Source organism: Rosa rugosa, chromosome 2, assembly GCF_958449725.1.
Source record: "Rosa rugosa chromosome 2, drRosRugo1.1, whole genome shotgun sequence".
Taxonomy (NCBI): domain Eukaryota; kingdom Viridiplantae; phylum Streptophyta; class Magnoliopsida; order Rosales; family Rosaceae; genus Rosa; species Rosa rugosa.
In genome coordinates, this window is record NC_084821.1 from 51225183 (window position 1) to 51367167 (window position 141985).

Genomic DNA, 141985 nt, shown 5'->3' on the forward strand with positions numbered 1-141985 from the left:
GGATACGATTCTCGAGCCTAGCCAGGACGTGCTAACTGTTGAGCAAGCTCAAGCTTTGGAAGCAAATAGAGAAACCTTAGAGGCAAATAAGGCGAAAGCCATCATCCTAATGACTCGTCATATGGATGATTCGCTCCAGTACGAGTGTATGAATGAAGAAGACCTCAGAAGGCTGTGGGTCTCACTCGATGATAGATTTAGCAACGTCCGTGACTCCATGCTTCCTGACCTAGAAGTGAGATGGCATAGCCTCCGCTTCTGTAATTTCAAGTCAGTTCTTGACTACAACTCGGGAAGCACTTCGTATTAAATCCTTAATGGAATTCTGTGGTAAAGAGATCACAGATGCGATGTTGATTGAGAAGACTTTCTCTACCTTCCCCGTCTCTGCATTGATGGTTGCTAAGAACTATCGAATCGATGTTACTGCAGGACGGATCACAAGGTTTCATGAGCTCATTGGAGCTATGAATGTCGCTAAAAAGTATGACAACATCCTTGTGAAGAACTATAATTCGAGATCTGTGGAAACAGAGCATATTCCGAAATCCAATTATAGTCGCGCCCCTAAGAGAGGGCGCCAAGAGCGAAACCCTAATATTAGGGATACTTTTGGACGTTATGGTTCATATAATCGCTCTACTTGGGAAGGTAACCGCCAAAATAGGCGAACACGGAACCGAAGAGGTCAACGTGGAAAGAGAGAGGGAGGTAACACCTCTGGCCATGTTGGTGGCGCCACCAACACTAAGAGCCATCTAAATGACGCTTTCAAAGCGCCTCAATCAATGGAGTCTGAGCAATGAGATGCATGTTCTCGATGTGGAGTGTCTGATCATTGGGCACACATTTGTAGAGCTCGTGAAGAAATCGTCACCGCCTACAAAGCATATTGTGAAGCAAGAGAAGCTCACTATATGGAACAAGAAGATCAAGAAGATGATCTAGAGTGAAGGGTTGAAGACTACAAATCTGGCTGGGATCAATAGATCGCCAATTCTGTTTAAGTCTTTATTTTTCCAAGAGATGTAATAGGCAATTGCCATATATTTTTGTAGTAAATACCAATGGTTTAGTTTTTCTTCAAAGTAGGCTCACCCAAAATGAGTATGATGTCTAGGAATGTTTTGAGATAAGTGATACTTAAGCGAGCTTTGCTCCACCGACATCTCTCTACTCACCTGGTCATACTTACTTTGGAGTTACCGAAAGAAGTCAAACGACTACCTTTGTTTTGCATTAACTAGCATTTGGATTAGATTCTCCTAATGGTTAAGAGACAATGATGTACTCCGTTGGCTTATGAATAAAATTTCGAGTTCTTTTCATTATGACTCAATTTTGATTCTGAGCATATTACTTTGTGACTACGATGGATGGGCCATCAATATTAATTCAAGGACATGGAATAGCCCAAGTTCCCATTGCCAAATGGCACCTTGATTACTGTCACAGAAACTCTCTACGCTCTTAGGGCAAATTGCCTTATGACTAGCCAACGGATTCCATGTGAAAACGCATGTAGAGAACGGAGATGAGTTCCTTTGCAATACCTCTAACGATTGCGAACAAAGGCGCATCTTAGAGAAGTTTATGTGTCTTTCTAGTGGACTCTATGTCACTATTCGAGCTATTAAATCCAATAAAGTTATGAGAGAAGATCTCTTGGATTTAGACACATATTGGCTTTGTCATGACAAGATAGATCATCCTAGTCATGATATGATGATCCGTCTACTGAAGACTTCACACGGACATCCATCATTTTGAGCAAAATGAAGCAAGAATCTGATGACGCCATAAATGGCGCCAACCATGAGCATAATGCCATGGTTGTTCCTCCTAATGGCCATGACGCCACACATGCTAATTTCCATGGCTCCAACGCCATGATGGGAAATGTAATCACACATTTTGCTTCTAATAGCGCTACAGACGCTCAGGCCCAACAAAAATCCTCATTGGTTGCTTCTACGGCCTCTCGCTCATTTTGCAAAGCCTGTTCCTTCGGGAAATTAGGACTGAGACCGTCCTGCGCAAAGGATATGAAAATACTCATTCTGTTCTTACATCGAATCCGTGGGGATTCTGTGGACTGATTCAACCAACTTGCGGACGTTTAAATATCTCATGATGTTGGTTGACACGTAAACACGCTGGTCACGTGTCGTGCCATTGTCCACCTGTAAATGCTGCTTATACTACACTCCTAGCACATATCATATGACAACGGGCTCACTCCCCGGATCATGCTATACAGTCAATTAGATTTGACAATACTAGAGACTTTACATCGAAGACTTTCGGTGGTTATTGCAATGGGACTGATGTTGGACATCACATTCCCATGTACACGCCCAAATGGTCTCGCAGAAACGACTACGATGATAGTCCAGACATTGGTATTGTGCACCACTCTCCTTATATCCGCTTGGGGTGATGCAATATCGCATGCAGCTATGCTAATTCGTCTACGACCTACCGCCACTCAATGTATCTCTATGTACACGCCCAAATGGTCTCGCAGAAACGACTACGATGATAATCCAGACATTGGTATTGTGCACCACTCTCCTTATATCCGCTTGGGGTGATGCAATATCGCATGCAGCTATGCTAATTCGTCTACGACCTACCGCCACTCAATGTATCTCTACGTTACAGCTAGTGACTAGGTACAAGTATTTTGTACTTACGCACATTTGAGTGAGCCATTTATGTGCCAATTGCGCCGCCACAACTCACTATGATAGGTCCATACAGACGAATGGGCAACTCAGTTGGATTTGAGACTCCAACAATCGTCCGCCACTTAATGCCCTTGCAAGGCGATCTCCTCACCGCTAGATTTGCGGATGTCACTTTGATGAAACAGTCTTCCCATCGTTAGGGGGAGATAAGAACACATATGTTCAACAGGAACGACAGGAATTGTCGTGGTCTGTCCCAACTATGTCTCATCTTGATCCCTATTAAAGTGATGAGATCACACAAATATGCTGCAAACATGCCTGCAAGGAAGGACATCCCTATGAGAGGACTGAGGATGTAGCGTCATCCTACACGGAGGTAGGCGTGGCGCCAACGCCAAAAAGAGTGGCACTCTGGCGTTACAGGCCATGGCCCCAGCTAGGATGCGTGGGAGGCCCGTGGGTTCGAAGGATACCTTGGCACAAACCAATCATTGGATCATCGACACTCAAAATCCGTCTCATGAGTATCTTCCGGGTTATGGTTATCGTTGGGGGACGCCTCAACGTTAGAACCTATTCCTGATAATATAGAGCTCTATGAAACTTACACTAGTGTACATGAGACGTGGGATAGAAACTCCATCATAATTGATGATGTAGTTGTGCATTTCGTTGCCCATGAGTTTGTTGAGTCTGATGATATCAAACCACGCTCCGTTGATGAATGAATGTCAACGTGGAGAAATTTGGCCTAAATGAAAAAGATGCGATCCAGGTTAAGATGGATTCTCTAACGAAGAGGAAGGTTTTCGAGCTAGTGATGTCAACACCTCCTAACATAAAACCTATTGACTAATGGGTCTTCGTTAGAAAGCGTGATGAGAAAAAGAGATGGAAATCTCGCCTTATGGCGCAAGGCTTCTCACAAAACGCCCTGGAATCGACTACGATGAGACATATTCTCTCGTAATTGATGTCATTGCACTCCACTACCCTGTCAATTTGGTAGTTTCCGAATAACTGATCATGCAGCTAAGAAAAGTGGTCACTTCGTATCTCTATGGGGATCTAGATACAGAATATACATGAAGGTTCATGGTGGACTTCATTTACCCAAGTCAAGTGGCTTTAGACCACGGAGCGAGTTTACAATAAGGTTGAAACGCTCACTAAAGTGACTACTTGATTGGGGAGGGATGTGCCCACGCGTTTCCATAACAAGTTTCGGATTCTAACGCGGTTCATGTTGGACATGATCTTCATTAGAAGCCCTTAAAGAGTTAAGGGAAACCGCTAAACACTTGAAATCCGATTTTGAGATGAAGGATTTTGGGAGAACACGATTATATCTCGGTTTGGAACTTGAGCATCGTGTTGAGGGATGCTTAGGCGTTTTGACAAGGTCAAGCCTTCAAACACCCCCATGATCGTCCGTAGTCTTGATCCTGAAAAGGATCCTCTTCGTTCGAAGGATGATGACGAAGATGCGTTAGGGGCAGAAATGCCCTAGTTAAGTACAATAGGCGCATTATTGTACTTAGCTCCATGCACAAGACCGAACATCTCATATATTGTGAACTTGTTAGCTAAGGTATAGCTCTGCGCCAATGCAATGCCATTAGATTAGTGTAAAAGATATCTTTCGATACTGGAGATGTACGATTGATATGGGCATGCTTTATCCCTACAGAAAGATGATTGATTCGGAGCCATCACACACCAGGAACGCCGCCAACACTGGCCTGCATCCTCTATCCCCATCCCAAAACAATAAGTGTTTTGGAAGGTTTTGCTGATGTTGGGTATCTATCTGACCCACACAAATGTCATTCCCAAACTGGTTAAGTGTTCACCATGGGTAAAGACCGTGATATATTGGAGGTCTACAAAACAGACCCTAGTCGCTATATCTTCGAACAATGCAGAGATTATTGCTCTTAACAAAGTGCTTCGTGAATGTATATGGATTGGATCCATAATTACGCATGTTCGAACAATTGTGGTTTGAAGTCTACCACAGATGAGCCTACAAGCATTTAGGATAATGCTGCTTGTTTTGAACAAATGAGGCAAGGCTACATCAAAAGCGACAACACCAAGCATAATCAGCAACAACAGACTCTCCTCTAGATCAAAGTGAACTAGGTTCGATCTGAGGACAGTGTGGCAGACTTGCTCACTAAGTCATTGCCTAAATTCCACTTTCGAGAGACATGTTGGTAGCATCGTTTGCTGAAATTATCTGCACTCCCATGATCGTAGTCATCAGGGGGAGGAGCAGACATCAGGGGGAGATGTCTACATGTTCACCTCGAAACGTGAAGGGTGTGTTGTGCTCTTTTTCCCCTTCAACCGAGGTTATTTTTGTTCCACTGGGTTTCTGTTACTCGACAAGGTTTTTAATGAGGCAACGAGAGAAGCACCGTGTTTGGGCAACACAAGGGAGAGTGTTCAAGTAAAACCCTAATTTGTGTTTAGCCCAAACTCTAGGTTACTTGACCTAGTGGTAATAGGGTTTAATTAGAAGAATCTAGAGATTATCTTTCCTTGTATGATTCAGACTCTATGTATTGTAATCATCTATATAAAGAAGCCCCTATTATCAATGAGAATACACAGTGATTTCCTCTCAATTTCTGATTCCCTAAAATATTTAGATATTAATCAGTAGTTGCAACCAAAACTTCCTCCATTGCATCCCATTTTTTAGCTAGAGAGCAAAAACTTTAGGGTTATTTTCTCCAATTTGGACAAAACCTCTGCAATCAAACTAGTATTTTCAATCCACGTACGTCCTTCCTTGGTGTGTTAAGACCCTCAAGAACCTCAACCACACCAATTATTATCATATGGTTTTAACTCAGGTCCCATCTTCTTGAAGCCCCAATAATTAGATTATCATTGGAATTATTTAAAAGAAATGGAATTATATTAATATCTATGTATAAGTTTGCTTTCAAAACCCTAACGACCATGAAGCTTCTTGCCAAATCCCCCAACGTGCTAGCAACCGACCAACTCCGATAATTGTTTCTTAAGATTATACAAACAGGTATTTGATCAAGAATCTTCACTTGAAATGGAGTTGTCTCCTTTACAATTGTGCATGTTGCCATTCAAAATATTAAAAAGCTTAGATGATTCCTTGAATTAGATCAAGTCACTACTAGAAAATTGGTTAATAGCCACCCTCCTTTGGATACACTTTACTAACTGTGCTATAGGTACTGATAACTGTGACAAAACAAAAAATATAATCAACAAAATAATCTAATACACTTTTTAAAGACAAAAATCCGTATTCATTACTAAATTAATGTATTATATTAAACATCAGATAAGCATCTTATATTTACATACGGTTAAGGGTGTGAAGTAACATTATCTAATTACTTATTTCACATTTAACATATTTAAATTTACAAATTAATCATAGAAGAAAGGAGAAAAGGGGAGGAGAGGATGTGATTTTCTGGAATTGGCGATTGAAAGCTCTCTGTAGTATAATAGTATATACGGATTTTGTGTATTTTCTACCAGGGTATGCAAAATACACAAAAATACGGTGAATAATATTTGGTAAATATGAAATTAAGACCTAAAAACAAAATCTGGAGACAAGAAATAAAAAAGGAAAAAGGAAAAATAAAAAAGGAAAAAGAAAAAGAAAAGAAAATTTGTAACAAAAAAAAAGGAAAAGAAAATAAAACTAATGCAATTTAAAAAAAAAAAAGTGTACACACCAAAGTCATAAGGGTGGCTTTTGGTTAGTGGAGCCTGCAATAGAGAATACTTTTTTTTATTCCGTGGCTGCACCGTATCCAATGAGTTTTAAATACGGTTATTCATATCCTCAGGGGCGGAGCCATGTTGGGGCACGGTGGGTCCCGTGCCCCAGTGAGATTTTAAGTATATATATAATCTGGTTCAATATATGAACTGAGAGTTGCCTTGTCGTAGTGGTTGGGGCACATACTTATGTTAGGCTGGTCTGGTCTCTGGTTCGATTGCTGGTAGCAGCAATGTGCTAATCTTTTTATATTTTTTTTCTTCTGTTTTTTATAACATTAATACTATTATCTCTTCTCAGCAATGTGCTAATATTTTTTTATGAGTTAATTACTGTTTACTCCCTATACTTATAGGGTTTTATCGTTTCAGTCCCTGACCTTCGAATTTCACCTAAAAAGTCCCTGAACTCTCAATTTCCTCCCAATTCGTCCCTGCCGTCAAGCTCCGTCCAAATTATCTGTTATATTGCTGACGTGGCACCTATTTTATGCTGAAATGTCTATTTTACCCTCATTTAAAAAAAAATTCTCTTTTTTTTTTTTTAATTTTTTTTCTCTTTACCTCATCTTCTAAGGAGCCCCAGTCTAGTACCGGAGCCTCCTCTTCCATTCTCTTATTCTCTCTCACCTCCCAAACACCACCACCACCTCTCTTTTCCCAAAACCAGCATCCCCAAATTCGCCATAGTCACCATGTCGTCATCCCCCGTCGTCAAGCACATCGTCCTCTTCAAGGTCAAAGACGACATCGATCTCTCCAAGGTCAACGACCTTACCTCCCTCGGTCTCACCCCACCTCTCCGCCGGTCCCCTCCTCTGCACCCGATCCTCCCTCTTCGCCTTTAGTCAACGCCGCAGCGATCTCCGTGCATGATCTGGTTTTGTTCCTGTACATCGCTACGGCAGATGTTTGGCCCTCCACCTCAGCTTTTGACGGTCAAAGACGACACCGATCCCTCCACGGTCAACAGCCTTACCTTCCTCGGTCTCACCCCACCTCTCCGCCGGTCCCCTACTCTGCACCCGATCTTCCTTCTTCGCCTTCAGTCAGCAAGTCAACGCCGCAGCGATCTCCGAGTCGCTGCAGATCTCCGTGCATGATCTGGTTTTGTTCCTGTACATCGCTACGGCGGATGTTTGGCCCTCCACCTCAGCTTTCGACGGGATATTTGACGGCTTGTCGCCGTTGCAGGTGATGATTTGTGCCGAAATTGATTGTTTTTTTGCTTTGGGGTGCAATGTTGCTGTGCTTAATTGGACTATTGAATTTAGGAAGATAGGTTTGAGGCAAATTGAATTGAAATTGCTGAGATTAGTACTTTTTCTTTTGGCTGTTGGTTTGGAATGTAGGGTGAAATTTTGTTAATTTGACACAAAACATGTCGATTTATGTGCCTGCAGGAGTACGAATTGAGCCGGGTACTTTGCACCATCAATCGGTTTCTTGCGATTCTTTGGAAAATAGTTTGGATTGGTTTCTATTGACTTTTTGATGTTTTCTTACCTTTTTGTTTGATTATTTTATGAAGGTCATGGTAAATAGGGTGGTTGGCATATGTTTTTGGATGATTCTAGGTATGCATATTCTCGGTCTAGCGAGAAGATGCCAGAGGATGAGAGCTTAGAGATAAAACAGAGGAGAGGGGAGAGATTTGGGATATTGTATTTCAATTTATAGATTTGAGATGATTGTTGCTTCATTTACTGGTTTGGTTGTGATTAAATTATAAACGTGAGTTCAGCTTGTTTTTACTTCTCTTGCAGATGGTGGAGGTGGTGGGTGGCGTCGGCGTTGGTGAAGGAGGAGAGGAGGAGATAATGGAGAGGAGGAAGAGGAGGTGGTGGTGGTGGTGGTGTTTGGGAGGTGACTGAGGTGGTGGTGGTGGTGTTGGTGGTGTTTGGGAGGTGAGAGAGTGCGAGAGAATGGAAGAGGAAGTAAAGAGAAAAATAAAAATAAAACAGATTTTTTTTTAACTGAGGATAAAATAGACATTTCGGCATAAAATGGTTGCCACGTCAGCAACTTAACAAAGAAATTGACGGAAAATTGACGGCAGTGACGAATTGGGAGGAAATTGAGAGTTCAAGGACTTTTTAGGTGAAATTCGAAGGTCAGGGACTGAAACGATGAAGCCCTATAAATATAGGGAGTAAGCAGTATTTAATCCTTTTTTTATTTCTTTCTTTTTTCTAACATTTTCTTCTCAGAAAAAAAAAACATTAATAATATTCTTTCATATAGTTTCAAAGTTCAAATATAAATTATATTTCCATTATGAAAAATTGTCTAAAATCTAAAAACTATAAGTTTTATTAGTAAAATATGTAATTTAAAAAAACTATTGATCTTTTTTAGTACAAAAATAGATATTGATCTTTCCCTAACCTTATTATAATTATTATTTTTATTACAATTTTGATATATTTTAAGTTTAAGTTTTTTTAAAAAAAAACTTTTAAGTGCCCCAGTTGAGATCTTTTTCTTGCTCCGCCACTGCATATCCTCTAGAGCAAAAGATACAGAAAAATAACAGTGTCCTGAGGCTTATGCTAGTAGTGAGTGAAGTTTTTGGTGCTATCACTTTCTATTAAATGGAATCCAAATTGAGGAGCTGCATTAAAAAATTGATGACAATAACTTGTGATTTTAAGAATCGGTGTTATCAGTACTGGGATTGTTGGAATTTGATTGTTTGTGTGTAGAGTTTATTTCCTCTTCTGTTTTGCTAATATTAGGATTTTAATTCAAAAAGTATATTAGTTCTTCAAATAAATTAATTTTTATTTACACATTGGAAGTTACTAAGTTAAAAGAGATTATGTGGCAGCTGCCACATCATTTGGAATTCATTTTTGGTATAATTTTTTGGGGTCTCTAGCGCTACTCTATAATAAAACGAGACACATATTTGCCTAGCTAACAAATTTTTTGTCGGTAAAAGCTTTCTATAAAAAAATAAAATAAAAACGACATACTTACCGCCTCTCCTCGAAAAAAAAAAGTACGTAAATAAAACCGGACACAAAAATCGTCATTGAAAGCATCCCACAAAATAAATAAAATAAAAATTAATATGTATGATGATGGAATATTCGGCGGCAGAGGCCTCCCATAAAAAGGTAAAATAAATTCAGACATTCCTTGGCCAATGAATAAAAGCAACCCATAAAAAGATACAAATGTACGCAGCTCTGCTCAGAATTATTTGAGTGTCGGTAAAAGCCTCCTATATGGATGCACATTCACCTTTGCCGACAAATATACTGTCATTCAAATGTCTCAAAAAAAAAAATACAAAAGTAAAAAACAAAGAGACATACTTTAGAGATGGCGAGAGTCCATCCTTATTATAAGCATCGTGCTTGGTTTGTAGTTCTATATATACTTATATAGTTATATGTGTATCTTATAGGGGTTTCTCTTAATTCGATATTGGTTCTCAAGTGTTGAAATAAGGTTTTGATTGGAGTACATTCATCTATTGTGCATGCTATGCGATTTTTGGTTCAGAGTCATTCAAAACAAATTCTTATACATCAATTAGAAAGGTTCGAACATCGTAGATTTACTTCACCTTTAGCCCCCGGATTCTAAGGCCAACCGTGCAAATAACCTATTCTTTCGTTCATGATATGAAAAAAAAAAAAAAAAAAATCCTACTCTTTCGTGAGTGTGAAATTCACTAATTCAAACACGTAACAGCATCTCCAACAGTAGGAATTATTTTGTAGTTAAATATAGCTAAAATTGTGAAATATAGCTATTGATTTAAGAATGTTGCTCCAGCAGTAATAGCTATTTATAAATAATATACTATTCATAAACTGACATGTGGACAAAAGAGGAGAGAGGAATATAACTTTTGTTTTAGCTATGCATGATTCTCTAGCTAAATATAGCTAGCCAATTTAGCTAAAGCTAAATTTAAACTTAGCAATAGCGCTAGTCTGTTGGAGTTGAATTTTGCTTTAAAAATAGTTATATATAGCTAAAATTTGAATTTAACTAGTCTGTTGGAGATGCCCTAACTGTCCACCTGAAAAGGAATATATTTCTTGCCATAAGGACAAGAGCTATCATTCATCCACCATAGAAATTGATTGAGATCGAAAGTGGTGGCTGAGTTGTGATGGATCGATGGTGGGTCAAAATGTTTAGTGTCGTAGAGCGATGGCTGGCCAAAGTTGATGAACTTATTAGCTGGGAAGCTACCATCAGAACATTGAATCGGCAACGTAAGTCGTAGGGCTATAAAAATAGCCAGTATTCAATGTTCCATTAATCCTATATATGCCCTAATTCTGGCTTCTTCGTGTATCTATCACACAAGTCACAACCAACACCCTGGCTTAACATGACATATAGATTGAAGTCGTACGGTGCATGAATAAAAGTTCAACCCACCAAACTAACCTGATATAGTATACTAATATACAAATGATGATACAATATAAGAGCAGTGGGGAAGAGTGTAACCTATCCAAACGACAGAATCACATTGATCAAACGTAAGCAATAGTGAAGAAATATTGAGCATTACTTGATACTAGCTAGATTCAATTCCTTTACCTAATTAGTTGAGTAATTATTTCATTAATTCAGTTTGAATGGAATTTACATAAAATTGGTGCGGATCGTCAACTTGTTCATAGTTGAGCAAGCATATTCTAGGGTTTAACTCTAGAATGTGTTGAGTTTCCACTAAAATTTTCATAGTTTACATTCTATGCATTATATATGTATACACACATATATTCCGTAAATCATTTCTAATTTAAATACATTTTTAGTTAGATTACTCAAATAAAATGATAGTTTTTGACTTTAACTTAAATTTGATGATGAACATCTAATCCACGTAATTTGATGATGGTTAACAGGTTTTGTATCAGATATGCAAACATGTTACAGAAAATAATTAAAAGATTTTTTTATGTATATTTTTTTTTGTGATTTCAACATGAGCAGTCTCATCCGGAAAATAACCACGTTTATCTCTCGTTGTATTCAACTTTTTTGGCTGTGCAAGTGGATGATGATAGCATCTGTCATATGTCATGAAATCAATTTGAAAAAGAGAGATGAGAGATAGACTTGCAAAATCAGTAGGTTTTTTCAATCAACTTGTAGACGTCCCATGACTTATTATAGCTCAAGTGTCAATGGCAACTGAGAAGTGACACTACTCAGAAAAAAAAAATGCAAACAAAATAAGAACAAGATTTGATCAGACACGCATAACTGAACGGCGTCTAGCTACAATCCAATGGGAGGTCATAGCATTCTCAGAGCTTCTAGACGCACCATCAAACTCACTTCTTTGCTTTTGATATATAAATTCTTGCATTAATTTTCTCAGTCCAACCACCGGGACACGTCATTCCCAAAGCCGTGGAGAACCTGTTAAGCACAGTAGCTCTCGGGAGACAGCATATAACAGAAGATGGCCGGATATGTCATAGTTTATATGTCCAGTTCTTTGATACGTAACCCCTTCAGAGAAATTAAAGTATTCGGTTACAAGCGTTCCCCCAAGTTCGTCGGCAAAGTTGTTTCAACGAATACTTGATAATTAGGGGTGACACCAAGTGGATATTATACATACTACTAAAGTTGGTGGGATGGTTACTGTTACTAAGCCGAGTAACAGTAGAGGCTCCAGCCGAGCCGATGTGAAACTACGGTTCTGTCCTTATTTTGTAATAATTTGCATCTTTGCCATTCTTGCTGGGTGGATAATCATAAGTGTCAGGTCCTTGCTTCCTATCTACACCGACATCAACTCTTACAAGGTCAATAGTGAATCAGTGATAAAACGTTGGTGGGTATTTGTGGACAGGGAAAGAAGGAAAGGAAGGAGAAGAGAGAGAGAGAGAGAGAGAGAGAGTGGCGGAAGGAGGAAAAGAAAAGCGAGTGGAAGGTATTTGTGAAAATCTAATTTGTTGGTTTCTTCTTCTTCTTTTTCTTTTTTTGATCTCAAATTTTCTGATTGAAATTCTATCTGGGTCGTGTATTTGATGGGTCAAGGATTGGATGCTTCAAAATTAAATACTTAATCATAAAGAGTGAGGCTTTGAATCATTTTGTCCACTGTTGTGTTGAGGAAATTGAGCGTTTTGATAGTTCTTGACTATCAATGGTTATACTGTGTTTGAATTTACAGGTTTAGATTTGTGGGTTTATACGCATATGACTGTTTAGGGACGTTATTAAAAAGTATGTGTTGCAAAGGAGAGCAAATTCGTGCTCTGTAACCTCTGTTTCATCTGTTTATTTTTTATGGCTTTGAATTAACCTTGGTCCTTTTCTGCAACAATATGTGCACTAAGAGCATTGGCAAAAAAAACATGCTTTGATAGAGCTATTTTTGGATGTGTACCTAAAGATCGATAAGATGGAGTTGTCAATAGTTACCTTTATTTGTTTGTACTCATTGAGGCTAAACCTCCTTTTGGGTGGTGATTATCATAGCTGATATTGTTTAGGGCATCATTTGTCTTGAAAGTTATATAAATTCCAATTGATTTATAGCAACTTAAGGAATCTGTTTCAATCTTTGGAGTTGTTGTTTTTGTTTTTTTTTTTTTTTTTTTTTTTTTTTTATGACAAGAACACGTATTAAAGCCAAATATTGCTCTTAAAGTCAAAAGAATATTATGAAGATGATTGAAACTACAGTTCTGTCCATGAAAATAGATCGAGAGAGTCTTTTGCGTAAGCTTTCGGATAGTCTTAGACAACTACATGTAGAATCAGTTAAAGAGTTTCTAGAACTCAATGAATTGTCAAATTATTAAAGCTTGGTTGTATTATTTACACTTTTGTTGAGTGAATTAAAATGTTATTTATCTACATGAGCACGTTACTAACCGCAGCTCACAACGTAGATAAATATTTTCGTTACAATAATTTTTCATCATTAACAACATAGCTAGAATGTATTACTACAATTAGATCAATTGACAATAAAACCCCGCGGCATCGCGCGGGTTCCTTTTCTAGTATCCTTCTAAAGCAATAAATCCAGAGCACAGTTGCAGCGTCTGTTAAAAATAGACTACGGAAAATACAAGCAGCAGCCAGAGGGCTGCTAATAACAAACAAAATAAGAAGCTTGACCACGAGGGGGAACCCTAAAAAATTCCAGAAGCTTAGACCCAGATACATGGAGGAGCTATATCAGTCACCCCAAAGATATTTACGTACAAGAAACAGCCAAGATCAAATGTCTACAGATACAACTCAGTTGCCAGCGTCTATTCTTTTCCTCTTTTAGATTCAAGGTTTAGGCAACTGCATTAATTTCTCTGTTTTCATCATGACTACTGAAAACTTCAAACACATATCTTTAAGGCGCCCCGAATCTTATCAGTTTTTTTTTATCATGACATCACCAGTTAATGACTAAATTTAAGGCAAATTCTAGCTTTTTGCCAATTGAGATCGATTCATTAAACGGTCAAATACAACTGCTGCTTAATTTTGCGGCCGAATGAAAAAGGAAAACGAGAAACGTTCAGCTAGCCACTGCCTATTTCCAAATACGGCCATTGGCGTCCCTTTACTGTAGGATTTGAAAACAATAAGAGATGGATGTGTTGGGAAGATACGTATTGTATATCCACAGTAATGATTGACCAATAATGACAGAAGAATTATATGACATCTTGGACCACAACCGAATAGAACAGTTTCACGAACACCACATTCATGAACTCTCTAACTCAGATATGGAAATTTCTTTCTATGACATATTATATTGGATGACGTGCAAGTTATGTAGTAGCCATTACATGCACAACAATTTTCCATCTAAGACTCGATAGGAAAAATAAAAACTCAAGACATATGGCCATGCAAAATTTAGTTTCTCAATATGAGTACATTCGATTCAAGTGTTCTAACAATACGCTCAAAATTATTAATTTAACTCATTGAAGAGTGCAAGAGCACATGTGATGCAAACAATAATGCAAGGACACAAACAATTTTACATGTTAAAATAAAAAAAAGTATAATAAATGAATCTTAACAATAAACTATATTAATTTCTTAAGGGCAATGATATAGGGCCTCAATGAGGCCTAAGATTTGTGGCCTCAATCTTAGGTGTCAAACCATGTCACCTATACACCTCACTAATTTGTCAAATCATGTCATGTCATTCTTGAATAAAAAGACTATTTTATCATTTCAAAATCTAATGGCTCTAAATTATTTTAGTTTTCTTCTAGAAAAAATATATTATTTTATTTTTTTTCTTTTTCTTTTTTTATTATATATATAATTAATCTAAAAAAATTTATATTTATATATTTTTGTGAATATATATATATATATATATATATACAGTCCGGCTGGGTGAAAACAGTAAATCCGTTCCATAAGAAAAACTAAGGACATCCTTACCTGAGAAAAATCCTATATCAGTCCGGCTACACTAAGGACGTCCTTAGTTTTTCTTAGGTACGGATTTCCGGTTTTCACCCACTTTCCGATCAACTTTTCACATCTTAACCGTTCAGTTTTTAGGTCTTAATGTATAGATCACCTCTGCAAAATTTAAGCCAAATTGGTGATCATTAAGGCATCCAAAACTGCAAATTACAACAATGTAAATGAACGGTTCCGGTTCGACAGATTCGGTTCGTTCGTGTAAATTGCAGTTTTGGACGCCTTAACGATCACCAAATTGGCTGAAATTTTGCAGAGGTGATCCATACATTAGGACCTAAAAACTGAACGGTTAAGATGTGAAAATGTGATCGAAAAGTGGGTGAAAACAGTAAATCCGTTCCATAAGAAAAACTAAGGACATCCTTACCTGAGAAAAATCCTATATATATATATATATATATATATATATATATATGTTGTTGAATATATAACGGCTCTAAATTATTTTGACTTTTTTCTAAAAAAAATATTGTTTGGTTTTTTTTCCTTTCTTTCTTTTTCATTATTTTGGATTTTTTTTCATTATACATATTCAAAAAAAAGTATGGGTATACACACACACACACACACACACACCACATTAATTCTCCATCGAATATATATATATATATATCTACTACTATAAATGGAAGCCCTCTTTTGGTGTCAAAGGGCTTCACCAAATTTTGAAGTGTCTATAATACCCTTTTATAACATAATTATTAAATTAAGTCAATAAAATATAAATAGATAAAAGTGTAAACTGAAATTAAAAATAGCCAAACCACCACTATTCTATATATATATTCGTTTTAGTCGACCATTTTCTCCAAAAAATTTATATATTTTCGATGGAGAATTAATGTGGTGTGTGTGTGTGTGTGTGTATATATATATATATATTAATATCGTAATTATAATCTATGAAATCTGGTAAATTGAAGTAATATTGAAATCTTTTAATAAATAAATTTAATAAAATTAATGGAAGATTAGTTAATTTGAAAAGTCAAAAATTAAATTGGATTCACAAAAATGGAAAGAAAATGTATTTAAATCGTAATTTTAACTCATAAAATCTGGTGATTGAAAACCTAGATATCTAAATTGATTGGGAAGTTGATATCTGAAAAGAAATTGCTTAATATGGAATACAATATATTGCACATGAGGAAATTAATTTTTGAAAGTATACTTGTTTTGTTGATCCCAAATTTTTCAATAGACAATAATGATTTTTAAATGTGAATGATAGCTTCTATTTTATAGAAAAAGTTCCCAGTGAACTCTACTTGTTCATTATTAGCTACTTAGTACTTTTTTGTTCGTATAAGACATGTTAGTACTTAGCTGACTTTCAATTTCAATGTGAATGATATATGTCTTCAATTTTAGTGTGAATATGTTATTAGGGAAAGATTCCCCGTTGAACTTTACTATTGGCTACTTAGTACTTACTTGTTCGTGCAAGACACACTAGCTTATTTTAAGTTTCAATGGATGATGGCTTCTATTTTAGTGTGAATATGCCATTCGGGAAAGGTCTCCAGTAAACTTTACTGGCTCATTATTAGCTACTTAGTACTTATTGTTCGTGTAAGACATGCTAGCTAACTTTAAATTTCAGTGTGGATGATGACTTCTATTTTAGTGTAATTATGTCATTAGGAAAAGGTCCCCAATGAACTTTACTAGCTCATTGTTGGCTAGTTAGTACTTATTTGTTACTGTAAGACAATGTGGATAATGACTTCTATTTTAGTGTAATTATGCCATTAGGAAAAGATCCTCAGTAAACTTTACTAGCTCATCATTGGCTACTTAATACTTACTTGTTCGTGCAAGACATGTTAGCTCTTTCAGTTTCAGTAGATGATGGCTTCTATTTAAGTGTGAATATGCCATTGGGTAAAGGTCTCCAGTGAACTCTACTAGCTCATCATTGGCTACTTAATACTTACTTGTTCGTGCAAGACATGTTAGTTCTTTCAGTTTCAGTAGATGATGGCTTCTAGGTAAAGGTCTCCAGTGAACTCTACTAGCTCATCATTGGCTACTCAGTACTTATTTGTTACTGTAAGACATGTTAGCTGACTATTCAGTGTGGATGATGATTCTATTTCAGTGTAAATATGCCATTAGGGAAAAGTCCCCAGTAAACTTTACTGGCTCATTATTAGCTACTTATTACTTATTTGTTCGTGTAAGACATGTTAGCTGACTTTAATGTTAATGTGGACGATGACTTCTATTTTACACCTTCCTTAATTGCACTTTTTCTTTGATTATTGCTGTGTTATACACCTATTGTTCATTGAATTTCTACATAGTATTAATAACATTATGATTGTTTTTTCATGTAAAAATAAACGAACAGTTGTATTAATGAAGTCTCACTTGACCTTTAAGGAACACTTCCTAATGTTGCGTTTGGATGAGACAATATTAAATTATATATCGAGAAATTTTGAAATGATGGAATCTAGAATTTTATCATTCGATCAATTTATTAATGATATTTTCCTACCTCTTCAATTACCAAATTTCATAGGTTTTAATTACGATTTCAATACATTTTCTTTCAATTTTTGTGGATCCAATTTAATTTTTTACTTTTCTAATTAACTTGTTTTTTTTTTAAATAAGGGCCAGTACGGCTGCCCTCAAGCCTTTACCATTAATGAAATCATAGAATACACACTAATAGTCTAATTAACTTGTTAGTGTAAGGTAAACTAATAATCTTCCATTAATTTTATTAAATTCATTTATTAAAAGAGTTGAATATTACTTCAATTTACCAAATTTGATGGGTTATAATTAAGATATTAATATATTTTCTTTCCATCTTTGTGGAATCAATTTTAAATTTGACTTTTTTTTAATCAATTTTTTTTTTTAATTTTGTGGGTTAGAATTATGACATTATATATATATATATATATATATATATATATATATATATATATATATATATATATTTATACTATATTAATTCTACATCGAATATATATATAAATTTTTCTGTACGAATTATATATATACATATATAATTATATATATATATATATATTTATACACACAAACACATATTTTTATATAATTTTTTTTGACGAATTATATATATATATAATTATATATATAACGAAAAAAAGAAAAAGAAAACCAAAATAATATATTTTAGAGCCATTAGATTTTGGAATGATAAGATTGTCTTTTTACTCAAGAATTACATGGCATGATTTGACAAATAGGTGATGTGTGTAGGTGACATGGCATGACACCTAGGATTGAGACCACAAATCTTATGCCTCATTGAGGCCACAAATCATTTTCCATTTCTTAATATTTACGTGTTGTGGGAATCCCTCGCAAACTTTATTTTTAACTCTCCACAAAAGTCTAGCATACACACTTCTCTCAAACCACGCAAACAATTGCACTTCCCATTCCTCCATCCTTTTCATTGACCAGAAAAAAGGTGATGATCACTATCCATAGTTCCATACCGCCGCGGGGAACTGTAGGCTTAGTGTCCTCGCAGAAGAAGGCCGCCGGCGAGAAGTCCTTAAACTTCTTAGTCTATGGATATTATACAATATTATCACACCTAAAAGTCATAAAAATATTTTAAAATGCAGATAGATCAAGTTGAAGTAGGGCCATTCCCACGTGAAAACCACAGGGCGGGGCAAGAACTCTGTCTCTCTCTCAAGTTCAACTTCAAACCCTTATAATAAAGCATATATCCCACCTGCTTGTCGAAACATGCCTCACCCTCATCACTAATCTTCATCTCTCAAAATCTCCAAGCTCCGGAAACTAACATGGATTTTTTCCAAACCCCAAGCAACAAGAACCAATTCCATCACAAGAAAAAGAGGCTAACCCAAGACCAAGTGAAGCTTCTGGAGAGAAGCTTCAGCTCCGACAACAAGCTCGAGCCAGACCGCAAGCTCCTGCTGGCCAAACAGCTCGGAATCCCGGCCAGACAGGTTGCCATTTGGTACCAAAACAAGCGAGCGCGGTGGAAGACGCAGAGCCTCGAGCTCGGCTACAAAGCGATTCAAGTGCAGCTGGAGACTGCATTAGCGGAAAAGAGGAAACTGGAGAAAGATGTTGAGAGGCTTAAAGGAGAGTTAAACAGTGCTCATGAACTGTTGTTGGCTTTGAATAACCAAAGACAAGTAGGTGGTGATAATCATCCTGTGGTTTGCTCAGTGTTTTCAGCTTCTTGTGATCAAGAGGGTGCTGCTAGCTCTAGTTTGCAGCTTGGGGATCATGTGGTTAATCATGAGGTTAAGGAGTTTGAGGAGCTCTATGCTTGTTTGATTGGCATGTAGTAGATATGGGTTTACTTTTGATCTTAGAATCTGCTTTTTCAATTTATTTCCCGGTGAGTACTCGTCAGCACTAGCTAGCTACTAGTTAATTTTCAGGAACAAAGGGGTTGGATGTATGATATATCAGGAAATGTGACTTGTAATTGGATACGCCATGGACAATTCTTAGGTTCGAACGAACATATTCACCTCTATTGTCGATTAACATACTTTTACTTAATAAATTTATCATCCAACGGTCCATATTTTAGATTAGCCTTTAAAGATCATCTCTGTAAAAAATCAATCGAATCAGAAATCGTTTAATTATCTAATTGAATCAAACAAATGGATGGTTCTAACAACTCGATCTTACTACTATTATGATGAACCATCCATGTATTTCATAGAAATGAATAATTGAAAGCCTAAAAGGTCTTCAATTTGATTGATTTTTTATAGAGCTAATATTTGTATAATGTTATGCAACATGAATGGTTAGATTAGAAATTTATAAAGTTAAAATGCATTAATAACAATAAAGGGTGAATATGCTCATTCACACCAGGAGTGAACCTAAAAATTGTCTTTCTGGTATCGTTGGATGCGGTAAGATCATTTTTCAAAGGGGAGTGCTATATAAACACTCACTTGAGTGTGTGTGAGCCACACTCAGACAAGTGTCAATTTCTCATGGCTTTCTACTATTTAATTACACAATAACAATTAAAGCTACTTTGAATACCCTCCTCCTTCTACTTTCCATTCCGGCCACAGGCCAATTAAAGCTTCAATTTTCCCGCGCCAAAGGCTTAATTACCTCAAAGTAAACTTTTGAGATCCCTGATTTAGAAAAAAAAAAAAAAAAAAAAAGAACAAGCTTCTGAGATGCAATTTCCAGCTATCTTAGTTACTTTCGTGGGTTACCTTTACATTGAGGTCAGATTCTTAATCAATTTATGTGATTTTTGTGTTGGTAGTTGGTATTGATATATATTGATGATGGTCCCTAATTATATCGGTACTCTATTGTGAGGTAATTCTTTTACTCTTATATGCCTGATTTCCTTTTTTATTTGAAGTAATTGTAGGAAATCAGTAGCTTGATTGTAAGGAATCATCTATATATATGATCTGTTTTGTAGGGAATCAATAGCTTGATTGTTCCTTTTTCATATATAAATCCGTGTTGTTGTTTCCGTATTCATACATAAATCTGTGTTGTTTGTTTCCTTATTCATATATATCAAAGGGTCTGCATTATATTCTTTGCCGAAAAAAAAAAGGGTCTGCATATTATATATAGGATATGTGCACTCTAGTCTATTAAACATGTTGTTTGTTTCCTTATTCATATATAAATCAAGTAATCAACAATAGCTTGATCAAATGGTCTGCATTATAGGATCTGTGCACTCTATTCTATTAAACATGTTGTTTGTTTCCTTATTCATATATAAATCAAGTAATCAACAATAGCTTGATCAAAGGGTCTGCATTATATATAGATCTGTGCACTCTACTCTATTAAACACAGTATTCTTTTGACGCACTCATATCAGGTAAATTGTATTACATTGAGCTATGTCTTCGATAATTCTAATTGTATGTGTGCTTTTGGTGATTGATTTAGGGAACCATGAGCCTAAACATTGATTTAAACTTAAATGCTGAAGACTCTGATGTAATTTTGGATAAAGGTTCAATAGATGGCGAAGAGAATGAAATGGCAGAACCTTGCATGCATTGGTATGGTATTTGTTTCACTTGAAGATGCAAGTCATATTATTTGAAGTATGCCAAATCTGTAGGATTTGATGTTTCTGTTAAACACAGTCGTCGATCAAGGGCATCTAGAGAATTCATTGATGCGATCTTTGCTTGTACAAGGTACGGGAAAAGACAAGATAGTAAGGCTACTAACCCCCGACCTAGTTATAAAATTGGTTGTGAAGCGATTTTGCACGTGAGAAAGAAAGATGGAAAATTGATTGTCCAAAATTTTGTCAAGGAACGCAACCATGAACTCTTGCCTGAATATGCACATTATTTTCCATGTCATAGAAACATTTCATCTTTTGACATGAGCAATGCTAATGATTTTCATGCAGTTGGAGTACAAACAAGTAAAATATATGCTGCAGTGGCTAAACAACATGGGGGATATCAAAATATTGGATTTACAGAAAAGGTTCTTAGAAATCATTTTGATAAAGTGCGGCATTTGGAGCTAGCTGCAGGGGATGCTAATGCTATGCTTGACCTTTTTATGCACATGCAAGAAGAGAATCCCAATTTCTTTTATGCAATGGACTTGGATGAGGACCAACGTTTGAGAAATGTTTTTTGGGTTGATGCAAAAGGTCGTGAAGAATATAAGATTTTTGGAGACGTTGTTTCTTTTGATACTACATATATCACTAACAAGTACAAGATGCCATTTGCTCCGTTTATTGGTGTGAACAACCATTTTCTGTCTACACTACTTGGAGACGAGACTGCTTCAACTTTTGTTTGGTTAATGCAAACATGGCTGAGAGCAATGGGAGGAAAACCACCGGGTGCTATATTAACTGATCAAGACAAAGCCATGAAATCAGCCATTGCAGAGGTATTTCCAAATTCTCGACATCGCTTTTGTTTATGGCATATATTAATGAAAATCCCTCAAAAACTTGGTCAAGTAATCAAAGAAAATGAAGATTTTATGGAGATATTTGATAAATGCATTTACAATTCATGGACTAGTGAAGAGTTTGAGAAAGGATTGTGGGATATGATTGACAGATCTGAAAGCATCAATTCTTTCTTCAATAAATATGTGGGTAAGAAGACTACTTTGAAAGAGTTTGTTGGACAATACAATGTGGCTCTACAGGATAGACAAGAACAAGAAGCTCAAGCTGATTTCTGAACTTGGCACACACTACCTGCTTTCATGTCTCCTTCACCTTTTGAGAGAAAAATGTCCAAAGTTTACACACATGAATTAGTTTTTAAGAAGTTTCAAGTAGAGGTTTTAGGAGCTGGAGGATGCTATCCTAAAGAAATGAAGGAAGACAATGTGACTAAAACATTTGAAGTTGAAGATTTTCAGAAGAAATATGATTTCAAGGTGGAATGGGATGCAAGAAAGAAGGAGATTTATTGTAGCTGTCACCTATTTGAATATAAGGGGTTCTTTGTAGACATGCTCTTGCTGTGTTCCACTCTTTGGAAGTTTTCAAAATTCCATCTCATTATATATCAGAGCGGTGGACAAAGAATGTGAAGACCATATACAGCAGTACCATAAAGCAAACTCGAAAAGAAGTTAAGTACAAAAAAGATCGTTTTGACATATTGTTTCAAGAAGCTACGAAACTGAGTAAGGAAGGATCAATGTCTGAAGAGAGTTTTGATATTGCATATCTTGGACTAAAAGAAACCTTGAAAAAGTGTGCAGTGGTCAACCAATCAATCAAAAGCTCAGAATCCCAGTGTAGATGCGATGAGGATAATATGCAACAAACAACAGTTCTTGACCCACAAGTGTCGAAGACAAAAGGAGCTGCAAAGAGAAGTATAAAGCCTGGAACGAACAAATTAATGTAATAAAAGACATTGCAACAAGTCAAAGGAGGTAAACACAAAGGCATTGTCCAATTTGTTTCTTCTCTGGTTCTTTGTTTATAGGTCCCTCAGCTAAGACCTTTATTTCTCTATATTTTGTGCTTGCAGTATTTAGTGTTCTTGCCTTTTGCAATTATCTTGCTATCTTCCTTTGAAATTTTGTAGGTTCAAAAGAATGACGAAGTGACAAATAATCAAGTAGAAAGCTCATCACAAAGAATGGTCAATATGTTATAAGTTATTTTTTCTTAGCATACATGTCAACTACTTCAAAATAACTCTAAACTGAAACTGAATTTTCTGATGTTATAGGGACACACAAAATCATCAACTAGAGCACATCTATCTGATATGCAGAGCATCCCGTTGCATCAACTATTGGTCTCCCTCTTCAAAGCCTACAAGGATCAGAAACAAATTATAGTTGTTTGGGTCAATTAACACAACTACCCACAGACAATGGTAATATATAAATTAGAAAGTTCATTGTTTTCTCATATATATTAAAGTCTTTAGACTTTAGAGTAACTAAGGTTATGAATTTTATTTTGAGTTTAGGTACAAGGGGGTATCAGCTTTGCGACTCACACACATCTGGTTATAATACCATGTTTTTGGATTCCGATTTGAATGCTTTTCGAAACTATGGCCTTATGAATATTGGAACTGAGAATCACTCAAGCTACAATGGTCACATGTCTTTGGATTCAAGTTTTGATGCTAATCAATCCTACGACCTTATGAATATGGAAAGTAGTGGGAATCAAGCAAATCATATTAATTCCATGTTTTGGAATCCCTTTTAAGGTGTGCAAGTAATATATAATTGACCTGTCACTACGCCAATATTTGAATCAGACAACATGCATCAGACAACTGCGCACATTTTATCTGTCGTCTGAAAAATTCAGACGACAGCAAGAATTATTCTATCGTGTATGATTCAATCATACAACAGTTATTGTAAAATAGGTGTGATGTTGTCCGCATTTTTTAAACGGACAACAGATTTTCAGATTGCTGTTGTCCAAATAGCTAGTTTCAGACAACATAATAATTGTTGATGTTGTTTCATTATTATTCAGACAATGGTTGAAATTTGATGTCGCCTGAATAAATCTATTCAGACAACTCTTTTTACATTTCTATTGTGCAATGTATTATCAAACAATCACTATATTTTGATGTTGTCTGACTCATTCGGTTTAGACAACAGTCATTTATTGCTGCTTTATTCTGTTGTGCAAAATACCTTTAAACAAATGGATTCAGACAACAATTATTTGTTGTTTCTATAGTCTGTTGTGCAACTCTTTTTCAGACAATGGATATGAATTTATGTTGTGTGAGTTTTCATACTTAACCAAAACTCAAATTTTTCACTCAATCCCTCCATGACTAACAAAACTTTCATTTTGCCCGCCCATTTTTTGACCAAAAATTAAATTTCCCCCTTTTCATAGAAAACCTTTTCACACTCTCTTCCTAATGTTCTAAAACATTTGTCATCAAAAAAATGTTCTAAAACTGTGAACTCGACTCAAACCCAGTCCTCTGACCTCTCTCTTAGTCCCCAAGGACCTCTCTCTTTCCACGAACACCAAAGCCACTACTGCCTCTCTCTCCTCCTCTCACTCTCGCTCTGCTCTTCTTCGATTTCATGAAGGAGGAGCTCAGGTTCCACTCCGCTCTAGCCTACGCCCCTCTTCCTTCTTCGATGCAGGTATTTCTCAATCTCTGGAGCCTTTTTTTGATTGTCTAGGGTTAGGATTTTGAAGATTGGATTAGATTTGGGGGAATCGTTTTGAAACCCCCAATTGATCTTTCAGATATGGGATGAACACGCATCAACATATGTTTTGGCCTTTTGGAATATACATATTTGATTCGGGTTTGGGTTCAATTAAGGAGTTGGCCGGCTTAAGTTCCTCCTCAGTGCAGCGCGTGGTTGTTCTTCGCCGGAGGAAACCCGAATGTCGTCGTTGTCGGATAACAGACTTGCAAAAAGTTCAGAAAACACTCAGGTAACCATCATTGGGTTTGTTTGATGGGTTTTCGGATTTTCTGGATTGGGAAACTCCCTCTGTTGTTAGTCTTGATGATTTAATTGTTTCGAATCCGCATAAGTTTCAGGCTATAGGGTTCCTCTCCTGCCTCATGTATGAAATTTAAACCTTGCTTTGAAATCAGATTTTGATTCCAGTGAGATTGTTTTGTTAGCAAGGATTCTTGGATTGGTTTTGTGATTTTTGACTTGGTTTTGGTATGTTGTTGTTGAATCAAAATCAGAATCAAAATGCTAAGTGTGGGAGACACAAGGAAGAGTTACTGAGTCAGCTTCGGGTAGTAGTAAAGTCCGAACTATCCGGATGCAGAACCTTGTAACTTTTTGGGGGTTGTTCTTTGGGTGTTCGTTATGTTTAATTGAACTAGGGGATGAGGTAAAGCTTGTCTTTTTGCTAATTGCATTGGGTGCTTTGTTGAAGGGTCAGTAGGACCTTCCTAATACTTAGTCCCTACCATTTTTTTGTTAGTGTTTCTGCTTCAGTGCTTCTCTTTCTGCTAATTTGAATGTGAATGTAAATAAAACAGAAAAGGGTTGCTATAAATCTATGTTTGTATGGTTCTTACTTATTTTATTATTCAGAGTGCTAGAAGAGTAACAGAGCCATGGCATCCCAAATAATAAGAGTTTGAGGCTAATGATTGTCGCAAGTCTGCCAATCAAGATTTTTTTCCCAAAAACATTACAGAGGAGCTACCTTAGGACTGTTCTATGGGTTCCTGATTCAAAGTCGAATAATGATGGCACTGCAAGTCTGTGTTTGTTTCTTTGTAATTGATCGATTTTAACTTATTGCTTTCTTATGTTTATTTGTTAGTGGTATCAAAATTTACAATGCTCACATGAATAGATCTAGCCGCAGATCAATATTGTGGCAAAACATGGCGGTATGTCTAGCACTAGTATTCATTTGTAGGTTTACACTTTCTACTTTGGTTGGTACATATGATGGTTAGTGCACTGCTGAGCTCTTGTAATGTATTGTTTTTAGGGTATTCCGGTGCAGCAAACTGACAAGGATTGTGGCATATTCATCATGCGGTTCATGAAAGAAATAGTTGAGGATAGGAATCTGGAATTTGGATCAAAGGTAAAGCCTGAAATTTAGTCCTAAACTGCTTTGTAACTTCATTTCTTGTTGCATGTGATTTGTGATGTTGAGATAGTACTATATTTGTTTCAGTGGCAGCGGCGATCATCCAAGGAACTGGTTTACACCCAAAAGGATCTTGATGCTGTGAGGACAGAGTGGGCTAAGTTTGTCATGAAATATCACACATAGCTGGTAAATGCATGGGATAATGTTTTTGGTATTTTGATCACCCTAGCTAGTTGCCATTTTTGGCCTTTATGTATAGGCATATTATGGTGATTGTGCATTGGACAGAGTTATACAAGCATATGTTTTTGGTTTTAATGTATATGTGTAGGCATCAGGGTGTTGATTACTATGTTGATCGATGTTGGAATGAATCGAACTAATGGAATATTGTAGATCTTGTTGGAATCAATGGAAAGTTTTTGGTATCAATATTGGATGTCACTATGCCAAAAAATGCTTCAGACGACAGACCATATCTGTCGTCTGATGAAGTAAAAATCTGTTGTCTAAGTGGCTGCCGTCTCTAAGCCATTCAGACGACAGATATTCTCCGTCGTTTATAAGCTACTCAGACGACATATTCAGTTTAAGTTCTGTCGTCTGAAGTACCTAATATTGAAGAATCGGAGTCTATCTGTCGTCTGAAACACCATACCACTACATATTAATGTTGTTGGAAATTCACTTCATCAACGGATTCAAAAAATAACTGTCGATGTAGTTAATGTAAGATGACGGAGTTTTTGATGTTTCTGTCGTTTGATTGAACCAATATTAAGCTTAGTTGATGCTTCTGTCGTCTGATTTGAAGAACAATGACAGTTATATGTTGACTGATTTCGTACGCAACAACATTTATACCATGAGTTATGTTGTTTGAGATTTGTTTGGACCACAGATAATTTTGATTCTTGTGGTTAGATTTGGTTTCCAACTACAGTTTTAGTTGTTTTATGTTGTTTGAATGTCACTTAGAGTATAGTCTTACTCAAATTTCTGTTGTCTGAAGTAGTATTCAATCTCATTTTTCTGTTGTTTGTTTGCACTTTCAACCATTGTTTTAGTTATGTTCTGTTGTTTGAAGTTGGTAGAAACAACATATCAACACCTACTTCTGTTGTCTGAGAGCTATTTGACCTCTACTTTTCTGTTGTTTGAACGTGATAGAAACAACATATCAACACCTACTTCTGTTGTCTGAGAGCTATTTGAACTTTACTTTTCTGTTGTTTGAACTTGATAGAAACAACAGATGATCATTTGTTTCTGTTGTTTCTATTTTCTTGATACAACATAAACCTGCATATATCTATTACCTTTCAACCATTTCAACATCAGTCATTTACAATCATCAAAACCATAAAATTGGACTAAAATCTGCATTGAAAATGATGGCTACGTTTCATTAATTGCATCAACATCATCCAAAATACAATCCATAGTTCCAACTCTAAACCTAGCCAACATCATCCAAAATACAATACAAGTAATCTACAATACACCAAAAGTCCATCTCATTAAAGGGGAATAAAGATCCAAAATGCCGTACTCTATTGTTTTGACCAATTCTTCAAAGTTGTTGTTACACTAAGTAGGCTTCAAATATATATAACTAATTTGATTCATACCAGAAGTAAAGAAATCTGCATATACATATGTTGTGCCTCATGGAGCTCCATTCCATGGAAGAAGACGTGTGCAGATTGTGATTCTTGTTCTTCCTTCTTCCTTTTCCTCCTCACATCACCGTGCCATTGCTTTAGAATGCCAACCATGTTATCTTCTAGTATCTTACCCTTGAACTGTGAACCCATCTGTGTGTACATATAAACAAGTCACATATCAACCAAACTAGAAAGATTACCCGCATGTTGCTATGGTGTTGACTATTATGAATGAAATGGAGAAAGAAGTGCTGATTGAAGTGAAGGAGATGTTTCTATGAATCACAAAGTTCTATTCATATTTACACAAAGTGATTTGATTACTTTATGCAACATATTGAAAGATCAAAAGCAGAGAGAAATCATGACAGCTAATTGTTTTAATCCAATTAGTTCTCAGGGCTTAAATATCTATATGAAAACCAATATTTAGTATAGAAATTTACTTCAAAATGTAGTCAGTCTGGAGGTTTTTCTTTTGTCCTTCAATTGAGATTGTCTGCCAGCATTATATATGTTAATGTCTATATGTTTGACAGAAATATAAATTTATCAAAGGCAAAACTATTCAATTTTATGGTTACCTTCATTTTAGTGTCAATATTTGGATCAGCAGCAATTCCTTCTTTCTTTTCTCTCCTGCTGACCTGTAGCATTATATCTGAAGGAATGGATGGATTTCAAAACTTTTTAATTAGTGCGGAATTAGTTTAACCATTAAACTACTAACTAAACATAAAATCCATTCCTTTAACCCATGATCTTGGCTTATTGTGATATGTATATAAACATAGCATGCATAGTAAGGAAGAACAAAGAGGGAGTTTATGTTCTACTCACCCTTGGAGCGTGATTTTAATCCGATCCAAGTGAACCACCAAAGTTCCTCTCCTTGATCTCTCCTTGTGTGTGTTTCCTCCACCTTGAAGCACCTTGGATTAAGAACTCCTTCTTGTACTCCTTCTTGTGCTTGTAATCTTCTCTTTGATGTAACAAGTAAAGCCACAAAAGGATATGGCCTCTAAGGATCTTCACCAAGTGAATCAAGAGATGAAGAAAGATGAAAGAAAAGAAGAAATTATGCAAGTGTTCTTCTTTCCTTTAATTTTGTAATGGACCAAGAAAGAACTCTTTCTCTCTCTCTCTCTCTCTCAAATCTGAAAATAATAGTGTGGAGACACTACTTATTCTCTTTGTCCATGCTTTCACTTTTATATAATAGGAAATAACTCCAATTACTAAAAGAAAATATTGACTTTCATAAAGCCAATATTTTGGCTGGTCCATACTTGTTATTGGGCACTAAAAATGTGTCTTGGGCTTTCATTTAAATCTCATTTAGTGAAGCCCAAGTCCACACGAAAAGCCCGACAATCGTTTAGGCCCAATAGGTTCGGTTTTACCCGAAAAACCTAATTATGTCCAAATAATAAATCTAATTAATTATTTGGTCATAACTAACTCTTGTTTAATCTTCTTCATATACAATCTCAAGGATCCACTTATATGGTGTGCGATCTCTTAGGTTCTAATTAACAAGGCAGTGAAGTTTATAGAAACCATTCTATTTTGTTTACGAATCAAAAACTCCATTTTTGATTCTCCCTTGTTATTAGGATAATAAATGTTTATTAATCCTCGGGGACTTCACAAGTCATGAGTGACGTCTTGCAACATATCATGACTACCCTAGTTAATGTAGAATGACAAAGAACCTATTCAATTGGAATTACAATACAATACGGTCCTTCTCTAACACGATGTTCTAAATCACATCATCGGGGTATGGAATTGATATGTCAATCCCCTAATGTGATTTTCATTCTTATGTGATTCTTAGAATGTGATTAAAAACTCCTTTTTAAATCTCATTCAATGCTTTGGCCAAAGACTCATTGAATCACATCTTTGAACATACACCTTATTTACTTAAGGATAGAGATTCCTTGTTGTACACTCACATGTCTCCATGACCGAATTGATTATACCAATGAATGCATCTATTATATCCATTAAGGGACACAATATTATTGCATCATCAAGAGATAATCCATTCACTCATAAGACAACTATGGTGTCTCAGGTCAAAGGACTAATTTGTATTATTGCAATTTAGAGTTCAAGTTTGACATGTAAGTAAGACTCCATACAAGAACTCTAATGATCGCGTTCAGTGTACTCTTTAAGTTAAGAGCACCCACATACTTGTATTAGTGTCTCTACACAAATGACAAGAGACATATCATCCTCCATATTGAGCATACATAGTATGTGCTAGTCTTTCCGGATTATCAATGTCCAAGTGATAATCCTATGACTAGGAACCTTTTAGGATAAGAGTGTTAAAGAGTAAAGGTCTCACACATCTAACTCTTTAGATTACTTTCTCTTTAACTCATATTCCTTGGACCTTGTTCAATCAAATATTAAATATAAGCAATGAACAATAAACTTGCCCTTTTGATTAATAATAATTACAATAATAATTACATCAAAATGATTGTTTTAGGACACAATTCCTTCAATATCTGCATGAGCAAATCAACCTCTGACTTCACATCTCGATGATGGAAATAAAGAACTAACCCAAAAAAAAATATCAAAAGAGATGAGGAATGTACCAGCTCTGCTTCCAAGACATTAACAGCAGGCTGAAAATTTGATTATTTCTGTTACAGTCATCTCAGGTATGTGAAGGTTGTGTTGGTTTACAATCATTTGAGAAAGATGGCTGCCACGAAGCTTACGAAAGGATATTTAGTAAACCTGCGCAGCAAGAACATGTCAAGTTATGCGCTTCCAATTCAAGAAATAGTTTAACGTAAGTAAATCTGAGAACAACTATCATTGCAAAAGTTTCCAAAAGACATTGATGGAACCCAGACCAAGAAAATATGTATACTTAATACTACAAACAGAAGAAATAGCTGAAATTTATCGTGACAATAAATGATCATATACATCAAAGTGTACTAATTTTTTGAAGAGGTCACAACAATGCCCCACTCAGTATCTTTTCTTGGTCACTCGGTATGTTTTTCAACAGTCCCACATGTGAAATCAACAAACAGGAAATGCAAACTTCAGGTACTTTCTCCTATGGACTAGTCATTCCACTTACACCAAACACCACAACGAGATAATATACATCCCAGATCCAACTCAGCCTGTCTTCCCCACAACCATTGTGTGCAGTGTACACACACTATAAACCCTAAACCATTCTGATAACAAAGGATTTCTTTACAGACCATCAGAGAATTGATAATATTTAGAAGAATTGAAAGTATCTTAATGATCTTCAAACACTGTACTTTCTCAGTCTGAAGATCAGCTAATGACAAGGCAAAGCTATAATCCATCATTAAAAAAAAAAAAAAATAGCAAAGGTTTTCTCTTCTAAGGACCATTTCAAAGTTAAAAGGATTCAATCTCATTATTCAACATTTAAGCTATAGGAACTGTCGAGTTAATAACTAAACAAAACAAAAAAAAGAATTCCTTAATATTTCGTTTTGGCTTGGGGAGAGGAGATTCTGGGGAAAAACCAATGTATTGCAGCGAAGTCCTCAAACATTGAAGTTCCTATATGCTATCATCTTAAACAGTACCAGAAATTCTCATATCTTTTATACACAAATTTGTTTCTATCATTTTCATTCAACTTTAAAAATGTAAGTAATTCAATATTGGCTGATCTTAGTAGTTTCTGTCAGATATGCAGAAAGTTTCATGTTTCAACCTTAAGCTATGTCACGTTTACATTGATCATATAGCATGACTCATAAAAGGAGCAAGTAACATGAACTTGTGAAATTTCACAATCAGAGCTACATAAGAAGAGAGTTCTCATAAAAGGATTCAGAACCTTATATTGAGATATTGAACTTTAAAGCATATATACTACAAAAAGAAAAGAATGCCTACAAACCTGGCCCTGTAAATCGACCAGGAAACTTGTTGGGCTGGCCAGGTGGCTGGCAGAAAAATTGCCCATCCTCTTCATTGTTTCTAAAAGTTGCTTTGCGCTTCTTTAAAGTTGGCTCCAAACTCCGATCTTCACCCTCTGAATTCCACATGCTTGAAGTGGACTCAGAGGGATCATAAGCAGTCTTAGTAGGAAAGAAACAGAACTCCTTACTTATAGATGGTGAATAATCGTTGAACTTTCCACCCTCTTGAGAATTACTCGAACCAATATCTTCCGTTTCACTGGCGAAGCTTCTATCAGTACATAAATGTGAGACAGGACCCAACCTCAAAGATAAATATCTATATGAAAACCAATATTTAGTACAGAAATTTACTTCAAAATGTAGTCAGTCTGGAGGTTTTTCTTTTGTCCTTCAACTGAGATTGTCTGCCAGCATTATATAAATTGAACAGTAAGCACACCAAAGCAAAATCTAAACTTGATCAAAATCACTAATTTCCCAAAATTGAACAAATTTCAAACTCATTTACATAAAACTTCAACTCAGCTCGCTATCAAACCTAAACTTCATATAAAATCCAACAAAAAAAAAATCAAACCACAACAGATTAATTGACGAGACGACGATTTAAACAAACCTAACCACAACAGATTAATTCCACTAATCAACAAATCTACCTCAACAAATATCTCAAAATTCGATAACCTGGATTGTTCAAAAAAAAAAAAAAAAGAGAACTTAGTGTTGATAAAGGAATGTATTGGGTGAAGCTAGCTCGATAGAAATTCTATACCTTTGGCTTGTACATGACAGGTTAGTTCGAGACCCATATCTATCCTCCAGCTACAAGAGGATTCAAAGAAGCAATTACTCTTCAAGCCGAGAGTATCCATGAAATGAAAATAAACAATGTAATCCCTAACCGGGCCAAGGCTCAAGGAATTGCTTTCCTCGGCGTCTCCGTCACACGATTTCGTGGGTTCCGCCGCCTTCATCACCTCCTCAAACACCTCCACCAGCTCCTTCTCCATCGCCCCCAATTCTTTCAATCTTTCCTCCCTGAAATCCCTAAGTCAAATTCACACCCACGCACAAAACAAAACTTTGAATCACTTAATTGAAGGGAGACACTGGAACCTAACAGAGAGAGATCGACGTTGTTAAAATCAACGAGAGAGGAAAGAGACACTGTCATTCTTTCTCCAATAAATTTTCCAGATTTTCTGTTTGGGAGGGAGCAATAATGAAAAAGCAATCGACAGATCAAGAAAGAGAGAGAATTACCCATCCGTGGGGAGCGGATTTATTTTGCTCAGAGCTAAAGAATCTGAGCTCCAATTTGGTTTCGACGAGGAAGAGATGGCAGACGAGAGAGAGAGAGAGAGGGACGGAGTCAGTGTGAGAACTGAGAAGAATACCATTACCTTCAGGGGGACGAAGTCAGGAGACGGGTTTTCTAGTTGCAGGTTGCTGGGCAAGGAGCTCGGCAGTGGGGGCTGGGTGGGGCTTGAAAGACCGGAGAGGCAGAGATGCCTCACGCCGAGACGGGTTGGAAGTTCCAAGGAGAGAGAGAAGCTGGATCGGGAGTGTGGAGTTCCGCGGAGCTCCGGCGTCAGAGCCGGAGAAGGAGGATGGGAGCGGAGGCGGAGGATGAGGGTGATGAAGAGGAGGTCGGCTGTCGTGTGGTTAGGGTTGAGAAAGAAACTTTATGTTTTTTTGACCAAGTGTTGAGAAAACTCAGGTATAGGCTAGGCATCTGCTGTTTTTTTTTTTTTTTTTTTTTTTTTTTTTTTTTTTGCAAATAGTTCACATTAAGTTTTAGTACGTTCAACCAAAAAAAAAAATTTGTCCCGATAAATTTTTCCCTTTACTCAGACAATAGAATCTGTTGTCTGAATTCTCTAAATTATAACAAACTTGAAAAAGTTGAATTGGTGTTGATTTTGATACCATTTAGACGACATAAATAGTTAAATCTGTTGTCTGAAGACGTTCAAAAAAATCAGACCACAGAAAAAACGTCTTCTGTCGTCTGAGGGGTATGGTATGAAGCATTTTTTGACATAGTGTGTGTTCGTAAATGCGTTGATTGATAGGTTTTTGTTAGATGCAATATCCAGAATGTATGTCTTCTTATCCAATCTCAGACAATGTAATTTCACCAGAAAACCATTGTCTGACAATTGAGCACAAAAAATTCAAGTGAAAAAATTGTTGTCTGTACAACATAACAAACAACATCTTTTACACTGGTTCTATTGCCCAACATTGTAAAACACAATGTTAAAGGTACATATTCTGTTGTCTCACTTCATTAACCACTACATCATAGTGCCCAAACTATAAATATGCTGTTGTTTGACCAAAAGCAAAACAACATAGAGTACAAATTAAACATTGTCTCACTTCAATAAGCAGTACATCATAGTAGTAAAACCATGGTTGAAAATAAATTTCAATAACTGCAAAATCTAGAAAGATGTTGTTTGAGTCGACTACAAATAACATTTTACTATGAGAAAAATGTTGTCCTAAATGACCTCAGAAGTTCATTTTGTTTACATTCTGATGACTTTATTCACTTTGGACAACAGCTATTTAGGAGGTCTGTTGTCTTTTCTGGTGTTCAGACAACAGCCTTGTTAGTTCTTGCTCTTGTCCAAATTTTCTTCAGACGACAGAATCTCGCTGTTGTCTGATACCTCCATCAGACGGCTCTCACTCAGTCAACAGCAAAGAGGGGTATCAGACGACAGTTTTTCACTGTCGTCTGATCATATTATTGGCGTAGTGTGTTATCATTTATATTGTCCAATTAGCCTTGTTTCCTTTCTCTGGCAGTGAAAATTGGTTGAATAGTATATTTTTTGCTAATGTAATTTTGCAAATCGTTAATGGAAAGAAGGATTTTATTTTGCTGTTCTTATTTTTTGTTGATTTTAATGGTTGAAGAAAGAAGGATCTTTTTTTTTTCTTTTTGCTGATTATTCTGCAAAACATTACCAACCAAGTTTGCTAAATGTTTTGATAAAAAAAAAAAAAGGTTTGCTAAATGTCATTCATTGAAAAGTAATAAGCTACCTAGTTGCTATTACTAATGAATGCAGCACCACTGTAGCCGAATAAGTCAAGAATGGAGAGGCTAGTTTGTTTGATTATATGAGTTTTATAATGCTCGTAATAGGCTATTAAGTGGTACCCATTTTTTGTTATAAGCATATTCACAATCACAATCAAAACTCATATATGGGAATTCAGTCATTCTATCTGGATATGGATATAGTGGAGGGGGAAAGTAGAAAATGGAGGGAGAAAGATGGTTAGGGGTAGAGAAAAAAAATAAATTCAAAGTAACTTTAATTGTTATTGTGTAATTAAATAGTAGAAAGTCATAAGAAGTTGACACTTGTCTGAGTGTGACTCACATACACTCAAGTGAGTGTGTATGTAGCACTCCCCTTTTTCAAAAGGAAAGTTGACTTATTTGGTGTTTCAATCAATTAATTGTGCCATTAAATGTTTATATTTACATTGAAAAGAGAAATTTTATTAACACATCCCTAAATACTTTTTTTTTTTTTTTTTTTTGATGGAAAGAGGTAAGCCCATTATATAGATTCAGCAAGCAGTACAAAAACGAAACACCCCTAAAGGGTCGACAGAAAGAATCGTTTATCAGAGTATCCTGAGACTCCTATTCTAAACAAGAACAAGAACCCACTATACCCCCAGTACACCCACCTTTTAGACAGTTCACGCACTTTTAATCCAAACAAAAATCAGTAATCTCCGAAGCAAGATAAAAAAAACCCTCAGAGATTATGATCTTTGCGATCTAACAAAATTAAATAACAATTGGCGGAAATGTCGCCCTGGATCCCAAATCTTTATAAGAAATCCACCGGGATCCCAAATTCGAATCCAGAACAGCAGAAGCCCACACTCTGCAGCCTTAGTTAACCCATGAGAGCCCAGGCCCAAATCAGGAAAGTAGAGCCAAGCCCAAACCCAATTAGGGTTTGCCCTTGTAGCCAACACAATAGTGGCTCTGGTCTTGCCTCCACTGCCGTCCCCACCTGCCACCATACCACCGGTCAATCTGCTCCAAGGAACCAGAAAACTCCTGACACCAATACAACCAGACGACCAAGGCAGAGAGAGAACGTTAACCACCGTGTCTTCAACCTGCCGATGACGAGGGACCAAAAGACGGAGCCCAACGTCGACAACCTGGAAAACATACGAGCAAAACGGAGATGGAGCCGCAGGATGACTTTGCCCCCATACTAGTAGCCGCCGGTCAGCCGGAAGACCACCATGAAGGGACTTGAACAGGATCCGACCCGACCCGTGCAAAACCCAACCCTTCAATCGCTTCTGCCATGCTCGAACCAGATCTGCCTGCAACTCAGATCCTTTGAGCCGCGCACGCCGTGGCCGAGACGAGCCACCATAACTTGACAGCACCCCCGAGACTGCACAATCCTGCACCGCAAAAACCATTCGCTTCAGAGAAGACCAGATCTCCAGTCCTATTAGCCATGATGACGCAGGAGAAACCTGCGAAAGAGAAGACACGGCAAAGCCTTGCCTTGATTTGGGCACTCCCAAAAGAGACGCCGTAGTTGTACTCCATACATGACGGAGAGAGGTGCAGAGAGGCCAAACCCGAAGGCGGCGCTCTCCCAACCCTAGCAGAGCGCTGCTAGGTCGAGACATCATCCCTAAATACTTAATACACATTGAAATTTTTCTACATTTAAAATCAGATTATATGAGTATATGAAATGACTAAAAAGACATCCATATTAGAAAAGGAACTATAGTTGGAATATGTTTAATAGCTTTTAATATTGTTATAAATTACGCATTACAAAATTCTTATGATTGTTCATATTGTTTCATTTTTTTTTTTTGAGGTAAAGATGAAATTGTATTAATGATTTATACGATTACAATCGTACTGTAGGGCATCCAGAACACACTCTGGAGCTTGAACAAACCAATCCATATGAATATCAGAATCAAAACCAAATCCTGCTAGCCTATGAGCAACATGATTAGCAGTCCTATAAGTATGATGAACACCTATGGAAAGCAAATCACCTAGCAAATCTTTAATTTCTTCAACAATGATTCCCAAAGTAGAGAAGTCAGGATCCTCAGCTGTCACTGCCTTCACAGCCTCTAAACAATCACTCATTAGAGCAACATTAGACACACCAAATGCCTGAATAAGCTCCAGCCCAGATTTAATAGCAATGAGCTCAACATGGTAAACAGAGGACACATTAGCCACTCTATAAGCAAACCTGCAATGAACTCACCCTTCTGATTACGCAGAACACCTCCAATGCCTCCATGTTGTAGTGAAGAAACATAAGCACCGTCAACATTCAAGCACAATAAACCACTCATAGGAGGGGACCAAAATACTCTAGCTTTCGTCCGCCTATCAGTTACCAAAGTCATACCCCTATTAGCCTGAAGGAACTCTTCATACCAAGCCATAGTACAAGCAACAATTGTAGAAGCATGTTTAGCCTTATCATTCCTATTCTTCCAAAGACCCCATAAAAGCATCAACAACTTAGAAAAATTTTCAGAGGAAAGAGTAGAAGTAACCATTCCTTAAAAATAAAAGAATGAGTAATAGGAACCTGAATAGAAAAAGGAGGAGCAGTAAGGATTTCCTGCGCAGTAGGGCACCCACATAACACATGTCCAACACTCTCAAACTGGTGATGGCAAAGTAGACAACCCATATCACCAGTATAGCCCTTCTTGCTCAAACTCTCCCTAGTTGGTAACACATTATGACAAGCTCGCCAAATACATATAGAGACCTTCCCAGGTACCTTAGATTTCCAAAGTGACTTCCAAAGAACACTGAAAGGATCGCCATGAGAGGAGGAAGCAAAGGCATCCCCCATCACCACATCTCGAGCTACATAGTAGGCAGTTTTAGTAGAACATTTTGGGTCCAAACACTTACCTTTCTTCCCAAGTTTCCAACTCAAACGATCTCGTCTATTTCTATAACTGAGAGGAACACACAAGATAGCATCAACAACTTCTTGAGAAAATAGACGTTGCAGAATATCAATCCTCCAACTTTTGGAATCCATATCAATCAAGGAAGAGACTAACTCAATGGTACAAGCAGTCGGTTTACAGAGTTGATGATGAGAAACATTTGGGATCCACTGATCACTCCAAACATTAATAGAGGAGCCATTGCCAACCTGCCAAAATAATCCAGCTAGTATGATAACTAATAGATAGAAAGAAAATAAAAACTAGTATGATATATATAAACCCTAATTGGAATCTTCTTCTACAAAGCTTGACTGTACTACTAGTAATTTTGCATTACAAAATCCTTATGATTGTATATGTTGTTTCATGATAACTAATGGAGAGAAAATAACAAAAATGTAGTTATAAACCTAGTTGGGATCCTCATCATGTGTTCTTGATTATTTTCAACAATCTTGACTACCAGCAATTTTGAATAACAAAATTGTTAAGATTGTACAGGTGTCATGATAATAATTGAAAGAAAATTAAAATTATTATGATGATTTTGATAATTGAACGCATTTAAATTCATTATGATATATATAGAATGTTGTGATTATGATAAAGATTGGCATGATGATTTTCATATTAATTTATATATAGTGATTTCATATCTCAAAATTTGAGGATAATTCAGGTAATTTGAGTGGTGTATTCAATAAAATGATAGAATAAGAAATCGGAAGCAGATTTGCTCACCACCAACAATTAAGTGGTGATACCACCACTAAATATGAAGCTGCCACCTGTATTAAAGTATAATCATAGTTAACTAATGGTTAACTTAATTAATGAGGATTTTGTTATTTAACAAGATTAAAAATCTTTATAATTTATTATTTCAGTATTTTACTATTCATCCTTATCATCATCTTTTTTGGGTTTTGCCACCATGCCTGTGAAGCTTCTTCTTCCTCGCTTGTTCACCCAAACCAATAGACCTCAGATTCCCACCATTTGCAGTACCTATTATCAATATCCGATGAAGATATGGCACCATTTTTTCATTATAAAAAGACCCGAACACTTGAATCAATCCCACTTTCTAAATTAACACCCCTGGCCTCCTCCTCCTCTAAATTAGCACCTCTCAGCTTCCATATTTGACGCTTCTTTGCTTCGCTAGCTGTGAGGTTCTTTCCCCGCATTGGATCTTTTCTGGGTTTATATCATAAGAGGAGATGTTTATGAGCTCTACTGAGCTTTTGCATGCATTGAGTTTTCTTTAATTTCATTTTCTCTCACACATTGAAGAAAGACCTTTTCTCACTTGCTCACATTTCCACCTTACCGTCTTCAGCTTACTACGAATATGAGATCCAGCTATACTCTCATCCAGCTAGACAATGGTTTTTGTGATTGCTTCGTTCGGGTTTCCCGGCTCCAAGCACCGGACCCGAGATTTAGAAATAGGAGTCGAAAAACTTGTTGATTCCAAAGATGATAAAAGACCCGTGTCAAAAATTAGGGACTTGGAGTCGTGTGGTGGTTATAGATGTGACTCGTGAGAGAGAGAGAGAGGAGGCTTTGTATTTTATTTATAAAAATGAAAAGAAAATTTCAATCTATGAGCTTATTTATTTTACTTAACATGGTTAGCTTCTATAGGATGTGACAAAGTTTAATAGGGTGGTGATATCACCACAAAATTAAATGTGGTGAGCAAATTTGAATCATAAGAAATCACATTAAGTAAGAGGTGTGTATTAAGTATTTAGGGATGTGCGAATAAAATTTTCCCATTGAAAATTAGAAGGAAAAGAAAAGAAAAAGTTGCTTGTATTGTGTTACAATAATAATCATCTGCAAATTAAAACTGCATGTTCCTTGTATAGGAAAATTATATTTTTAAATGTTGTGAAGTGTCACACTTTTGTTTATCTTTAGATCACGGGATTTAGCTATTTTCATGTGTTATTTTGTAATTTTATCATTCGTGTCCTTTTCTTTACCCATGAGTGAGGTGACATGAAGCGTTGAAGTTGACCATAACATGATAAGGGAATTTGAGTAAAATATGTTTAAATTGACGGAAGGAGGTAAATTGAAAATATATGCCCGCAAAAGGTTTAGCTATTGCAATGGTACTCTCTAATTTTTTATTTTCAACTAATTTTGTTGAAAGAATAGTTATAAGTTAAACTAAGAGCAAATTTTAGAGAGCTTTAAAAATAGTGCTCTAACCAGCAACTACTTATAGTGGTGATTGAGTCGATCAAATTTGGCCTCGAAATAGTGATGAGTTGGCGTTGATATGAATGCGGTCAATGGTCGTGGAGCCCATTATCCTTCAAGTTGGGCGATGCTTTGGGATGCGGTTTAATATTCCAAAGGCTTAGGCTTGGAATTTAATATCAAATTTTTTGGTTTTGTTTGTTGATGTTTTTTCAATTGTCCTCACTTTTTCGATATGTCTACATATCTCAAATAAGTCCATACTATTTCAGATTACAATTACTGTCTTGGAGTCTGACAGGTGTTTGAAGTTAGGTAGTTGATCTGTTGTCAAGTGGACTCAGTTCATTGTTGGTTTAAAGCTGTGCATTTCAGTAGTAGTTTGTGTTGATGTGATATGGAGATCTTGGGATGGCTCACCTAATAGTTCACTATTGTGGCCACCTGTTATTGTTGTTTTTGATCTGGACCGGCCAGTTGCCTGGTTTTGGCCATGTCACTGGATCCTTTGACATGCCAGTCTTCCCTCTTTTGAGTGACGATAATTATTTTGTCTTATTGATGGTTTTCCTTATTGTTGTAATCTCTTGTTCGGTGCTGTGATTGCATTGAGTATGAAATTGCAGTTTAGTGGAATGAAATTTATTTATATATATAAAAAAATGATGCTCCAACCATCCATGCTCAATACTATAGAAAATACTCAAGAAATGATTTTCCACATTGATGTAGGACGAGAATGGGCCTCGTTTAGACGGAAAACTAGAAAAATAAAGAAGCGGCGTGGAATCAAGAAGAGTGATTGGAAAATAGGTAATTCACGCATAATAAGGTTACTAGCCGCTGCAATATCCAAGAAAATTTGGTTTTTGACTTTTCAGGTTTCTCGTGCGAAAAGTCAGGTCTTAATTGTGAATCAGATTTGATCAACTTTTGGCCAAAATGTCCGTTTGAGACACATGATATCTTTCCATAATGGGAACGACGAGATCTTCAAGACTCACTTTAGCGAGCCCTATCAGATTTATGCCAAAATATATCGTCTTAATTATCCGATTGGGGATTTAATATTTTTAGGCTAGTTTTATATTGTTTTAGGATTCTTTTTATTTTAGGTTTTTAGTTTCCTTTTTAATTTGGATTCTTTAGGATTTCTTGTTAGAATATGATTTAGGTTTTGGATGCCTATATAAGCACAATTATGTTTTGTACTAGAATCAGTTTATCATATCAAATTTATTAAAATCTAGAGATTTTTCTCTATTTCTTTGGTGGACTCCAGAACTATGTCTTTTAGGGTTAATAGCTTGTAAACCCCGTTACTTCCGAATGCGTCACACATTCAATCATCGTGAAACATATACACATTCATTTTTCCAATTGATAATGATGAGAGGACCTGCAAAATAGAAAAACAATCTTAAGCCCAAATTAATGTCAATTCAAAAAAGTTGGATTTGATACTTGTTACCATTGTTATAGCTATGAATCATCCTCCACCTTTCATCTTGAGTTTGAGAATTTATATCACTTATATTCTTGGTCCTTGGTGGGAAATTTTACACTACCACATATTCCATGTAAATTTGGATACAAGCTAATTGGTTAAGTGGCCAAGCCTCAACATTGACTTTAACGCGGAAACCCCGTCCTCGAGAAAAACCCTAGCTCTCTCTCCTATAACCGTCCAGGTCTCCTCCTCTTCTTCTAGCGTCACTCATACCACGATGGCATGGCCCGTCGTCGGTGTCAACCTTGGTCGCATTGATGCTGTGGAGCTGTTGTTGGACGGGTGGTGGTTTTAGAGCTTGCTTTTAGGCCTGGGGGTGGATTTTTGCTTGGTGGCGAATCAATGGTGGTGTCGGTTTTGGATCTAGTCTCAGTGCAACGTTGAGGTGGTGTGGTCGTGATGGGTTTCATGGGACTGCTAGGCGATGTGGGATGGTTTACTAGATGACAATGACTGTGTGTTGGTGTAAAGTGGTTCACCAGAAGGCGGCGGTTATGCGTTGGTATGGCGGATGGATCAGGGCGCAGTTCTGGGAGGATTGTTGCGGCAAGCTAATTGGAGATGGTATCGAGGTATGTCCGACTTTGATGGTACTCAATTTTGTGTTACGACGGCGGCAGTGGTTGGGTCCGATGGTGCTGCACAACGAGGTAAGGGCTGGACCAGCTTTTGGTTGTGTCTGGGCTGAGCCTCTGTTAGGCTCTTGGGCTGCTGTTCTTAATTACTTTTTTTGCTAGTTTTTTATTTTCAATAAACCCCTTAGTATGTGGGGGGGGGGGGGGGGATTGTTTTAGTGGGCTTCGGCTCAGTCTAGATCTTTCTAATTTTGAGTCGTTAGTTAGGTCAAACCTCGGTCATTTTTAGCTTGATCGAGTTTGTCTTGTCTATGCCAGTTGAAGCTCCTCTAGGAGCCTTTGTAGAAGTATTTGGTTTCAACGTACCACAATAGGATGCTCGGCGTTTGGAGTCAGGTTATTATAAATTGCCTACGAGGCGAGCTGTTTTTGTTAGTATAGATTACTGTGCACTAGATTACTGTGCACTATTAATGTATTAATATAAAAAAAGAAAAAGAAAAAAAAAGCCAACTGGTTATAAGCGGGTGCGAGTCAAGAATTTTTATGGGTCCTTGACCAAAAGCCCCAAAATGAGCCAAAATTATCCCACTTACCCCAGCAACATATTTTTATTCCCACTAACCCAATTTAAAGAGAAATGACAACTTTGCCCTTCACCTAATTAAAAAACTACATGATGCCACTCTCTCATCTCTCTCCTCCCTCAGATCCGGTCTCTCTCTCTCTCTCACACACCAGACGTCTGCTCTCTCTCTCTCTCTCCTCGTCGCTCCCTCCTCGTCGGAATCGGACAGACGACGTCACTGGCCAGTTTGCCTCCGTCGTCGTCTCTGTCGCCGTCTCCGTGGCTTGCCTCCAACCCGATCCGTTTGGAAATTGGTTTTACGGTGTCAAAGATCCGTCTCCAAACGTCGGAGCTCCGTTTGCGTTCGCTCTCCACCAAGCTCAGATCACCATACTCGCTCCTTGAGGTTGCTCACACACGACGACTCAACCGGCACCGACCGAGCCAGTAGCTATAGCAGTAATAACTCCGTCTCTAGCGAAGCTGCACCACCCGGACGCCTCGTCGGAGGCCTATTCGGAAGGCCGGGATTTCGAGATTCCGGAGTCAATCTGAGTTCAAGGGAAGCTCTGATTTCAAGGTCGGAGATGATTTGGGTTCGAGATGCGTCTGCTCCATGCGCAACTTCGCCGGGCTTTGCTGTCAGGGATTGGTCGGCGTCGTTCTCTGGACAGCGTCGTTCTGATTTTTTTTTTAAAATTTTTTTTTTAGTAAATGGGGGCAGAAGGCATATAATGCAAGAAAAGGGGGAAAATGTTTTATTGGGGGCCACAAGTCAATTTATTTCTTTCCTTTGCCTTTTTTTTTTTGGGTAAAATGGGGGCAGAAGGCCCGGAAGGAAAAAAAATGAAGAAGAAAGGTTTATGTTGGGGCAATAGAGGTTTGTTAAAGGTCTATTGGGAGGGCAATAGACGTCTATTGGGGGGCAATAGACGTTTTGAATTGATGTAATCTCATCTTTTTTTTCTTTAATCAAAGTTTTATTTGTGTAATTTTAGGAAAATTAGTTCCCATTTCGGTAATCGAAACGTCTATTGGGGGGCAATACATTGTTGATAGTCGTCTATTGGGGGGCAATACATGGCTGATAGTCGTCTATTGGGGGGCAATAGACGGCTATTGGGGGGCAATAGACGTTTTGAATTGATGTAATCTCCTTGTTTTTTTTCTGTAATCAAAATTTTATTTGTCTAAATTTAGAGAGATTAGTTCCCATTCTGGAAATTGAAAGTCCTATTGGGAAGCAATAGGCTTCTATTGGGGGGCAATACATGACAGATAGTCGTCTATTGGGGGGCAATAGACTATTGGGGCAATAGACGTCTATTGGGGGGCAATAGATGTCTATTGCCCCTCTATTAGGGGGCAATAGATGTCTATTGGGGGCAAAAAAAACTTTCCGGTGAGATTTGCAGCAATTTCCGGTGGGCGGCAGCCGGTCGCCGGATTCCGGCGAAAGTTTGCCGGATTCCGGCGGCCGGTGACGGGCTCCGGCGAAGTCTCCTATAGTTTCTCTCTCTTCCATTTTCTCTCTCTCTCTCTCTCTAAGTAACAAAGGGGTGAGGGGTAAAATGGTATTAAAAAAAAATTAAAAACAAAAAAAAAATCTTAATGGGGTATTAGGGAAGACTCTCTTAGAGTGTATTGGGTAAGAGGGAATTAAAAAAACTTAATGGGGTAAGGGAGAAAAAAATCCCTAAAAATGGGGTAAATGGATAAAACCCCAATTTTTATTTTGCATTTTCCCCCACTCTCGGTCTTCTTTCGAGTTTCGAGTCTCAAACTCCCTCCAAAAGTGGCCATATATAGATATAGTAGTAGCTTCACTCACCCGCCAATTGCCCAACCGGTTCGCCCAAAGCCCCAAACCCGGCTCTCTAAAACCCTAAAACCCCAAATCCCTCCATGGCCTCGACCTCCTCTCGGACTCATGGCATCGCCGGTCGGATCCGAACCGCCGCAACCAATCTTTACTCCGACAACCAGTCCCTGCTCGGCGTAAGCTGCTATCTATCTTTTGCAAAGATTAAACTAAAAATGGGATTTTTATGGGGATTCTGAATTAATCTTTGGTTTCAGGATATTCGAAAATCTTTCAATGTGTTGAAGGAAGTTGCTGTTGATTTGGAGAGAGCTAATCAGTTTGACAAGGTTTTTTTTTTTTTTTTTTTTTTTTTTTGCTGCTGTTAAACTCTGTTTGGCTTATAAGAACGTGTTTGATTAACCCCCAAATGGAATTTTGGTCCTGCATTTGAGGTACCCTTTTTTGTAGTCTTGCCCAATTGCTTAGTGAAGCTTGCTTTTGTGTCAAATTTAATGTTCTTTGAGTACAAGTCTTCTGGGTTTAAGTTGTTTCTGCAGAGGTTGGGGGATAGTTACTAGTTTCGACTTTGTAGGTGTTGCTAAAAGTATGCTAATTTCTGAAGTCTTGAAGTTACTCTATCTATTGTAATCGTAATTGATTCCGAGTTACCCTATGTGTTTTGATTTGTGGTTTTAGCTTAATAAAAGGTGTTTTAAGATGCTGTATTTGTTGTGATGGCGACTTTGGTACCGAGGTTTTGGTAGAAACTGTAATTGACATGTCAGAGGGACAAGATAGGAGTCTTTCCTCACCATATGAAATTCTGAATTCTGAACAGGTGAAGGAGATTGAAAATGCTGCTGTTGAATTGCTGGCTACTTGTGAACACTGTATGCATCTCTCATCAGCAATTCAATATGTTGGAGATAACTATGAACCTCCTCCAGAGGTTAGGTTCTTGCATTTTTATTCATCATGCAAAGTTTTGGTTCAGTCACTTGAGTGACTCTGCTTATTCATGTGCTAATCTGTACTCCATCAAACTGATATGTTTATCTGGTATTCAATATCAGCCTAGTCAGCTTACTGATTTTGAGAAGTTGCTCAAAAATGAGGTTGCAAAGCAAAAGGCTAAATCATCTTCAACTACAGTAAACCATTCTATGATACGTCAATTCCGGGAAGCTGTCTGGGTATTGACCTTTTTTTTTCCTTTGAATGCGCAAACTAATATGTTATTCGTCAATATTTTACACTAGCGTTGGACATTGTTAAAGCAACGATGATGATTAGTAACTGTTGTTATGTTAATGCATGTTTCAAAGTAATAACTTTTGCTGACTTTGTATATGCCTCGCAATTTCATCTGAAATGATGCAAACTAGTCTAAAAGTCAAACTCTGTTAAAGAACTTTTTCCACCTAGAAACAGTTTGTATAATTATTTTATTTCTTGAATTGAGGGAAAGCTTAATATATTAGTAGATGGATCGCACATGTGATGCATATGTAATGGGATTACGGTTATAGTGAGAATTCCCAACAAAGCTGATATAAGGAGTTGTATTGTTTTCTAGATTCAATATGATCAAATACAGGCTTTCTCCGGATTGTGAATGATAGTCCTACGTCAATTCATACTGAAGATATCTCATTATCAAAATAGGGTCTGTTTGTGGATCGTATTGTGCCTCCGTGATTTGCTGGGAAGATACTAATAGAAGTGCATCATTAATATCTTCAAATTTTACCTGGTCTTGTTATATACCAAAAATTACAGTCATCCATAATTGTTAGCTGTTCATAAGGTTACTACTTATTTTCTGGTTTCAGTGATTTCTTCTTACATCCTTCTGCATGCTTCATTTCTTCATCCTTCTCTACCCCATAGCTTTACTTTTGTGCTTCCGTTATCTTTAGATTAAGGAAATGTTTCTCTATCCTTTTTAATTGTTTGTAAACCTTCATTTCATATGGCAATACCTTGGAAATTACACTGATTCCAGTTTTTCTAGAAATGTTGTACAAAAATATGCTATAAAAAGTAGAAGTAGAATTATCGGAAAACTATTTCTTTTTCTTCTTTGCTCACAAAATTGAAGGAAAGTTTGTAATGTGATTCAGGACATGAAGCCTTTTACAATATTACTCCACATTCTTGTCTCTGCGTGCGTCTCTGTGTGTGTGTATTATATTAGAATATATATTTATTTATTTTTAAAGAAGGGAATCTCATTTTTGGATTTTCTATTATATGTAATATTGGAAGTTTTCTTATTAGTAGAATAGTAGTACTCTCTCTCTCTCTCTCTCTCTCACTTCTTTATTTATTCTATTATACTCTACCAAGTACTAGCCAACTAGCATTTGGTCTGGTGATTAGCATTTCTCTCCAACAAAGATTTGGTAGGGATCCCAAGTATTCTACCAATTACCACAATGCTGTTTCTGTCTAAAGGTTGGTATTCTTGATATTTTCCTGCAGAATGTTCATCATGCAGGACAGCCTATGCCAGGTGACGACCAGGAGGACATCGTAATGACTAGTACTGATGGCAATCTTCGGAATACCACTTGCCCAGTAAGTGGAAAGGCTATCACGGATTTGGAAGATCCAGTCTGCAGGTGCTGTACAAGTCCCTTCAAACGCTTCTTTGTCTGTTTTCACCTTTCAGAGAACTTGAAGTTTTTTTCTCTTCTCAGACAAAACAAAAACATTATGGTTATATTGCAATGACATGGAGTATTTGCTGAATAATTTACCTTCTACTTTTTTGCTGAATAATCCACCTTCTACTTGATTCAAAGTCTTTTATATTGCAATGACATGGAGACCTTATTCTTCTAATTTTTCTTTTGTTGGTGTATTTCTGCGCCTAATGCAGTGTTGACTGCAAGCATATATATCAAACAAAGGAGATTATGCATTACTTGCAGTTAAAGGGGGGACGTGGACCATGCCCAATTGCAGGTACTCCTTCATTTGTTTCCCTGGATGCAATAGACTTTTAACACTTTGGTCTGGATGAATTAGCTTCATCATCGGATGTTTTTCCTCCTCCCGTCAGGTTGTCCTAAGATGTTGCAGGCGGACAAATTGGTTCGTGATCCATTGCTACTAGTTGAAATTCAAGAATTGCGTGATATGAGGAAGCACCAGACCGCTGATACTAACGTGATAGAGGATTTCACTGAGCTGGATGAAGACTGATTAATGGTTCACGGATTTGAAACGGAGTAGACTAGTTGTCTATGTTTAAGTGCCTTTCCTAAACTGATTTTTGTAAAGTGCCCTGGTTTAGGAGTTGACAGCAATTCGGTATATGCTTAAAATCACTTCAAGGAAGTTCCTTGTATTCCTATCTTATGTTTGGCATGGTACGTCTTTCAATTTTTGGACTTTGCTAGTGGGATGTACTTCTGGCAAAATGTTCGATTCTATAATGGAACAATTAGCTTCCTATCCAACTTTTAGGACTTCTTTGTGGTAAACTTGTATTCTAAACCTTTTTTTTTGACAGGGTACTTATCATTTTTAAATGGAAAAAATATAGTTTTAGTCACTCAACTTTCGCTTGATTAACACTTTGGTCACTCATGTTTATAAAATCTCACTTTAGTCACTCAAATTTAACTCCGACTATCACTTTAGTCCACGGGTGAATTTTTCCAATAAAAAAAGTCACATAAAAAAAGTGATTAAAGTTGAGTGACTAAAACGATATTCCTAAAAACTTCACAGAGATCATAAAGAAACGCAGTAGCAGCTTAGGGAGGAGGGGAGTCAAATACGACAACACCATGGTCATGATCAAGACCCGATTTAGTAAGCGAATCCGCAATGCCGTTAGGAAAATATGCGTGAAGGGTTCACATAATCAAACTGAGAATGCAAACACTTGCAGCTCTTCAATTTTTATTTTTTTAGTATTTGTACCCTTTTAGAGGACACATTTTTTGGGTACTAAAAGGGACTAAAGAGAGTACAAGTACTACAACAGAAGTGTGTATATAGATAAATCGGATCACCAACAGATGAGTGAAACCAGAGATTACCCGCCAAGAGGCCGTTAATCTCTAACCGACTCAAACCCTTGATTCCCTCACAAACACAAAAAGAAAGCAAAGTGGGAATTATGTCATTCCCAAGAGCCATAGTGACTCGGCCTCTGCTTCCACTACTCTTCTCTACCACTCTTACTAAACCCTTCATCAAAACCTCTCGCCCACTCCCTTCAATGCGTCCCTTCACCGCCTTTGCCTCTCTCCCGGCTTCCCGAGAAGTCGGTGAGCCGTCCACTCCGGCATTCCCGGCTCCGAAAAGGAGCGGCGAGAGGTGGAAGCCCATGTGCTTGTACTACACACAAGGGAAGTGCTCCATGGTCTGGCTCCAGAAACACCCAGAATTTTTAAGTCTTGAATCTGAACCCACTTTTAGTTTAGTGAGAAATGTGATAGTTATCGTACTGTTTTGATGTTTGGATGGTGATCTGGGTTGTGTGTTAGTAGTGCATTTTGTTGCACGCCACCTGTTTGATCAAATGCCTGAATGAAAGTGTGTCTCGATTTTTGTGTTTTGTTGCGTTTTGTTTTTGTGAATTGGAATCGAAGAGTTTCGGGATGCTGGAATGGTTGCTTGAAATTGGACTGTTTTTAGCAAATCTTATTTGGTTGGCTATTAGCATATATGTTTACTGTTTCGATTGGCATCACGTTGCAGACTAGCTGCTGAGTAGGGCATGGCTTGAATTTGAAAGTCAGAATAAGGAGCATTTAGTTACATCTCAACTACTTTTTAGAAACTCATTTGAATCATAATCTATTAGATCAAACAGAAGTCGTAATTGCATATTGGCATTTTAGAAAGGGCGCAACTTGCAGTTTCCTAGATAGGTCTGTAGGTAGTCTTAAAAGGAACTAAAGGGGAAAGGGACGCATGTCTGATGGTCGATTTTTATTTTTATTTTTGTTTCTTTATATCATTTAAGAAGCAGAAATGCCAAAAAATAGAATTTAATGTAACAATAGGTCTTTTACGCTTGCCAGTTTCGTCATGGCTTCTATATGTACATTAACTTGTAGTCTTATTAGAGTTACTTTGTTTTGAAGATGGAGGATCCTGCCCACATGGAGAAGTTCAATCATGATTGCTCCAGAGATCTTCAAGTGAAAAATTCCATGTCAAACCTCATTTGCTCTCAGCACTTGGATTATTTTCTTGTGCTTGATCTGGAGGGAAAAATTGAAATTCTTGAGTTTCCAGTTCTAATCATTGATGCAAAAACCATGAATGTCGTTGATTTTTTTCACAGGTTTGATACACTTCCTCAAGACATTTTACTGCAACTCAGTTACTAATCTGCCTTTCCTCTACTAATACTATTTTGGTCAGATCTCTACATATACTTTGTATAGCAAGGCCAGTGCAGTACTATTATTCATATTGTAGATAGTAGATAGTTACTGTTATTTCTAAATATTTCAAGGGAAAAAGAACATGAACCTTTGCACTTTCATGGTTTCTTTTTATGGTTAAGCTCAATTTAGAGTCCTCAAAGCAATAAATTACTATATGCCATCTCTTAATCAGAGTCAACAACTTTACTGATGACTGTGTCGGATCTAAACAGACGGCAATCACTGGTATTCTTTTTACAGAAGACCATATGATGTAAAGTTGTAAACGACCAATTACTTGCTTCACATTCTGTAACTTTATTAGAAATGTCTACTCTAGTATGCTCTTCATGCTTGTTTAACAATATATCTGACATGTTCCGAGAGGAAAAATGTAAAAAAACATTATTCAGACAATTAAAGGGAGGGGGTATCTATTACTGCGCGGTAGTTTACGTGGGAGTTCTTTGTTTTTGGTTCTTTTTTCTTCTTTGTTTGTCAGTTCATACCTCTATATAATGTATATGCACAAAAGTAATTATTATTATTTTTTTCATCTGAAAGGCAAGATTTCCGGAACTGGCTAATTTGTTCTGAAAGTTTTATTATTCTTTTGCAGGTTTGTAAGGCCAACGGAGATGAGCGAGAAAAGGATAAATGAATATATTGAAGGAAAGTATGGCAAATTTGGAGTCGACCGGTATATCAGGCCTTCAGATCTCATTCATTTGACAACACCTATTCTTGACATCTATCACATTAGTGTTGGAGGATCAAGAAAAGAAAATTCATAGTTAAACTCCCCCAATACACAGGATACATAAAACCATATAAACCAAAAGAAAAAAAATTTCAACCTCAAGTAGTCTTTCACAATGTATGGGAAGAACATCTGACTTGTAAGAGATTTCTTGAGATGATTGTTTGGGTAGAAAAGCCTAGAAGGTTGTACTCAAGGGGATAATTCGAAGCCCCATAGCTTTAGCTCAAGCAGTATTTGGAGTGGTAGGTGAAGGCTTAGGTCTTAGGTTCGAGTCTTAATGTACTAAAAAAGGGGGTTAAATATCATATAGAGTGATTTGACTTATAAAGGCAGGCTGAAACGGAGCCAATAATCAATGAGTGGTGGTGATTGACGAGAGTTGTTTTGTGATAGAGGGTCAACAAACAAGATTTTCGTTGTTAGATTGAGAACTGTTTCATATAATACCCTTATTACTACGACATCATCTTCAGATTGTAGTAATGTTGGTAAAATACAATTGTTGTTTCTTATATGCTGCTACTCAAACATCAATGTGACACTTATATGGACTTGCAGTGTTTGGCATGACACAGCTATACCATTTAAGGATGTTCTTCAACAATTTGAAGAATGGTTAACTCAGCGTCAACTGTGGAGAGAAGAGGTGGGCGGGTGTCTTAATCAAGCAGCATTCGTAACTTGGTAATTCTTTCTATTCCTGTATGAATAAATTATCTGCCCTAATACTTCATTAGTCTTATGATTTCTTGTTCTGCTTTCTTTTCAAGTTATAGATGTTACTAGTAATGCTCTGACATTGAGTATGCAGGATAGAAATAATGTTTTCCACTAAACCTCATAATGAGACCATGTTGTGTCTTTACCTTGAAGTTTTATATAAAAGTTGCTTAGTTACTCCATGATTTCTTGCCACAAACCTGCTAATAAAATGTCTTCTTATATGCTCGACTGAGATGAAGCATAAACAACATCTGGATTTTACTGATATATCTTTGTTGTATCAGTGGAAACTGGGATTTGAAAACAAAAGTTCCTGAACAATGCAAAGTGGCAAAGGTGAAGCTTCCGTCATATTTTATGGAATGGATCAATCTCAAAGATGTCTATCTAAATTTTTACAAGAGAAGGGTAATGTTCACTCAATTTATATTTTCTTTAGTGATTTAAGAAGTTGCCGTCTGCCTTTTGCTTGTATTTGTGGAACATAAGAATGACTAGTTTAACTTAAAAAGGGCAGTTTATCTACTTTCGACTGGTGCAAGTGACTCTATTTTGGTTGCTCACTTTTGGTTTGGTGTTTTGGTGACGCTAAATATGAATCTAAAGACAAGTTCATAGAATCAGTCTAGTGTGGCCCATATTCACTTTGTTAGTCTGTGGATTAGTGCCACTTTGCCCACATATGGCGTATTGAGTTAGTTAACAATTCCCTTCTGATTATTGTTTGTGGTGAATATCATGATCACAGCCATGTGTAGGACAAAGCCTTGACCAGTAGTTTTCTAAATCAAGTATTTCCATTAACAATCTCATTGTCAACCATGAATATAAGTACATGAATGATGCATCAAACATGTTTCCAGTTTTGTGAAATTAGATCCAGAATCTGATGCCAAGCATCCAAGTTAGGTTCTTTAGGCTAGACCAGAACTCACCTCTTTTTCAAGCTTTTTAGGACGTTTCTTTTAGTCTCTGTGTTGAACTCTTTTAGGTTGCATTTGGATAACTGGAACAAGATGAGGGATTTATGTTTGATTACTTAGTTTTATTTGTTTACATTGGAAATAAGAAAAAGGAGAGCGGATATAAACAATGTTTTTTTCGTTCCCTTTTTCCTTTTCTGTTGAGTACTTGACATTCATTTTTACATATGGATATTATAAATGAAACTTTGAAGTCTCATTAAACAGTTTACACTAAATACTTTTTTGGCCAATACGAAGTTTTCAAATCCAAAAAAATTCTTCTAAATTGTAAATACAAACAAAACATAAAGATGTTTGCTTTGTTATGGATGACAGGCCACAGGAATGATGACAATGATGAAGGAACTTCACATGCCATTGTTGGGAAGTCACCATCTTGGATTTGATGACTCAAAGAACATAGCAAGGGTGTTGCAACACATGCTTGCTGATGGTGCAATACTGCAGATTACAGCGAGGAGGAATCATAATTCTCCTGAGAAGGTTGAATTTCTATTCAAGAACAGAATAAGGTAGTTGATTCCGGATGGATTTCTTCTAGAACTGTTAGTTGTAACTTGTAAGATAAAGAAGAGAAATATACAATTCTTCAGTTCAAGGTTCTCTCCCTGGCTAGTTCTTATTCTACAATCTCTTGAAGATCTGAAGGATTTCTGAGGATGCCACATCCTTGCATTTTTCAGGTAACTGTTGGCACCAAGGCTGTTAGAGCTTCAGTGAAGCAAATCTGTTGGTGATAAAAGTCTTCTCTTTATTTAATTTTTTTAATTTTTTTTTTCTGGGTAATCATCTCTAGTTACTGGACCAAGGAATTTGCCCATATATATAGGGGTTTAAAACTGTGTTTAGGTTTCATTTCGATCTTGTCAAAATATTACCAAATATATGTGTTCTCCATGGGCATCTCAACCTCCCAATCAAGCGGGGGGACTTGGCTTAGCGTATCACTGAAGTTCATTGTGAATGGTATGTTTTTCTTTTGAATGTTGGAATGATTATAATGAAGAGCAATGCCTTTTCTTTTCTATATTCCCTTTCTACTTTTTTTTTTCCTGTTCTTTCTCTTCTGCAGTATAGCCTCGTCATTGGAACTGCTCTAATAATTGTTACCAAATTTTAATTTAGTTGATTTAATTTTCAGCACTAAAGAAACTGATGTCGTATTTAATCGAATAATAATTCCAACACAGATCATCATGCTAATAAGTGGATCTATGTTCCCATGTAAGATGTTTAAGTCTCTAATTTGGGATCACCCCACTTACAAAAGTAATAACTACCAATTCGGCTAATTGTACTTTACTTCAACCATAATCCTAAATGATCCACTTTTCTCTTCAATTTTTTAGGTGAGGGGATATGAAACTTCTTAAATGATGATGAATGAGGCATGATGTCAGAAAGAAGATCCCAAATTGGAGGAGAAATTTTACTCCACTAAAGTCACTAGAATCCTTTCCCAAGTGAAAAATCACAAATGGTGAATATATCTATATATCTATTTCCTTGCCCCACTTATGGGAAAAAAGAAGGGCATCAATCTCCAACAGATTTTGGCACTAAAAAAGAGCCGTTGTGCTCTTCAAACCCCTCACACTCTACATATTCCAAATCTCCCCCATATCCCTTTGTGCCCCCCTCTCTCACTCTACGAATTAGAAACCAACATAATTTGGCGGCAACACCAAAGCACCAAAAACCCGAGCAAATTCTCAGGCACCCGCTCCCCAACTCCCTCCCCACGCGCGTGCACTAAATCTCACAATATTAAACCCCCCACATCTCGTCAATAAAAATCAGGTCGGTGTAATGCACGCGCTACTAGTGCGCGTGGGGGGAGAGCAGGGGCAAAATAATAAAAATCAGCAGGGGAAGCTCTCGAGCCCTAGTCGTTTCTATAACTGAAGAGACCTCTCAAACAAAGATTTCAGAGGCAAAACACAAAAAGATTGAACCTTTGAGGAGAAGAGAGTCCAAACCCCAAAACCCTAAATCCAATATTCGGTCTCTAAAGCTCGTCGGAGCTTCACCGGAATGTTATTTTAGGGTTTCTGTTGCTGAAATTTCTCTCTGTTTTTTTTTTTTTTTTACCAATCAAGAACCGATCTTTACAGCTATGACCTGGTGAGTCACTTGTGCTTCAATACAGTTTCTATTATCTGAATCCGAGCTGAATCGGAGACCCAATTGGAGAAAGAGAGATTCTCATTTCTCCAAAAGATTAGATTTTTTTAGTTTTTTTTTGGTTTGTGGATATTGAAATTTTGGTGTGTAGAAATTGTTGTTGTGATGCGATCATCGCCGAGTGGTGGTAAACAGTGGGGGCAGAGGAATCGGAAGAAGCACAAGAGGCTTGATGCTATTAGTGAAACCGTGTATAAGAGGAATCATCTTCAGGCTAATGATGGGCCGGGGCCGGGTCCCGGGAGCGGTGAATCGGAGCTTCGGAGGAGCTCCAGGGCACGCCGGGCCCCCGTTGTGCTTGATTTGTCCCCGGGGCCGCCCAAGAAGAGGAGGAGGCTTGGTAAGAATGGGAGATTGAGTGGGGGGAAGAATGTGAAGGAGGAGGAGGAGGAGGAGGAGGAAGAGGTGGAGGGAGGGTGGAAGTCGAGGTTGAGATCGAGGAGGGGGCATTCGGGGTTTGTGAGAGGGAAGAGGAAGCTATTTGAAGATGTGAGTGGAGGGAAGGTAGTGGGGAGTGAGCTGGATGATGAGAATGAGGAAGGGTTGGAAGGTGGGAGGCCGAAGGTTGTGAAGTCGAAGAGACCAGGGAGGGTTAGAGCAACGCATGGTTCGGAGCATGAAGAGAATGAGTTGCTTGAAGTTAAGGAGGAAGTTGTGGGGGAAGAAGAGGAGGTGATGAGGGAGGACAGGGATAATTTAATGCAGTTGGATTGCGAAGAGGATGGTGGAATTGAGAGGGAAACTGTGGAAGGTGATTCCACAAAGATAATTGAGGCAGTGGGGGATTTACAGTTAGAGGAGGAGTGCACTGGCAATGAGAAAGTGGAAGCTGCTGAAACTGCAGATGGTGGGGAAATGATGGAACAAGTTGATGAACAGGTGGAGCAATCAGTTGATGTGATTGAAGACGAAAAAGATGATAAACAGATGGAACAAGAGCAAGTACCGTGTGTTGTTGAAGGAGAAGATCAAAGTGACGCCATAGAAGCTGTTGGAGTCCCCAGAGTTGAAGCGGAAGTTGAAGGTGACGATGGGAAGGATTCACATTTGACTGAGCATGATGGAAAACTTCCAATAGAAGTGAATACTGTGAAGGTGGATATGTCCAAAGATGGAAAGTCACGGATTAAGGAGGGCAGACGATGTGGTTTGTGTGGGGGAGGGACTGATGGTATGCCTCCAAAAATATTAGCTCAGGATACGGTTGACATTGAGAATGAAGCGTATAGTGGCTCTTCAGCCTCTGAGAAATTTGACTATAACATATGGGATGGTTTTGGTGATGAACCTGGCTGGCTTGGACGTCTCTTGGGTCCAATAAATGATCGTTATGGCATTGCTGGAACATGGGTTCATCAACACTGTGCTGTATGGAGTCCAGAGGTGTGATTTCTTGACTTACTGTTGAAACATTTTTTGCTTTACATCATGGGATCTGTATTTATGATTTTAGATATCTAAGTGTTATGAACATGTTGTTTTGCTTTTATCGGTATGTTTGTTTTCCACATTGGTGATGAGTTAGGAACAGAATAAAACTCTATTGGTCGGTAGGGAACTTGTTTCTGCTTCTTCACACCCTTCCACACTAGTAGAAAAAAGGATGAACTTTGAAATTGGCCCAGTAAAGATCATTGCCACTTTTACATATCGACTCCTTCTTGGAGCTTTTCTCACATCTTTACATTTTGTATTCATTGGTTTTTTTTCTTTTTCTTTATCTGTAATACCACCATCGCATCTATGCTCATAATAAATAGTTTATACTTTATAGTTTTTACTATATCATAGGTCCATAGCAATGGCCTGCTTGTTGTCAGTGTTGTGTTCAAAAAGTTACCTCCAGAACAACATCAACTAGGAAAACATCAACATTAACGTATATTAAGAAGAATAATGCAAAGTGAAACATCTTTTTAGGGACCACATAGAAACCACTTATGTGGCAGCTAATGTGGCATAGCCACATCATTTAATGAAAGTTTCTGATTGTGCGGTTTTTCTGCCACATAAGGTGGTTTTAATTGGTATCTAAAACGGATTCAGCCAAGTGATCCATCATAGTGTCTTGGACCATGTTTTCATGAAAAGTTTATCAGAAGGACGAGTTTAGATGAACAGCATTAGAAAGATATGTAGTCATGAAAAGTATGACTTTGAACTTAATTGCTTTATGTGTGTGGTAGGGTTTGTCTAAAGGGCCTCATGTCATGTCATTGGACTCCATGTACAGCATTAGAAAGATATATAGTCATTTTTCTAATATCAAAACTTCTAGCACTCTTTACAAACTGCATATGCCTTAGTCAATTGTAACATTGAAGTTGCAAATACCACCTTGGGGTAGTTTATCTTCTGAACCATGCTTCTCGAGTTCGCAGATTATTTTGATAATCCTTATTATCTTCCTGATATTACATTTAAAGTTCTCATTCCATTATAATAGGCTATTTTCTTTGTTTTATGCTTTTTATATAGTAGCCTGTTATTAACTTATACTTATGGAAATTATGGCTGGTTAGTTTGTTCTATGCTGTTGGTGATCCGGACAATAGATTCCTTTGCATGAATGTGCACTGATGATGTCTTTTTATCAGATTAATAGGGATCTACATATTACCTTCTCTGTCTTCCCTGTGCTGGAACACGTAGTTAGGAAGTAAGCAACAATCTTTTTTGCTTGATCCATCAACATATATTTCTATATATATATGGAATTAATTATTATTTTTTAATTTAATTTTGATTGTATCGGTAGATCTGCTCTTGTAAGTTAAGAATCTGTATTTACTAGTTTAGGTCATGTTTCAATAAATTCATCTGATTTGTTTGCAGGTTTACTTTGCTGGTTTAGGATGCTTAAAAAATATAAGGGCCGCTCTGTGCAGAGGGAGAGCGTTAAAATGCACCCGCTGTGGAAGGCCAGGAGCAACTATTGGATGCCGTGTTGATCGGTGTTCAAGAACTTACCACTTGGTTTGTATTTGCTCTTTGTCATAAAGGAAAACTATCAATATATTATGCATTTTTGTGCTCTACTTTTTTTTTTAAATTTTTTGATTTATTATTTTTGTAAGTAGACAGACAACACTCGCCCTCACTCTCAAACTTAGTATACGTATGTGATCTGCGTATCTTATATGGCTTCTTGCATCCTGTGTCTTGCAGCCTTGTGCACGAGCTATGAATTGCGTATTTGATCATCGCAAGTTTCTTATTGCCTGTACTGGTCATAGGAAACTCTTCCAGCCTCTTGGTTATCAGTACTTAGCCCGCAAAAAGAAATTGAAGGTTAAGAAAATGAAGTTTGAAATCAGAAAGCTATCAAATGATGCTTTGCGAAAGGATATTGAGGCAGAAGAAAAGTGGTTGGAGAATTGTGGAGATGATGAAGAGTTTTTGAAACGTGAAAGCAAGAGGCTACATCGAGATTTGGTGAGAATTGCACCTGTGTACATTGGAGGCTCTGACTCTGAGAGTGGCAAACTGTTTCAGGGTTGGGAATCTGTTGCAGGTCTTCAAAATGTCATTAGATGCATGAAGGAAGTTGTCATATTACCTCTTCTATATCCAGAATTCTTTGATAGTCTCAGCCTCACACCTCCTAGAGGTGTTCTATTGCATGGGTATCCTGGAACAGGTAAAACTCTTGTTGTGCGGGCATTAATAGGTGCATGTGCACGTGGTGATAGACGAATAGCATATTTTGCTCGTAAAGGTGCTGATTGTTTAGGAAAATATGTTGGTGATGCTGAGCGCCAGCTAAGACTCTTGTTTCAGGTTGCTGAGAGATGTCAACCTTCTATAATATTCTTTGATGAGATTGATGGGTTGGCACCTTCTAGAACTAGGCAACAAGATCAGACACATAGTTCAGTTGTGTCTACACTGCTTGCTTTAATGGATGGTTTGAAATCTCGAGGTTCTGTTGTAGTGATAGGTGCTACAAATCGTCCTGATGCCGTTGATCCAGCACTAAGGCGGCCTGGAAGATTTGATAGGGAAATCTATTTTCCACTACCGTCAGAAGAGGACAGAGCTTCCATTCTTTCTGTTCATACTCAAAAATGGCCCAAACCAGTCAGTGGATCCGTGCTTAAGTCGATTGCAAGAGGAACTGCTGGATTTGCTGGTGCAGATCTGCAGGCACTTTGCACTCAAGCAGCCATAATTTCTTTGAAAAGGAATTTCCCTTTGCAAGAAGTTTTGTCTGCTGCTGGAAAGAAAGATTCCGAGTCCAAACGCCTCCCTCTACCTGCCTTTGTAGTGGAGGACAGGGATTGGTTGGAGGCTCTGACATGTTCTCCACCTCCCTGCTCTCGTAGGGAAGTAGGAATAGCTGCTAATGAAGTAATATGCTCTCCTCTTCCAACCCACCTTATCCCATGTCTTCTACAACCATTATCTACCATGCTTGTATCCCTTTATCTTGATGAACGGCTCTGGTTGCCAACTCCTCTGAGAAGAGCTGCAACAATGATTGAAAGTGTGGTGGTTTCTGCCTTGAATAGGAAAAATATGCTCAGTGATCGCTGGTGGTCCCATATTGATGTTTTACTTCAGGAAGCAGATGTTGCAAAGGACATAGAGAGAAAGCTTTTGCATGCTGGAATCTTACATGGAGATACTGCTCTTGCTGATTCTGATGTTTGCAATGATGATGTTGATGACGGAATTTTGAATTTTGAGCCTTCTGTTAAACACCATGGTGGTACTCACCCAAGTTTGTTGCAAAACACATTAGTTGCCTCAACGTACAAACCAGGATTTCGGATATTGATTGCTGGAAATCCCAGATCTGGCCAAAGGCATCTTGCTTCCTGCCTTCTTCACTGTTTTGTTGGGAATGTAGAAATCCAGAAGGTTGATTTGGCTACAGTTTTGCTAGAAGGACACGGAGATATGGCGCAAGGGATAACACAAATATTAAGTATGTTACTCTCTATTTATCTTGTTTGTTGTTTGCATAGAGATTTTTAACTACATGAATGCCTCCCTACTTCATACTGCTGTTAAATGCTCGAGTTTATTGTGTGCAATTTGTTTTTGCCCCTCAATTTTTTGCCAAAAAAAAAGAAAAAAGAATGTTGTGTGACTGTGAATTCTCTTATCAAGGTGGAAGAGTGACTGTATTAGTTTCATTGGCAACTTTCAATTGATTACTACTTTTCACAAGGAAGCCTTGTAAGTTACCTGGTCATACAATATTACAATGAAATTCATCAGATGTTCTTCCTGAACCAAGAAAGAAATATGCTTTTAGTTGAAGTTTGCATTTTTTTTTACTGAAACTAGCATTACTCTATTCTTAATGTACACTCTTTAGCCATGTTTGGAGTCTGTTGGGTTGAGCTCTTGACAGTTACATGAATACTCACATTCACCTTTTGTATGAGATGCTCTCTCAAGCATCTCAATTTCAATATTGTGAGCAGTTTTCTTTTTCTGTTGCAGAGAAATGTGCCAGCATGGGGTCGTGTATAGTTTTCATGCCAAGAATTGATTTGTGGGCAGTGGAGACACCTAATCAAGTAACAGAAGACAGTGATGCAGATTTATCAATCCATCAATGTCCTGAAAATGAAAAGCATCAACATCCTGAGAATGAAAAGTCATATTTTGCGCGTGGTCTGGAGGAAAGTGTGTCCTTATCACAGCAATGCAAATCAGAAGAAATGTTAGAGTGCCAAGATGATGTTGCTCAGAGTGCTTCACATGCTTGGAACTTGTTTGTGGAGCAGGTGGAGTCTCTAAGTGTCTCTGCATCCTTAATGATTCTGGTAGGCTGTTATTGTTTCTTTCATTTCTTTTGCTGGTTTGTTTTCTTTGTTTCCTTTTATCACACAATTTTAGAGCTTCTTTAGCTGTGGTGTAGCATGTAGCTGATGACAAGGTTTGAATTCTGGCCACTTCTTTGTCGACAAGGGCAAATTCTAATGCTCATAACCTCTATGAATTTGCTTTCTTCCATTGTGAAACACTACATTTGCCACTCTTAATGCTATTTAATTTGGAAGTATCCCCCCCCATATTTTTATTTTAAACCTCACAATCAATTTCTCTCGGAGGTCAGTATATAGTTCAGTCTTTTGCTAAAAATAAAATGTTTAATGACAATTGAGTGGTATATGTCTATCACCATACCTACATGGAAGGTCACTACTGTGGATTTTATTCATTTAATTCTCCAGCAATTACTGGGCTCCAAATGCCTAATAAATCCCCTTCAGTCCTTCAAGAGCTAGTCATTCAAGATGTTATAGGTTTCTCCAGTTCTAGGAATTGCCTAGTTCAGTTTCCTGTGCTTTTTTTTTTCTTTTCCTTTTTCTTTTTCTTCCTTTTAGTTCGTTAGGCCTATAGCCTAAGCAACATACATGAATTGTTGTGACTATAAATTTACGTGTTCAGTTAAGCATTATCTGAGTCTTTATCTGACAAATCAATCGGGTGAAAAAAAAAAAGAAAAAAAAAAAGCTAGTTGCCTGGTATATCCGAGTATTAAACAATATAAGAATATGTTTTATGGTGAATAATTAGTACAGTTCTGTTACCAAGGAGGGATCATGTTTTCTGTTTGATTTGAATGCATCATAGGCTTCTTATTATTTTTTTTCACTAAAAGCAAAACCTAATACCTAATACTAAATTGAGCAAATTCCTTGAAACTACTTGTAATTTTTTTTTTCAGACTCCCAAGAGGACTCATTTTTATATAAAAAAGCTTGAAGCAGAATAATTATTTTCCAGGATTTAAATGATGAAATGGTCATGTCTGGGTTCTTTTTGGTAATAGGGAGAGGTGAAAGATGCTACATGCTCTGTGTTTCAAATATCTAATAATAACAGACTCAACACACCATTTTCACTGTAATATTATTGCAATTTGAGTTTATATTAATTGTCTAAAATACCCTCTTATGTTTTAAAAAATTTCATCCTTGTTCATTATAAGCATAAAGTTGTTAGTAGATTGACAATTCACAGAAATGTGTATGGTGAAGTCAAATTGAAATAATAAACAAATGAAATCCGGGTGTGCAGATTGACATTTTGTATGTGTCAATAACAAACACCCAATCCCTAAATTATTAGAAATTACTGAACAAGACAAAAGTGTGCAATTTTCATTTGCATAAAGTTGCTTTCTTGGCTATTTTTTTCAACTTTCATTCTTTCATTTATCTGGCGAACTAATACTTAATGAATTTGATGTTTCTGTTTTATGAAATAAATAGAATAACTAGCAATACTAGTAATGTAATATGTACATTTTTCTAATTTTCCAACAGGCTACATCAGAAGTTCCATGTCCAGTGCTTCCGGTTAGAATAAGGCAGTTCTTTAAGAGTGACATTTTAAATGGCCATCGGTCAGTTCCTGTGAAGCATACAGTTCCCAGGTTTTCTGTGCAGGTTGATGGAAATTTCAACCATGATCTGGTGATCAATCTATCTTCAGCAGAGTTATCAAGGGATCTCGTTCAACAGATTGTTCTGTTAGTTCATCAAACTTCTCACATTCATACAACTTCATGCAAGGAGAGAGACTTTCATGGTATAAATGGTCAGTCCAAGATGGTTGATCACAATGCAGATCATGGATCAGCTGATGCAAACAACAATTTAACTCTACCTCCTGTTGATTCTCTTCTTAAAGCTTCTGCACCACCTAACAATATAACTGGAAATGGGAAATCAAGCCTTCTGCTAGCAATATCTTCATTTGGCTATCAGATACTGCGATATCCTCATTTTGCTGAACTTTGTTGGTTCACTTCAAAACTTAAAGAAGGTCCTTCTGCAGACATAAGTGGACCTTGGAAGGGTTGGCCATTCAATTCCTGTATAGTTCGTCCTAACAACTCGCTAGAAATGGTAGCTGTGGCAAAGAATATTAAAAGCAAAGAAAACTTGGGCCTAGTTAGAGGCCTGATTGCTGTTGGTTTATTGGCATATAGAGGTCTCTACACATCTCTCAGAGAAGTCTCTTCTGAGGTACGGAAGGTTCTTGAGATTCTAGTTGCGCAGATCAATGCAAAAGTTCAAGCCGGGAAAGATAGATATCAATATGTTCGCCTTTTGTCGCAAGTGGCCTATCTGGAAGATGTGGTCAATAGCTGGGCATACACCTTGCAGAGGTAATTTGATATTCATATTAGTGTCTTTGTGGATTTGTTCTTTTTTCTTTTTTACCGGGTTGTTACCTAATAGCAATTGCTCCCATTTCAGTTTAGAGCAGGATGCTCCATTGGCAGATGCTAAGCTTACCGGTCCGAGACTTCCAGACGATAACCATATGGATGATCAAGTTCAAAGCGAGGATTCCAAGCCAAAGGTTACAAGCAAATGCTCCAGTGAGCACGAAGTGCTGGAAATTGTCCCTGAAGGGTTTGATGCTGAAAAATTTGTCAGTATTGACGTGAATGAACAAGTTACTGATTTGGGTTGTTCTGAGGTTAGACTTGCAAGTTTAGATTGTTCTGGACAGAAGATTGTCCCATCTGATTCTACCCTGGATAATTGTCTTAAAGATTCTGATGAAGTTTTGAATGACCAGAATGGGACAAACCCTAAACCCCACGAGTCAGAAAATGACAAACACCATACAGTTGTTGCAGGAGATTCTGAATCTTTGAAACGTCCAAATGGATTTGAATGCACTGAATCTGTTGCTATTCCTGAGGATAGTCCGACTTCTGATATATTTGGCAGCACTAAGCTCTCTAGTTCTTTGACCAGTTACAACAACCTTAATGGTTTGTCCTTGACAGAGGCTGGTAGTAGACATAATGATGGTAAGGCTGATGCTGATGAGGTTACTGTAGACGTCAACTTCCCAAGCACCACCAGTCAAACCAATCTGCCTGAGTGCATAGATAAGCCTGATGCAAACTTCTCAAGTAAAACCAATGCTGATGTGCATAACGCTGATGTCAACTTCCCTCCCAAAATCAGCCCCTCTACGAAGTCTGAGTTTGTATGCGTATATCATTGTTGCTCTGAATGCCTAGATACCCTCCACAGTTTGACACAGAAAATTCTTATTGAGGAGTGGCGATCAAATGGGAGCCAATGGACAGTGGAGGATGTTCATGATATTGTGGCATCACTATCTGTGGATCTTCTTTCAGCGGTTAGAAGAATTCATGTTTCCGGAGGTTTCAACAATTCATTTGATGATAAAAGGAGACACAGAAATACTGAAACATATGAGTGGCCGGAATCAGGAACATGTGATTGCAATATCTCAGAAAATAAGATTCTTTCACCTGCTGAATGTAGATGCCACCCCAGCAGGGAGAGCTTCACTCAAAAGGCAAATGCTTCCGCAAATACTCATCTCAGGTTTGATTCAAAATTTGTTTTTCGAGATGGTTTGCTGGTTCATATGCATCCAGACAAAGATGTTTCTTTCCACTGTAAATTCGAGACGCTCTGCCTCTGTTCACTTATAGAGTTGATAGTAATGACGAAGTCACCTTTTCATTGATCTGATGATTTCACAGCTTGGATTGCCTAACCATGGCAAAATTTTGTGCTGTTGCGGGAATTTGGACGTGAACATTTTTCTCAAGTGTCATTTAAAAAATGGAATTCATATTTATTGAGACCACGTTTTACCGAAGTACCTTTTGAAGTTGTGACTGTCCCTGAGAGGACCACCATGTATAGCATCTTGACACTATTCTTTCATTCATTTTCTCATAATCAATGTTACTAGCATGATGTATTCACAAATATATTTTCAAATTGCAACACAATACCCTTAGAATTTCATTTTCTCTCAGAGAAGCTCTCAAGTCTTGGATTATGGGTTCCTTGTGTTCCTTTTTATTTTTATTTTTATCTTTTACTGTTCTTTGTTTTTGATGTTCTCATTTATTTTTTTACCAACTTTTAGTGCTCACTTGATTGCTATAATGAATATTAGAGTGGGATTTGGAACGAAAAATTGGGTTCCTTTGGGTTTAGGAAGAACCTGTGCATTTGTAATCAACTACAATTTTTAAGGTAAAGCCTAAAAGCAAGAAAATACACAAGGATTCTCACCGTCTGTTATGGTGATACAACACCGAGACTATTTACTAATATCTTTCAGACTCTGGACAAATCTATCAACATAACCACTCATATACCCTGGACTTGATAGTGTCTTAGTCCACTTGGCATGGTTCTTCTTCACCATAACACCCACCTCGCTCTCTTCATCCATCACACTTCTAATAGCCTTGCTCAAGCTTTCCTTCGAAAACCACCGATTTGCTTCCCTCTCCACCTCAACAGCAACCTTGAGCTCATTCACCAGTAGCTTGGTGTTCAACATTTGATCGCCCAAGTGCGGCACCAGCACAATCTGATTGTTGGTCAGCAAGGACTCCCACATTGAACCAAACCCACAGTGATTCACAAAGCACCCGACCGACGCATGCCTCAAGATAAATGGTTGCTGAACCCAACCCCCAAACACCACCCCTCTCCCTTTAACCCTTTCCTCAAACCCTTGAGGCAGTGCCTCTTCCACACTATCACATCCCATAGGTGGCTTCAGTACTATCAAAAATGGCAACCCTGTTAGCTCAAACCCTAACACCAGCTCTTGAAATTGGTCCTTCTCAAGAATGTACTGGCTTCCAAATGCGCAATACACCACGGATCCGGGTTCGAACCCCCCTAGCCACTTAGCCCACCTCTCCTCTAACTTGTCTTTCTCATCTCCGAGGCCTAACACCGGGCCAGTTAAAAGCACAGTTTTGTTAAACTGAGCTTCCATGTAATCACACAAATCACCCTCTAACTCTCTGCATGTCCTAATAGATATGGCATCACATTCTCTCAACGCCCTTACCGTCCTGTCGTAAAATGTGATCCCATCTCCAAACGGCATCGTAATGAACATCAAAGACCGGGCCTCTGCCCCGCGAAGCACGACCTTCTTGGAAGGGTACCCGGCCGGCGGATTCTCGAGGTCTTCCGGCGTAATGGGCAGTTTCCTAGCCGGGACAAGTGTTAAGGCAAGAGCTGCCGCGCAAACGACATTGTAGCAAACGGTCTTAATCCCCAGCTTTCTAGCAATCTCTGGTATCCAATACGCAGTGTCGTAGAAGACCATGTCGGGCTTATGAGCCTCTAGGTACTCCTCGAGCTGCTTCCGGGTTTTGTCCACGGCTGCGGCGAGGAGTCCGTTGGCTGACAAGGGGATCTCAGAGGCTGTTTCGATGCCCTCAGGGAGGCCCTCGAAGTGGGGGACTAGGACAGGGCAAAAGATGATAAGGTTGGTGTGGAGGTTGAGGTGTTCGAGTTGGTCTCGAGCTTTCTTGGGAACCAAGATAGTGATGCGGTGGCCGCGAGAGGCGAGCTCGTTGGCGAGGTGGACATAGGGGGTCATGTGACCCATGGCGAACCATGGGAACATCGCTATGTGGAAGCTCGAGGGATCCATAACGATGGTGGTGCTGTCTGCAGTTGTTGGGTTGGTAATAGTAGTAGTATTAATTAGTAGTGCGGGTCAAGATCTGTGATGAAGGCAATTTTTATATGCGAAGTTTTAGGTAGTGGTTAGTGAAATTGATGACCAAGTAAATGTGGTAAAATGCAATGAGTTTGAGGGACGTATGCAGTATTTAAAATAGGTCAAGATCGATTATCAATATATATGATATTGACGTAAGCTGTTAATTAGTGATAGAGAAAAGCTTGGATCGTAGAGATAGAGTTTGAAATAAAAGAGAAAGCTTATCCTCTTTGATATTTAAGCTTTCAAACTAACACCAACTAGAATGGGTGATAAGTTTACAAAAAAAATTACACTACACTCTCACTCACAGTTAAAGAAAGGAAACAAGAATATAACAAAGCAAAAGATGAGAGAAATTGGAAGACTAACTTCTGCGCGCTTTCTTATTGATGAACTCTTCAATGAGTTAATTGAGATAAACTACAACGTACCACTTGATCACTTATATATGGGAATTCTTACAACACAATGCGCATATATATATGAATGCAGTATATGCAATGAAAAATCAAAGTTTGCAACAGGACTGGCCGGCTGCATGCATAGCCCACAATCTAGTAGTAAGAGATGAAAAACAAGGTGGTCGTCTAGAAAACCTATCAAACCAATAATTTCCTCATTTATTTGATTTGCTATTTTAGAACAACCCTAAGACAGTAGCCACTTTCCTAGATACATATGATATACAATATACAATTACTTTTCAAAAAGAGAAGCAGAGGACATGTGATACAAATTAAAGCTAGACTAGCTAGCAATACCAGAGTAATGCAATGAAGTGAATGCAGAGCATTAGCTAGACATATACATATGCATGTAGTGATGTCCGTGACTTAATATATACGCCAAAGCCTTGATTTTGCTAGAACTATCTCGCTTTAGTCAGACTTGAGGAAAATGAAGTTGTAAACCTAGATTTTTGTAGATGAAGTAGCTCCAGGTGATGTGTTAAGCTTTTGATCATTATCTTGTATGGTCAAATTGGAAAGAAAGAAATGCAGCTGTGCATGGGGATGAGTGATGAGTCGAAGCCAAGTGCAGTTATTTATGAAGACTTGGTGGTTCTTTGGAAGGCCTTGATTGACTCCTAACATAGGGTACGTGGAAGTGGAGTGCATCAGTGTGAAGAGTGCGCTTTCTACAACCATGCTAATATAAGCTTCCAATCTGCTTATGGAAAAGATCGTTTATCGTTATATAAAAGCAGTTCCCATCCTACTTAAAAACTGGGTTGGATCCATAAATAGGACATTGCAAAACTAGAAGAGTTTATAAAAACCCCACGCAAGTCACTTTTTTCATCTTCCGTATCAAAGATACACATGCCCGAGCCCGCTTCTTCGTCCAAACTGAACAGAATAGATCTGAAGTATATGCAATTGGACTTGACGCCGGAGTAGTTTGAAGCCTCAATTGAAAAGGAAGAACCTAAAACATTCAAGAACAAGGTTCTATTTCCCAAATTCTTAACTTTGGAGTATGACCAATCGCAATTGCTAAATGGCACCTCAAAAACCCTAAACCCAATGGTTTTATCTTGATAGCCCACTCGTACAACAAGTAAGGTTCCTGCTGATTCCACCAGGTATAATCTGGTCGGATAATCCTTAAAACTTGTATCCCTTGGTATCTGTGGAACAACTACCCGCGTTTTTGCTTTCTTAGGGTCTTCAATGTCACAAACCAAAACACGGCCATGAAGATCCAAGACATAAAATTGCTCCCTATAATAAGTGAGATCAAAGTAGGAATTGTTTCCCCTTTTCCTTGCATCCACTCTAGTCCATTCGTTGTCCTTTTCTTTGCAAAAAGCCAATCCCCTGCGGTAATGATAAAGAACCATGACAACGAAATCCGATGTCAATGAAGGACTTGCTGATAAGGCAAACGACTTTATAAATTCGTATCGGAAGTTCTCTGGTAACTTGATTTGGGTATGATTTAAAGGATGCAATAGCGTTAAAACTTTTGCATCTTTTGATTCAGTTAGCAGCCATCCAAGAGAAGAAAACAACCTTTGACCCTTAACTTCTAGCCCAGAAAGTTCAAAACACTTACCTTTTGTTAAGTTGTATAACTCACGATTGGCCGTGCCCTCCTTCTCGGGTAATATAAGGAACGGAACTTGATGTTTTAATCCACCAGTAAAGTTTTCTTTTGTGGCAGTGGATCTCCATGATTTACAGACCGCCCCAAAAGATAAAAAGTCCTCCATGCAAACCATTAGCTTAGCAATAGAGATAGCAAGATCTTGAGGAAGATCTGACCAGTTAGCCAATGAAGACATCTTTTCTTTTTCTGCCGGTATCTTTGAAGATCTATCACAGCACTCTTTGTTGAAACAATTTGAGGGAGAAGGAATGGCCGGGGCGGTACAAGTACGACCATTTTTTTTTTAAAATACCCTTACATATGTCGATTTTTAATTTTTTACAATATCTATCTATACTATTATTAAGAGAAGAGGATTTGTTAGTCAGAATTTAAAATTTTGACATAAATGACCCTAGAAAATTAATAAACTTTGAGAATTAATTAAATCATAAGGACAATTATGACATTTACAAATTATATTTTTATGAAAAAAATAAACAAAAAAAGAACCCAACACCCACTATTCTCTCCCATTATCTCTTCTCTGCAATAACCGTTTTCTTTTTTATTTTTTGGGAAAAAAAAAAAAAAAAAACTTACACATGCAGAGCATGTGTGGAGAAAAGCTAGTATTATTATTAAGAGAAGAGGCTTTGTTAGCCAAAATTGAAAATTTTGACAGATTTAACCTTGAAATATTAAAAAACTTTGAGAATAAATTAATTTACAAGGATAAATAAAACAATTATAAAATAGATTTTTATTAAGAAAAATTAAAAAGAAATGATTCCACAACCCCACTTTTCTCTCCCACTATTTTCTCTCTGCAATAATTATCCACTTTTTTTTTTTTTTTAACAACGAAATTTTTTTCATACACATGCAGAGCATGTGATTGCAGACTAGTTGGAATATATTAGGAGTTAAATATATGTACAATTAGGTTTTTTTTTCATGATTATTAGTAGGTTTTTCTTTTTTAGGTCGCAAGTTAAACTCATGGCACGTTTACTTACTTGGAATGGAAAATAATCATGAATCGGAGACAAGTGGAATGGGAGAAGAAAGGAATCGGTATTGATTCCGGAGGAATGATTCCTAAACCCATCTTCCCCCTTCGTAATCGAATTCCTGAGTATTCAGGAATCGATTCCTGATAAGGAGGTGGGACCTACATCCATTCCGATTCCTTCATGTGTTAGTAAACGCAGGATTTCTTTTACCCGGAATCATTCCGATTTCTTTATGTGTTAGTAAACGCAGGAATGTTTTTACCCTGTAATCATTCCCTTTCCTTCCAAGTAAGTAAACGTGCCCTCATTGTCCATGTTGGAAAAGGAGTAGGACTCTTCAAGGTACGTTTTCCACCGCAAGGCTAGGGTTTGATCAAAATACTCCAATATTAAATAATAGTGGTAAACCCAACCCCAGGGTTTTCTTTTCTTGTGACCTAAAGATGAGCAACAAGATGATGATCCGAGGAGGCCTGTGGAAGAACACTGAGGATGAGATCCTGAAAGTGGCAGTCATGAAATATGGAATCAACGAGTGGGATCGCATCTCAACGCTGTTGAATCGCAAATCCGCAAAGCAGTGTAAGGCTCGCTGGTTCCAGTGGCTCGAACCCTCAATCAAGAAGGTCGAGTGGACTCGAGAAGAGGACGAGAAGCTTCTCCATCTTGCAAAGCTCATGCCATCACAGTGGAGAACAATAGCCAAAAACGTTAATGGTCGTACTGCATCTCAATGCATTGAGAGGTATGAGAAGCTTCTCGATGCAGCATGTAATGATAACTATGAAGATCCGAGGAGATTGAGGGCAGGAGAGATTGATCCCAACCCCGAGACCAGGCCGGCTCGCCCGGACCCTCTGGACATGGATGAGGATGAGAAGGAGATGCTTTCAGAGGCTCGAGCTCGGTTGGCTAACACCAAAGGGAAGAAGGCTAAGAGGAAGGCTAGAGAGGCGCAGCTCGAAGAGGCTAGAAGGATTGCTTCTCTACAGAAGAGGAGAGAATTAAAGGCTGCAGGGATTGATGATAAGAGTACTTGGAATCAGCAGAAGAGGAAAAGGAATGGAATAGACTACAATGCAGAAATTCCCTTTGAGAAGAGGCCTCCTTTGGGGTTTTATGATGTCGGTGATGAGGACAGAGAAGTAGTATTGGAGCAGCATGATCAGTTTCTCTTGACTATTGAGGAGCTTGAAGGGAAGAGAAGGGTTGATGTGGAAGCTGAGTTGAGAAAACAAGATATTGCAAAGAGCAAAATTTCCAACAAGTTGAATATTGATGATTTTTCCAATGTGGAAACAGTTAGGAAGAGATCAAAACTTATGCTTCCTGCACCGCAGATATCTGACATTGAATTGGAGGAGATTGCTAAGATGAGCAATGCAGGTGATCTTGTTGGTAGCGAGAATGGATTCACAGATGCAAATTATTTCGGGGTTACTCATGCAACTCGTAGATTTGGCTTAACACCATCAAAGGGTACTGTCATTAGGGATGAACTCCATATCAATGAAGGCATTGATGAAGATGATGGAGCAAAATTGAAGCAATTAAAGCATTCTCAGCAGTTCAGAATAAATAACTTGCATAAGGGTTTAAGCAATTTGCCAAAACCCAAAAGTGAGTACCAAATAGTTGTGCAACCAGTCCCAGAAGATAATGAAGAAGCGGGACATCAGGCATTAGTTACAAAGAAGAGATCAAAAGTACTGAATATGAGAGCAGATGAGGATAAGCATGGCGCGGTAGCTGTTCTTCCTAGTACAATTGAGCAGGCTGACCAAATGATCAGAAAGGAGCTTCTTAGCTTAAAAGAGCATGATTGTGCAAAGTATCCAATTGATGAGAAAGTGGTAACTACTTTCGAAGAAGATGAACTGAGGGAGGCTGATTCAATGATAGCTGAAGAAGCTCAGTATCCTGGTGAAGCACACAAAAGCTGCAGTCCTGGTTGTTGTCTATCAAGCATTGCTGAAGATGAGAACCCTGTGGCTTGTTTGCAGAGTGAATTTGAGAAGGTGCAGAATGAATTAGAGAAGGTGAAGAAGAAGGCACAAATCATTGAGAACAAGGTTAAAGTTCGTACAGATGGTTATGAGAAGCGAGCTAAAGATGTTCTTTGGCCAAAAATAGAGGAAACTTTCAAGCAAATGGACACAGCCACAAAAGAACTTGAGTGCTTCCAAGCTTTACAGAAGCAAGAACAATTAGCAGCAACAAGCTGGATAAATAATATGTGGGAGGAAGTTCAGAAACAAAAGGAACTCGAGCAAACTCTGCAAAAGAGGTATGGAGATCTTGTAGTGAAGCTGGAAAAAATACAGCACCAATCCAAAGGCGCAGTACCAATAATGCTCTTCTAGCCATAAGGTGAAATTCTAGTTTATCTTTTAATTTTTTTTCTTCTAATTTTTTATCTGATGATTTCTGGTTTAGGGTGGTACTTAATTAGCTAGCTAATCGAAGTATATGTAGCTTGTAAGTTGGGAGTTTGTAATTGTTTTTGCTCATCTGTTCTGAATGTTATTCTTTTACCTCTTTAATGTTTTGTTGCTTCGTTTACCAAATTAATCAATACATACAACCTCAAGATATATGTCGCTTCTCTGTTGGGACTTAGGAGTTCGTAATTATTTGTTTTTGCATATCCTGCTGTTCTGCACAACCTCAAGAACAAGGGAATCCCAAGGATGATAAAGCTCGTCAATGACAAAGATCATTACATTGTAAAATGAATTTATGATTATTCTTTTGGGTGTGTCAGTATCTATGGTAGATAGATAGTACTTGGATATTTTTTTCTGACTAATTGAGGATTTGAGATTAAGCAGCACCATGACTTGCCCACACGTCTAAAGCACCACAAGGATTTGACAGGAACTCTTCCAAACTATTAGTATTTTAGTTATATTCAAACAAACCACATTGGGCCAATCAACTTGGTTTACATTTTGCATATTGATCGAATGCCCCATATTGAAGGCATAATTTCCATGTGCATGATTTGCTAAGAGATTTTTTATAATTATAACTGCATTTGTATGCCCATTGCTGGACTGAAATATCTGCAACTTCCAGTACTCTGTGCTTTTTCAGGATACTGTGTTGGATTCAGCTGTTGGAGTAGCTCACTTGAAACAAATGGCTGACGATCTTAATTACTTGGTTGATCATCTTTGAAAAGATTGATCAACTGGTGCCAAACGGGCAGCCTTCCTAGAGAGGTGATCACAAGCTTAATTTTCTTTTTCCTTTTTGTGTGAGGAAATCATACTTACAGACTTTTTACCATGCTACAAAATCGAAGATAAGCTTGTTGGTTATTTTCTCTTCTGCACAGGTTTGAATTTCCATATGAGCCTTGGACATAAAAGCTTAGATTGTAACATCATCATCAAAGAGCCACACTACAATGCCTTTTATATCTTACTGCCGGGTAACAGAAAAATTTTTATTTGTTTATTTCAAATACTTCTTTGCAATGATATGATATATAAAGGAAAAAGCAATACCCTATTTCAAAATATTAACAAGGAATTGACGGGTTAATACTATTAATTTTTGTCGATCAAAAGAAAAAGTCGGTACTCTTAATCATATATATATAAGTTTAGTAGTATTTCTTATTTATGGGGTCGGATGAGATTCTTAGTTTAATCTCACTGTCTAAGGCTGAAATAAAAAATAAATAAAAATTACACACACATATATGTACTGTAGCTATAACAAAAGAAAGAGCCTAAAAAACCTTTGGCTGTCGTATAATTGGGGAGAGAAAACCACTCAAACAGGACCCCTTCAGTGTATCTATCTATAAACAAATGCCCCAGCACATGGGAAGTGAGCTGGCTTGACCCTGTCATGAATATGCATCCCCCAACTTCTTAGTTGTTAGACTTTAAAATCTAAATTCTTATCCCTGGAGCAAATCATGGAACATCTGCTCCAAATTAAATGCTATTTCCACATTATAATATGCTTTGTTCTGTAACCATAACACATGGCTTCCCTAGTCACCCCAGCTGGGTTGCCCATAGTTTTAGTTTTAATATTCTTGCATCCCCAAATATAAATAGCTAAACAACAAACCATATGCATTTGGGTGTGCCTTTTACCAGTTGAAAACTTAGATGTGCAATAGTTAGTCGTGTGGAGCCATGGAGCCTATTGATGATGAACCTTTTGAGGCATCCTCAAGTAAGAACCAAAAAGTAGAAGCCAATGATCTTTTGGAAGAGTGTTGGTTCTTTGACAACTTGCTCATCAGAAAGCAAAGGATGTTGAGGTGTTATTCTGATCCTTGTTGCCCTTCATCATCAAGCTTTGGTCAAGAAATGTTGGTGAAGAACTCAGAGGCCAAGAACTCCTTGGTTCGAACACCGTCTTTGCCACTTCAAGTAGGGAGAGGAGAGAAAGTTGAGCAAGCAGTGAGACAGAGTACTCCGAAGAAGAGTATGAGCAAATTGACTCGGCAGACATCACATCAGAAAGTGCTGCAGACACCAACCAAATCACCACCTTGTGTAAGCACGAAAGAAGAAGTTCAAGATAGAGAGAGGAGTGATAGTAGAAGAAGCAAATCAAATGGGCAATCGGTGCAGCGCAGTTTGCTAAGGACACCATCATTGCCACCGTGTTTAGGGAGGGAGGAGAAAAACCAAGACTGTGTTCCACCGCGACCTAAGGTACTAATCATCCTTTATTTTAGAATCACTAGGCATATTATAATTTTAGGACAATGTTAGGCACTACCCAATATTGGGTAATGTTATCTTGTCAAATATTGGCTAGAAATGTCAGCAGAGAGTGAATCTTGACTGCAAGAGTTCCCCTAGCCAACTTTCCACATTCAACTTACCTTGCTATTCACTGGTTGTTCTTAATTATTACATTTGAATCTTGCAGGGCATGACACAATGTTCTAGCATTCCAAGATATCGACCTCCAGTTAGAAGCGCAGAAGGGGAAAATGCAGATGTTAGCAAGGAAATGAGACGCAATTTACTTTGTAGAAAGAGCCTAAGCGACCTTGAAATTGAAGAAGTTCAAGGGTTCAAGGACTTGGGATTCAACTTTGACAAGAAAGATATAGCCCCGAGTGTGATTAGCATACTTCCTGGTTTGCAAGAAAAGAAGCGCAATGAGGATTTAAACCCGGATATGGTACGTCGGCCCTATCTTTCGGAGGCATGGATGGTGCAAAGCTGTGGTCCTCCACCTCCAAATTTGGGTGTAAGTAGGTCTGCCGAAGACATGAAGGCACAAATCAAGTTCTGGGCTAGAGCTGTGGCATCTAATGTGCGCTAGGAATGTTAAAATGTGTCATTGAAATTTTTGTGAGTTATTGACTTGTGCTAATTCAGTCTGATTATATTGTAACAGTATGATTCAATCCCCCAAATCAAATAATCCAATCCAAATTCAATTTATATGGTTTCGTACCAAATTCAATTTATATGGTTTCGTATCCGAATCTCATCTTTTCTTGTCCGTTCAAAATCCAGTATAAACTAACTAATTTCAGGTGTATCGGTTCTTTTCTGTTTCTTTGTGTTTTTATCAAAAAAGAATGAATAATCAAACTTAACACCTCTACCAACATTATGTTAAAACGAAATGTCTTATCCACTGGACCAAATGTTAGTTGACTGCATTGAATAAAATTACAATTAATATTTTCTTACAAGTGTTCTTTTCTTTAGACTGAAATAAACTTTTTGTTGAATGGAAATAAAAACAAAATTAACAAAAAAAACCAAATTGAAAATTGCATAGCAAGATATTTTCAAATATGAAATATCCAAAGCCGACCAGAAATCCAAATGAGCAAAGATGTTATCCAAGAACAGAGCAAAAACCAACCACCAAACCAAGCAACTCCTCTCTCCCTCTCTAAAACCCTCAAATGTTGCAGACCCAACACCTCCTCCGTTCCAATCTCCCCATCTCTCTCTCTCCTCCCCAAACCCACTTTCTCTTTCCTCCCAATCTCTCCTCCTCACCTCTCCATTTTCTCTACAAACCCATCAACCACATCTCCCTCTCAGCGCACTCTACTCCCAGACCGGACCAATGGCTCGCCGAAGTTCCAGAACCTTCCGCCGGAACCGGCACCTATACGATTCCAGACGAAGAGGGTCCCATTGAGATTTTGGATTCTGATTCTCCAGTGTTTGCTACCAGTGATGACCCTTCTTTTATCCAAACTGCCACCAGTGTTCTCCTCACTGGAGCCATCACTGTTTTCCTCTTTCGCTCGCTACGACGTCGTGCGAGGCGTGCAAAAGAGCTGGTAAAGATCATAGCTTTCTCTTCGTTTTTGTGTTCTAATTACTCTGTTGTTTGTGTTAAAGTTTGGAACTTTATGAAATGGGATTAACCCTTTTGTTTTTATCTGTAAGTTTTTGTGTTTGAGATGAATGATGAGGAACTGGGTATTGCTGCTTTGATTGTAATGCCACCCCTTTATGTATTGTTGAGATTTAGTTCAAGTTTTTGTGAGCTGCGTGTTTATGCTCTACTATATTTCTAGTTATGCTCATTTTACATTTTGGAGTGATTGTAATGGATACTCTTTATTTGATTTTACTATGTAAATGTATTGTTTGGATTGTGAGGAATTGAGATTTGACATTGTGCCATTCAGTTTACATTGAAATCCATATGTGGACTTTGATGGAGTAATTTTGGTGCCTAGAAATTTAGGTCTAATGGAGCGAAGAAGTCATTGAAGGAGGAGGCTTTGGATAGCTTGAAAGTGATGGCTTCAGGGTCCATTGAATCAAAGACACCTTCACCTGTTCAGGCATTGTTGGGTGGAATATCTGCCGGAGTCATTGCACTTATTCTTTACAAGTTCACTACTACAATTGAGGCATCTCTCAACCGCCAAACGATTTCAGATAATTTTTCAGTATGTTCCTTGATATCTGATGCCACTTTTAGCAGTTTTTCTCATTTTGCGTAATAAGAAAAGAAGAAAATGACTGGCAAATGTACTGAATACTAGCCTGTTTCTTGGAGTGTCAAGTCTTTTTACTTGATTACTCAATCTAGACTCTGAACACCATACTTGTTTGTCTTCCTTTCAGGTTCGTCAGATTACAATAACAATAAGGTAGGTCCTAGTACTACTTCCTTCAAATGTGCTGTGATTTTTTCCTCCATCTCGAGAATGATCATTTCTAATCTTCTATATGCAGGACCATTATAAATGGGTTGTGCTACCTTGCAACATTTGTTTTTGGCATCAACGCTGTTGGTTTAGTTCTTTATGCTGGCCAGCTTTTCATCAACGATGAGTTTAAAAGTAAAGAAACTGAGAATCAAAGTAACGACCAGTCAGGCTCACCGACTTCAACGGTCGAGAGTCCCACAGACAGTGCTGTGGACAGTAGCAAGGGGGATCAAAGTTCAGATGAGCCACAATAGAAAGGGGTAGAACCAATATTGAGGCAGAGGAATAGGATTTCGTCATTTTAACTGTATGAAAATATCTTTTGAATGGAAGCCATGTAATTTCATGCTGCTTGTTCATCAAATCCTCTCTGCAAGCATTATTATATGATTATAATAGGGGCAATGGTTTATAGAAGCAGTTGTAATGTTTCTGTATCTTGCTCATTCGTCTGGCGAGAAAGTATCAAGAAATGATGATCCAGGAGTTTCAGGCTATTGGATGAAACTTGATACTTCCTTCATACCTACGTCGACTCAATCTTATTTACTAGAATCGGTAGGATGTACACAATTCAACAAAACATGTTGCAGTCCATCTATCATGTGGTATTGTGGTTAATAGGTAAACAATTTCATGTTTGCCTGTCTGTTACCTTGGACACTGTCAAAAGTTGGCAAATTATGAATTCAAAGGGCATCTGCCTTTGAAGAAGCTGCCCATAATTTTGTGCTTTCTGCAAACCTGCAGAATTAGTGAACTTGTATTTAGCTTTGAAAATCTTTGGAGCTGCAAAATCAACTTAGATTTTTGAAAAGGACACAGAATAGTTGAACATGACTTTGCTGATCTATTGAGTTTGCATTAGTTCATGACTTCAGATTGATCCTATCAGAGTAATGTTGCTGGATGAGAATTGACCTACTCGTGAAAAACAGGGGATTTTAACAAACACGGTTTCTGTCAAATCGATCATGTTCAGTTTTGTTACAAAAAAGTTTAGATAGAAATAAGCTTACAGAGCATTTGACTTCCCACATCTCCCTGTTATCTCTAATATGCTTTAGTCTATAGTTTAACCTGTTGCCTCTGAAAAATCTTTACTAGAGGCAGGTGATTGTTGACAGTTAGAACCTTGAGTTTTGCTATCATCTATGTGTGATCTTTCGTGTTGCTCGATAACCCTATGTATTTGGGTTTTTTCTTCAGCAAGTTTCCCCATCAACCTATTGTCATGACTCCTGGCTGGTTGGAACTGATGCAATGGAGTGGAATTCGAATCCAGCTTGTTCAGAATCAACACCATAGTCACTGAACACACAAACATCGGAATTGGACCAAAAACCCAGAGGAGTAAATTAGTGGCAAAATAGATTGCTCTCAACCCCAATGTCCAAAAAAGGCCGCCATGTATCACAGCCTTCTGAACATCACTCAGAGGAGTATCACTGTGTGGCATGCTAATGAGGAAAGTGGCATGGATAAAGCTTCTTATACAGTGTAAGAAAGAAGCTAGAGCTAATAGGAAGCAGGCCAGAATGCTAACGTATTTAATAGAATTCATTGCAGGACTTGTGTCACCATACGTAAAACTAGTGATGCTGTTTGAAGAGTTTAGAACCCACGTTCCAATCAAAGAACTCAAGGCTAAAGAGGTTGAAGCCAAGAAATTTGCTGCTGTTATAGTGCTGGAGATTACTGCTAGGGACTGACCTCGATCCTTTGCTTCAATCTGCACCACAATGAATCAAAGACCCATCAAAGGGTTGGTAGTAATAATTAGAGCTTAATTTGGTTGGTGAAAATAAACTTAGACTGACCTGCAACATTCTCTCAACCCAAGCATTTCTGCAGTGGTTTTCATTGCCAATGACTGTGGTTTCAGGATGCCGTAGGCATCTGTAGAGGAGAAAGAGATGGTAGCACAACATGATTAGCAACCCAGTTGGGACCAAGATTAAATCCAAGTATTCCTTCTTCCAAACCATTTTCTTTTTTTGATTCTCACACACACACACACACACACAGAAATACAACTAGGAATAAAAGAGAAACAAATACTAGTCTCTCTTTCTTTCTCGATCAGCTAAGAGTCTAAGATGAACAAATAAATTGTTAGGTATGGTTGGTTTTAAAATATGTATTATCCTGGCTAAACGTTAAGCTCCCATATAGTGGGTTTGGTTAAGTAGAGGAGATTATTGGATTTACTTGTGAGTTGTGACCGACTTGTCATATGATGATGATGATAAAAACCAAACATTCGGTCCTCATCATCATTTTATATCTTAAATTCTTAACCAAGACCTCTTACGCAGTGTAGTAATTAATTTTATGCGCCACCACATTATTTCAAAGCCTAAAAAAGACGTCGAACACATTTCTGTCAAATCAGAGCTCGATGGTATAAAGGAGAACAAGAATAGCTAGAAAATAGCATTACAATTTGGGAAATGGACAATACCTTAACCCTAGATGGAGCAAAACAAATTTTAACATCCTTATACCTTTTTTTTTTTTTTTTTTTAATATTCAAAGAGAAATTCATTAACTTGAAACAAGAAAAGATCGGGTAATAGCAGAGCAAAAAAGCTGCTGCCCCCATTACATCATTGCCCAGCAAATTCCTTATCCTAATAAACGTAAAAAAAAAAGAAGGAAAAGCTTAATGAATTTATTTCCTCTGTTAATTTCAACCGAAAAATGAATTGCAAAAATATGAATGAGGCTTCTTGCGTGCAATGCCAGATATTACTTGCTTCCAAGCTCATTGTAAGCATTGAGTGAAACAAGACTCTCTACATAGACATGACTCTTGTAATAACTACATACTGGAATTCCGAGATACGTTCTTGATTTTGTCTTTGTATTGTACAAAACCATTTCCCTATCCAAGTCTAATACGATTTCATCGTTTCCCAAAAACCATATCAGCCGTGATAAGGATATCAAATTTCCACATCCCAACGGTTGCGGGATTGTGAGATATTTAGTCCAAGACTCTTTCACCCCATATTCCTTCATCACCCATAGTTCTTTCTGAAAGCGAGAAGTTATGTTGAAAACAAGTAGGCACAAGCACCCTTCTAAAGCACCCACTCTGTACTGATCATAACGTGTATTTGTTCCATAATCAGGTTGTGGCACTTCCATGTATGCCTCACTTGTTAGATTAAGAGAAATAATTACCTTAGTGAACACATCATTTAATATTCTTCTCACCAACCAATATAGAGCTCCACTTACAAAAGTAGCACACTTCTCAGTCAGACTGGCACCGAGAGGATAGTCTTGAATCCTTCTCCAAGAATTTGTTCTTAATGTGTAGATCATTGATTTATAAGTCGCAGTTTTCGACTGGTAAAGCACACTCAGTACCTTGTAGTCGTCACTATTGTAGTCATAACCAAATCCATGTAACATCGGTAAACTATAACTATCCTCACCATTGCCTTCTTTTACTTCAACACACTCTCTGGTACATGGATTCCACAAGAAAACCCTAACCTTATAACTATCATGGACTTCTACACATACCAAACCATCACAAGAACCTCTGATATCGAAATCGAGTCTGGCTTGATGACGATTTTGGCCACCAGCAGGATTAAGCTTCTCGATGAGGACATCAATCGGAATTTCTCGCGGTGTGGATTCTGGAGAGTAACACATTAGATGTAATACCCGAAAAATTCAAGTTAATTTCCGATGACGTTTTGGAAATGATTTCGTGGTCGTGGACACGAGTACGAAGCTTAGAGGAGTGTGGAATTAGTTCGAGCGATTTTATTTTGAAAACTGAACGTTTTAGGGGGGTCAAAGGAGTTGACTTTTTATACATTGGGAAATTGGGAAAACTTCCTTCATGAAAGTTGTAGAGCGCGTCGATACGAGTTCGTGGACATATGGAACGTAATATTCGGAGTTCGTATGAATAAGTTACGAATATTTGAAAATTGGGATTTTCTATAAATATGAAAAAAAATCCGAATATTGCAAATGAGGACAGAATTTCTGGAACTCCAGAAATTTCTCCCCATTTCTCTCCCGAGCCCAGCCGCGACCCCCTCCCTTCGTCACCTTCGTTCTTCCTCATCCGGCCACCGATTGATGTGAAACAAAGTGGGTTTTTCTGGTCTCGACCCCCTTTACGAGTTTGTAGAAGAAATCGAAGTGAAATACGAGCTGTATGAGGCTCTACAAGGTCGAGAAGAGAGCCTCGTCGGAGACGAAATCGCTCTTCCCCACTTTTTCTGGGCTCTACTTTGTCTGGCCATATCTTCCTCTACAGGCCTCCGATCGACCTGATTCCAAAAGCAATTTTTCTCACCGTGAAGTTTTCTACAACTTTTCAGAAGACATCGACTTGAGATAACCATCGTGGTGGCCGCTAGAAGACCGAGAAGCCGCACAGCCGAGCTGGAAATCGTCTTCCTTCGCCACCTTGGTTCTCCCAGCTCCGGCCACTATAGCTCGAGTTCTTTGAGGGCTTTTCTAGCCCAGAGGAAGTAGAAGCTATCCCCAAGAAGGCTTGCAGCGATTTGATCCGGGGTGATCGAATTTTGAAGATTGGGAAACTAGGGTTCTTCGGGTTTCAAAACTTGCGAGGTAAAATTCTACTTTTTGGCTTATAATCTGACTTTGGTGTAGTTATGAAAAGTGAAATTGGAGTTGAGTTGAAGGACTTTGATGTTGGGAGTTTTGTCTAATTTTGACTTCGGATGGGTGGCTGTGCCGCCACTGTGATGGTGGTTTCCGGCGACCTCCGGACACCCCAAGGACAGTTTCTGTCCATTTTTGTGTTCTACGTGTCGATACGATCGTTTGCATATATAATTCATAATTTTTGGATATCGTATGATGAAGTTATGAATTTTTAAGTTTCGATCGATTTCGATCGTTAGATTTGTGATATGTGAAGTTAGGACCGTCAGATGGACTTGTAGTTTTGATACGATGATCTTATGACTGTCCCAGTGGCTTTGTGTGGTCATGGGCGAAGATCCGACCGTTGGATCTTCGTATAAATGCAAAACGGTGATTAGGGAGGCGATTCGTGAGAATCCGTCCGTCGGATTTTTGTATAAATTTGTGAAGATGTTAGTAAGGACGATTCAGGAAGATCTGACCGTTGGATCTTCGTGATGATTTTTGGGGGGTGATCCTAAAGGCGATCCGTGAGGATCCGACCGTTGGATCATCATTTAATTTCGATCCGACCGTTGGATTGTCGTTTGAGTATGTTTTTGAGCTATTGGCTAAGTTAAGGTCATGTGTGATTAGGTGATTGACGGTTTCCCTTGGGTGAACGATTTCGGTGTGTATTGTGTTGAATTGAAGACGCAGCGGGAATATCGAGGTGAGTAAATCGCACATGGTTCATTCACGAACCGAAATTCGGTGATTTTATTTAATTGAGAAATTGTGGAAATTGTTTTACGAAAATAAATATTTGTTTTAAATTATATGGACTTGATCGACTACGGTCCATAGGTAAGTAAAATGTATTTAAACTATAAAAATGAATTTCTAGATTTTATTGCATGTGAACTATAGTTGGTATTAGTGGTCACTCTTGTGTGGGTGACTACGTATATATATATTTACGTGGAATATATATTGGATGGTGTGATTTACTGAGTTATATTTTGAGCATTACCCTTGGAATATGTGATTTATCTTAGATGTTGTGTTGTCTATGATAATGGGTAATTGAGTAAAGTGCGATAGTTGAGTCGTTGAGATGAATTAAATGAGGAGTCGAGTGAATTGAGAAAAGCAGTCATTCGTAAGGTGAACCTTGGCCCAGGTGACACTTTACGATACAGTTAGAGCTCTAGTCTGTCTGCCATCATACTGCTTGGGGGATAAACGAGTTATCATATGCCCTTGGGTATGACATGACATACTGAATGGGGTGATTAATATAATTAATCATAAGCCTGTAAGTATGATATACTGAATGGGGTGATTAATCTAATTAATCATAAGCCTGTAAGTATAATATACTGCATGGGATGATTTATATAAATAAATCATAAGCCTGTGAGTATATATTGAGTAAACAGTTGTTTGTTTTTGAGTAGTCATGTTGAGATGTGAGTTGATTGATGCTTGAAGTGACATTGTACACTTCAATTATTATGCAAAGAAAATACTTGAGTTAAATTTATGCATGAGTTGATTTGGTTACTTTAAATCGTGCAATCCTTTCATTTACTCATACGAGCTTTGCAAAAAGCTTACCGGGTTTGTATTGTTGCAATCCCGGTACACTATTCAAACGGTGTAGCGGGTAATCCTGCAGGTCAGGAGAATCAGGGCGGTGATCGAGCGGGTTAGAGTATTTGTTATAGTTTTACAGCATTTGTAATAGTGAGGTGAGTTAAGCTCATTGAGCCTTACAATTTGATTTGGTGAGAGTGTGTTGTAATAATTAACTTGAGGATTTGATTTATTGTAATATTGAGAGGTGTGAAGTGTGGTTGTTTGTGAGAAAAAAATTCAGGACGTTTATTCTATTAAGTTGTATAATTCATGTTTCGGATTTTAATTGTATTTAAAATTCGGGGCGTGACATTAGAACTTTAGATTCCCGACTTATGATCAGTCTTTTGGAAGTCGTGCTGCTGCTGTAATAATTTTGAGCACATAGAATTGGATGATGTTTTTTCACGAACTCAGTACTTGAGATTAAGGACAGCCATGACTTGCACACAGCTTTAAATTGTAGCAAAGACTTGACAGGAAGTCTTGCAAGTATTTCAAAGATTATCTCGAAGGGAAGGTGAGGAATGGCTGATGATGACCCTTGTTGCTTTGGCTTTCTTGAACGTGCTTCTCTAACAGAATCCATGCTTTTTGATCAAATAAGAATTTTTAGGGTTTGAGTACCAAAGAGGTTGTATTTTACGTGTACGTGGCATACCTAGCACGAGGTTTATATAGAGGAGAGTACGGATTGTAACCCTAAAGCCACGGTGCAGCCTCCATAGGAAAATATCGACCCAAAAGAATTAGATTTTTCTATTTCTAGTAAACAAGAAGAGGTGATTTTTTTTACGGCAGGCTTCTGTTTTGCTGGGCTTATTTTGTTTTGTTATTCTCTGGGTATACAACACTTAACAAGTACCAAGAGGAAATGAGACCTGCAAAACTAAAAATCACTCCGACACCAGAGTCAATGTCAAGTCAAGAGGAGTCAAAAATGAAATTGAGTTGATATTTGTTACCTTGCTAGCCATCATTCCTGCCCCTCTTTTCAGCCTGAGTTTGAGAATTTATATTGCTTGTATTCTTGATCCTCACTTCATGGTCCTGAACCCATATTGTACTTCATATTGTAATCGGAGGAGTGGTATTTTCACATTCTTCCACTATCCGATCATGTTTTACCGTCTATTACCGTATTTAGTTGTTGTTGTTTTTTTTTTTTTTTTCGGCTTCAATTGTTGAACCTCCTTGAGTAGTGCTACATACACCAAAAAATTATACAAAAAACTAAAACCAAAGGATGTGGCATCCTACGTGGCGTATATCCAGTCATCACCTTCAATTAAATAATTTGCAGCATATTATCTATCTAATAATATTCATTTTCAATTAACCTAAAAATGTAAAAAAAAAAAAAAAAAATTTAAAATAACTTCCTTATATAAAAGGAAGACGTGATGATCAAACAAAGCAATCTATAACTCTGCAAATTTAACGGTTCACAAATGTATAGAAAGAGGTGGATGATTATAGATAACCAGCCTTGAAAAATTAAACTTTTTTTTTAGAAGAGAAAAAAAAAATAAACATAACTGAAGTCATGTAATCTAGCTAACTAAGATGTCGCTCATCTTTAGAAATTAGAAGCATCGACCTTCGATTCTTCAACTATTGATTAAGGCACTTGTAGAAATTAGGAAAATGCTTCAGATCCCAAAATGTTATACAAAAAACCTATACCAAATGAGGTGGCATGTGCCACATCATCATCTCAATCTTAATAATTTCCCGCATGTCTTCCTATTTTATTCTTCTTTATTTAAAATAAAAATCAACAATTAAATTTTTTATTTTGATAGAACACCTCCAGAGTCCTCCACAGTAAAGATGACCCGCCATAGCCATAGCCATGAAATCGAGAATACAAGCAAAGATGAGGACAAAATTATAGACAATAATCCGATAAAACTGTCAAAGAAGGACAAATCATGCAAATGCACTTTACTATTCCTCCGGCCTCCAATTCAAAGCCAAGAATACTTTCTGCATCAAAGTATTGATTAAGGCACCTTTCCTCAAGTGCCTTAATCAATAGTTGAAGAATCGAAGGTCGATGCTTCTAATTTCTAAAGATGAGCGACATCTTAGTTAGCTAGATTACATGACTTCAATTATGTTTTTTTTTTTTTTTCTCTTCTAAAAAAGAAAAAAGTTTAATTTTTCAGGGCTGGTTATCTATAATCATCCACCTCTTTCTATACATCTGTGAACCGTTAAATTTGTAGAGTTATAGATTGCTTTGTTTGATCATCACGTCTTCCTTTTATATAAGGAAGTTATTTTTATTATTTTTATTTTTTTTACATTTTTAGGTTAATTGAAAATGAATATTATTAGATAGATAATATGCTGCAAATTATTTAATTGAAGGTGATGACTGGATAAACGCCACGTAGGATGCCACATCCTTTGGTATTAGTTTTTTGTATAATTTTTTGGTGTATGTAGCACTACTCCTGGTTTTAATACTAAAACCAAAATTTTACGCTCCCATATTTAAGATATTTAAGCTCCGCTGGTGACAGCCATTTGAAAGGCTTGGGATCCGGTAACTAACTTTTGTTTTTCTATTCCTTGAATCTTTAGAGAAAGACTCTATCTGCCTAGCGACTCTAGAAACTCTTGGGTAAACTATCTCAGCCAGCCGGGCAAGCCATACAGTCCCCTTTTTTTCAGTTTAGTGGTTGTGGCAAAGCAAATGTGAGTCCGACCAAAAGGACTTCACGAGAAGTCTTCTCTTTACATCATAGTAAGGGTGGGTTCGGTTTGATTCGGTTCGGTTTTAGGCCAAAACCGAGAACCGAACCGAACTAGAACTCGGTTCGGTTAGGTTCGGTTCGGTTCGGTTTTCCATTTTTCAAACATCAACACCGAAAACCGAACCGGACCGGTCGGTTCAGTTCAATTTAGTCCAGTTCGGTTTTTTTGTTAAATAAAAATTATTTAATACAAATGTTTCTTTTTTTTTTTGAAGTCCTGCTTGATGGTTCTTTTTCTATTTTAACCAGCCTTTTAGGCTCCTTGCTCACCAATATACTTATAGAAATTACATTGGAAACTTGGAAATTAGAAATCGAGGCCATTGGAGCCTTCTCGATATGGCCATTGGAGCCTCCTCAATATGGAAAAAAATCAAGGCCATTGGAGCCATTTCAATACGGAAAGAAAAAAGAAAAAAAAAAGCTAAAAACATTATCTAGAAATATATCCTCTAAACAGCTACAAAGTTTTGATAATTAGTTCTTGATACCTGCAAAGTGAGACGGAAATGCTTTAGCCCAAATACATTGGACAAAAAAGAAGTTGATACTGACATGCTTTAAGGGCAATAAGAGCTTCGTACACAATTGCTTCTTGAAACACAAAACACAAATAATTAGAGGGAAACGTTACCTCATAAACTTTATGATTAGGATAGTCCAAATCTACATCATCATAGCCGGATAGTCCTGCTGCTGCAATAGCACTCCACTTCTGTACATTCAGGATAGTCCCCAATTCTCACCATAATCCAGTTAGATTCCAAATTAAAACAGTCTCCTTACATATGCATTCCTTTCTTTTTGCTTCAAAGGAAAGAGTAGAAAGCACAAATAATGACTCAAGCAGAGTTAATAAGGAGAATGAAAGATATTTTCAAGTTGTAGATACCTGCAGTGAAGACAAGCACATGCTTTGATTTCTGATCTGCTTGCAAATCATATCCTTGAGGTCACTAGATCCAAGTCTTGCAGATAAACATAACCAAAAGAATGCAATTTATCGATCAAATCTAGACAACAAGTCTACATAACTAGATAGCAAAAATGCTTACATACATGTGGTCAGACTCAAGAAAGGACTAAACTATGGATCTGCTGATCAACATAAATGAAGCCAAGAACATTGAAAAAAACAATACACATTCGTCTGCATAGATGCTATTGAATGTTAAATTGCTTGACATATGATTCCATCTTGCAAAGAAGGTTCAGAATAAACATGTTTACCCAAGATTTTCTTTTAGGGGTTTTGTCCATTTACACCATTTTTAGATATTTTTTTCCCACTAACCATTAAGTTTTTTTAATTCTCTCTTACCCAAAACACTCTAAGGAGGTCTTCCCTAATACCCCATTAAGATTTTTTTTTAAATTTTTTTTTTAATACCATTTTACCCTTACCCCTTTGTTACTTAGAGAGAGAGAGAGAGAGAGAAAATGGAAGAGAGAGAAACCATGGGAGACTTCGCCGTAGCCCGGTGACCGGCCGCCGGAATCCGGTGGCCGGATTCCGGTCACTCGCTACCGCCCACCTGAATTTGCTGAAAATCTCACCGGAAAGTTTTTTTGCCCCCAATAGACCTCTATTGCCCCCCAATAGACGACTATTAACCATGTATTGCCCCCCAATAGATGACTATCAGCCATGTATTGCCCCCCAATAGAGGGACAATAGACCTCTATTGCCCCCCAATAGTCGTCTATTGCCCCCAATAGACGACTATCAGCCATGTATTGCCCCCCAATAGACGTCTATTGCCCTCCAATAGGACTTTTAATCACCAGAATGAGAGTTAATCTCCCTAAATTTAGACAAATAAAACTTTGATTATAGAAAAAAAAAAAAAAAAAAAAAAAAAGGAGATTACATCAATTCAAAACGTCTATTACCCTCCAATAGACTCCTATTGCCCCCCAATAGACATTCAAAACTTTTTTTTCTTTCACTATCCCGTTACTTAAAAAAAAAAAAAAAAAAACTGATTTGGGCACCCATGTCATCTTCTCCCATCTTTCCGATTGCAGACCCGGGACCGGAAGTAGTCTTCTGGCGAGGCAAAGATCGTGGATAATGTCGCTGACGTCCTCCGGGAGCTCGAGCCTAGAGCCTCCATGTCACAATTCCCCTCCACAACCCCAAAATCGGAGTCGCCGGAGACCAAAACGGAACGGGCTGTTACCTGAGACTGCTCGACGCGCTGCTAGAACCGATCCATAAGGAAATTGACTTGGTTCTCGCAGTCCGACGACAAGTCGTCGGTGTTGGAAATGGAATTGGGCTCCGAAACGACGTCGTCGCGGTTCCGCTTGGTGTGGATTGTGGAATGGTACTGGGAAAAGATGTCGTCTTCGCAGACAAAGTCTTCGTCGTCTTCTTCGTGGACGGTGACGAACTGGGTCGGCGGGAAATCAGGATCGGAGGACATGTAGAGGTCGAAGTCATTGGAGGACCAGTTGGGGAGGGATTCGAAGGCTTGTTTATATGGTTGTCCTCGTCGGCGAGGGTGAGGAGAGAGAGAGAGGGAGTGTGTTGCTCGTGCCGGAGAGAGAGGACAGATAGAGGAGCATGGCATCAATGTCTTTTTCCAATTAGGCTGAGGGCAAAAATGTCATTTTACTTCAAATAGGGTAAGTGAGAATAAAAATCTCTTGTTGGGGTAAGTGGGATAACTTTGTCCAATTTTGGTGCTTTGGGTCAAGGACCCATTCTTTTAAGTTCAAGTATAACCTGCCTAGCGTAAGCAACCTCTATTGTGCTTTAGATCTGAAACAGGGGAACAAAAAGGAAGACTAAGCACAGTTTCTTTCTTTTCCTACTCAAACTTGATTATTTATGTATCAAATACTTGGCTAACCCAGCAATTCTTTCTTGTACAGTTTTATATATATTCAATTTTCATATGACTAAAGCCATTCAATCAAAACGTCTATTTCACATTTTCACATAAATCTTTATAACTGACATACATAACTCCCAAAGTTCATAAATTTAGACCCGAAATTACATAACTCCCATTCCAAACCAATCGCACAACCAAAATTACAGATCTTATCATGAAAAGTGGGGAAGAATAATATATATGAAGTGCTTACCAACTATAAAGCTCCATGCCTTCAATTCTCCATATCGCCAAGGAACAGACAACATGAGCTCCTCATTCGAGACTGGATTCAAGTTACTCCTTACTATAGTTGTCTGAATAGTATACATCGTCACCAATAAATAGAAATATCAGTCTGATGTGAAACACAGTTTAAATAATTTGATAAATAGAAAAAGAGAGTACCTTTCTACGAAGATATTCATCGGGGATGTCGAACTCTTCCGATCTCGTCGGCCCTGTACCCGAACTAAGCTTCGGCCGAGAATGGTTTGGATCTAGAAGACGGTGTTGACGAACCCATCACTTGTTGATAGCGCCGGTGATGACGACTTCCATATGGAACCGTTTGGTGTCTTGATCGGTGTTTGATCTGGTCATATTGGAGTTCGATCTATGTGCGATGTACCTGTGTGAGAGTGTGATGGAGGAAGAGAGGCGGTGTTTGGCTCCAATTTTGCTGCAGCTGGTCAACAGTCTCTTTTCTTGCGCGGGCGTGCCAGCACCGTTCGGGTGCGGTCGTCGGGGATGTCCCTTGACCTGACTTCTTTCAAGCAATTGTGGACGAGGAGAGCACCAACCTCGTCGTGGGATTCTTTGTGCCTCGTGGTGAGGACTTTTGCTGAGCTTCTTGAAAATCACCAAATCGATACTCGATGTTGTAGATCGAGCAGAGCGAGAACCACCGGGAAGTGAGGAGAACTTGCTAAAGCGTGACATTAGCTTGGCTGGGTTGCTAGGGCGTTACCCTTGCTTGGCTGGTTCTGTAACCGTTGTGGTCGCGGCACTACCGTCGGCTCCCGAGGAGACTAGGACCGAAGCACGTTGACAGAGGGTTTGGTGGCACTGAAAGTCGGCTTCTGAGAAGACTAGGACTAGGAGTGTGATCACCAGTAAGAGAAAGAGAAGGAGAGAAGTTGCTCTTAGAGAGGTTGCTCTAGAGAGAACTTAGATCATCTTAGAGATGTTTTGATGTTGTGTTGTGAATGTGTTTTTTAGAATGAGAGAAGAAGGTGTTTATATAGGGAAGAAAAAGAAGAGTGAAATGATGAGTGGAAGAAAAATAATGAAAGTAGATCTAAGTTCACTTGTAAAATATGGAAAAGATAGAGAAAAGATGAAATGAAAGCAAAGCATGAAGGTGCAGCAACATGGAAGTGGTGATGATCTATTAAAGAGATTGTAGAAGTAAAATATATCCAAGGAAAAAGAGAAAAGCATCTAGCTTTCTTCATGTGGGTAGGAAACATGAACATGTGAATATTGAGCTGGTTTTAGGTCAGTTTCTGCCCCTTTATTCCTTCAATTATTTCTCCAACAAGACTTCATTATATGCCTTCGACTTCTTCATATGAAATGTTCCACTATGAGTGTAGATCATCCTGACAAATTTTCAGATTTTTATTCCATGTGGTTGGGCCGAAAATGCTGCTGGACCTCTTACAGGTCCAGTTTTCCAGTTTTGCTTCTGTAGAAAATTGGGCTGATTGTTTGAAGGCCTTCCACTCAAAAAAAGCTCTGGCACTCTTCATAAGAAATGATCATTGGGCTGTCTAGAATGGATCTGCAGAGTTTCAGCTCATTTCAAGTTCATTTGGTCAGTCTGCCGCCCCTACTTCCTTGTTTAGCTCGGTTTCTCCTAGCCGAAGTAGGAAAATGTGCTAAAGTTGACTTTTCATGTTTCCATGCTTCCATGCTTTCATAGTAGGCTTTATTTAGCCTCTAAATATATATTTCGAACTTTTCGACAATATATAGCTTGAGCCACTGATATTGGCTCAATTTCTCCAAGACACGCCTTGTCAGGCCAAAATGTTCATTTTGGGTCCAAACAGGCGGAAAAGAGAGAAAGAGGAACTGACGAAGGGAAAAGTGAGGCTATCAGAAACTATTTATATTGCGTTACTCGTTAAAACGACGTCGTTTTGGTATCTTCGGTTTTTTTTTCGGTTTGGTTCGGTTTTTGACACCCGAAAACCGAACCGAACCTGTTTGGTTCAGTTTGGTTTTTTCATTTCGGTGCGGTTTTTACTCGATTCGGTGTTTTTCGGCTTCGGTTCGGCTTTCGGCTCGGTTTTTTTCGGTTTCCCGAACCCACCCCTACATCATAGTTGCTTCTCGAATATAGGTCTTCACTTTCACAATAGTGAAGATCGATTCGGTTCAAATATGTTTGCCCTTTTTCTCTTCTACAATGACTAGGAAACACAGAGCAATCCATAAGCTACAAGGAATCTGAATAATGTAAATAAGAGGGTAAACAAATTAGGGTAGAAGAGTAACTTTTCAAATATTAATAAGTATGTGAATCCTGTAGCCACTGACTCTGAAAAGAGAAAGGAGAAGTTCCGGCATGGAGCTCGAGTCCCTATCTAAAGGTTTGTGATTTACTGTGGCTCAAACGCAAAGCTGCATTTCTCTGCTACGCCATTATGTAAATCTACCAGTGCACTCTGCTCTAAGAAGAAGCCCATGTGTTTCACCACCTTACATACATACAAACAAACGTGCACCTTGTACTACCTATTCATTGCCCAATGAAAGCTACCATTCATTCCATTGGAACCCATACAACAGAAAGAAAATCAATTGGTATCAATACCAAGTACCATTTTTCAACTTTTCTTTTCTTCTGAAAAGATCTATAAAGCAGATTATGAGCCAGTCCATGAAATACCTTCTTCCCCCCCCTTTTCCTTGAAAAAAATCCATCAATTACTTGACGCAACACATTCCATTTGCCCAAATATTATTTTCTATGGACTAAAATTGATAATTTCAAATACTGGTTTCTCCAAAGAGATAAACTTTGATATCTCCTAATAATTTGTGTACCTAAAATTGATGAACTTTTAAGGTTTTGATGCTAACCGATGAGCTAATGTTTAAGTAACCACCAGAGATCCATTCGGAAAAAAGAAAAAGAAAAAAGAATTGGAACGAAGAGTAATTAGTAGGAAAACAGAGAAATTGAAATAGATTATAGATTTATAAGAGAAGGGTAAAAAAGAAACGAATTTCTAGAAAAACACTACATGAAAATGTACAGACGAGAGAGAGAGAGCAATGATAACCCCTCTGCGAAAAGTAAAAACCTACAATCATGATCCCATAAGACAACATCCCTACGATTTCACTTTTTTGGTTTTTTTTCTTTTCACATTCCCAATTACCTAAGATTAAAACCCGACTCCGGTCGCCCCGACTCCTAGCGGACCCGGGTGGCGATGCGGCTCGTGCTTCCTGTTCTTCCAAAAGCATGCCTCCGGCGCAAGCTTAGCCGCCGACCTCATCGGCTCCGACTTGCAGCGCGTGAGCACAAACGGCTCATAGGCAGTAGACCCCACTAGCTTCTGCCCAATGATCTCGGCCATCGAAACCGGACCCCCGCCCGCTTGTATCGGAAAAGAACAAGACGACCTCGGCGGCTGAATCATCGGCTGCTGCTGAGCCGCCGCGGGATTCGAGGCTTTCGAGTCTATGCTGACCCGCGGCGGCTTCTTCGCCTCATGCTTACCGTCCTTTTTGTTGCTGCTGACGTGTCGCTCCGGGAGGCATCGGATGAAGTCCGTGCTGCAAACCCAAGTCTCCTTGGATACCTCCATGGACAGCTTCGGCTCGCACATCATTAGCAGCAAACAGTCCGGTAAGACCTGGTTTTGACCTGACGGTTTCGGTTGGAGATCCGTTTGGGCCTTCGGGCGCTCGGATTCGGGTCTATCTTGGGTCAGTATCACTCGACTCTCTTCTGCTTCTTCCCAAGTACTCTCTCTGGACTCCTTCTCTTCCTCCGCCGTTGACTCCTCTGTCACCTCTGCTTCAGTTTCAGCCCAAGACTCTGCTTCTTCTTCTTCTTCCTGTTTATACAGTACTTCTTCTTCTGATATTGGAAGCTCTACTTCTCTCATTTCCTCTTCTTTCTGTTCTTCATGTACTTCTTCAAATTGTAACCCCATTTCTTCAACTTCAGACATTTCTGGATCTGCAAAAAATTCAGCTGGAGAACAATCCAGCACAGCTTCTTCTACCAATGCTGGCTCATTCGTATTTTCCTCTCGATCTGGCTCTTCTTCTCGGCATTCCTTTCCTTCTACTACTACCTCTGGTTGCTCATACAGGCTCTCACTTTGCTCTGGTTTCTCATCCTCTAAAACCAAACTCAATTCCTCTTCTTGTTCTTCTACATCTTCGCCATCCAAAACCCATTTCTCACACATACCATCGTCTCCAAAAAGCTTAACATCTGTCTGTAACCCAATTTGCCCCTTTTCCTTTTCTTCATGTGGTTTCTCTTTCTCTTCAAGACCCTCATCCTCATCTTCATCTTCATCTTCACTCACTTCCTCTTTCGGAGCGGCCGGCATTTCCCAAAACCGATTCCCGAGCGCCGCCATCTTCACCGGATCAGATCTACACCTCATGAGCAAAAGCGCATTCTTGGGCGGAACACACATACTAACTCTACCTTCCTCTTCTTCCCTCATCAAAGCCTCACTCAATATCTCTTCTTTAAACTCAATCCCCTCGAAAACTTGCCTCCTCAAACTATGGCTCCCACTACTCATCTCCGTTCTCTCTTCTTCTTCTTCTTCTTCTTCTTCTTCCCCCACCACCAACTCTATCTCCCTCCTCTTATTCCCATCCTCCCCATCTCCCAACGCCACAAACCACCTCGCAAACACCGCCCCACACGAGCTATTCCCACTCTCCGATCTCACTCCTTTGTTCTCCTCATCCTTCTTCGCCTCGCCGCCGCTCAAACACGACGACTTATTCGGAACCAGGCAGTTAAACTCCGACCCGAAAGCCCTCAACGCCTCGCAAATGGTTAAAGGAAGATGCACCCACCTCTGGTTATTCCTCTGCCGCAAGCACTCCCTCTGGCTGCTGCTACTCATCTGGTGAGTCGGAAAATGAAGTGCTTGAAAACTTTCATGTTGGTTAACACTCTGCTCCGCTTTTCGGAAACTCGCCTCGGCTCCGCCGACGCCGCTGCCGCTCCTGCTCCGCTTCGATCTGCTGCTTATCATCCTCATCTTCTTCCCCTGCTTCTTCGTCTTGACCCTCACCTGCCCAATACACGTCACTTTGGGAGACGAAGGCTCCGGGTTTTCGAACCCGCCTCGCTTCTTACTTCCGCCGCCGCCGCCGCTCGGGAACATCGGGGATGCGCCGCCTTTGATGCTGCTGCTGGTTCTGAGGCGGCGGCTGAGAGAGGAAGAGAGCGAGATTTGGGGGGTCTGGTCTCGAGTACGGCCCGGGCTGAGTAGGGACTTGGAAGAGAGCTTCATGGATGAAGAAGAGGAGAGGCGAGAAGTGCTGAAGCAAATGAAGAGCTCGCTCGTGGTTCCGCTGCTACTCTTGCTGCGATGGGGTCTCTCTGACTCCACCATCATTATTTTTTTGCGTAAATTATTTGTGGGACTGAGCTGTTGCGGCCATTGACACAACAGAGCAAAGATGGGTGCGTTGGATTGATGAAGATTTGTTGAGAGAGAGTGGTGGTTTGTCTGTATCAAAATGTAAGGGAGTGAGAGTGAGGATCTGGTTACATGGCCAGTGCAACTAAGCTTGCTGGGGTTGGTGTAAAATGACGGTGGTGACCTTCAAGTTTGGAGATTATTACTGGGGTGGACTGTGAGTGTGCATGGGATGGGGGCTCTTTTTAAAGCCTTCTTTGGCTTTTAGGTGTCGAATCTTTGTGCGCAGATGTGTGGGAAAGAAGCGAAATTGAGGTCACACCGTTGCCACCAAAGACCAGCTTTTACTGAAAAGGGCAGGTAAAGGAAATTACTTTCATTGACCACAGTGTTCATACACTGGTCACTGGTGTACTCATTGGAATAGGTTAGTGATGTACAACGTTTGTTATACTAGATAATGATCATTAGTCTCTTACTTTCTTTTGTGTTCTCTATGGCTTCCTATCACTTGTTTGATTCAATATTATCTGGTTCGTGAGTCGTTTTGGTATGAAATTAATTGATAACAGTACCAGACAGAAGAATTCTATTTAGCTTGACGGAATTTATGTAATGACTCGACTAACAATGACATTAAAACATTGTGTGGGAGATTATCGGATCTAAAGTATAATCGGATGTCTAATTTAGATTTCTAAACATGGAAAATCAACAAATTTTATAAAATAAGTGATATTTTATTGTTCAAAATTCTAAAGATATCAGCTACGACAAATGGTCAAAAGATGCACTGGGTCTCCTCGCGGAAATGTTCGAGATGTGGAACTCCAGATCCTGTACTCGAACGCTGAATTCACTCAGTGTAATTACTGAATTACAAACATAGTCAAAGAATGAGTTGCCTACGATCAATTTGAAAAGAGAGTGTGAACAAAATGCTATAAATCTCAATTCTCAAATTAGAACATTGCATTTTGCACCGTTTACCAAAGACAACACAGCAAACAACCAGAGGGACGTTGAGTTTCGATTTGCATCGAGCCATCGAAATCAAGGTGACCCATGAAACCTAAGCTCATGAGACGGTGAGTTGTATCTGATGTAAAAGACGGGTACAAGACAAGTGACCTGTAGTTTTCCAGAAAATAAACTTTAAAGTGTAACAAAAAAACAAATAGTATTAAACTAAAGGGTACAGGGTAAAGTAAAGTTTGCGGTGGTAAATTAATAAGACAAGCGAGACGGAGAGATGAGTTAAACTAAAGGTCAGTAGTTTGTATTGGGAATATCACATCAAATAATCAAAATCAATCACCATTCCAGTCCGTGTGGGCACTTTGCCCCGCTTTTCGTTAACCCAACCAACCCGGCCCACCACCGCTGGCCGCTTCCTTTCGCTCGCGAGTCGCGACAAAGACGCAGGCAGTGGCAGTTCCGATATTATTAGCCAGAAAGGCGGCCTTTTCCGAAAGGCGGGATCACATGGAGGGTCCGACAGCCAAACAGAGAAGACTCCAAAAACTTGCACGTGACCCGAGTCCGAAAAAAGCCCGATAATATCAATATCATGACCTTAGGACCTTAGACCATGGACCATATGGTCATTTACTCATCGTGTCATCATGACCATTTAGACCATGGACCGTTTGTTGACCCAAGCGCTGCAGTGGAGCGTGGTATGTACGGTGGCGGGGGGTATGACTGACGGTCTGTGTGCCAGAGCAATAGTGTTACGCGCCTCTGGTTGGAGAGTGGGTTGGACTTTGGAGGAAGGGCAAGGGCCTCGTTGGGAGAGCTCTGTGCTCGATGTACTACGGTACCACGCTTGACATAGAGAAGCGCACATGAGTGGCGAGTGATGGGAATAAAGGATGAGAGGATAATTTTAGTACAGAGAAGATATTGTCCAAGCTAGGGAAGGACAAACGAGAAATGCCTTCCAACCTGGAATCTGGAATGGTTACATTGCCATGTTAAATGACTCAAATGGAAGAAAATAATATAAAAAATTACCTCAGATGACCGTAGTACGTGGTGTAAACAACGGGTGATGATTTGCTTCTGTGACATGCGGGCTCAGCTGATACTTTAGGTATGAGATGTTGTTGGTGCCCGAGGGTGTGATGTTGCCCACAGATGATTTTGAAAAAGATAAGACAATGGTAAGTGCCTACATTGTGATGTAGATGGTGGCTTCGGTGATTGCTCTAGTGAACTCTGCCACAATGACAATCTTGGGCCGTAATGCTACGCGTGGTGGCTGATGACAGTGGTGACAATATATGGCAATCCTATTGTGCTGGGTTTGTGTCAGGTAGCCATGGTCGGAAGCTACGTAACTTTGCTAGGTCTATTGTTTGTTGGCTCGAAGCCTCGAACATATTCCAAAACCAAAAGAAGCAGGAGGTACCAATACACGAAGGGCCAGCAACCTCCTATGTGCATACAAACTACGGTAGATGTCGTGAACTAACATTCATATTACGAGTATTTTGTTTTTCAATCTCTTGCAAAGATTATGCAATTTTTTATAACTGAGTTTAAATAATCAAAAAATTATAATTTACTTACACAGTATGACCCATTATTATTTTATTATGGCTTTATTTTCATTTGTACACATAAACATTGTGTTTTATTTTTATTTTTATTTTTTATAAGAATAAACATCATGTTGATCATTCCCGTTTCAAGGTTAACATGGCATGTGGTGTTGGTGACTCAATGTGACAACGTTGTCTTCTACAGACAGCTGCTGCAATTATCCTTCTTTTTATATTGTGGCAAATAAATTTAATACATAGGACTAGAAAGCTACTAAAGGCTCACACAATCATTCAAAGAAGCAAAAGGATTCATTCATGGTTTCTTGAAATAGAGTTGGACCTTGACCAGACATTTACACCAGAAGCAAACAAAACAAAGTATTAAAAGCAGATTTAGGACTCAAATAAAGAACCATGTAGGCTTTTAAAATTAAGCCGAAAAGTTAGATAATGCTATTGCCAACTGTAGGGGAACCCTAAAAAGGTTGGTTTTTGAGCTTTTTAATACATGATTCGATCATAGATTCATAATGCACCACCTTCGACCTCTAAAAGATCAGGTGGTCCATGGCTGAGCCACCACAAACGCTAGGGATTAGATCTCTACTACTTTGACCCACCCCATGATACATCTACTCTACTTCAATTGTCCCTCAAGGTAAAATATTGATGAGATTGAATCATGCAAAGTCAAAAATAAATTGATGTTGAAAGTATAATCAGTATGTGGTCAAGGTTTGGCTCTCACCCACATATTCTTACTCTATTAGAGTTGTGTGGCTTGATATAAAATTATAAATCAAGAATGTGAAATGAGAATATCGAAATCGTTTGAGATAAATACCGATATAAATAAGTGAAGATAATATCATTACAATGTGCTACCTCTAGAACTCTAGAAGTGTCCCACACAGATTCTGTTGCACAACATTCTATATCACTTGTAACTCTCTTTTTTCTTTAGTTATGTAGTAAGGGAGAAATAACCCTGTTATTTATTGGTGATTTGAATCACACTTCCGAGACATATCCGCTTAAAATGTTTTGTAAAACTTTTGAGTCTTTCTCTCAATTTCTCCATAGTCCTACGCCATAAATGAAGTTTTGAGTAGATCATATGGATTATTTGGTGGTGGAGGTAGATTAGAGTCTGATAAAATTGAGATATTTGTAAGATACAAAAAAAAAAAAAAAAAAAAATCATAGGTGTGCATGATAATGAGTATAATCTTCATTATGAGAGCTTCCAAAAGTATTCAAAAATTGATGGAGATGATAGAAGTTGATCTTAAAACACAAGCTGAAATTGCAACATCGAGATGGCGAAGATTGAGCACCACGAAGCGACCGAAAGTGAAATACAATTAATATATTCACAGAAGCAGTTAACTACCCGTTTTTCATTGTCAAAAACGCTCATTTTTTTTTTTTTGTTTTTTTGAAAGGAAATGCTAATTTCAATGAGAAGAGTAAGGAAAGCTCCCAGAAAAAGAAAAAAAAAGAATACTAATTTTAACGAAGGGAGTGCAGTGAATTGATTCAAAGATCAGTTAGAGGCAGGGCTATGCAGTCTTTTGTTGTTCAGCAGCTTGTCGGAATAGTACTGATAGCCTCAAGTAATCCAGCCAGCTGCTGCTTCTTTGTAATTGTTTCTCCATTTCTTGCAGCTTGAGCCTTAGAGATTCCACTTCTTTTTCTAAATCTCTGTCCTTCAGCTTCAGTGCCTATCAACATATTATGATGGTTATCAGTATTTAATTTCTAATATTCAAAGAGAAAACTAGCTACTGTAGATGAACAACCTAAATTACTCTTAGTCAATGTTGACAAAGTAGGTTAAGATTCACATTAAGAACCAAAGGTCCCGTGAGCTAATAAAGGATTGTGTATGCTATCATTTTCAAGCGGGAGAATAGTTCATCATCACATGAAGTAGCAGTAAACATCTGAATTTAAATTCAAGTCCGTGAGGGTTGTCCAAGTCGCGATCGAAAGAAGATAATCCCACAATGATTAGATATGACCCTCGGGACTGTTTGAGAGTGATATTTCCTTATAGTAGCATGCAGTTCTTTAGAATCACAACAATGCTTGTTATATAGAAATTCGATTACTTCCTGTAAAATTAATTTGAAAGTGCTTATATAACCCAGAAGGCCTGTTTGGGAAGTTCTGCCAGAAATTACCAAAAACACTTCAAAGCACAACTATTCTTTCTTGGAGTGGGATATATACCTCTAATTCTTGCTTGCGTTGTGCCTCCTTCTTAGCCTCTGATTTGTAGCTCCGATTCACCTCATACACAATAGCAAGTCCTGCAACCTAAGTAAGACAAAGCATCTGAGGGATCAAAGATATCAATTGCCAACTAAAAAGTACTAGGGCACCCTTTCACTGCAATGATGCATCAATTAGCGTACGTAGACCAATACCATATGATTTTAGACCAAATAGTGCATGGTAAACCAGTGGGAAATAGCTAGTGATACATTCACCTAGGGGTCATCATTTGGCCCGCGGGCCTAAAAGCCCATGGGCGCCCGCCCGGCCCAGTGGGCAAAAGCCCGGCCCGGCCCGCAGCAAAGCCCATCTCGGCCCTGCCCATTGGGCACGAGGCAGGGCCTGGGCGGAGGGTTCAAAGCCCAGGCCCGGCCAGCGGCCCGGCCCGTTATATGCCCATTAAAGCCCGCCCGGCCCGGCCTTATAAGCCGACCCGAAAGCCCATTCAATTCTTGTATTAATATCTTTTTATGTAGTTATATTGAACTAATTATTGCATTAGGTCATATGTTTTTTTAATTTTGTATTTTATTTTGGTCAATCATTAACATATCATAATTTTTTCATAGCTTTTTGTATTTTTTTTAACAAAATATTATGACATATAAATATAATGGGCTCGGCCCTGCCCACCCAAAAAAGCCCGGCCCGGCCCGGCCCTAAAAAGCCCGTAAGGCCCTGGGCCCATAGGCGGCCCTGGGCCTTGATTTTTAAGAGAAGCCCGGCCCTGCCCGGCCCGAAAAATAAAAAAAATATGTTTTGGCCCTGCCCGGCCCGGCCCGAGCCCATTAATTTTGGACAGGGCCGGCCCTGCCCTGCCCATTGACGACCCCTACATTCACCTTGCTAGAGGTGGCAAACGGGCCACTAAGCACGAGCACGGCACGGGCCCGGCACGCTTAAAAACGGCTCGACACGGCCCAAGCCCGTTAGTGGCCCGGCACGACCCGAGCACGTTAGAATAACGGGTCGGGCTGGGCCTAAGAATATTGGCCCATTGGCCCGGCTCGGCCCGGGCCCGTAGTGGGCACGGCACGGCCCGAGCACGACATATTGTGGGCCGGCCCGTTACAAACACAAAATTTCATTTTGTTTTTAAAAATATTAAAAAACTACACTGATGAGATTTGAATATGAGACATTTTTATTTAAAATCTCATGACAATTCCACCAATGCTTTCTTTTATATATATTGTCAAAATAATGAAACAAAACATTATATTTTTTCTAAATATTGAATATATGTTTATTAATAAAGACTAATCTCATAATAATACAACTATAGAATGAAGGAAAAAATAATAGATACTAAATCTTCATTATATTAATAAAGATTAATCTCACAATAATATACTAAAAACAATATATTTTGAGTTTTTTTTTTGTTTCTTTCTTATAGTGGAATATAAAAAATTATTAGAAATCTAATCTTAAAAAGCTAAGATTAAGAAAAACGTTGTAGAACTTAATTTATTTTAATTTTCTAAATAGTTAAATAAAATTAATTTTTATTTGTTCAAATTAAGATTTTAAAATCGTACTTTATAGTGGGTAGGCACGAGCACGGCCCGGCACGATATGGGCTCGGGCCATGGGCCGGGCCGGGCTTAATGTTTAAGTAAATGGGCCGGCACGAGCCCGGCACGATAATAAATGGGCCGGCCCAAGCACGGCACGAAGCACGACTAGGCCCGCTTAAAATGGGCCGGGCCGGGCTGGGCCGGCCCGTTTGCCACCTCTACACCTTGCCATGGATGAAGCTTATTACGACAACATAGAGCTGGTCAACATTTATGGATCAATGGATTATTGCACAGTCAAATATCCTAAACTACATACTATATTGATATGTCTAATGTAGAGGTGTTAACTTACAGTGAAGATGACAAGTTCTCCAAGAAAATCCGTAGCAGCTGCAATAGCTTTTGCTTCATCGAGAGGGCGGATCGCAACATTTATTGCACGTCCATATTGCACACGTCTTTGCAATTGTGTCGCCCAACGATACTTTGTCTGATAATTTCAACTGAAAATAAGTTATCTAAAGCTCTTGCTAGTTGGAAACACCAGAATACATATTGCTAGCTAATGCAATGGCTTCAGCACCGAAGTACTAGCTGTCTAGCTGCGCAAGAATATTATGCTTATAATGGCATGATATGCTACATGAATTGGAACTCAGTAGACTGCATGAGGCACAACTTGCGCATAACACTTTGTTGATGTAGAATCATTGGAAATGAACTGACGCCTTGCGCACCACTCGAAATCTTTTCTCGCGGTAAATAGGGCTTTAAAACTAACCTCACCGAACACCAACATTGTTGGTCTTTATAGTTGGAGCAATTTGTAATCACACAGTCACGCTAAGCTAAAGTTTCAAGTTTTGTAGGGAAGTGAAATAATATGAGGCAACTGTGGAACTCTTCAGCATATTTATTACATTATTGACTCACCTATACAAAAAGGGGAAAATTTGTTTTAAGTTTAGCTCGGTTAACAACTGAACAATCACGGTAAAGCGGTGGAGTGCTGCACCCTAGATGGCGAGAGTCATCACCATGGACGACGAACAAATCATTCCTCCTACAAATGCTATATTCCGGAAATATTACTACCCTTAATCTTGTTAGGCATAGGTGCTTTTCTTCTAGTATTCAAGGCTCTTTATTTTGGGGGTGTATATGATACTTGGGCTCCGGGTCATTGGATCCTTTTCCTTGTTCGAGAATCTCTTCCCTTCTTCCACTCCCTTATCGGGAATAACCGCCGGGGCCGGCGCTGGGGGGGCGTCCGGACCCAATCCCGGGCTTTTTTTGGTACTGTACAAGCTCTTAGGTAAGAAGATCTTTATTAGAGGTGCCTAAAAAAAATACCTTTTTGGGTCAACTCAACCTACAAGGGCTAGAAACCACCCAAGCGCTTCTTACGTTGGTTATTTGGCCGAAATCGCGAGTAATGGGACTCGTCAGAGCATTCCGTATACCATATTTTCTAAACGAACCAGGGCCAATCCGAATTGGTCTTGTAAAAGATCGGCAAGATAATTTTATCGGGCAATGGGGATACTCTAAACATTCCATTATATAGGTAAAATAAAACGGTTTATTGATATTGGATTTGATAAATAGGATGAATCAAATCACTGGGGAAAATTTGTTTTAAGTATCGATCAAGTCATTCAGTACAGTATCTTCGCTAGGTGTTTCTAAACTCGCGGAATCGCGGGACATCAAAAGTGGGAAGTTTATTGTTGGTTTTTTTTCCTCACTTTTTTATGGGTGAACTTGGTTCGTTCAATTCTTAGGGAGAAGAAGGATCCACTGGGAATGAATGGGAAATTTTTCTACATTTATATCATATTTATTATGAAATAACTAAGAATAAACAGTTAAGATCTCAGCAGCAGTAGTTTACTAAATTAGTATACGTGTACAATTTATGTTATGTCACCATATTTGTTCACTAAAATTTATTCACGAAAATTGTTGTTTTCCTTTATTAAAACCTGGATCCTTATTTTATTTATTTAAATTCAAGGCGCAGGGCTTATGCTTCAAGCTAAATTCTAAACCCCTAGTTCTGACATTATGCCGGCTCACAATACATTCTTCGTTATCTAATGAAATCACATATGTGATGGCCTAGCCTCCCACTCATTTTAGCCATTAAAAGAAAAAAAGAAGCGCTTGCAGCTTATTCTATTCCTCCATTGGCACAATGACACACCAAGGATAAGCAAACTTGATCAAAGTATAGGGAAAACTAAAAGAAGTTCAAGTGAAATTAACAAAACCAATACCCAGTACCTTTACAAAACCAATACCTCATCTGACCTTATTCTTGAGCAATATTAGCAGATTGCTTCGAAAATTAACAACTTAGATAGAAGCTAGGGAGATGAAGACTATGATTTCCCCTTTTCAGATTTTTTGCAAGATTTTGACCTAATTACCATCCATCCAACTATTTCTAAATTACTATCGATCACTAATACCAGAAAAACATATATATATATATATATATATATATATATATATAGGATTTTTCTCAGGTAAGGATGTCCTTAGTTTTTCTTATGGAACGGATTTACTGTTTTCACCCACTTTCCGATCACATTTTCACATCTTAACCGTTCAGTTTTTAGGTCCTAATGTATGGATCACCTCTGCAAAATTTCAGCCAATTTGGTGATCGTTAAGGCGTCCAAAACTGCAATTTACACGAACGAACCGAATCTGTCAAACCGGAACCGTTCGTTTACATTGTTGTAATTTGCAGTTTTGGTCTAAGAAAAACTAAGGACATCCTTAGTGTAGCCGGACTGTATATATATATATATATATAATCTGAACTCAGAGCAAAACAAATAAAATTTCACAAAATGAAACAAAAGAAAAGAAGAACAAATGATGGATTGAAGTGAGTATATTAACCTGGGCCATCCAGATGATGGCGGCACGAAACCTGGGGTGCACGGCAGCATGTGTTTTGAGGCGAGCAGCAATGGGCTTTGAAATTGTTCTGATGGCCAGAGTTCCGAGTTTCATCAATGGAAGCATTATGGTGGTGCTCTGATAGTGACTCGATGATGATGATGTTGATGATCCGTACCGCCTCGTTTGTCGAAGAAAAGAGCTCCTAGCAGCAGCTGCAGCTTGACCAGCAAGAAATTTTGCAAGGGACAGGGGCATAATTAGGGGGTTTTTTTTGGATTAGGGGAGGGTTAACAACCATATTGGATAATTTGGTTTTTGGTGTTGGGTGTGATTTAAGGATTTTTTTTTTAACTGGTTTTGCTTGGCGAGAAAGAATGTACTACTTCCGCAAGTCAATCGATCAGTTAGCTTGCGTGAAAAAAAAGTTTATCCCTAATCCATACCCATAAGTGTCAAACCATGTCAATTGCCACATTGATTGGACGGGACTTTCGTATATATTTAGCATTTTGTTAACTAAAGTATTTTTATTGTCAAACAAAGTAAATTAAATTTTTAAGAACCCTACAATTGCATGCCCGGCCCATCGCTTTATATAAAAAACAAGTAATCATGGATATTCAGGATTGCAAACCTAGAACTAGGAACTTTATGAGAGGTTGCTACCCCATGGTTGTCTATAACTCTATAAAGCCTGCTCTATCAATTACAACAAGCAATTCAGGTTCCTAGTCCATCGGACAAAAAACAACGCCTTCATTCCATAAACCCTAGATTCTCAAAATGTTAGAACCTCAGCTAGCCACCCAGCCCAACCACGAGCCAGAGAACTAGGAATCAGCATCTCTGAGCAAAAAGGCGTCCAAGAAAGAAGAGGCTAAGCTCGAGAAGCTCCGTCGCAACCAAGAGCAAGAAGCGGCACCGCCGCGGCTCGCGCTCGCGCTCAGTCTGCCGAGCCAGAGGACCCGCTCGCCGCTAACTACGGTGACGTGCCGCTCATTCAGCATTGAAGGACCAGAAGGTTCTGATACGCGGTCATGCACAGACGATCTGTGCCTTCGGGTCTTCGGGAAGAACATGGCGTTTAATTGTGGTAAGAAACGGAAGGAGTTCACGGTTCAGTGCGTCGTGACGGTTCAGCCGGAGATTGTGAGCCGTCAGATGGTGAAGTACGTGGTGTCGTTGAGCCCTGGGAATCGACTATTGTCATTCAAGGGATTGTGTCTGTTCCTGTTATGGCAATTAAAGGCGCTTCACAGCAGGTGGAGGTGCAATTTAGAAAGTTGTACTGTATAAGGCTGCTGTTTTGCCTTTTAACATTGAGGATGCTGCTCGAAGTGAAAAACCTAAGGAGGATGGAGAACAACTGGTTCGCGTAAAACAGGATAAACGCTTGAACTACCGAGTACTGAGCTCCAAGAGGGCGCCCCTCCTTTTCTTAATTTGTTCCAGCAGCTTCAACACTTTGTATCTGTGCCATTGTAGGAGGTACCTCGCGAAGCCTTAATGATTTAGGAGTAAACTTGGTGCTAAATTCTGGCAGCTTTAGCTTCTTTTGGTTGTCTTCTGTCCTTTACATGGGTGTTTTTCACTTTTTTTTTCCATACCCGATATCGTTTTTTTGTGTCTTATTTTTTTTTGTGAATGTAAAGCATTGTGCTTTTATTTATTTATTTATTTTATAAGAATGTAAACATTGTGTTGATTATTTCCGTTTCTAGGTGGTGTTGGTGACTCAATGTGACAACGCTGTCTTCTACAGACAACTGCTGCAACTATCTTTCTTTTTCTATTGTGGCAAATAAATTTAATACTGGACTGAAAAGCTACTAAAGGCTCACACAATCAAAGAAGCAAAAAAGGGGTCATTCATAGTTTCTTGAAATAGAGTTGGACCTTGACCAGACATTACACCAGAAGCAAACATCCAAATAATATAGAGATATGAATTGTCACGCCCCGAATTTTGAATAATAAGTTCAAATCCGAAACATGAATTAAACCACTTAATCAAATAAACGTTCTGAATTTTTTTCTCAAAACAACCTCACCACACGATACACAAACTTCAAATCTAGAACCTCGAGTTCATTATTACAATTCACTCTCACAAGAAATATTGTAAAGCTCTAAATGAGCATAACACACCTCACCGGCTCACAACGCAATTCAGATTGACACAATTGCAGCTACTCTACGCAGCTCGATCTCCGTCCTGATTCTCTTGACCTGTAGGATTACCCGCTACACAATTTGAATAGTGTACCGGGATTGCAACAACACAAACCCGGTAAGCTTTTGACAGCCCGTATGAGTAAACAAGGAATTGCACGACTTTAAAGAACAAATCAATTTAAGTGATTCTTAGTATAAAAATTGAAGTGCACAACGTCACTTCAAACATCAATCAACTCACATCTCACCATGACCATCCAAACAACTAAATTTTCCCTTTCCAATATATACTCAAGGGTATATGATAGTTATAAAAACCCCTCCACGCAACATGTCATACTCAAAGACACATAAAAACTTGAGGTTATCCCTCAAACAGTATGATGGCAGACAGACTAGAGCTCTAACTGAATCGTAACCTGTCACCTTGGCCAAGGTTCAATCTTACAATAATACGTGTCATAATCATCGACACACGATGAAGACACCTGCCACTATCATCGACGCACGATGAAAACACTTGCCACAATCATCGACACACGATGAAAATACTTGGCACTTTCATCGACACACGATGAGAACACTTGCCACAATCATCGACACACGATGAAAATACTGGGCACTTTCATCGACACACGATGAGAACACTTGCCACAATCATCGACACACGATGAGAACACTTGGCACCATCATCGACACACGATGAGAACACTTGACACTAACATATAATTTGTCTACACATTTCAACTATCGCACTTTACTCAACTACTCTTTATCACGAACAACTCAATACATCACACAATGTCATAACTTTCAATATATATTTCACGTAAATATATATATATATACGTAATCACCTACACAAGAGTGACTACTAATACCATCTATAGTTCACATGCAATAAAAACAAGAAATTCATTTTTATACTTAAATTCATTTTCCTTACCTGTGAGTAGTAGCCTTATGAACCGTAGTCGATCAAGTTCATATTATTTCAAAACAAATCTTTATTTTCTTAAAACAATTTTCCACACCTTTATAATTCAATATAAATCACTAAATTTCGGTTCATGAAGGAACCATGTGCGGTTTTACTCACCTCTAATCCAGCTGCATCTTCTTAACAGCTCAACAACAATTTCACAAATTGTCCGTCAAATCGATCCGTCAATCACCTAATCCAACACGATCTTAACTTAGCAATTTATTCAAAAACCACACAAATACAACAATCCAACGGTTGGATTCTAAATTAATGATGATCCAACGGTCGGATCGAAATTACGCGATGATCTAACGGTCAGATCCTCACGGATTGCCCTTAGGATCATCCTCCAAAATTATCACGAAGATCCAACGGTCGGATCTTCCTGAATCATCCTTACAAACATCTCCACAAATTTATACGAAAATCCGACGGACGGATTCTCACGAATCGCCTCCCTAATCACTGTTTTGCATTTATACGAAGATCCAACGGTCGGATCTTCGCCCATGACCACACAAAGTCACTGGGACAGTCATAAGATCATCATATCAAAACTACAAGTCCATCTGACGGTCCTAACTTCACATATCACAAATCTAACGATCGAAATCGATCGAAACTTAAAAATTCATAACTTAATCATACGATATCCAAAAATTGCATATAATATATCAAGATGATCGTATTGAAATATAGAATCTAAAAATGCACAGAAACTATATTTTTGACCCCCGGAGGTGGCCGGAAAGGGCCGCCGGAATTAGTGGCAGAGCCGCCGCCGACCACCGCCAATGGTGTCGGGGCCGGGCTGCTCCTCTTCCTCTCATCATGCTTAACAACTTTCATAACTACCATGTAAGCTGAAAATGACCGGAAGTGGTTGAAATTACCTAAAACAGTCGAGGTGGCCGGAAAATTTCCAGAATCCGGCGAAATTTGCAAAATCCGGCAAGGCTTGATTTTGACGTCAAAACTTCAATTTCAGGCTTGATACGCTCAAAGCAAGCGCATAATTTAACCCTGAAAAGATCGTTAGTAGTATAAGCAAATAGGGATCGTTCTATTCCGGGGATTGAGGGTACACCTGTCATTGTCAAACAATTAAACAATTAAAATTAAAACAAAGTATAATATTCACAAATGTATTCACAAAATATAAACATTTTACACGAAAAGGGGGGATTTTGTTTTTGGTTTTTTCGAAAATGAAACTAAGTTAACAAAAACAATTAAAATGCAAAAACATAAAAATACGAATGGAATGAAGGAACAAAGATCAAAACCGAAACTTATGATTAAAATTGATTCAAACCCTAATATTGTTCATCTAAGTCATGAGAAAGGAGTTGATCATGTGAAACATTCGAAAGCAAATGAATTCCCATTTTTTACTTTTCAATGCTAATTAACCTAAGCGAAAGCACCTAGATTAATCCTATCAAACATGCAATCAAACCCTAGAAAGCTAGTCAATCATGTCATGTTTAACGCATTACACATAGAGAAAGGCTATCAACTCAAGTGTACAACTTAGTATGGAAAAGTCCACCTAATTGCAATTCTCTTTAATTAAATTCGATCTTTGTACAAAACCTTTACTACTTTGATTCAAGTTTACACAAAACGAAAAGTCGATTTCATGTTCTTAAACCTAGCACCATTCATATCGAAACCCTAAGTGTTTGCAACCACATAAGATTAAAATACAAAAGTTATCTATAACGCAAATTTAATTAAACAAACCCACATAAGCAACTCTCGAATCACAATATATGAATCTGAAAATTCTCAATTAATCATAAAAATTCCAGAAATAATACTTTGTTCAAACATATATGTCAACTAGTTCATAACCAACGAAATTCAAAGCAAAGGTTACAAAGGAGAATAGGATTACACCGTGGATGAAGATGAGATGGATGATTCACGTTGTGGATTCTTGAAACTCGAAAGCAAGCTTCAAGGATGGCTATGGATGGAAGTGCTCACGGCTTCTCTTCTTCTTCTTTGGCCTTGCTTGAACTCGTGGAGATGACTAAACTTGAAACTAGAGGATGGAAAGGAAAATGGAAAGGAAATGGAGAGACAAAGAAGATGGAATGGATGAAGGAATGTCCTTTCTTCTTTGTTGTAGCCTCTATTTATAGGCTACCAAGCAAAACTATTTGGATTTAAACAAATGATGATATGTTAGGTTTGAGCATTTAAACATTAATGGAATTTATTAGGTTTGAATATTTAAACACTAATGGAATTTGTTAGGTTTGAATATTTAAACACTAATGGAATTTGTTAGGTTTGAGTCACTTTCTACTCATTTTTCCTTCAATTAATTCTCCACCAAGACTTCAGATTTTGCCCGTGACTTCTTCATATGAAATGATCCATCATGAGTGTAGATCATTCTGTAAAATTTTCAGAATTTATCTCCATGTGTTTGGGCCGGAATTTCTGCTGGACTCCTTACAGGTCCAGTTTTCCAGTTTTGCTTCTGCAGAACATTGGGCTGACTGTTTGAAGGCCTTCCACTTCTTTTTGGCTCTTGCACTCTTCATAAGAAATGTTTCTTAGGATGTCTAGAATGGATCTGGAAGGTTTCAGCTCATTTGAAGTTCATTTGGTCAGGTGGTCGCTCCTTCTTCCTTGCTTGGCTTGGTTTCTCCTAGCCGGAGTAGGAAAATGTGTAAAGTTGACCTTTTTAGTGCATTTCCATTTTTCTCCATCATTTTATGGACCTAACACTTATTTCATCATCATCTACTCCAATGTACCTAAAAATAAAAATTGAATTAAAAATCGATTCGTTAAGGAATTAACTAAGCAAAATGTGAGGAATTAACTATTAAAATATCACCTTAAAATGCTTCTATCAAGGCTTCGATCCCTTCTAGAGAGTTGTTAATAAACTCAAGGTGAACTCATTGGTTCAAGAATCACAGAAAAATATGGTCTGTAGCTCGAGATATACCGATCGAAAGCTTCGGTGGTCGGAAAAATTCCAGAATCCGGCGAGCTTGAGTTTCGACGTAAAAACTTCAACGAAACGCTTCGATTCCTTCTGGAGAGTTGTTCAGAACTTGAAGACGAACTCACTAAGCCAAGAATCACATAAAGAGGTGGTCTGTAACTCGAGATACACGGATCGAAGGGTTGTTTGTCGATCTAAACCAGTCGAGCTCCGATGAACGTGAAATCGTTCTACCCAGGTCTGGTCCTTCTTGGTGCTTGTTCAGAAAGTTGAGGCGAGCTCGTGGATGAAGTTTGGTGAGGATTGATGGCCGGTAGCTTGAGATATCAAGCTTGGAACCAAAATGAGCTCAAACCGGCCTCGTGTTCCACCGTCGTGTACGTTTCAAGAGCCGGCGAAAGGCTACCACCTGCAGCTGCGCAAGGAAGAAGCGAAGGCGTGGGACGTGGTCTAGGGTCGATCGATGGCCTATGGAGCGAGAACGAGCTTGGAGAAGTTTGCTCTGTTCTTGGATTCGTTTCGGCCGAGAGAGAGAATGATTTCGGATGATTATTTTCTCTTTCTTCAATTATGCTATGGCGTGGTCAATGGCAAAAGAACGGGGCACACCGAATTATGAGTAATCATGAAAGGTAAAGTATTGCAATCATGAAAAGTAAAGCACCGGTAATCATAGTTAATCATGCTTTGCTTTGATTAAAAATCGCAGTTATTACATGAATAGTCAGTTAGTCACCCTTAAGACCAAACATTACACATTACACATGATATGTAACAACGTACTACAAAAAGATTGCAAATGATAACAAGGCACGACAATAAAAGATAGCACCCAAGTTTAAGTTATCTTTATAGCACGTTTACTTACTTGGAATGGAAAATAATCATGAATCGGAGACAAGTGGAATGGGTGAAGAAAGGAATCGGTATTGATTCCGGAGGAATGATTCCTAAACCCATCTCCCCCCTTCGTAATCGAATTCATGAGTATTCAGGAATCGATTCCTGATAAATAGGTGGGACCTACACCAATTCCCATTCCTTCATGTGTTAGTAAACACAAGAATTCTTTTACCTGGAATCATTCCGATTCCTTTATGTGTTAGTAAACACATGGGTATTTTTATTCCGTAATCATTCCATTACATTCCATTACATTCCATTACATTCCATTCCATTCCAAGTAAGTAAACGTGACGTAACTGATACAAAAAAGTGCAGCTCCTACAAATAACAAATTTAAAATTTCACTTCCTTTGACTTTGTGAAAAGTTATCAATACCGAGTGACAATTATGACTCATGTGCAGTGAATGTAGTCACAATTTCAATTAGTACAGTCACAATTTTGATTAGTGCGATCATAGTTTTGGTTAGTGCAGTCGCAATACTGATTAGTGCAGTCAAAGTTTTGATCAGTGTAGTAAGTTTCGATTAGTTGAACCGTAGTTTCAATTGATGGAATCGCAATATGCAATCACAATAGTTCCAGTTGTGATACATATGTAAATCACTTTTTTTTTTTTTAGAGAAAAAGGGTTTGGATCCGAGTTTAGTTAAGAGACTCATCCTTGTGTCTAGTTATTTTTATCGAAGTATTATTTCCTTTCACTATGTTTTTCATGAAGCTAACTTCATGGCTAATGCAATAACATCTCTTGACCATAACAAAATAGATCCCTAGACTTGGTCAAAGCCAATTTCGCTCTTTGCCCTTTCAACTTCAGTTTAGATTAGGTTAATTTTAGTTGCCCTACACATTTTTGTTTGTAATTTTCTTAATTCTTTGAGAAAAAAAATCTTAAAATATTTTAAAAGAATTCTGAATTTAATATTTGTATGTAAAAAAAAAAGCTTTTTAGAGCATCTCTAATGGCAATGTCTATTAGCTTTGGTCAAATTTGAATTTGACATATGACATGGCAAAATTGACATGTTAACATTTTGACTAATTTTAGCTCCAATGAAGATGTCAAATTTGAATGTTATTTTAATTTTAATATATATAATTCTATTTATGTTGTTTTCCTTTTTTTTTTTTTTATATATATTGTAAATCAAAGATCATACAATAAATGCTTCCAGTGAGAGATGCAATTGATATAATTTGAGATATGGGAATACATAGCAGAAGCCTAAACATATGAAAACATAAACATATAGTATCTACTTAAAAAGAAAACGAAAACACCATCAATTCTCTTTGTGGGCCGGTCGCACGAGAATTGTGTGACCAAACCAACATTGGAAACGAAAACAAAATGGGTACGGATTAGGATAAACAAACAGAGCTTAGTGCCTTGATATATATCCATCTGCGAGAAAAGAGAGAGAGGGTGAGAGTAGGAGACAATTAAATAAATTTAATTAAGTGATCGTTACCTTCCATATCTTCTATCTTCTGGGTTTTCAGAGCACGAGTTACCATTCTAAGTTAGAAAAAGTCTTTATGGATCCAGGACCTCAGGGTACGTTTTCTCGGTGAAACTTTTGTTTCTATATCTTACATGATTTTATCAGTAGATACTGCAAACTTGTTAGTATTGTTATGATGGCCGTTATATATAATTAAGATGATAGATCTGATCAACGCACGCGTATAGTTTTGTGTTATAGTCTCTTAAATTTACATTTATTTTTCTCCTGAATTAACTAGAAATACTTTGTTTTAAGACTGTTTCCAGTTCAAAAAACTAGAGGTCGATTAAGAAGATTGAGATCGTCTGTCTCTAATTTTGTTTTTTCTTCTGTTTCCAGATTGGGCATCTTTACCTAAGGACCTTCTTTATTCAGTTCTTGAGAGATTAGTGTTACCAGGAGACTACTTGCGATTCAGCATTGTTTGTACGTCATGGTATTCTGCAGCAAAGGATAATAAAGTTATTCGTGCAAGGATGACAGCTCCAATGCTCTTGATTTATACAGGCAAAAAAGATTATTGGAAATTATACGACATCATGGTTAACAGGTTCCTGGATTTGCAAGTGAGAGTTCCCAATAAGCGGCTTTGTGGGTCTTCAAAAGATTGGTTAATATTTGTGGATAAAAATGTCGCGGATAAGACTTTTGGAGTGACCCTAATTAATCCATTCTTCAGGGTCAGAGGAAGAAGAGAGAAAGAAAACTCCATCATTCGCCTTCCTCCACTAACGCCTCCAGGTTGGGAAAAGTGGTTCAGACGATGCGAGTATTATGTCTACAAGGCTACAATGTCAGGTGACCCAATACAAGATCCAAACAATTGCATAGTTTTTGTTATATATATGGAACAGTCTCTCTTGGCATTTATTAAACCGGGTAAAGGCACAGCATGGACGTATGTTGATGCAAGTGTAGATAGTACTGTTCGAGGGTGCCGCTTGGTTGAAGAAGTTACCTGCCTTGAAGGTAAATTTTATGCTGTTAACCATTGGAGTGAACTCATATCTTTTTATGTTACTGCTGAGTCATACTCAAATGTAAAATTGGTTGTACCGGCTGGATTCAAACCAAATTGCATAATCAAGAGATATCTTGTGGAAACAAAAGATAAAGAACTGTTAATGGTTCAAAGATACATAGAGTTTGACGATGAAAAATACATACGCGTGACAAAGAAATTTAGATTTTTCAAATTGAATTTCAATTTGTGCAAGTGGATTGAAGAAACCAGCTTAGGTGATTTTGCGCTCTTTTTGGGAGATAATACTTCAGAAGCTATGATGCCTTCAAAATTTTCAAGTTGTCGACCAAATCACATATACTTCAACCATGATCGTGATTTGTTTAGCCGTTACGGACCTCATGATTATGGTGTTTATAACATCAAAGAGGAAAGTTTTTCACAGCCTTACACCAAACAGGCTAAAAACCTGGTGAAGAAGAGCAATCGACTGCCAATTTGGGTTGTTCCAAGTTTTCATCTGTAAAACAACAGATTGAGTCAATGTGCTATTTTGTTTTCTGAATTATATTTTCTACTATTTATTAAAAAAAAATTCAGAATATATAATGCTGTCATCTGATATGTTGTAGTATATATTTCTTTAACTGTATTCATGATTTCTATTAGTTAGTGCACAAATGATGGTCCTCGTAAGAGTTGAATTACAATTTTGATCAGAAGCAATAGATTTACATTATGTACTATAGTTCTAGAAAGTCCTGTATTTAACAAACGTGCGTGCCATTGACTGGTTAATTGCTTTCAGACTGCACCCTCTAGCTTCAGATACTTAAGTAAAATGTTTCATGCTCTGCCACTCTATTTGACGTACCCGAAATCAGCTCATCTTCTGTGCCTAGCAACCTATTCCGGCAGAAGTTGCCCATTCTGCAGCCAGGTCGTTTCACCTCTACACTCAAACCAACCCAGTGACTCAGCTGAGACGTGCGGCTCATGCCACCATCAAATGTTGCCCTCCTCCGTCAGCTTCTTTAAAGCTTAATGTTGATATATGGATCTGGCCTCCTCCAGCTTTCCCAGTAACAACAGGACTCTACTTTGAGAGGTTAGGGAGATGCTTCCCTCCGACTCACCAAAAGTGGTGTTGCTCACCAGGGTTTCTTCGATCCTTTTCAAAAAGAAAATCCTAGCCTCTTCTTCATCTCCGATAAAACCATAATTCTCATAATATTGAAAGACCATATGGGTTTATATCATATATGGAATGATCGAACTGAGTAGATTTGTAATTAAGTTGTAACATGTACGTAATACTATCATTAATTTTCGGAATTCCTATAGAAAACTATGCTAGCCCTTATAACCAATCTGTCTTTTGTATTCTTTATGTGCGTGACCTTTAGTTGTGTTTTCACTCATTTGTTATTTTTTAATTTGAGATTTAATTGCATCCAAAATGTTCAAATTCTTCCAACCAACGTACTCTAATAACAATCAGTACTGTGAAAAAAAAAAAATTAATTCTTAACCAGTTGGCAGTCAAATACAGGATCAGCAAAAAAAAAAAAAAAAATAGTCAAATATTAGAGGGTTAAAGCATATCACAGTTTACCGACCAACAAGGCTAGATGATATTATATGCTGTGATACCACTGCAGTGGCCTGCCCAGTTAGACTATTAGAGTGGCATGTGGTTTTAGAAATTATATATGATCCATATTTATAGTTAAAATTTAGTCAATTAACTTTGGTCCAAAGCCTATTTGTTAACTTAAGATCATTTCGTGAGAAAGCACTAGGGTTTCAAAAAATTCTCCTCCTCTCCGTTCGACGGCGCGTCCACGGGATATTGTTGTCGGACGGGCTTCGTTGTCTGAGTTGGCTGAGGTGGTGATAGGGGGTTCGTCCTGGACCGCGGCAAGTAGAGGGAGGTGGTGGACTTCGTGGTTGCGGGTCTCTTTTGAGGTTGCCGGTTTGTGCCTAATATTGGCGACCAGCGCGGGTGAAATCGGAGGGCTCTTGGGGCAGTTTTTCTGGGTTGGATCTGTGGGTAACCCCAAATCCGATTTCGGGAGGGAGGTGCTCTGGATCGGAAGAGGATGGACCGGGAAACTCAGTCGGTGGAGCGTCTGGCCGGTTGGAGACCCGGCGGGGTTAGAAGGCGGTGGCGGTCTAGGCCTGGGCTATTTCTCTAGGTCCATTAGGTGTTGTTTTTGTTTTACAGATTTTAGTTTTGTTTTACTTGGTTGTTGGTGTATTGTTGGTAATAAGGCATTACTAAGGGTGTGGCAGAGGCAATCTTCTCTTTCGCCGTCTAGAGGGTAGTTCCTGTTCTGGAGTTGGGTCAGCAACGGTGGCGAAAATGTCTGGCTATGGCATAGACAATCATCCTTGGCCTTCTAGTGGGTCTTTCCTGCTTGGGTTCGGGTCAGAGGCGATGGCGATGGCGATTTGGAGCAGTTATGGATGGATGGTGTTGGGTTTTCTTTAGTCCCAGGTTTGAATGTCCGGTAATCCTTTTGGTTGAGTTTAGGTCACAACGAGTGTTGGCTTGGTCGATCAAAAGCTAGTCAGGAGGACTCTGGTTGGTGAGTTAGTGTCGACACAAGTGAGTTGTCTAGTTTTAGAGTTCTTACTGGCTAGACGACAGGTGCGATGTCAAAGATTCACTGCTCCTGCGCTTATTGTCTTTGTCATACAGTTGTAGTACAAGTTTAGAGTCAATCATTATAGAGTTCCTGTGTGAAGTCTAGTGGCCATTTCTAAGTAAGAGATGTCGCCTAAAACTCGTTGTAAGCAGTTCATTATTAATGAAGTTCTTATTTGATCAAAAAAAAAAAACTTTGGTCCAAAGCCACGATGGTTACCAATTGCATCACTTCTCTAGATGAATTAAAGAGATACATCAAAGTGTTTGCATTTTTATGACAATATACGTGACATGCAATTTGTTTGGATAAAAGTAAAAGTAAATAATTAGCAATGCCATGAAGTGAATAAAGATTAGAAATTCAAAGTGGGAAAATCATTTTAGTATCAAACGGTACAAAGCACACAAGTAATGCATTCACTTTGTTAGAATCTTCCGACAACACCGAAGAGAAATTATAGGCATGGAAGAGGAGTGTAATCGCAATCATAAGATTTCTACTTACATTCCATATACGTTTTAACCGCAAAAGGAGAGTTCTGTATGAGTACCAAGCATATATATAATATTTCTTTCTCCTCTAGAACTAACCTATCAGACCAACATATCATCTATAATATTTACTGAAAATTTAAGGTTATTACAATGAGCTGCGATTACTGTGTCTATAATTTCTCTGGGGTTGTTGATAAGCTTCAACATCTCAGAGAGGCTCATGATAAGCTGATTTGCATTAATTGCAATAAGAAATTTGACACAGCCTTTGCGAAAGCATTAAAAGAGCATTACAAGGCGAAACACACCTTAAAGTTTTCATTCTGCAACAAACAGAATTGCCTTAACCCGATATTTGAGAACGACTCTAGCCACCAATGTGTTAAACCAAGGCCTGCTGGCCAAGCTTGATAGGGTAATGAAGCTACTGAAGAGAATGGAGTGAATGAAGATGATCATGAATAGAATCAAGAGGAGGCCGAGAATCACATTGGTAGTGGCGAAGGATTAGCTATACTAATATATATATATATGGCAGTTTAATTTTAGTTACTTGTTATTTGAGGTTTTATGTTAGCTTAGAGCATCTCCAACAGTATGAATTACTTTTTAGTTAAATTTAGCTAAACATGTGAAATATAGCTATTGATTTAACAATGTTGCTTCAGCAGTAGTAGCTATTAATTTGTAAATAATATATTAAATTTTATCGAATCGTAAACTGACATGTGGACAAAAGAAAAGAGAGAAATATAACTTTTGCTTTAACTATGCAAGATTCTCTAGCTAAATATAGCTAGCCATTTTAGCTAAAGCTAAATTTAACTTGGGTATAGCTAGTCTGTTGGAGTTGATTTTTGCTTTAAAAATAATTATATATAGCTAAAAATTGAATATAGCTAGGCTGTTGGAGATGCTCTTATACTATACTAGTCTACAATCACATGCTCTACATGTGTATGAAAAATTTTCGTTGTTAAAAAAAAATAGAAAAGTGGGTAGTTATTGTAGAAGAAATAGATTCAGTGGTAGTTTTTTTTTTTTTTGAATAAAGGGCTGGTGCGGCTGCCCTCAAGCCTCGATTAATGAAACTGTCGAATACAAGGGGGGGGACATTAAGCCTAAACCCCTGATTACAATAAGCATCTAAAGTATGTCCTGAAATAATATCAGGAATCTCTACATATGACATGTATTCGAAGAAGCACCAACTAGCAAAGAGTGCACAATTAGCTACTCCATTTGCTTTAACATAGCAGTGACATAACGGAAAGATAACTCGATATGTAACCCGATTACAACATAGCATAATTACCAGCTTTAGCACAGCTTTCCTCCTATGTTGCCGCCGAAAAAGAAATCCGACGACACTTAGTCTCACCCTGCCACTAGGCGGCAGCGCCCATTTGACGAAGCAAATAACTCGCCACCGACCTAGAGCAGACAAGGCACGTAGAGTGCATACACAGGCACAAGACCCGATTAGTCCCACACAAACAATGTAGGGATTTATTGCTCGCATAAAGCGACATATAGCTAACCAACATAAATAAACTAAAACATAAAATAAACTTAGACCTATGGCAGGGCCCAGAAACTGAGCCCAAGCCCAAGCCCATATAGCTAGAGGATCAGAGCCAACAGGACAAGCCTGGCCCAATACTGTTGTAGTCACCGCCGATATCCTGGCACCTCCGTCGCACCTCCACCTATTTCGGGTCGCCGCCGTCATCAGCACTCCACCAGCCTCCGAACCGAGGCTTCTGACCATCTTTCTACCCAGATCAGATCTGGGGTCACCCATCGATCCAACCCAGAGCCGGTCATCCATCGTCCCTCTGCTATTGACTGCGCTCGATCCCGACCGTGCTCCCAAACCAGCGACTTCCGGCCAGCCCCGCGACAGCAGCACCAGACCACCGCTCGCCATCAGACACGATCTCCTCAGCCACGTCGCTCAAATCCCAGCGATCCAGATCGGATCCACTCTGATTGAGAGCCGAACAACTCACCTTTGACCCGTCCCCGATGGACGGACAATCAGACCCGTCCGGCTGCACCCACAACGCGCCGACGAGGTCAAAGACGACGCCTAGGCGGAGGGCCGCCGGACGAGTGCAAATACGGCTAGGGTTTTTCCTATTCTCGCTCTCCTTCGAAAGAAAAAGGGGTGTTTTATGAAGAGATAAATTGAAAGGTAGTTTTTATATTCAGTGGTAGTTATTGCAGAGAGAAAATAGTGTGAGAGAAAAGTGGGGGTTGTGGAATCAATTCTTTTTAATTTTCTTAATAAAAATTTATTTTATAATTGTCTTATTTATCCTTGTGATTGAATTTATTCTCAAAGTTTTTTATCTTTCAGGGTTATATCTGTCAAAATTTTCAGTTTTGGCTAACAAAGCCTCTTCTCTTAATAATAGTATAGATGTATTAAATGAGGTTGCTAGAAGTTTAGGTAGTGTTATGGGGCTTTAGTAAATTTATCCTCCTAAATTTGCTTATACAGTCCATCTGTTGTCCGTTTTGATATTGACTATTTTAGTACTTGATCGAATTCTGTAATATTATTGAGATGAGTTCTTTTGTTTTCGTCAATTGTGAGGGATCCTTTACATATATCTATATACGAAAATTAAGAAAGCAATACGAAATGATTCAATCAAGGTCACAGATTTCTGTTAATTATTTGGTAGAATGAAACCTAGCAGAGCTCTGCTAGGGCTACGAGAGCGCCGCCCATGGGCCTGGCGTCTCTGCACCTCCCTTCAGCCTAAACGGCGGGGTATTTTGGCATCATCTTTGGTGGCGTCTCCATCGAGTACGGCTGTGGCCGTCTCTTACCATCCTCTGAGGTTCTCGGAGAAATCATGGCTAGCGCATTTGAGGGTCGCGGCATTGGCTTTGCCTTCACAATCGACCGCTGGTGGGAGAGCTTCTACGCTTTGTCGGGAGAAGGGTCTGATCATTCCTTTCGATGTGGGTCGGTTACGACCCAAACGTGGGAGGTTGAAGGCGTTCCTCGACGGTAGGAGTCTGGATCCGATCCGTGTCGTAAGGGCGGTTTGGTCTGGTGGTTTTCGGCGGATGCTTTTTGAGTGGAGCGTCGTCTCTTTCTTCCGACGAGCGACGGCGGTGCTGTGGTTTGATCCGGGTGCAGTTGGTATGGAGGCGCGGCGGCACAGTGGGTTGGACCTGCGCTACATCTGGTGGTGGAGGCGGGTGGAGTCTCGTTGGTGGAACCGGGTTGTGCCTTCTCCGACGACGGGTGGTGGAGCAGTTGTCGGGGCCGAGATCAAGGTGGGTGCCCAAAACTCTGGTGGGCCTGGGCCTCTATTCTGTTGGGTTGCTCAAGAAGGGCTTTGGGCTGGGTCTCCTTTCTTGGGGCTTGGCAGATGGTGAATGAGCCCGAAGCTGTTAGGGTTCGCATTTGGGATCCGGGAGACTTTTTTTGGGCCCTAAATTTATCTGCATGTTGGAATTGCTTCTTTGGTTACTTAGGTAGAAGATTACTCTCTATTCAGCGCATTAATTTGTGTGGAGTAGGCAAAGTTGGTCACACTACCGGCGGTTACCTTGATAGAAGGTTACCCTCTATTCGACGTATATCTTTGTGTGGAAGTATGGTCGACCATACTATTGGTACCGTTTTACATAGCCCAGACTCTGTCTGGTGTCTCATCAAATGCTTAATTGCATCCCTTCGTACCCTTGCTAGGTTTTATTTCCGATGCTTTGTCGCATCTAGTATTTCTATTGTTATTTTATATCTTGATGTAGTTTCTACATCTATAAGTTATAATTTTTCTTATGTTTATTATTAATAAAATGGTTAACTATTACTCTAAAAAAAAAAAAAAAACAATACGAAACAAATAGCTACCGACACTGTAAAATTTTAGTTACTCATCAAATAAAAGTAATGCAACTATTTACGTCGTATCAGTGTGTGTATATATGTAATCAGTTTTCATATAATCGGATTAGTGTGGGCCAATTTGTTTTGTTCTATTTATCTCTTTCCACGGTTAATTTCAGGATCGATCACGCGGTACTCATGGAGTCCCAATTGAGTTCCATTTCAATCATACGTTCATGTCCTCTCCTCTTTCGCATGCTTGTTCGATCAACTAATTAACAAACTTGCATATATTGTCTCTTCTGCTCATGACTCTTTTATTTATTTTGGGTAGTGTTTGCTAAATTATACTCGATCAAAATTAATGGTGTACTTTGCATTAGTCGGAGCTCCATAATTTCGTAAACTGAGAATTTCATATTTTGTAGTAATAGATGGCGGAAAAACGCGTCTACTGTAACAATGAGAGTAACGAGCGCGCAGTGAACATCTACGGCATGTAAGAGATGTTCACGCGCGATAAGGTTAAGTGCAACAAGTGCATGAAGTACTTTGAGTTTAGGCAAGATAACAACCCACTAAGAGCTCATTATGTAGCCAATCACACTGTGGCTAACCAATTTAATTTGTAACACTACTGAGGGCTGTCTCTGCCCCATCTTTCCCACAGGCACCGCCGCCCAACACATTTGCATCACATGATTTCTGCGGGACTAATTGGATCGGATGAGATGCTCGGTTCTCTTGTACGAGACCTACTAGGAATGCTATTGATCGATGATTACCTCATCTGTCTTTGCTTGTTGTAGGTAGCTCCCATAAATGCATTTGTTGTTGTCTAGCTAGTACTCCTTAGTTCTGCTTGCTTTATGCTTTTAATATGCTCAGTAATAGAACTGTCACGCCCCGAATTTTGAATAATCAATTCAAATCCGAATCATGAATAATAACAATTACAATTAACGTCCTGAATTTTTTTCTCACAAACAACCACACTTCACACCTCTCAATATTACAATAAATCAAATCCTCAAGTTAATTATTACAACACACTCTCACCAAATCAAATTCTAAGGCTCAATGAGCTTAACTCACCTCACTATTACAAATGCTGTAAAACTATAACAAATTCTCTAACCCGCACGATCACCGTCCTGATTCTCCTGACCTGTAGGATTACCCGCTACACAATTTGAATAGTGTACCGGGATTGCAACAACACAAACCCGGTAAGCTTTTGACAGCTCGTATGAGTAAATGAAAGGATTGCACGATTTAAAGTAACCAAATCGACTCAAGCATAAATTTAACTCAAGTATTTTCTTTGCATAATAATTGAAGTGTACAACGTCACTTCAAGCATCAATCAACTCACATCTCAACATGACTACTCAAAAACAAACAACTGTTTACTCAATATATACTCACAGGCTTATGATTTATTTATATAAATCATCCCATGCAGTATATTATACTTACAGGCTTATGATTAATTAGATTAATCACCCCATTCAGTATATCATACTTACAGGCTTATGATTAATTATATTAATCACCCCATTCAGTATGTCATGTCATACCCAAGGGCATATGATAACTCGTTTATCCCCCAAGCAGTATGATGGCAGACAGACTAGAGCTCTAACTGTATCGTAAAGTGTCACCTGGGCCAAGGTTCACCTTACGAATGACTGCTTTTCTCAATTCACTCGACTCCTCATTTAATTCATCTCAACGACTCAACTATCGCACTTTACTCAATTACCCATTATCATAGACAACACAACATCTAAGATAAATCACATATTCCAAAGGGTAATGCTCAAAATATAACTCAGTAAATTACACCATCCAATATATATTCCACGTAAATATATATATACGTAGTCACCCACACAAGAGTGACCACTAATACCAACTATAGTTCACATGCAATAAAATCTAGAAATTCATTTTTTTATAGTTAAATACATTTTACTTACCTATGGACCGTAGTCGATCAAGTCCATATAATTTAAAACAAATATTTATTTTCATAAAACAATTTCCACAATTTCTCAATTAAATAAAATCACCGAATTTCGGTTCGTGAATGAACCATGTGCGATTTACTCACCTCGATATTCCCGCTGCGTCTTCAATTCAACACAATACACACCGAAACCGCTCACCCAAGGAAGACCGTCAATCACCTAGTCAAACATGACCTTAACTTAGCCAACAACTCAAAAACATACTCAAACAACAATCCAACGGTCGGATCGAAATTAAATGATGATCCAACGGTCGGATCCTCACGGATCGCCTTTAGGATCACCCTCCAAAAATCATCACGAAGATCCAACGGTCGGATCTTCCTGAATCGTCTTTACTAACATCTTCACAAATTTATACGAAAATCCGACAGACGGATTCTCACGAATCGCCTCCCTAATCACTGTTTTGCATTTATACGAAGATCCAACGGTCGGATCTTCGCCCATGACCACACAAAGCCACTGGGACAGTCATAAGATCATCATATCAAAACTACAAGTCCATCTGACGGTCCTAACTTCACAGATCACAAATCTAACGATCGAAATCGATCTAAACTTAAAAATTCATAACTTAATCATACGATATCCAAAAATTGCGTATAATATATCAAAATGATCGTATTGAAATATAGAATCTGAAAATGCACAGAAACCATATTTTTGATCCCCGGAGGTGGCCGGAAAGGGCCGCCGGAGTTAGTGGCAGAGCCGCCGCCGACCACCACCAATGGTGTCGGGGCCGGGCTGCTCTTCTTCCTCTCATCATGCTTAACAACTTTCATAACTACCATGTAAGCTGAAAATGACCGGAAGTGGTTGAAATTACGTAAAACAGTCGAGGTGGCCGGAATTTTTCCAGAAACCGGTGAGAATTTGCAGAAACCGGCGAAGCTCCGATCAACGTAAAAATGTCCTCCTTTCGCTTCGATTCCTTCAGGAGACTTGTTCAGAACTTAAAGAAGAACGCACTGGTTCAAGAATCACTCAAAACGAAGCTCTACAGCTCGAGATATCTTGATCGAAAGCGTCGGTGGCCGGAAAATTTGCAGAATCCGGCGAGCTCCCGTTCGACGTAAAAACTTCCACTACTCGCTTCGATCCCTTCTGAAGAGTTGTTCAGAACTTCAAGGCGAGCTCACTGGTTTAAGAATCACTCAAAACGACGTCCTGTAGCTCAAGATATTTGGATCGATAGCTCCGGTTTCGTTCTTGGTTGGGTTTGACTTGCAGCCACTGCTACGGGCCACGCCGCCGTGTGAGGCTGCTTCTGAGAGCTTCAGGAAGTTGAGGCGAGCTCGAGGATGAAGTTTGGTGAGTATTGGTGACCGGAAGCACGAGTTATCAAGCTTGGAACTAAAACGGTTTTCAAAACAAACCGTTTTCCGCCGTCGTATCCGGTTGTTCTGCAGAGAAAGGCTGCCGCCTGCAGCTGCGCAAGATCGAGTTGAAGCTGTGGGAGATGGTTTGGTACAGATTGGTGGCCGGCGGAGAGAGAGAGAGAATTGAGAGCTTTTGCTCTGTTTCTTGGATGCTTTCGAACGAGAGAGCGAGAGAGAGAGAGAGTGAGAGAGCTCGTGACAGAGAAAAAGAAAAGAGAAGCAATTATGCTTGGGACGAAAGAGAGAGACCGAGACAGCCAAAAGGGAGAGTGAAAAGCTAAAGGAAGAGGTGAAATGTTCGTATTATTCCTCCAACGAGGTTCGTATTATTCCTCCAACGATCGAGGTTATTACAAGAACATTCAATGTTCATCATGTCAAGTTGATTGATTAAGGTTATACTTCGTTTGGTTCTTTTATGCAAACCCTGTTCTTAATGCTTAATTGTTTTGCTAAAGCCCCTTGAAACCTCCATCATGATCGGGTTTCATGTTACAGTGTTATTGATCTTAAACGTAACAGGAAGGAAGAGGAATAAAAAGGTTGTTAGAAATCTTGTTGCTTATTGGATTAGAAAGATTTAGGATTCCTTAGCACTGCTGAGCATAAGCTCACCTCTTGATTGATAAAACTTTTGCAAATCCAATTTTGTAAAAGATCTCTGAGTTCCATTGAAAAAAAAAAAAAAAATTGTGTATAACAAAAGTAGGAAAAAAAATAGGGTGCGGCTATTGCCACCCTACTAGCTACTTTGTTCACCCTACATTCTCTTCTCACCCTACATATATTTTTTTAATTTCAATTTTACTTTGTTCACCCATTTGCAATATATCCAAAATACCATTTTTTCAATGTAGGGTTTTACTCAAAATCTTTTTCTATTTGTCTTCTTTTCTTGTCCCTATCAATTCCAATGTAATACTCTACCAAACGAATCAAAAACTTGTAACTTTTAGTTCTACGATCATATATGAAGAAACATGAAAACAAAAACACGATTACTTCATGTTCAGGCTCCAAATAGGTGTTTCCAGGCTCCATTAGCTTTAATATGATATATTTTTTGGGCATAAAAGTCGTTAACACAACATGAGAACGATTGAAGATGATGATTGCTAAAAATAAAAGCGTTAAGGTTTAACGATGAGTGAGGAGATTAGGAATGAAGTTTAAGTGTGTTTTGTATGGTGTAATAATAAGAAAAACAAATTGTATTTTTTACTAGGATATTGTTCTTAATTATAATTTTATATTAGGATATTTTAGTTTTTTAATAATCTGAACTTGTAAGGTGAACAAAGTAGTTAGTAAGATAGCAATAGCCGCACCCAAAAAAATATATCCATGCAAATGCAAATGACCTTCCAACTAAACCCGGCCAACACAAAATGCATGGCCAAACATTCCATCTATCGATTTTGGTTGCTCGTCAAAAATGCATGAAAGGTGAACTAAGCTATAAATCACAGCCAGAAGCTCAGTGAGTTGAACTCACAACCAATCAGTACGGAATGGCTTTCTGGTTTTTCGCCTTTCTACTATTCGCAGAATCGCAGTTGGAAATTCTAAACCTGTAAATCGAGTCAACCAATTTCTTCATCAAAAATGTAAGTCAAAGAAGGGATAACTAGAACTCCACTGCCTCCAAAAGCAAACTATAGAAAGCACATATATATTGAACTTCCTGAGGGCGCCTCCTGCCTCCACTGCCTCCAAATTGTTTCTTGTTTCGAGCTCCAAGAGGGCACCCCTCCTCTTCTTTGTTCCAGCAGCTTCAACACTTTGTATCTGTACCATTGTACCTCCCCGTGCCTCCGGAAGCCTTGGTGCTAAATTCTGGCAGCTTTAGCTTCTTTGTCGTGCCTTCTGTCCCTTATATGGTGTTTTTTTTTCCATTACTTTATTATGTCTTCTTTTTATTTGTGAATATGTAAAACATTGTGTTGATTATTTCCATTTCCAGGTAAACATGGCATGTGGTATTGGTGACTCAAGGTGACAACGTTGTCTTCTACAGACAACTGCTGCAACTATCTTTCTTTTTCTATTGTGGCAAATATGTGTAATACACTAATACTGGACTAAAAAAATACTAAAGCCTCACACAATCAAAGAAGCAAAAGGGTTCATTCATAGTTTCTTAAAATAGAGTTGGACCTTGACCAGACATTAACACCAGAAGCAAACATCCAAATCTATTCATTAAGACCAAACATTACACATGATATACTAGAAAAAGACTGCAAATGATAACACGATACGAGAATAAAAGATATCACCCAAGTTAATTTGAGTTATCTTTAATGCAACCGGTACGAAAAGTGCAAACCCTACAAATAACAAATTAAACTTTTCACTACCTAATTTCTCATTAGATAACATTAATCTTCATCTTCTCCACCCAAATGTGAATTTATTACTATTTTTTATTTTTTTGTCGCTTCCTTATCGTTAATTCGTTATTCAATTAACAAAACCATTAATGTTAACTTCATCAAAATCTTTGCAGTACCCTTTGTGAACACCGAAAGTAAAAATTTAAAATATGAAAAAAAAATCAATTTCATCTTCATTGCTCATAGTTGTTTACTTACCAATCTTTTGACATGAACTGAAATAGACGAACATTGAAATTGAAAGAAAAAAATAATTAAAATGGAAGTAAATCTAATTATTGTTACAGAGAAACTGAAATTGAGAGGAAATCGATGTGTATTCTCATTGATAATAGGGGCCTCTTTATATAGAGGATTACAATGCATAGAGTCTGAATCATACAAGGAAATATAATCTCTAGATTCTTCTAACTAAACCCTATTACCACTAGGTCAAGTAACCTAGAGTTTGGGCCAAACACAAATTAGGGTTTTACTTGAACACTCCCCCTTGTGTTGCCCAAACGCGGTGCTTCTCTCGTTGCCTCGCTAAAAACCTTGCAGAGTAACAAAAACCCAGTGGGACAAAAATAACCTCGGTCGAAGGGGAAAAAGAGCACCACACACCCTTCACGTTTCGAGACCATACATGTAAACATCTCCCCCTGATGTCTGCATCTCCCCTTGATGACAACGGTCATGGGAGTTCGGATAACTTCCGTAAACGATGCTGCCAAACATGGTTCTCGAAAGTGGAATTTAGGCAATGACTTAGTGAGCAAGTCTGCCATATTGTCCTCAGATCGAACCTAGTTCACTTTGATCTTGAGGAGAGTTTGTTGTTGCTGATTATAATTGGTGTGGTCGCTTTTGATGTAGCCTTGCTTCAAAACAAGCAACATTATCCTATATGCTCGTAGGCTCATCTGTGGTAGACTTCAAACCACAATTGTTCGAACATGCGTAACTATGGATCCAATCCATATACATTCACGAATCACTTCGTGAAGAGCAATAATCTCTACATTGTTCGAAGATATAGCGACTAGGGTCTATTTCTGTAGACCTCCAAGATATCACGGTCTTTACCCATGGTGAACACTTAACCAGTTTGGGAATGACCTTTGTATGGGTCAGAGAGATACCCAACATCAGCAAAACCTTCCAAAACACATGTCGTTTTGGGATGGGGATAGTGGACGCAGGCCAGTGTTGGCGGCGTTCCTGGTGTGTGATGGGTCTGAATCCATCATCTCTCTGTAGGGATAGAACAAGCCCATATCAATCTTACATCTCAAGTATCGAAAGATATCTTTTACACCAATCCAATGGTGTCGCGTTGGCGCAGAGCTATATCTTAGCTAACAAGCTTACTGCAAATGAAATGTCCGGTCTTGTGCATTTAGCTAAGTACAATAATACGCCTATTGTACTAAGTAAGGCACTTCTGCCTCTAGCATATCTTCGTCATCATCCTTTCGATGAAGAGGATCCTTTTCAGGATCAAGACTACGGACGATCATGGGGGTGCTTGAAGGCTTGACCTTGTCAAAATGCATAAGCATCTATCAACACGATGCTCAAGTTCCAAACCGAGACATAATCGTGTTCTCCCAAAATCCTTCATCTCAAACTCAGATTTCAAGTGTTCAGCGGTTTCCCTTAACTCTTTAAGGGCTTCTAATGAAGATCATGTCCAACATGAACCGCGATAGAATCTGAAACTTGTTATAGAAACGAGTGGGCATATCCCTTCTCGATCAAGTAGTCACTTTAGTGAGCATTTCAACCTTATTGCAAACGCGCTCTGAGGTCTAGAGCCACTTGACTTGGGTAAATAAAGTCCACCATGAACCTTCATGTATATTTCGTATCTAGATCCCCATAGAGATACGTGTTGACCACATTTGTAAGCTGCATGATCAGTTATTCGGAAACTACCAACCTGACAGGGTAGTGGAGTGCAATGACATCCATTACGAGAGAATATGTCTCATCGTAGTCGATTCCAGGGCGTTTTGTGAGAAGCCTTGCGCCATAAGGCGATATTGCCATCTCTTTTTCTCATCACGCTTTCTAACGAAGACCCATTAGTCAATAGGTTTTATGTCAGGAGGTGTTGGCATCACTGGCTCAAAAACCTTCCTCTTCGTTAGAGAATCCAACTTAACCTGGATCGCATCTTTCCATTTAGGCCAGATTTCTCTACGTTGGCATTCATTCATCAACGGAGCGTGGTTCGATGTCATCAGACTCAACAAACTCATGTGCAATGAAATGCGCAACTACATCATCAATTATGATGGAGTTTCTATCCCACATCTCATGTACACTAGTGTAAGTTTCATAGAGCTCTATATTCTCAAGAATATGTTCTGACGTTGAGGCGTCCCCCAACGATAACCATAACCCGGAAGATACTCATGAGACGGATTTTGAGTGTCGATGATCAAAAGATTGGAGTGTGCCAAAGTATATCCTTCTAACCCACGGGCCTCCCATGCATCCTAGCTGGGGCCATGGACTGTAACGCCAAAGTGCCACTCTCTATGGCGTTGGCGCCATGCTTACCTTTGTGTAGGGTGGCGCTACGTCCTCTCGTAGGGACGTACATCCTTGCAAGCATATTTGCAGCATATGTGTGATCTCGTCACTTTAGTAGGGATCGAGGTGAGACATAGTGGGGACAGACCATGACAATTCTTGTGGTTCCTGCTGAACATCAGTGTTCTTATCTCCCCCTAACGATGGGAAGACTGTCTCATCAAAGTGACATCTGCAAATCTAGCGGTAAGGAGATCGCCTAGCAAGGGCATGAAGTGGCGGACGATTGTTGGAGTCTCAAATCAAACTGAGTTGCCCATTCGTCTGTAAAGACCCATTATAGAGCACTGTGGCGGCGCAATTGGCACATAAAGGCACACTCAAATATGCGTAAGTACGATACTTGTACCCAGTCACTAGCTGTAACGCAGAGGTAGATTGAGTGGCGGTGGGTCGTAGACGAATTAGCATAGCTGCATGTGATATTGCATCACCCCAAGCGGATATGAGGAGATTGGTGCGCATTACCAATGTCCGGACTACCATCGTAGTCGTTTCCGCGAGACCGTTTGGGTGTGTTCATGGGAATATGATGTCCAACATCAATCTCAATACAATAACCATCGAAAGTCTTCGATGTAAACTCTCTAGCATCGTCAAGTCCAATTGACGGAATTAGGATGATCCGGGGAGTGAGCCCGTTGTCATATGATATTTGCTAGGAGTGTAGCATAAGCAGCATTTACAGGTGGACAATGGCACAACACGTGACCATCGTGTTTGCGTATCAACCAATATCATGAGATATTTAAACGTCCGCAAGTTGGTTGAACTAGTCCACGGATTCTATGTAAGAACATAATGAGTATTTTTATATTCTTTGCATAGGACGGTCTCAGTCTTAATTTCCCTAAGGAACAGGCTTTGTAAAACGAGCAAGAGGCTTTAGAAGAAACCAATGAGAATTTTGGTTGGGCCTGAGCCAGACGCTATTTGAAGCAAGTTGGTGATTGCAACATCACCTAGGGCGCCATCACCATGATGGACGCCATCCATGGCGTCATGGATAGGGACTGCGCCAGCCCTAGGATGGTGGTGGAGGGAGGCGGTGCCCTAGGCAGCGGCGTCGGTCACACTTATTCCAGAAATCAACTTTTGATTCATGATCTATACTGTCGTGACAAAGCCAATATGTGTCTAAATCCAAGAGATCTTCTCTCATAACTTTATTGGATTTTATAGCTCGAATAGTGACATAGAGTCCAGTAGAAAGACACATAAACTTCTCTAAGATGCGCCTTTGTTCGCAATCATTAGAGGTATTGCAAAGGAACTCATTTCCGTTCTCTACATGCGTTTTCGTATGGAATCCGTTGGCTATTCATAGGTGCGATTGGCCCTAGGAGCGTAGAGAGTTTATGTGACAGTAATTAAGGTGCTATTTGGCAAGTGGAACTTGGGCTATTCCATGTCCTTGAATTAATACTGATGGCCCAGCCATCGTAGTCACAAAAGTCATATGCTCAGAATCAAAATGGAGTCATAAAGAACTCGAAATTTTATTCATAAGCTAACAGAGTTACATCATTATCTCTTTGACCAAAGAAATTCTAATCCAAAATGCTAGCTAATGCAAAACAAAAGTAGTCGTCTTTCGGTAATTCCAAAATAAATGTGACCAGGTGAGTAGAGAGATGTCGGTGGAGCAAGGCTCGCTCGCTTAAGTACCACTAATCTCAGAACCTTCCTAGACATCACACTTACTTTGGGTGAGCCTACTTTGAAGAAAGACTAAACCATTGGCATTTACTACAAAAATATATGGCAATTGCCTATTACATCTCTTGGAAAAATAAAGACTTAAACAGAATTGGCAATCTATTGATCCCAGCCAGATTTGTAGTCTTCAACCCTTCACTCTAGATCATCTTCTTGATCTTCTTGTTCCACATCGTGAGCTTCTCTTGCTTCACAATATGCTTTGTAAGCAGTGACAATTTCTTCACGAGCTCTACAAATGTGTGCCCAATGACCATATACTCCACATCGAGAACATACATCTCTTTGCTCAGACTCCATTAATTGAGGCGCTTTGAAAACGTCATTTAGATGGATCTTAGTGTTGGTGGCGCCACCAACATGGTCAGAGGCGTTGCCTCCCTCTCTCTTTCCACGTTTACCTCTTCAATTCCGTGTTCGCCTATTTTGGCGGTTACCTTCCCAAGTAGAGCGATTATATGGACCAGACCGTCCAGAAGTATCCCTAAGATTAGGGTTTCGCTCTTGGCGCCCTCTCTTAGAGGCGCGACTATAATTGGATTCCGGAATGTGCTCTGTTTCCATGGATCTCTAATTATAGTTCTTCACAAGGATGTTGTCATGCTTTTCAGCAACATTCATAGCTCCAATAAGCTCATGAAACCTTGTGATCCGTCCTGCAGTAACATCGATTCGATAGTTCTTAGCAACCATCAATGCAAAGATGGGGAAGGTAGAGAGAGGCTTCTCAATCAACATCGCATCTGTGATCTCTTTACCACAGAATTCTATTAAGGATTTAATGCGAAGTGCTTCCGAGTTGTAGTCAAGAACTGACTTGAAATCACAGAAGCGGAGGCTATGCCATCTCACTTCTAGGTCAGGAAGCAAGGAGTCACGGACGTTGCCAAATCTTTCTTCGAGTGAGACCCACAGCCTTCTGGGGTCTTCTTCATTCATACACTCGTACTGGAGCGAATCATCCATATGACGAGTCATTAGGATGATGGCTTTTGCCTTATTTGCCTCTAAGGCTGCTCTATTTGCTTCCAAAGCTTGGGCTTGCTCAACAGTTAACACGTCCTGGCTAGGCTCGAGAATCATATCCAGGATTCCATCGGCCTTGAGATGCTGGCGGACTTCACGAACCCACCTGTGATATCCAGAGCCAGTTGTTCCCAATGGAGTAAAGTCCAATTTGTTCAGGTTACTCATCCTGAAAGAGAACAAGAAAAAAGGGTTAGTTTCGGAGCGTAAAAGGCTACCACGAAAACATATAAAATTACTGAGCGTAATCGCTTCCAAGAAATTTGGAATTTCTGAGCATAATCGCTTCCAAGAAATTAAATTCCAAGAGGTATTGGATTAGATCGAAACAATGACGTAAGTGGTCGATCATAAATTCTCTACAAACTCTAAGTTTGAAGATCTCAACAAGCTTTAAGCTTGGAGTGAGCACGAACCCCCACAGTTCGGCTTAATTTGGTCTCCCCTATGATGAAGAAAGGGGGGTAGAAGAAGGGAGTTTGCAAGTCCCCGAAAAAGAAGAGAAATTGAATTTAAAAACATGAATGTTTAGTAAAAAATACCTCGAAATAGGTCGCCGGAAAAAGTTTTTTGGAAAAGTCGCCGGCGGCGGCCGGAAAGTTGACCGGAAACGGTCAACCGGCATTGACCAGAGTTGACCGGTGCTGACGTGACGCTGTCCGGTGCTGACGTGGCTTGCGTCAGTGGGCTGCGGCTTGGGCTGCGGCTTGGGCTGCCTCTTCCTTTTTCTTTTTCTTTTTCTTTTTCTTTTCTTCTGCCGGTTTTTCTGCCGGACTTTCAGTCAACCGGTTCAGCAAGTTTTAGGTCGGTTTTCAGGTAATTTCTTCCGGTTCTGGATTTCTGGGTTTGAGGTGCTACTGCTGGAAAAATTTGGTAGCAATTGGAAGTCCGGAAGGTGGTGAACCGGTGAAATATTTGCTGTGGGTTGTTTGGAGCTTCCGGTGGCCGGTTCGGTAAGTTTCTGGCCAGTTCTTGGGGTGGCGCCGCCTGTTCTGGACTCCTGGGAAGGAGGGCTTCAAGTTGTGTGGCGGGGGCCGAAAGGGTTTCAAGGTTTTGTATTCGGATTTAGGGTTTGGCTATTTGTTTCAGGGTTAGGACGTCGTGCTGATATCGTGTTATAGAGAAACTGAAATTGAGAGGAAATCGCTGTGTATTCTCATTGATAATAGGGGCCTCTTTATATAGAGGATTATATAATGCATAGAGTCTGAATCATACAAGAAAAGATAATCTCTAGATTCTTCTAATTAAACCCTATTACCACTAGGTCAAGTAACCTAGAGTTTGGGTCAAACACAAATTAGGGTTTTACTTGAACAATTATGATTTTATTAGGAAATTTTAGTCTTTTTTATTGCTATAAATTAAATGTGAAATTTACGTTAAAAAAATTATTTTCTAATTGGATACATCTTATAAGAATATTTTTAGAAAGAAAAATGGTTTAGATAAGTAAATTTAATAGTTGAAATTAAAATGTAGGGTGTAATGAGCAAGTAGGATGAACAAAGTAGGGCTGCACACAGATTGGGTTGGATCGGTTTTGATTCTAAACCGTCTCTATATTAAAGTGAGCAGTTTAAGCATTTTAGGCAACCGGTCATTAAAAGAAATAACCCTAACCCGATCCAATCCAATCCAATTAAAGATGGTTTGGTTCGGTCGGTTAAGCAGTTTTAACCTATATTATATTAACATACTATTTATGAAAAAAAATTCTAGTAAAATTCAATCTAAATAATAAAAATTATATTAAATAAGCATAATCTAAATTTAAAATACAATAATAAAATCCAAAACCAATATTCAAAAACCAAAATCTAGAATAGATTCAAAGTGATTGACTTATTTGATGGCTTAGCTATAAATACTAGCTTAATATGGTAGTATTAAAGGTTAGAGAATGAAAGATTGAGATATGTGATATGAGATGATCAAATTAATCGTAGCGATTATATATTAGACTTCTAGGCCTTTGGGCATTGGATTCGATATGGTAGTATATCATTTGAGAATAAAGTTATAATTGGATATTTAGAACTTACTTAGAATAACTGGACAAATGAATATATATATATATATATATATATATGTTTAAAACTTTTTCTTATTACATTTCAAACATACTGGTCTGTTCGGGTTCCGCAGTTTAAGCAAAAGAAAAACCAAACCAACTCAATTTATAAATGGTTTGGGTCGGTATTGAACCGGTTTTCAATTTTAAAGTTAAAAAACCTTAACCAAACCATATTTACCGGTCGGTTTTGACCGGTTTGGCTGGTTTGTACCGTGTTTTGCACACCCCTAGAACAAAGAAAATAGTAGGGTAGCAATAGCCGCACCCTAGTTATCAATACCGAGTGACAATTATGACACATGTGCAGTCCTAATTACTCTAATTAGTGCAGTGAATGTGGTCACAATTTCGATTAGTACAATCACAAATTCACAATTTTGGTTAGTGCAATCATAGTTTTGGTTATTGCAATCACAATACTGATTAGTGCAGTCACAGTTTTGATTAGTGTAGCAAGTTTCGATTAAGTTGAATCGTAGTTTCAATTGATGGAATCGCAGTATGCAATCACAATACTACAACAGTTACATTAGTGATATATATGTAAATCATATATATATATATTAAGAGAAAAGAGGTTTGGATCCGAGTTTAGTTATGAGACTCATTCTCATGTTTAGTTATTTTTATCAAAGTCTTATTTCCTTTCACTATGTTTTTCATGAATCTGACTTCATGGCTAATGCAATTACATCTCTTGGCCATAACAAAATAGATCCCTAGACTTAATCAAAGTAGATTTCGCTCTTTGCCCTTTCAACTTTCACTTTAGATTAGGTTAATTGTAGTTTCTCAAGAGATTTTTGTATGTAATTTTCTTAGTTCTTTAAGAGAAAAAAAGCTTAAAATATTTTTAAAAAGAATTCTGAATTTAATTTTTGTATGTAAAAAAAAAGTAAAATAAAAAATAAAAATAAAAAGCTTTTTATTATCTATTAAAAAAGAAAACGAAAACACCATCAATTTCTCTTTGTGGGCCGGCAGCACGAGAATTGTGTGACCAAACCAACATTGGAAACGAAAACAAAATGGGTACTGATTACGATAAACAACATAGCTTATTGCCTTAATATATATCCATCTGTGAGAAGAGAGAGAGGGTGAGAGTGGAAGACATTTAAATAAATTTAATTAAAGTGATCGTTACCTTCCATATCTTCCATCTTATGGGTTTTCAGAGCGCGAGTTACCATTCTGAGTTAGAAAAAGTCTTTATGGATCCAGGACCTCGGGGTATGTTTTCTCGGTGAAACTTTTGTTTCTATATCTTACATGATTTTATCAGTAGATACTGCAAACTTGTTAGTATTGTTATGATGGACGTTATATATAATTAAGATGATAGATCTGATAAACGCGCGTATAATTTTGTGTTACAGTCTCTAAAATTTACATTTTTTTTTCTCCTAAATTAACTAGAAATACTTTGTTTTAAGACTGTTTCCAGTTAAAAAAAAAACTAGAGGTCGATTAAGAAAATTGAGATCGTCTGTCTCTAATTTTGCTTTTTCTTCTGTTTCCAGATTGGTCATCTTTGCCTAAGGACCTTCTTTATTCAGTTCTTCAGAGATTAGTGTTACCAGGAGACTACTTGCGATTCAGCATTGTTTGTACGTCATGGTATTCTGCAGCAAAGGATAATAAAGTTATTCGTGCAAGGATGACAGCTCCAATGCTCTTGATTTATACAGGCAAAAAAGATTATTGGAAATTATACGACATCATGGTTAACAGGTTCCTGGATTTGCAAGTGAGAGTTCCCAATAAGCGGCTTTGTGGGTCTTCAAAAGATTGGTTAATATTTGTGGATAAAAATGTCGCGGATAAGAATTTTGGAGTGACCCTAATTAATCCATTCTTTAGGGTCAGAGGAAGAAGAGAGAAAGAAAACTCCATCATTCGCCTTCCTCCACTAACCCCTCCAGGTTGGGAAAAGTGGCTGAGACGATGTGAGCATTATGTCTACAAGGCTACAATGTCAGGTGACCCAATACAAGATCCAAACAATTGCATAGTTTTTGTTATATATTTGGAACAAACTCTCTTGGCTTTTATTAAACCGGGTAAAGACACAACATGGACTTATGTTGATGCAAGTGTAGATAATACTGATCGAGGGTGCCGCTTGGTTGAAGAAGTAACCTGCCTTGAAGGTAAATATTATGCTGTCAACCACTGGAGTGAACTCATATCTTTTGATGTTACTGCTGAGTCATACTCAAATGTAAAATTGGTTGTACCGGCCGGATTCAAAGAAAATTGCATAATCAAGAGATACCTTGTGGAAACAAAAGAGAAAGAACTGTGGATGGTTCAAAAATACATTGAGTTTGACGATGAAAAATATATACGCGTGACAAAGAAATTTAGAGTTTTCAAATTGAATTTCAATTTGTGCAAGTGGATTGAAGAAACCACCTTAGGTGAGTTTGCGCTTTTTTTGGGAGATAACACTTCAGTAGCTATGAAGCCTTCAAAATTTTCCAGATGTCGACCGAATCAAATATATTTCAACCATGATAGTGATTTGTTTAGCCGTTACGGACCTCATGATTATGGTGTTTATAACATCAAAGATAAAAGTTTTTCACAGCCTTATACCAAACAGGCTAAGAACTTGGTGAAGAAGAGCAATCGACTACCAATTTGGGTTGTTCCAAGTTTTCGTCTGTAAAACAACAGATTGAGTCAATGTGCTATTTTGTTTCCTGAATTATGTTTCCCTTCAAACATGTAACGCTACTATACATATTTTCAGAAAATATAATGCTACCATCTGATATATTGCAATATCAGTTTTGCTAATCTAAAGAACAATTTTAAGAGACTATGAGGGACACATGCATCACATTCACATGTATTAAATTTAAAAGTTTAAATTATAATAACTTAGGCATGCGCATTTGTTTTCAACCGTCAGATTCACTTATCCCTCACAATTCTCTTCAAAAATGTCCCTTAAGTGAGTAGACCTTATTGCAGTATTTCCCAATTTTGAATTTAATTTAATTTAATTTTTATTCAATTAATTAGTTCACAAATTATGTTTTTCGTAAAAGTTGAATAACAATTTTGACCAGAAATAAAAGATTTTCATTATATACTGTAGTCCTAGAAAGTCTGTATTTACCACAATGAATTTTGACTTTGAGAAAGAGAACGCTGATAATATGAAGTTCAGATGAGTCATGAGTGGGTTAGTGGATTGGATAAGTTTGCTGCGCTAATACATTATAATGTTATGCAGTATTTGAGCATGGATGAAAATCAACTATTAAGCTATCAAATAATTATCTTCAGTCTTTTGATTTTTGAGAGAAGAAGAAATCATTCCTGTGATCAAAAGATCAAATGACCGTACTAGGTTAGGCTATACAAATCACATCAAAAGAACAGTCTTATCATGGTGTCAAAGCCACAAGCCGGCCAAACTAGAAACCATTCTAGCTAGTGATAATCAATATAAAACGATAGCTCAGTAAACAAAAAAAAAAAAAGAAAAAAAAAAGAGGTAATACTAACAGAAAAAAAGGGAAATAACTTAAAACGAAAAAGATCTAAAAATAAGGATCCGGCTTCTCTACTAGAAAAAATATTGCTAGGATCTGCTTGGAAAACCATGTGAGCCCGCCACGTCAGTCCAATGCAATCTAATGGCTGTCAAACTGACAGCAAATGTGGGATAAGAAAAAAGCAAACGGCCCACTAACGTTAGTGTTTTTTTTTCAAGTTCCCCCCTAACAATTTTCACTCTTCCCTCCACTTAGACTTCCTCTTCCTCACGTTTCAGCCGTTTCTCACTCTTCCTATTTACCCTTTGGTCTCAATCCAAACTTCATTCATCTTTGGGTGCTGGTGCTTTGAACTTTCATCATTTAGGTATGTGTATCTAGCTCTATGCCTTCACATTTTTATTTTTATTTATGTTAATTTCCTTTATATTGATCTTAGCCCATTTAGATTTTTAGTTCTGGGTTTTGGTTCTTTGAAATCTCAGCTTTGTAGTCTTGGGTAAGATATATAGTACATCAAGTTATTTTTCAACTTCCTGTTGCCATTTTTCAACTTTAACCTTGCAAGAAGATACTCCTCATTGCAACACATTCACTTATTATCCGGCATTAGATTAGCATTGTAATACTCTTTCTCTAGGTACAAGTGACAAGAAGCATCTCTAAACGGCTACCCCGATTCACTTATATCAGTCCGTGCATTCACATACTTCAGAATTGAACCCTAAAACAAATTGTTGATGGCCAATTCATGTCTAGTCTCAATCAAACTACTCTACTGTACAACCCACGGAGATCAATATATTCAATGCAATCCTTATTATGTACAAAAATTTCAACCAGAAGCTTGCAAACACATATGCATCATAACAGTCCATCAATATTCTATCGAAAGATCGAAAATTATTGGCAGCCGGAAATAGGAAAACGTATACCTCAAGGACGGGTTGTTGAATTACGGATTCAACAGCAACAACCATAGCCTGCACAAAATCATCCCCTCCGCTTCCAATCGCAGTGAATCCTCTAACAGTTGGGTACGAACTTACCTTAAATCAAAACTACCCAGAATCTCATTAAACTTATTAATCCCTCATCAACTTAAATCCCTAACGCAAAGTAAACTTATCTTACCCAAGACTACAAAGCTGAGATTTCAAAGAACCAAAACCCAGAACTAAAAATCTAAATGGGCTAAGATCAATATAAAGGAAATTAACATAAATAAAAATAAAAATGTGAAGGCATAGAGCTAGATACACATACCTAAATGATGAAAGTTCAAAGCACCAGCACCCAAAGATGAATGAAGTTTGGATTGAGACCAAAGGGTAAATAGGAAGAGTGAGAAACGGCTGAAACGTGAGGAAGAGGAAGTCTAAGTGGAGGGAAGAGTGAAAATTGTTAGGGGGGAACTTGAAAAAAAAACACTAACGTTAGTGGGCCGTTTGCTTTTTTCTTATCCCATATTTGCTGTCAGTTTGACAGTCATTAGATTGCATTGGGCTGACGTGGCGGGCTCACATGGTTTTCCAAGCAGACCCTAGCAATACTTTTTCTAGTAGAGAAGCCGGATCCTAAAAGTAAACCTATTCTAACCCAGACTCATCCTCCCATTCTCCTTAGTGCAATCGCCTAAGAACATCATGTTGTACGCCACCAAAAAGCAATAGGGAATGCCACTACAAGCCGGCAACAATCATAAAATGCACCCCAAACCAAGCCAAATCCAAGTAAGGGTAAGAAGGAGAGATGGCCCAGCCCAAGGACCCAATCCACTAGACTACAAACTGCAGCCCAAAAAGAGTGAAGCGGCTGCAAGGGCTTTTGACCTAAGTTCGACATGAATAATACCCGCACCCGGAGAGACTGATACACCACAATCGCCGCCGAGTCGGAAATCTGTGCGCCTCCTCTGGTATCCAGACGACGCCATCAATCTCTGAAGGAGATTGAGATCACCGCCTCCACAAAAAACTATCCAAATGGTGACCAAGCAACACCCGACGCCGCCACCCACATGAATCAATCCCGGTACAAGGAGACGATCCCATCTCCGGTCAAAACGCTTCTGCTTCACGACGAGGAGAAGCCAACCTCATCTTCCTGCTGCCGCTGCTGCTTGAGGGAGCGACGCCGAAGGGTCCTATTGCAGTCAAAGCCACGAGGCCACCGCCGCACTGCAACACGAAACCTACGGCTAGGTTACGGATTAGTTCCGAGCTTTCGGGAGCAACAATTTCATTCTTTGATTTTAATTTGAGATTTGCTTCCAAAATTTTCAAATTCTTCTTACCAACCTACTATATATATATATATATATGTCCGTCTCAGGTGCGGACGTCCGTACCGAGCGGACGGTACGGATTTCCTGTTTTCGACCACTTTCCGGCCACATTTTTACATCTTAACCGTTCTGTTTTTAGGTCCTAGTGTATAGATCACCTCTGCAAAATTTCAACCAATTTGGTGATCGTTAAGGCATCCAAAATTGCAATTTGCCATTATAAATACGAGCGGTTCCGGTTCGACAAATTCGGTCCGTTCGTGTAAAATGCAGTTTTGGATGCCTTAACGATCACCAAATTGGCTGAAATTTTGTAGAGGTGATCTATATACCAGGACCTAAAAACTGAACGGTTAAGATGTAAAAATGTGGCCGGAAAGTGGTCGAAAACAGGAAATCCGTACCGAAAATTCGGTACGGACGTCCGCACCTGAGAAAATTCCTATATATATATATACGGAGCCGTTCGAGAGCGGACGTCCGCAACCCAGAAAAAGTGCGGACGTCGCTCTTCCGGCCTCGATCGAGCTGCGACGGCGCGGCGCGGCTTGCCGGAGGGACGTTGGGGGTCGTGCGGAGGGGTCTGCGGTCCGGTGGAGTTGCCGGTGATGTTTCTGTTGTGCTGCACAGAAGTTGCAGGTGAGGTGGCTGCCCAGAAACCGGCAACCCCGACCTCCTCTAGTTTTTTTTCTCCTAAATTAACTAGAAATACTTTGTTTTAAGACTGTTTCCAGTTAAAAAAAAAAAACTAGAGGTCGATTAAGAAAATTGAGATCGTCTGTCTCTAATTTTGTTTTTTCTTCTGTTTCCAGATTGGGCATCTTTGCCTAAGGACCTTCTTTATTCAGTTCTTGAGAGATTAGTGTTACCAGGAGACTACTTGCGATTCAGCATTGTTTGTACGTCATAGTATTCTGCAGCAAAGGATAATAAAGTTATTCGTGCAAGGATGACAGCTCCAATGCTCTTGATTTATACAGGCAAAAAATATTATTGGAAATTATACGACATCATGGTTAACAGGTTCCTGGATTTGCAAGTGAGAGTTCCCAATAAGCGGCTTTGTGGGTCTTCAAAAGATTGGTTAATATTTGTGGATAAAAATGTCGCGGATAAGAATTTTGGAGTGACCCTAATTAATCCATTCTTCAGGGTCAGAGGAAGAAGAGAGAAAGAAAACTCCATCATTCGCCTTCCTCCACTAACGCCTCCAGGTTGGGAAAAGTGGTTCAGACGATGCGAGTATTATGTCTACAAGGCTACAATGTCAGGTGACCCAATACAAGATCCAAACAATTGCATAGTTTTTGTTATATATATGGAACAGTCTCTCTTGGCATTTATTAAACCGGGTAAAGACACAGCATGGACGTATGTTGATGCAAGTGTAGATAGTACTGTTCAAGGGTGCCGCTTGGTTGAAGAAGTTACCTGCCTTGAAGGTAAATTTTATGCTGTTAACCATTGGAGTGAACTCATATCTTTTGATGTTACTGCTGAGTCATACTCAAATGTAAAATTGGTTGTGCCGGCTGGATTCATACCAAATTGCATAATCAAGAGATATCTTGTGGAAACAAAAGATAAAGAACTGTTAATGGTTCAAAGATACATAGAGTTTGAAGATGAAAAATACATACGCGTGACAAAGAAATTTAGAGTTTTCAAATTGAATTTCAATTTGTGCAAGTGGATTGAAGAAACCAGCTTAGGTGATTTTGCGCTCTTTTTGGGAGATAACACTTCAGAAGCTATGATGCCTTCAAAATTTTCAAGTTTGTCGACCAAATCAGATATACTTCAACCATGATCGTGATTTGTTTAGCCGTTACGGACCTCATGATTATGGTGTTTATAACATCAAAGAGGAAAGTTTTTCACAGCCTTACACCAAACAGGCTAAAAACCTGGTGAAGAAGAGCAATCGACTGCCAATTTGGGTTGTTCCAAGTTTTCATCTGTAAAACAACAGATTGAGTCAATGTGCTGTTTTGTTTGCTGAATTATGTTTTCTACTAATTATTAAAAAAAAAAATCAGAATATATAATGCTGTTATCTGATATGTTGACTGTATTCATGATTTCTATTAGTTAGTGCACAAATGATGGTCCTCGTAAGTGTAGAATCGCTGTAAATCTGTATGTAATTAGGATTTTATTTAATTAGGATATCCTGTAATTATGGAAAGATTGTTTCCTATTAGAGTTAGACTACTCCTTTGTACTTGTATATATACCCTCATTGTGGGATGAATAGAATTATCGAATTAACCCTGAATTGAAGTATTCTTTTCTACTGTAAGAGTTGAATTACAATTTTTGATCAGAAGCAATAGATTTACATTATGTACTATAGTTCTAGAAAGTCCTGTATTTAACAAACTTGCGTGCCATTGACTGGTTAATTGCTTTCAGACTGCACCCTCTAGCTTCAGATACTAGTAAAATGTTTCATGCTCTGCCACTCTATTTGACGTACCCGAAATCAGCTCATCTTCTGTGCCTAGTAACCTATTCCGGCAGAAGTTGCCCATTCTGCAGCCAGTTCGTTTCACCTCTACACTCAAACCAACCCAGTGACTCAGCTGAGACGTGCGGCTCATGCCACCATCAAATGTTGCCCTCCTCCGTCAGCTTCTTTAAAGCTTAATGTTGATGGATCTGGTCTCCTCCAGCTTTCCCAGTAACAACAGGACTCTACTTTGAGAGGCTAGGGAGATGCTTCCCTCCGACTCACCAAAAGTGGTGTTGCTCACCAGGGTTTCTTCGATCCATTTCAAAAAGAAAATCCTAGCCTCTTCTTCATCTCCGATAAAACCATAATTCTCATAATATTGAAAGACCATATGGGTTTATATCATATATGGAATGATCGAACTGAGTAGATTTGTAACATGTACGTAATACTATCATTAATTTTCGGAATTCCTATAGAAAACTATGCTAGCCCTTATAACCAATCTGTCTTTTGTATTCTTTATGTGCGTGACCTTTAGTTGTGTTTTCACTCATTTGTTATTTTTTAATTTGAGATTTAATTGCTTCCAAAATGTTCAAATTCTTCCAACCAACGTACTCTAATAACAATCAGTACTGTGAAAAAAAAAATTAATTAATTCTTAACCAGTTGGCAGTCAAATACAGGATCAGCAAAAAAAAAAAAAGAGTCAAATATTAGAGGGTTAAAGCACATCACAGTTTACCGACCAACAAGGCTAGATGAGATTATATGCTGTGATACCACTGCAGTGGCCTGCCCAGTTAGACTATTAGAGTGGCATGTGGTTTTAGAAATTATATATGATCCATATTTATAGTTAAAATTTAGTCAATTAACTTTGGTCCAAAGCCACGATGGTTACCAATTGTATCACTTCTCTAGATGAATTAAAGAGATACATGAAAGTGTTTGCATTTTTATGACAATATACGTGACATGCAAT

The 141985-nt window shown here is 38.5% G+C and overlaps 16 protein-coding genes, 2 long non-coding RNA genes and 1 pseudogene across 21 annotated transcripts; 12 read left to right on the plus strand and 7 right to left on the minus strand.

Moving 5' to 3' along the window:
* The first annotated feature begins 18439 nt into the window (after positions 1 to 18439).
* LOC133734333 (homeobox-leucine zipper protein ATHB-52-like) lies at positions 18440 to 19507 on the plus strand. The gene has a single exon (XM_062161963.1). It carries the CDS (start codon positions 18749 to 18751, stop codon positions 19262 to 19264), a length of 516 nt encoding a protein of 171 aa, XP_062017947.1. The 5' UTR covers positions 18440 to 18748; the 3' UTR covers positions 19265 to 19507.
* A 1487-nt stretch (positions 19508 to 20994) lies between these two features.
* On the plus strand, positions 20995 to 22157 carry LOC133730941 (protein FAR-RED IMPAIRED RESPONSE 1-like; annotated as a pseudogene).
* A 22139-nt stretch (positions 22158 to 44296) lies between these two features.
* LOC133732395 (E3 SUMO-protein ligase MMS21) lies at positions 44297 to 47801 on the plus strand. Its single transcript, XM_062159937.1, has 7 exons — positions 44297 to 44528; positions 44610 to 44681; positions 45173 to 45283; positions 45408 to 45527; positions 46819 to 46958; positions 47219 to 47304; positions 47402 to 47801. The coding sequence occupies exons 1-7, from the start codon at positions 44436 to 44438 to the stop codon at positions 47542 to 47544; spliced, it is 765 nt and encodes a 254-aa protein (XP_062015921.1). The 5' UTR covers positions 44297 to 44435; the 3' UTR covers positions 47545 to 47801.
* A 448-nt stretch (positions 47802 to 48249) lies between these two features.
* On the plus strand, positions 48250 to 53234 carry LOC133728081 (uncharacterized exonuclease domain-containing protein At3g15140). 2 transcript variants are annotated; one of them, XM_062155491.1, is made up of 7 exons: positions 48250 to 48715; positions 49443 to 49645; positions 50350 to 50430; positions 51052 to 51177; positions 51501 to 51624; positions 52518 to 52714; positions 52886 to 53234. In XM_062155491.1, exons 1-7 carry the CDS (start codon positions 48470 to 48472, stop codon positions 52887 to 52889), a joined length of 981 nt encoding a protein of 326 aa, XP_062011475.1. In that variant the 5' UTR covers positions 48250 to 48469; the 3' UTR covers positions 52890 to 53234. The 2 variants fall into 2 exon arrangements, with proteins under 2 accessions (XP_062011475.1, XP_062011474.1); XM_062155490.1 differs by having other exon boundaries at positions 48251 to 48715; positions 52518 to 53234.
* An 871-nt stretch (positions 53235 to 54105) lies between these two features.
* Positions 54106 to 64203, plus strand: LOC133728084 (uncharacterized). 2 transcript variants are annotated; one of them, XM_062155494.1, is made up of 7 exons: positions 54106 to 54326; positions 54478 to 55769; positions 57222 to 57362; positions 57555 to 59316; positions 59841 to 60166; positions 61676 to 62523; positions 62615 to 64203. In XM_062155494.1, exons 2-7 carry the CDS (start codon positions 54492 to 54494, stop codon positions 63873 to 63875), a joined length of 5616 nt encoding a protein of 1871 aa, XP_062011478.1. In that variant the 5' UTR covers positions 54106 to 54326; positions 54478 to 54491; the 3' UTR covers positions 63876 to 64203. The 2 variants fall into 2 exon arrangements, with proteins under 2 accessions (XP_062011478.1, XP_062011477.1); XM_062155493.1 differs by having other exon boundaries at positions 54106 to 55769.
* A 134-nt stretch (positions 64204 to 64337) lies between these two features.
* Positions 64338 to 65839, minus strand: LOC133734500 (UDP-glycosyltransferase 79B6-like). The gene has a single exon (XM_062162133.1). The coding sequence runs from the start codon at positions 65823 to 65825 to the stop codon at positions 64464 to 64466; it is 1362 nt and encodes a 453-aa protein (XP_062018117.1). The 5' UTR covers positions 65826 to 65839; the 3' UTR covers positions 64338 to 64463.
* Positions 65840 to 67119: 1280 nt separating this feature from the next.
* Positions 67120 to 68187, minus strand: LOC133730942 (F-box protein At4g35733-like). The gene has a single exon (XM_062158438.1). The coding sequence runs from the start codon at positions 68185 to 68187 to the stop codon at positions 67120 to 67122; it is 1068 nt and encodes a 355-aa protein (XP_062014422.1).
* A 1263-nt stretch (positions 68188 to 69450) lies between these two features.
* LOC133730943 (cell division cycle 5-like protein) lies at positions 69451 to 72229 on the plus strand. The gene is made up of 2 exons (XM_062158439.1): positions 69451 to 71377; positions 72104 to 72229. The coding sequence occupies exon 1, from the start codon at positions 69451 to 69453 to the stop codon at positions 71368 to 71370; it is 1920 nt and encodes a 639-aa protein (XP_062014423.1). The 3' UTR covers positions 71371 to 71377; positions 72104 to 72229.
* A 408-nt stretch (positions 72230 to 72637) lies between these two features.
* LOC133732863 (uncharacterized) lies at positions 72638 to 74462 on the plus strand. Its single transcript, XM_062160466.1, has 2 exons — positions 72638 to 73692; positions 73913 to 74462. The coding sequence occupies exons 1-2, from the start codon at positions 73165 to 73167 to the stop codon at positions 74312 to 74314; spliced, it is 930 nt and encodes a 309-aa protein (XP_062016450.1). The 5' UTR covers positions 72638 to 73164; the 3' UTR covers positions 74315 to 74462.
* A 362-nt stretch (positions 74463 to 74824) lies between these two features.
* LOC133728085 (uncharacterized) lies at positions 74825 to 76530 on the plus strand. Of its 2 annotated transcripts, none has more exons than XM_062155495.1 (4): positions 74825 to 75299; positions 75705 to 75920; positions 76099 to 76124; positions 76210 to 76530. In XM_062155495.1, the coding sequence occupies exons 1-4, from the start codon at positions 74913 to 74915 to the stop codon at positions 76436 to 76438; spliced, it is 858 nt and encodes a 285-aa protein (XP_062011479.1). In that variant the 5' UTR covers positions 74825 to 74912; the 3' UTR covers positions 76439 to 76530. The 2 variants fall into 2 exon arrangements, with proteins under 2 accessions (XP_062011479.1, XP_062011480.1); XM_062155496.1 differs by having other exon boundaries at positions 75167 to 75299; positions 75713 to 75920.
* A 298-nt stretch (positions 76531 to 76828) lies between these two features.
* LOC133728087 (uncharacterized) lies at positions 76829 to 78314 on the minus strand. The gene is made up of 2 exons (XM_062155497.1): positions 78005 to 78314; positions 76829 to 77916 (listed from the first exon to the last, which is right to left on the minus strand). The coding sequence occupies exons 1-2, from the start codon at positions 78170 to 78172 to the stop codon at positions 77260 to 77262; spliced, it is 825 nt and encodes a 274-aa protein (XP_062011481.1). The 5' UTR covers positions 78173 to 78314; the 3' UTR covers positions 76829 to 77259.
* A 621-nt stretch (positions 78315 to 78935) lies between these two features.
* Positions 78936 to 79856, minus strand: LOC133730944 (F-box/kelch-repeat protein At3g06240-like). Its single transcript, XM_062158440.1, has one exon. The coding sequence runs from the start codon at positions 79854 to 79856 to the stop codon at positions 78936 to 78938; it is 921 nt and encodes a 306-aa protein (XP_062014424.1).
* A 341-nt stretch (positions 79857 to 80197) lies between these two features.
* Positions 80198 to 82705, plus strand: LOC133733645 (uncharacterized). Its single transcript, XR_009857817.1, has 3 exons — positions 80198 to 80792; positions 81468 to 81543; positions 82477 to 82705. It is a non-coding gene; the product is annotated as an uncharacterized LOC133733645 (long non-coding RNA).
* Positions 82706 to 86088: 3383 nt separating this feature from the next.
* Positions 86089 to 88756, minus strand: LOC133727795 (uncharacterized). The gene is made up of 3 exons (XR_009855359.1): positions 88507 to 88756; positions 88313 to 88415; positions 86089 to 86184 (listed from the first exon to the last, which is right to left on the minus strand). It is a non-coding gene; the product is annotated as an uncharacterized LOC133727795 (long non-coding RNA).
* Positions 88757 to 91284: 2528 nt separating this feature from the next.
* Positions 91285 to 93960, minus strand: LOC133728090 (uncharacterized). Its single transcript, XM_062155500.1, has one exon. The coding sequence runs from the start codon at positions 93714 to 93716 to the stop codon at positions 91500 to 91502; it is 2217 nt and encodes a 738-aa protein (XP_062011484.1). The 5' UTR covers positions 93717 to 93960; the 3' UTR covers positions 91285 to 91499.
* A 3891-nt stretch (positions 93961 to 97851) lies between these two features.
* On the minus strand, positions 97852 to 103173 carry LOC133730945 (OPA3-like protein). Its single transcript, XM_062158441.1, has 4 exons — positions 103006 to 103173; positions 100445 to 100582; positions 98525 to 98611; positions 97852 to 98013 (listed from the first exon to the last, which is right to left on the minus strand). Exons 1-4 carry the CDS (start codon positions 103129 to 103131, stop codon positions 97852 to 97854), a joined length of 513 nt encoding a protein of 170 aa, XP_062014425.1. The 5' UTR covers positions 103132 to 103173.
* Positions 103174 to 111587: 8414 nt separating this feature from the next.
* LOC133730946 (uncharacterized) lies at positions 111588 to 113046 on the plus strand. Its single transcript, XM_062158442.1, has 2 exons — positions 111588 to 111606; positions 111896 to 113046. The coding sequence occupies exons 1-2, from the start codon at positions 111588 to 111590 to the stop codon at positions 113044 to 113046; spliced, it is 1170 nt and encodes a 389-aa protein (XP_062014426.1).
* A 20863-nt stretch (positions 113047 to 133909) lies between these two features.
* LOC133730947 (putative F-box protein At5g55150) lies at positions 133910 to 135417 on the plus strand. Its single transcript, XM_062158443.1, has 2 exons — positions 133910 to 133976; positions 134267 to 135417. The coding sequence occupies exons 1-2, from the start codon at positions 133910 to 133912 to the stop codon at positions 135415 to 135417; spliced, it is 1218 nt and encodes a 405-aa protein (XP_062014427.1).
* A 4137-nt stretch (positions 135418 to 139554) lies between these two features.
* On the plus strand, positions 139555 to 140352 carry LOC133730948 (uncharacterized). Its single transcript, XM_062158444.1, has one exon. It carries the CDS (start codon positions 139555 to 139557, stop codon positions 140350 to 140352), a length of 798 nt encoding a protein of 265 aa, XP_062014428.1.
* Positions 140353 to 141985: the final 1633 nt, after the last annotated feature.

Bases quoted from the DNA above. Each gene is read 5' to 3' on its own strand.
- LOC133730944 (XM_062158440.1), bottom strand. From the start codon at position 79,856: ATGTGTTACTCTCCAGAATCCACACCGCGAGAAATTCCGATTGATGTC.
- LOC133734333 (XM_062161963.1), top strand. From the start codon at position 18,749: ATGGATTTTTTCCAAACCCCAAGCAACAAGAACCAATTCCATCACAAG.
- LOC133730947 (XM_062158443.1), top strand. From the start codon at position 133,910: ATGGGTTTTCAGAGCGCGAGTTACCATTCTGAGTTAGAAAAAGTCTTT. The intron at 133,977-134,266 runs GTATGTTTTCTC...TTCTGTTTCCAG, and splicing joins TATGGATCCAGGACCTCGGG to ATTGGTCATCTTTGCCTAAG.
- LOC133734500 (XM_062162133.1), bottom strand. From the start codon at position 65,825: ATGGATCCCTCGAGCTTCCACATAGCGATGTTCCCATGGTTCGCCATG.
- LOC133728090 (XM_062155500.1), bottom strand. From the start codon at position 93,716: ATGATGGTGGAGTCAGAGAGACCCCATCGCAGCAAGAGTAGCAGCGGA.
- LOC133728081 (XM_062155491.1), top strand. From the start codon at position 48,470: ATGTCATTCCCAAGAGCCATAGTGACTCGGCCTCTGCTTCCACTACTC. The intron at 50,431-51,051 runs GTATATCAGGCC...ATGGACTTGCAG, and splicing joins GGCAAATTTGGAGTCGACCG to TGTTTGGCATGACACAGCTA. The intron at 51,625-52,517 runs GTAATGTTCACT...TATGGATGACAG, and splicing joins TAAATTTTTACAAGAGAAGG to GCCACAGGAATGATGACAAT.
- LOC133728085 (XM_062155495.1), top strand. From the start codon at position 74,913: ATGTTGCAGACCCAACACCTCCTCCGTTCCAATCTCCCCATCTCTCTC. The intron at 75,921-76,098 runs GTATGTTCCTTG...TCTTCCTTTCAG, and splicing joins CGATTTCAGATAATTTTTCA to GTTCGTCAGATTACAATAAC. The intron at 76,125-76,209 runs GTAGGTCCTAGT...TTCTATATGCAG, and splicing joins CAGATTACAATAACAATAAG to GACCATTATAAATGGGTTGT.
- LOC133730942 (XM_062158438.1), bottom strand. From the start codon at position 68,187: ATGTCTTCATTGGCTAACTGGTCAGATCTTCCTCAAGATCTTGCTATC.
- LOC133728084 (XM_062155493.1), top strand. From the start codon at position 54,492: ATGCGATCATCGCCGAGTGGTGGTAAACAGTGGGGGCAGAGGAATCGG. The intron at 55,770-57,221 runs GTGTGATTTCTT...ATTTGTTTGCAG, and splicing joins GTGCTGTATGGAGTCCAGAG to GTTTACTTTGCTGGTTTAGG. The intron at 57,363-57,554 runs GTTTGTATTTGC...TGTGTCTTGCAG, and splicing joins GTTCAAGAACTTACCACTTG to CCTTGTGCACGAGCTATGAA.
- LOC133728087 (XM_062155497.1), bottom strand. From the start codon at position 78,172: ATGGTTTGGAAGAAGGAATACTTGGATTTAATCTTGGTCCCAACTGGG. The intron at 77,917-78,004 runs GTCAGTCTAAGT...ATTGTGGTGCAG, and splicing joins GGGTTGAGAGAATGTTGCAG to ATTGAAGCAAAGGATCGAGG.
- LOC133732395 (XM_062159937.1), top strand. From the start codon at position 44,436: ATGGCCTCGACCTCCTCTCGGACTCATGGCATCGCCGGTCGGATCCGA. The intron at 45,528-46,818 runs GTATTGACCTTT...ATTTTCCTGCAG, and splicing joins AATTCCGGGAAGCTGTCTGG to AATGTTCATCATGCAGGACA. The intron at 47,305-47,401 runs GTACTCCTTCAT...TCCTCCCGTCAG, and splicing joins TGGACCATGCCCAATTGCAG to GTTGTCCTAAGATGTTGCAG.
- LOC133730943 (XM_062158439.1), top strand. From the start codon at position 69,451: ATGAGCAACAAGATGATGATCCGAGGAGGCCTGTGGAAGAACACTGAG.
- LOC133730945 (XM_062158441.1), bottom strand. From the start codon at position 103,131: ATGCTTCCATTGATGAAACTCGGAACTCTGGCCATCAGAACAATTTCA. The intron at 98,612-100,444 runs GTAAGTTAACAC...TGTCTTACTTAG, and splicing joins GAGAACTTGTCATCTTCACT to GTTGCAGGACTTGCTATTGT. The intron at 98,014-98,524 runs GTATATATCCCA...ATATGTTGATAG, and splicing joins AACGCAAGCAAGAATTAGAG to GCACTGAAGCTGAAGGACAG.
- LOC133730948 (XM_062158444.1), top strand. From the start codon at position 139,555: ATGGTTAACAGGTTCCTGGATTTGCAAGTGAGAGTTCCCAATAAGCGG.
- LOC133732863 (XM_062160466.1), top strand. From the start codon at position 73,165: ATGGAGCCTATTGATGATGAACCTTTTGAGGCATCCTCAAGTAAGAAC. The intron at 73,693-73,912 runs GTACTAATCATC...TGAATCTTGCAG, and splicing joins GTGTTCCACCGCGACCTAAG to GGCATGACACAATGTTCTAG.